The following is a 144,179-nucleotide window of genomic DNA, read 5'->3' as shown; positions in this document are numbered from 1 at the left end:
GGCAGTTTTTTAAATAATAAATTTTATCCTTCTCACAAAGCTTGAAAACCAGAGCCAGTTTTTTTTTTTTCAATTTCAGTAATAAATATAAGATTTTAATAGATTGTGTTAATATTTGGAATAGTAATGCAAACAGTATTGTTTCTTAGAAAATAAAAATAAAGAAGAAAATGAACACAGTACAATGTTAAATTAAGGAAAGGGTACTAAATGCTGTTACATAATACTTATTTATTATATAAATTTTATAACCAAATCACACTGAAAAATATGTATTCATATAGACAGGGAAAACCAGAAATTCAATAATAATTAAGAATTTGGGGAGGAAGGCAAGATGGCAGAAGAGTAGGTGGGACACACTCGTGCTCTCCCACAAACACACACACACACAAAAGCACATCTAGAGGTTAAACAACTCATGCAGAACAGCAATTAATCTCTGCCACAAGAACCTAAACACCAATAATGACAGAAATCTCATGACATAACTGGGTAAAGCAAGAGAAAAGTGGAGAGTGAGAGAAGGGGAATCAGGGCTGGATGGGCACCCCCAAAAGGGAACTGTGGAGGAGAAAGGGATCCCACACCCTGGAAAGTCACCTACTCAATGGAAAAATCTACTGAATTGGAGGGATCTCCAGATTCAGAGAAGAGCATGGCAGTAAGTCTGAGGTCTGAAGGGCAGAGTGAGAATGAAACAGATCATCTGAACTACTGGGACAGTCACCAAAAACAGAGATGCTTGGGTGGGGGCTTAGACCTTGGCTCCAGAGGTTAGTCCCCAGGAACAGGCTGGGGTGGGCAGTGCAGAGAATGGTTGGGGGACTAGAAAGTGGCCGGTCAGTTGGCAGGGCAGAGACTGCCCCAGGGGACTAGTAAGTGGTCTGTCGGGCTGGCAGGGTAGAGATTGCCTGGAAGACTAGAAAGTAGAGTCACAGGTGGAGGTAGTAATACACTAAGGGCTGGGGAGGGGAAGGCCACATCAGAGGGAACCTGGGAGAAGAGCTGGATCTGCAGGTGAGACAAGGTGCAAGTGTTAGGGAGGGGAGAGGAGGAGGGGTGGGCTGCCATAGAATACTCCCCATGTCACAGCAAGTTCACTTGCCCACCACCTATCAGAAAGCTGTGCTCCCCAGTGGGGGAGCTGTGCATCCCCCCTCCCCCACCCCATGCACATGTGCTGGACCTGAGTCTACCTGCCATCCTGAAGGGCTGGCCTCACCATTTGTGGGAAGTTGACCACTGCAGCAGCTTTCCCTGCCTGGCCTGCCTGCCATCTGGAGGGTCTACACCCCCATGGAGCAGCAGCCAGCATTGCCAGCCCCCTGGAAAAGGTCCACAGCTCAGAAAATCTAGAACAAGCTTGGCCTGACCATGCAAAATCTGCCTCCATTATGAGACAGTCCTGTCAATTCTGGCTGCCCTGGGGAACAGCCCCTCGTGTTCTCAGTGGCCCAGCTAGCTGCTCTAGCACTCGAAGGGTGCTGCACTCCCATAGAATAGCTGCCTAGAACTGCCAGCCCACTGAGAGAGACCCTGCAGCCCAGAAAAGCTAGAACAAGCTCAGCCCAGCCGTGAAAAATTGGCCTCCATTCTGAGGCGGTCCTCCCAATTCCAGATGCCCTGGGGAAGAGCCCCTTGGATTCTCAGTGGCCCAGATAGCCACACCCACACTCAGGGGGTGCAGCACTCCTATGGAACAGGTGCCCAGGACCACCAGCCCCCTGGAAGAGCCCCACAGCCCAAAAGCACCAGAGCAATCTCTGCCCAGCAACATGAAATCTGCTTCCATGGTGGTGTTGATCTCCCAGTTCTGTCTGTCCTCAGGAAGTCCTCCTTTGCTTCAGAGAGACCCTGTCAGTGCTGCCCACCCTCAGGAAAAGCCACACTGCCTCAAAGAAGACCAACAAATAGCACCAGCCCTCGGGAAACATTCCACAGCAGTGCCAGGGAAAACCCTGCCTGGCCATGGGGAGTACACTCCACCAGGAAAAAGAAAACAACAAGAAAGATGAAGGAGCTGAGAAGTGACCCCCACTTAAACCAACAGGAGAACTCACCTAAAGCAGTCAACAATGAAACAGACCTCTGCAGTCTGACGGACTTGGAGTTCAAAAGGAAAATAGTGAAAATACTGCAGGAATTAAGAGAAGATATGAACAGTAATGCAGATTCCCTCAGAAAGGAACTACAAAGTATAAGGAGGAGCCAAGAAAAACTAAAGTTCATTTGCAGAAATTCAAACTGAGCTAAGGGCAGTAAAAACCAGAATGAATAATGAAGAAGAATGAATTAGTGATGTGGAAGATAGAATAATGGAAATCACCAAATTGAGATGGCAGACAGAAAACCAAATGAAAAAACATGAAAGCAATATAAGAGACCGATGTGATAATATAAGGTGGACCAATCTATGCCTAATAGGAATTCCAGAAGGAGTAGAAAAAATAAGGGGATGGAAAATATATTTGAAGAAGTTATTGCTGGAAAGTTCCCAAATGTAAAGGATACTGAGTTCAAGATATAGGAAGCACAGAGGGCCCCAAACAAGTTGAACCCAAATAAACCCACACCAAGACACATTATAATGAAAATGGAAAAAGTTAGTGATAAAGAGAGGATCCTAAAGGCAACAAGAGAAAAGCAAAATGTTACCTATAAGGGAACCTCATAAGGTTATCAGTAGATTTATTTACAGAATCTCTACAGGCCAGGAGGGAATGGCAAGAGATATTTAAAGTGCTAAAAGGAAAAAAAAATGCAACCTATAATACTCTATCCAGCAAGAATATCATTTTAAAAAAAGGGGAAATAAAATTTTTGTGCCAACAAACAAAAGCTAAAAGAATACAGTAATGCAAAACCCAGGCTAAAAGAAAGGGCTTCTGTAAACCAAAAAGAAAGGAAGTAAAGAAAGGGAAGAAAATGAAAAAAAAAAAAAAAGAAGAAGAAGAACTAGGATTGAGGAAACCACAATCAGAAAGCAGTCACTCAAATAAGCCAGCATACAGATTTAATCATGAACATGTTTAAAACAAAATAAAATGAAAATGAAAAATGAGGCATCAAAATCATAAAATGTGGGCAAGGGAAGTAAGGAAATAAACTCCTTTAATTTTTTTCTTTTTTTTTCTTTTTTGTTTCTCTTCTTAATTTTAGTATAGTAATGAAGTGTTTGAACCTACAGGACCATCAGGCTAAAACACACAATTAGAAGAAGTGGTTAGCATACTTAAAAAACAGGGCAAACCACAAATCAAAACCAAACACTGCATTCACAAAAAATGTAAAATAAAACACTCAAGCAAAAGATAATCAGAGACCACCAACCAAAAAAAGAAAGAATGGAGAACCATAGAATCAACTGGAACATGAGGTTTAAAATGGCAATAAATAATCATCTATCAATAATCGCCTTAAATGCCAATAGATTGAACGCTCCAATCAAAAGACATAGAGTGGCTGAGTGGATAAAAAAGCAGAAAAACTTCAATCTGCTGCCCACACGAAACTCACATTAGGACAAAGGACACATATAGATTGAAAGTGAAGGGGTGGGAAAACATATTTCATGCCAATAGACATGAGAGGAAAGCAGGAGTTGCAATACTCATATCAGACAAATAGGCTTTAAAGAAAAAGACATAAAGAAAAAGAAGGACACTATTTCATGATTAAGTGATCCATCCAAGAAGAGGATATGCCTATCATCAACATATACGCCCCAAATACAGGAGCACCCAGATTCACATGACAAACATTAACAGCCATAAAGGGAGAAATTGATGGGAATATAATCATAGTAGGAGACTTTAATACCCCACTCACACCAATGAAAAGACCCTCTATATAGAAAACCAATAAAGCCACAGAGATCCTAAAGGCAACAATAAAAAAGTTCAACTTAATTGACATCTTCAGGACACTACATCCAGTGAAAAATCAGAATACACATTCTTCTCAAGTGCACATGGAACACTCCCAAGAATCGACTACATATTGGGACATAAAGGTAACCTCAAAAAATTTAGGAGCATAGAAATTATTTCAAGTATCTTCTCTGATCACATTGGCATGAAACTAGAAATCAACAATAGGAAATGAAATGAGAAAAAACCTACTACATGGAGACTAAACAACATGCTACTAAAACACCAATGGGTCAATGAGGAAATCAAGAAGGAAATTAAAAAATACTTTGAGACAAATGATAATGAGGACACAACCTCTCAAAATCCATGGCATGCTGCAAAAGAAGTGGTCATAGTAATATAGGCCTTTCTCAAAAAAAAGGAAAGATCTCAAATTGACAACTTAACCCTCCACCTAAATGAATTAGAAAAAGAAGAGCAAAAAAGACTTAAAGTCAGCAGAAGGAAGGAACTTATAAAGATCAAAGAGGAAATCAATAACATAGAGATGCAAAAAACAATAGAGAAAATTGATAAAACTAAGAGCTGGTTCTTTGAAATGGTAAACAAAATTGACAAACCCCTAGCTAGACTCACTAAGAAGAGGAGAGAAAGAAACCAAATAAACAAAAATAGAAATGAAGAAGGAGAAATCACAACAGATACAGAAGAAATACAAAAAAAAAATAAGAGAATACTATGAACAATTATATACCAACAAATTTGACAATCTGGAAGAAATTGACAATTTTCTAGAATCTTACAGCCTGCCAAAACTGAATCAAGAAGAAACAAATCACCTGAACAGACCTATCACTAGAAATGAAATTGAAGAAGACATAAAAACACTTCATACAAATAAAAGTCCAGGATCATATGGCTTCACAGGTGAATTCTACCAAATATATAATGAGGAACATGTGCCCATCCTCCTTAAAATTTTTCAAAATTTGAAGAAGAAGGAACACTCCCAAAGACATTCTATGATGCCAACCTCACCCTCATACCAAAACCAGACAAAGATAACACCAAAAAAGAAAGCTATTGGCCAATATCTTTGATGAATATAGATGCAAAAATTCTCAACAAAATCTTAGCCAACCGAATCCAACAACATATCAAAAAAATCATACACCATGACCAGGTTGAATTCATTCCAGGTTCACAAGGATGGTTTAACATATGCAAATCTATCAACATCATACACCATATTAACAAAAGAAAAGAAAAATCATTTGAACATCTCAATACATGCAGAAAAAGCATTTGAGAAAGTCCAACATCCATTCATGATCAAAACTCTCACCAACGTAGTTATAGAGGGAACATTCCTGAACATAATCAAAGCCTTTTATGACAAACCCACAGCAAATATAATGCTCAATGGAGAAAAATTGAAAGCCTTCTCACTCAAATCTGGAACAAGCAGGGATGCCCACTCTCACCACTGCTATTCAACATAGATTTAGAAGTTCTAGCCGCAGTGATTAGACAAACAAAAGGAGTAAAAGGCATCCAAATAAGAAGAGGAGAGAGAAAACTGTCGCTGTATGCAGATGACATGATACTATACATAGAAAACCCTAAGGACTCAACCCAAAAGCTACTGGAACTGATTAATAAATTCAGCAAAGTAGCAAGATATAAGATTAACATTCAGAAGTCAGTCATATTTCTGTATGGAAACAATAACATATTAGAAAAGGAATACAAGCATAAAATACCTTTTAAAATTGCACATCAAAAAATCAAATACCTCAGAATACACCTAACCAAGGAGGTAAAGGACTTATATGCTGAGAACTGTAAAACTTTAATCAAAGAAATAAAAGAAGATGTAAAGAAATGGAAAGATATTCCATGTTCATGGATTGGGAAAATCAATATTGTAAAAATGGCCATACTACCCAAAGCAATCTATAGATTCAGTGAAATCCCTATCAAATTACGCATGACATTTTTCACAGAACTAGAACAAACAATCCAAACATTTATATGGAACAACAAAAGACCCAGAATTGCCAAATAAATCCTGAGAAACAAAACCAAGCAGGAGCCATAACTCTCCCAGACTTCAAGCAATATTACAAAGCCACAGTCATCAAAACAGTGTGGTACTGGTATCAAAACAGACACACAGACCAATGGAACAGAATAGAGAATCCGGAAATAAACCCTGACACCTATGGTCAACTACTCTTTGACAAGGGAGGCAAGAACATAAAATGGGAAAAAGAGAATCTATTCAGAAAGCATTGCTGGGAAACCTGGACAGCTGCATGCAAAGCAATGAAACTAGAACACACCCTCACACCATGCACAAAATATACCCCAAATGGCTGAAAGACTTAAATATAAGACAGGGCACCATCAAAGTCCTAGAAGAAAACATAGGCAAAACACTCTTTGACATCAACCTCATGAAGATTTTCTCAGGTCAGTCTCCCAAAGCAATAGAAATTAGAGCAAAAATAAACCCATGGGACCTAATCAAACTGAAAAGCTTTTGCACAGCAAAGGAAACCCAAAAGAAAACAAAAAAAAAAAAACAACTTACAGAATGGGAGAAAATAGGTTCAAACGATGCAGTGTACAAGGGCTTAATCTCTAGAATATATAAGCCACTTATACAACTCAACAGCAAAAAAAGCCCATCAACCAATGGAAAAATGGGCAAAAGACCTGAATAGACTGTTCTCCAAGGAAGACATACAGATGGCCAACAAGCACATGAAAAAAATGCTCAGCATCACTGATTATAGGAGAAATGCAAATCAAAACTACCATGAGATACCATCTCACATGAGTCAGAATGGCCATCATTAATAAGCCCACAAATAACAAGTGCTGGAGGGGTTGTGGAGAAACGGGAACCCTCCTGCACTGTTGGTGGGAATGTAAACTGGTACAGCCACTACGGAGAACAGTTTGGAGATACTTTAGAAATCTATACATAGAACTTTCATATGACCCTGCAATCACAATCTCGGGCATATATCCAGATAAAAGTTTCCTTGAAAAAAACACATGCACCCGCATGTTCATTGTAACACTATTCACAATAGCTGAGACCTGAAAACAACCTAAATGTCCATAGATAGATGATTAGATTAGCAAGATGTGGTATATATACACAGTGGAATAGTACACAGCCATAAAAAATAATGACATAATGCCGTTTGCAGCAACATGGATGGAACTAGAGATTCTCATCCTGAGTGAAATGAGTCAGAAAGACAAAGACAAATCCCATATGATATCACTTATAACTGGAATATAATATCCAGCACAAATGTACCTTTCCACAGAAAAGAAAATCATGGACTTGGGGAATAGACTTGTGGCCACCCGGGGGGAGAGGGTGGGAGTGGGAGGGATTGGGAGCTTGGGGTTATTGAATACAACTTGGAATAGATTTACAATGAGATCCTGCTGAATAGCATTGAGAATTATGTCTAAATACTAATATTGCAACAGAACAAAGGGTGGGCAAAAAATGTATACATGTAAGTGTAACTTGGTCCCCATGCTGTACAGTGGAAAAAATTATAAAAAAAATTTTAAAAAGAATTCAGGGATTGCTGCTCAATAGCATATTTTCTTTTTGTACATTGTGAATTTTCCAAATATTTAAAGATAAAATACATTTTCTGGTTCAACATTCTTAAAATGAAGATGGGTTAGTGTTCATGATTAAATTATTCACCAAACTTTAGAAAAAAATCATAAATTTTTTAATGCAACCACAAAATATCACATGAGCATTATTTCATCTAATTCCTCTCTTTGTGATCTCAAGCAGGATTTCAATGTTATTCTCCAGAGTTAAGATCCTTAACATTTTGGTGGCATATATCTGTGACACACCTTGATGTTCAGGTTCAGCCTTTTGGTTGAACCCAATAAGCTCTGGTGTCACCACCCAATCCTTAACCTGCTGAGCCATCAGGGAACTTCCTGAATTTTTTAGTAGATTAGAGGAAAAAGTCATTTTCTTAAACTATTCATTGCAACATAATCTAGATTGCTGTTACTATTTTTTTCAGGTTTATCACTATATTAAAAAAAAGTTGGATCTTAAGCAGAAATTTTCCCAGAATCCACAACTTTAAAAAACTACTTCATTAAGTAAGTCAAATTCTTTTGCAGTCAGTTGAGTTGACTCAATTATTATTTCATTTTAAAAGGAAAATAATGTTCCAATAATCTTTGCTGAAGGCAAAAAAAAAAAAAAAAAAAAAACCAAGTGTAAATCTAACTGCTAGGAAGTCTAGGAAGTCTATTTAGTTTAGCCAACTAATAATATTTGAGACTTATCTTCTAATGCATATTTTCATTTTTCCCTAGATTTCATTACTGGAAAATATTTCAGTTTTTCTCAATTTGGTTTTCAAACTACCCTTTTATTTATATGCATACATTTTAATAAGTAAGAACTATATGTTGTCACATATCATTTGTCTTATATACCTTATTCCCTAGGATAATTCTTATAAAAGTTGAAAATGAGGCTCATACTTTGTAATTTTATAGTTTCTAAAATGCTTATTACAGTACTGAGTCCTTAGTGGCCCTGCAATGAGAAAGTCATTCTGGGATAGATGTCACTGGAAAGGAGAGATACGGTGTACAAAACACCTGTGCTCACAAGTGAACATAATTGTTTACTGGTGCTAAATGGGGAACTGTGGACTTGGCCCCAAGTCTGTTTATAAATACAGAGTATAGAAGGTAGAATGAGAAGCTACAGGTGTGGAGAAATCTTATGTGTAAGAAAGAGCATATATATATATATATATATATATATATATATATATATACACACACACATATATATATATACGAAATCATATTTATTTTTGAAGTTGATGATTTTGCCTTCAATTCTGGGCACCTCAGACATTCTTACAATAGCCATTGGAAACAAATAGTGATTTTGAAAAAAAAAATCTCCAGCTATAGATTATGCACCCAATGAGTTTTACATTAAATTGAAAAATATTTTCAGGGAGTCATAAATGTGATGAAGGATTAAATCACATGTATCAAAATCTAAAGGAACAATTGTTGGAAATTGCAATAACTCTGCCTCCAGTCATCAGTGTCAGAAAGTGAGACACATGGACAAGGAGAAATCTTGACAAGGCTCTTTAGTTCTGCAGAAGGGCATGGGAACTCCAAAAAGTGTGTGCACCAAAAAAAGAGCCCTCCCTTATTTATCCCTAACGCAGGTGATGTACCTGCCCCCTTCCCATTGGTCAGGTCAGGGTGAACACTCTTCCTGGTTGGCTAATTTGAAACAAATTGTTACTGGGAGAATAGGCAAAGTGGAGGGGTGGGGGGTCACAGGAAGGCAAAACTGGAGCAAAATGCAGTAACCAAGATTTCCTTTGATAGAAAAGACATTATGTTACTTTCCACACAATGACAGAAGAGAGCGAGGATATGTGAATGATATCACTGTGTATGTGTGGGAAAACTTCAAATGTTAAATTTGCTTTTGGAGGATAAAGCCATAAAAACTGACTGAAAAAAATAAATGTTTTATTTCAGCTCCAAATAAGACATGTATATGTATACATATTTTTTACAAAACTTTATGTGGAAACAACTTCTCTTTATACTGAGTGCTTAAAAAGCTTCTGCTAAAAGTTTAAGAAATGCCTTTGAGAAGAATAAGTTATAATGGCAGAAAAAGACAGTTGAGGCATTTTGGAGGGACACAGGTTATTTTTAGAAAAGAATTCAATGCACATTTTCCCCCGTAAGTATCCTTATTGTACGCTAATTCAGGAAGCTTAAATTCCATAGGATTTCCCAATGGCTACTTGTTTCCTAGGACTAAAGATGAGTCTCTGTGAGTTTACAGTGTGGGGCACAATTGATGAAAGACAATTAATGATGCAGCAAAATGGTCAATTTTTATTTTGCTGTTGTTGCTATAACATTTTCTGGATTTTCCTTTCCAGTTAACTTCTTACACTTAATCACATGTTTCTCTACCCACATTTTTAGATATTCCCTACAGTAGAATAACATAATTCATCAGCTACATTTACCACATACTGAAATTGTAAAAAGATTTTACCCCTTTGGCATCTTTAAAATATAAGATATTTAGAGGGATTTGTGGTGGATATAAACTTAATATTATCTCCAGACTATTTTTATTATACTGGACATCATTCTATAACATAAATATCAGATGGTAAACTTAGTCCACCTCAAAGTCTCTAAAGATGAATCAGTGCTCCCTAAGGTGTTACAATATGGTTTTTACTTGTTTGGGGATTTCTTGCTTTGAGTTGGTTTCATCAGACATAAAAATAATTATTCCAATGCCATATGCACTTAGTTTCTTGATCTTATCCATGGCCTCAATGAGGCTGGAGACAGACTGTATAACTAGGGGGGCTAGACAGGGTATGATGAAGCAAGCCCCCAAATTTAAAACACAACACCTATGAGGGTTTTGAATCCCCTAACAGTTGAAAACCATCCAGGTTTGGATTTGGACTTTAATGATTTTTCTCATTCAATCTGTTATTTCCTCTGTGACCTATCTATTTGTAAGCAGCAGACTCAGGTTACTGCTTACACCATCTATTTGTAAGCAGCAGTTACTCAGGTTAAATTTTCACGAAACCCCTCCTTCAGAAGCCAGTTAGGTAATCTAAAGCTAGGTGGTTTTGATAGATAGCATTATGCATTTTGGTTTGCTGCTTGGCTAGTATATTAAAGGCTTTTGCAGTTTCATTAGTTATAATTTCAACAACAGCTTGTAACCTGATGATATGGTTTGACATATATATGGGAGTACAATATCCATAAGGTCTACTCTCTGCCAAGGTGGATGGACCATAGTGATGGGGGACATTCATCATCTTTCCAATTGCCAATCTATACAGCATGCCATTTTTATGGGTCTCCCTGTCTTAATACACTTGGACTCCCAAATGTTCCCCTCTGGAAAGTGGGATCAAGAAGAAAGATGGATGGATCAACCCCAACATGTAAGATCCTGACCAGTTTTGGAAAAGCATAGTATAGGCTGATTCTCCCACATATCCAGTATAGTCCATCTAGGGCCCACCATTTGATGTTAGTGTCAACCTCATCCCAGGACCGTCAGAGATGAGAGAAGTTGGGTAGGGGTGAGGATTTGGTCCAGAAAGGCTTGGGGATCCACACCATTTGTATTTCTGGGTGGTTACATTATAGAATCTCTGGCCCAGGCACATCAGGCTCCCAACAGAGTTGTTGAATTGTCCTCTCCATCAGACAAGGCAGTTGTTTCCTATGATTGAGGTCTTAAGAACCTAAATCCCATTAGCAGGGTTGGGGTATCCTGCCTCATTATAAGACTCATGGGGCTCTATCTCTCTGGCCTCTCATAGCCATTGATCTCCCATACATACATAACAAGAAGAAAACTTTAGAGTCTGGGCTATAGTTTCTGCCAAGGCTAGAAACAGGTTTCTGGTCTTGATAGAGATTTTAGGTGGGCTACTTTCTATTTCCTCATAAAAATAATGAAAGACTTTGTGAGTTGAGGCTCAGAGTGGAACTGTGGCCCTCATTAAGTACAATATAGTTCTTGGGCAGATGTCTTGCCCGTGGATGTGAATACCAATCTTGTGGTCATTTTCCCACCTAGGGTCTTCTGGGTCTAGGGTAGTAAAATTAATGGGGTTGCAGGCTCCTAATGTAAGGTGGGGTTGGCTATACCCTGTTGGAGGAGTGCTGTTTTGTCTTCATCTTTCCAAGGGGCCCATGCAATGCAGCTTCAATAGGAGCAGTAAGAGTAGTCCAGGTCATCACATCTTCCCCAGGACTTTTCACACATATATTTTTCTTTAAGTCTGTACTCTCATTCCAAGTGTAGGCCCTCACATAGAATAGTATGATTTAACCATGTACAGGTATTACCAATGGCCCCACATACATCAAAAAGTATCATCACTGACAGGTGAGGATTAGTAACCTGGGTTCAGCTAATTAAATTCTCCCATCTCAGGTGTGCCTGACACCTAACCACTCTCCCCTTGGGGAGTACGGTGGGTCAAAGCAAGTGTACTGATTCTCTTGTTGGTAGCTAGAATAGGTGGTCTTGTCTCATTTGCAGGTCCCCAAGACTTCTCCCTGGCAAGTGAAATGAGTGTGGTAAAGTAAGGTCCTTGTGACACCTTCATCATGTTCAATAGTGTGGATGCATGGGTCACATGATGGGGAGCTTAGGCCTACAAAAAAGGGCCTAAATCAGAGGCAACCAATAGTAAAAAAAAAAAATCCTACCCTCAAGAGGAGAGTGCTAGCAGAAAACTTTCATCACACTTCCATCCAGCTGGAGCAGTGTCTGCCAACCCTATGGTAAAAATTAGGGTGTGGATCACAATAACAGACAGGTACAAGGGATGACAGTTAATCAGAGTAAGAGAACCCAAGTATAAAACAAAAATAGTCTATTTTTCCACTCAGGCAGCCAATTCCTCAAGCTTCTGCCATGCATTGATTAGTCAGCTTCCAGAGTGACTAAAGCAGGGCTGCAGTCCTCTAGGTCTCTGGGGTTGCAATCTGCTTCCTCTGGATGGTCAGCCTGCATGGTGTTGATGGATAAGAAGTGCATTCCTATCCTTTGGAAGCAGGTTTCACTCTGCTGTGGTGAATCCAAGGGACCACTTGGCTACCTTCACTGCATTGGAGTGGATGAAGTGACAGTGAATGGCCCCCTCCAGAGGGGCTTTAGGGGTTGGGCATTCTACTATTTTACCCATCCAGCATCTCCTGATTTAAAGGGCTGGACATCTGTGGTCAAGATCACAGGTATCTGTTCCCTAACACAATGGTGTGTAGTGGTTAGGGTTGAGCCAAGAGCTTGTGTCTGCTGCCTCAGGGTAATGTTGCCCAATTCTTTTAGATCCCCTCATATACCACTGATAATGGGATGAGGGCATCTGTAAAGAATCTCATAATGAGAAAACCCTGTCTGTCTAGCAGGGCTGGACCTAATCCTTAACAGAGCAATCAAAAACTGTTGGTCCCATTGTAGCTGGGTCTCCTTACACAGTTTACTTTGTTGCAATTTTGGAGTTTGGTTCATTCACTCAACCTTCCCAGAGCTCTGGGGATGATATGAACTGTGTAACTTACAGGTCATCTTCAACCCCTTTGCCAGCAATTGCACCACCTCAGCCATGAATGCCAGCCTATTATCTGATCCCATGGTGATTGGGATTCCAAAACCAGGAATGATTTCCTTTAGGAGAAGTTGGGCTACTTCATGTGCCTTTTCTGTGCAAGTAGGGAAGGCCTCCACTGTGTACTGAGAAAGTACACAGAAAGGCTAACAGATATTGATAGCCTCAGACTTGGGGAAGCTCAGTGAAGTCCACAACAATATTTACAAATGATGCTCCTCCAACTCTCTGTACTCCAGGGGTGGCCTTAGGTCCCTGACACAGGTTATTTGGGGCGCACATTTCACATTATTTTCATATTACCTGGGACATGCTGGAAATCCAATGCCAGGGTCCAGCCCCAGCAGCCAGGAAGTGTCGAAGGAGAGGATGGGCTACAAATGGCGTGGAAAGAATTGGAGCCAACTCCTCAACTGCATGCTGCAGATGACCCAATTTATTAAATGAAAAGCATCAGCTTTTATACCATTTCACAATCAAGTTTTGTGTAAGATTTGACATTAACATTTGATTTAAAGCCCTTTCTGTTCCCTCCACCTGAGATACAAAAAAAGGTTAGTTAAAACGTGTTCCTTTCAACTTTAGATTTTTCTTCAAGATTACAAACTTAAAGTTTCACACTGTATTTTTCTTAAAAGGTCAATAACAGTAGCTATTCTATTCTATATTAAGAACAAAGCTTTAATAAGTAATAAACTATGATACCTAACATTCTTTAACTAAAGGCGTATATAGTTAACAAAAACGCATGAAAGCCTTAGGCTCATGACATTCTTGAGGCTGCGGTTTATTTGGCGCCAGCAAGCTAAGCATTTAACATATTGTCCTGACTTACACAAGTTCCAAACCACCAAATTCAATAGAAAGGAGTATTATGCCCCAAAATTATCAAGTGCCCCCACAAGGGATAGAAGTTACAGGTGACACTGTTATTTAATAAAAAATATATCTGTTGTAGAAAATAGCAATCTGTAGGCCATACAACACTTTTCCCAGCCCCAAACTTCTTTTTATGTAAAGTGACAGAAATCATAAGTTGCCCCTGTATACTCTTACAAAATAGGTGCCATAAATTGTTACTCCAAAACAAATGCTTTTTCCATTACATTGTTTAAATGACTTCACTCTGTTTTGGTTCAGGCGTTTTACGTACCCAGGGCAAATACTTAGCTGTAAAAAAGGCTGTGAATCAAAGATAGAAAAAGAAGGATAAACAGAGAAAAAAATAGATTAACATATTTTTTAGGGGATATCATTTTTATTTTCCAGGAAACCGAGGTTTTTCAAGGAATTGCTCTGCAATCCTTCTTCTTTCTTCAGCTTGTCTTTAGCTCTGCTAACCAGACAAGCCTCATGCAGGTGCTGACTGTGGCTTTGTTTTCTTTACTGGAGCAGCCTTATGGCTTCCAACAAGCCAAGAGATGTAGAAGTTTTGGCCCACTGTGGTCTCGAGAGCCATTAGGCCAATGTGAGTCTCCTGCTGAAACTGACAAAGGCTGGGGTTAGGGCCTTAGGAACTGATACCCAGCCATGTTAAAATTTCTACTATCCACATAGGGAGTAGTTCTCATTTTTAGTTTTAAATCAAGTGTTTTCATGTTGTGAGTATTTAGAGTCCCATTCTGCAAATGGACTAGGGAACAGTGTGGCCATCAGAGCTGCTGGTTCCAATGTCCCTTTGGAGGCTGTGAGCTTTGCTTCTTGGTCTGCTTTATGGTTTCCCAGAATGACGATGGTGTCTCCCTTTTGATGTCCCTGATAATGTATGACTGCCATCCTTTTAGGGGCCCACACAGCATCTAAGATTTTGAGCATTTCTTTGCCATACTTTATCTTTTCCTTCTGAGTTGATTAGACCCTTTTCTTTGTATAAAGCCCCATGCACATGGAGGGTAGTGAAGACATATTTAGAGTCTTTGTATATATTGACATGTATGCCCACTGCCAGTTGGAGGGCTCAGGTTAGTGCAATGAGTTCTGCCTTCTGTGCAGAAGTTCCTTTTGACAGGGACTTTGCCTCAGTGGTGGAATTTAGGGTCACAAAGGAATACCCAGCAAGGCATTCTCCCTATTTTACAAAGCTGCTACCTTCAGTGAAATACTCAGCTTCTGGGCCTTTGAGAGGCTTGTCTGTTAAGTCTGGTTGGCTGGAGAATACCCCATCCATGACTTCACCACAATCATGATCTGGCTGACCCGGCCCAAAAGGTAGTAGGGTTACAGGGTTTATGGTGAATGTGCAGGTTTTCACATAACATCCCCTGATATTTGACCCTCTGAGCATTAGTTGGCCCTTAGACTCCATTAATGTCCATACCAAGTGTGGCACTCAGACTGTTAGTTCTTGTTCCATATTCATTTTGTCAGCCTCTGACACTAAGAGAGCCATGGCTGCAAGTGCCCATAGACAGGGTGGCTATCCTTAGGCAATGGAGTCAAGTTGCTTAGAGAGGTGTGCCACTGGATGATGCCATGACCACTACATTTGGGTCAGGACTCCCACTGCAATACCAGTATGCTCATGCACATACAAGAAGAAAGGCTCAGAGATGTCTGAGAGTCCCAGGCCAGGAACATTGGTGAGGGCCTTCTTGATCTCTTCAAAGGCCTTTTGTGGCACTCTTTCCCACAACAAAGCTTCCTGTTCACCCCAGTTTGTGGCCTCATAAAGGGGTTTTGTCAAGATGGAGAAGCTGGGAATCCAGATTCTCCAGAAAACTGCAGTCCCCCCAAAATTCCAAAAACTGGAGTTGGGTAGATGGAACCGGGATTGAATAGACAGCTTGCTTTCTCTCTGGACCGAGTTGACATTGTCCTTGGGATAAGTGAAAGCGAAGGTATTTGACTTTTTCTTGACAGATCTGGGCCTTTTTCCTTTTAAGCCATGTAGCTAGCCTCCTTTAGGAAGGTGAGGAGCAGACACATCCCTTGAATAGATTCTTCCTGAGTTTGCCTGGCCAGTGGTAGATGATCCACATATTGGAGTAGCATATAGCCATGCTGGTTTGCTGGGAAGGCTTTTAAATCAGAGGCTAATGAAGTTCTGAAGGTTGTTGGAGAATTTTTGAATCCTTAATGCACTCTAGTACATGTCAGCTGGTCCTTTTCACCATTTTCCAGATTTTCTCATTGGAAGACAAAGATTGGTTGATTCGGGGGCGGGGGTGGATGCAGAAGAAGGCATCTTTGAGGTCCAGGCATGTGAAGAAGGCAGCTTCAAAGGGGTTAGGGAGAACTTGGTGCAGGTTAACAGTGGCTTGGTTTACTGCTCACACGTCCTTAACTGGCTGGTAGTCATCTATTCCTGGTTTCTGAACTGGCAGGAGAGGCATGTTCCAAGACAACTGGCAGGGTCAGAGGATTCCATACTTTAGAAGTCTCTCCAGTGTTTCTGGATTCCAGCTTTTGCCTTGTGACAAATGAAATATTGTTTCTGGCAGGTGGGTTTGACTCCTGGTTTTAGTTCTACTATTACTGGAAGTGTGTTTCAGGCAAATCTGGGGGGTCATTTTCAGCCCATACTCTAGGTAGCATGAGGAGAATCTCAGTTCCTATTGTGGCCTCTCTGTAAGACTGTAGAGGCACTACTCTTCTCCTCGGGGGATTGTGAGAGTCATGATTTTTGCCAGTTTCCCTAGTGTCAGGGCTGCTTGGCCATGGGAATTAAATGTTTTCTGGGCCTGCAGCTTTCCCAATAAGTCCCAACACATCAAAGCCACAGGACAGTCAGGGAGTTATAGGAATTGGTGAAAGACTTGATGGTCACCTAAATTGCATCAAGGCAGTACAAATGATGACGGGTTTGGTTTTCCATGGCTCCCACAATAGTGGCTTGTCTCTGTGAGAGGGGACCCATGGGTTGAGTCACCACAGAATGTTCGGCCCCAGTGTCTGCCATAAAGTCAATGGGCTGCCCCCCTACAGTTATTTGGACCGTGGGCTCATGGGGGCCAAACAAAGTGTAGCCTGGTCTGTCCTGGTCTATCTCATAGTTTCCCATGGTAGCCAGACCAACAAAATTGTCATCAGGGACTTCTAATGGTAACTGCACTGGTTGGTACTGTCCTTGAATCACCTAGCCTCTCTCCCTCTATCCAGGAGCTGGGTAATTTTCTGACCAGTGGGACACTCATTCTTCCAGTAACCTTCCTGACAGAAGTAAGCTCATTGATTACATTCCAATTCATCTCTGGGTGAGGAGGTCCCCCTTGTAGGTTCCTCCTCTGATCTGGGCCCCAGCTTGGTGGAGCACCTCTCTGGGAGTGTCCTGATTGATCCACTAGGGGGCCAGCAAGCGGATCTTCCCTTATTTTTCATTTGTTCTTCTGATTCTCATCATGCCTCTTGGTCTCAGTTGACAAATACCTTTATTGCAACCTCCAACAGCTGTCTGGCATTCATTCCAGTGAAACCCCCTAACTTTTGTAGCTCATGTCAGATGTCTTCTTGGGCCTGAGCAACAAAGGCTGCATTAACCATCCATTGATTCTCAGTGGCTTCCAGGTCTACATGAGTGTAAAGGTGAAATGTTTGCATAGCCTCTCAAACTGGCTTAGGATCTCTTTAGGTCAATGGAGCACCTCTGAGGTTTTGCTCATGTTCATAGCCTTTTCCTCTCCCTTCTTCATGCCACTGAAAAAAGGCTCTTAGTAGTTATCAAGCATTTGAAATCCCTGAGTTTTATTAGGGTCCCACTGGCATTTTTTTCTTGAGGAACTTGTCCTGGGTGTAAGCCTGTGAGTTCACTGTCCCTGTTGGGGTGTGTTCCTCTAACCATTTTAAAGTGGTCTGAGTAATTCAGCAGTGCTCCTCAGTGCTGAACAGTGTCAAGAGTAGCTGTAGCAATCAGTCCAGGTGGGCTTTTGGGTCTGGATGATGGATTGCATTAGATCAATCATTTCTTCCATCTCTGGCAGCTCTCCTCATAGAGATATTTCAGGAGCCTCTTAGCATTGGTGGGGCTGTATAAACTCCAACATCAGGATCTCTCCAAAGAGCACCACCATAAGCCATATGAGGATTAACATGTAACCACGGACAGGACTCCACACTCACTTCAGCCCTTGGTCGAGTCAGAACTCTCCTGTTGTACATCTCATTCACTCACATTCACACATCTCCAACCTGCCACCCAGCACCTTAGAGTCATGGTTTCATCTCCTTTGAGACTACTTGGGCAAATCTGGGGAGGTGATTGGACTCACCTTCTGCCTTTCAGGTGTAGGCTTACCAATACGAGCCCCTCACCAGAATCACATCCAAAGGCTGTCTTATATGCCCTCAATTATTTTTTCTTTTACTTTGGTCTCTTTGCTCCCCTTATAACCTACATTCTGTAAATTCTGGTTGGATGGTCTACATGAAAAATTTGCACATGGATATTGATTATGTCTTGCTGCCTCAGTTATGCACGTGCACATAGATGATGATTACGCCATATTGCCTTCCCTTTGTTCTGGGAGGTCCCTTACCACAATATCATTACATATGTGAAGGAAAATTAAGTGCTACATTTGATCTTGGAGGATGAATTCATAACAACTGAGTAAAAACAATAAATATTTAATTTCAGCTCTGAATAAGACATATTTTTTTGGCAGAATTTTACATGAAATGAACTTCTATTTATGCTGAATGCATAGAAGAGTTTCAGTAACAGGTTAGGAAGTGGCCTTGGGAAGAATGAATTATAAGCAGATAAAGACAGTTCAGGTACACAAGCTATTTTTAAAAAATAATTTTTCCCCATAAGTATCCTTATTGTATGCTAAATCAAGGAGTTTAGGCCCCATGGGATTTACCAATGGTTATTTGTTTCCTAGGAATAAGCTGAGTCTCAGTGCACTATGAGTTTATAGTGTGGTGAAGATATGATAGGAAATTATAACTTGAACATTATTCATAATATAATAATATTATTGTAAGCTTTAACCCCAGTATGTATATGTCTAGAATTTACTCATTCATGTGTATTCTTTTATTCTTTTATTCATTTATTTAACACATTTTTTGTGCCAAATTCATTCTAGTATCCCATTGTTGTTTTTGTGATTTTTTGGTACTATGATAAATGACAAAAAATATGTAAAATATGTATTATGTTACAGATGTGGATGAAATTTGTGTTTTTTGGGGGTGCTGATGTTTATTGACTGGCCATGAGTAGAGTGGAGATGTTCCAGAAGGTTAGGTTCTTATCTTCTCATAGAAGAAATTTAAAAATGAGAGAAATTGTGAAAGAAAATTGAGGGTTTATTTTGGTGAGAAATACACCTCTTAAAGAGAGGCAAGCAACTTCCCTATTTCTCTGGCATACTGGTTATAAAGGGCATCCAATTTCATGGGAAGGATATTAACTGAGAAGGTTGGATTTGGAGATCTTTTTCCTTAATTTTCATCTCAGTTCCAACTTCCCAAAGGGAGGAGAGATTTTTGTCCTTATTTAGCTTTTATATGAAGTGTCATGGTGTTGGTGTATGATGGGTAATTCTTATTGGCATATATAATTTTAGTATAATTAGGGCATAATGAGCAATAAGTTACATTCATATCCTGGAGATCTGTGCCATTTTTTACCTTTCTTTGTCTGCCTCTAGGGCAATTATCTCCCACAAAATATGTAGTTTCTTGTCAGTCTGGAGGTTCCTGATTTATTTGTCTGCCCATGGATCCCACTGTTGCATAATGGAAGGTTTCCTGCCTTCTGGCCCCTTGTCCCCCTTCTCTGCCCATACCTAACTATCAGCCTGTAACATAGAAAACATTATTTGATGAGATCAAGAAACTTAAGTGCATAGAGCATAGGAATAATTATCTTTATGTCTGCAGAAACCAACTCAAAGCAGGACAATCCCAAATCAAGTAAAAACCATACTGTAACTCCTTAGGGAGCACAACCACATCTTTGGTGTCTTTGAGATGCACTAAGTTGACCATCTGATATTGATGTTATAGAATGATCTCCAGTATAATACAAACAGTCTTGAGATAATATTAAATTTTATTTCCACCACAAATCCCTCTAAATATATTATAAATACACCAAGGAAGGTGTGAAAGTTTTTTTTTAATTTTAGTAATTAAGTAAATGTAGCTGATAAGTATGTTATTCTTCTGCAGGAAATATCTGAAATGTGGGAAAGAAATGTGTGATTAAGTGTAAGAAGGTAACTGGAAAGGAAAATCCAGAAATAGTTTTAGCAACAATAGCAAAATAAAAATTGACAATATTGCTGAGCTATTAATTACCTTTTTGTTCTACACTGTCACAATTAAACAAGTTAGGCAGGGAAGAACTTGTAGATTCCTAATGGAATATCTTTTTTCAAGAGCAGCATTTCAACTAAAATCATATTTATGCAAAATTTAGACTGGTCATGAAGCCAACTGCCTCTGAAGATACTGAGTATTATCCTTTGGGACAGAGCCAACTCCTTTTTTGTTGTCCCTAACTCAAGTCATTTCTTTTATTACTCCAGTTGCACATAGCTCATACTCTTTCTAAAACTGTTGTATTAGTAAATTCTAACTTTTTAAAAAATATAAAAATTGAACATGTGTTTTCCATAACAAAATTTATAGATATTCCCCAAGTCTCTTCACATATCCTCACTTTAACCTGCCATATCTTCAGTTTACTTCTCATTTCTCTGAATCAACTTTTATACATTGTCCATGGGAACCAAGAAAACCAGAGTGCAGAAGTCACTTTCATTCTCTTGGGCTTTTCAGAATATCTGGACTCCAGCTGCCACTCTTTCTGGTCTTCCTCACCATCTACACAGTCACTGTGCAGGGGAACCTGGGCATGATCCTGATTATTAAGTTCCATCCCAGACTCCACATCTCCCCATGTACTTCTTCCTCAGCCACCTGTCCTTTGTTGATTTCTGTTATTCCATAGCCATTACACCCAAACTATTAGGAAACTTGGTTGTGGAGAACAAAATTATCTCCTTCACTGGATGCATCATGCAGTTCTTCTTTGCATGCATATTTATGGTGACAGAAACATTCATGTGGGTAGTGATGGCCTATGACTGATTTGTGGCAGTTTCCAATCCTCTTTTCTAATAGTTGTCATGTCCAAGAAGTTTTATTCCTTGCTGGTGGGTGCATCATACTCTTGGGGTATAGCCTATTCCCTGCCCCTTAATTTCTGTTGGAATTGTCCTTCAGAAGGAATAATACCAAAACAACTTTGTCTGTTAGCATGCCACCATTGTTACTGTTTCCTGCTCTTACCCTTACCACAGCCAACAGATCATCATAGTCCCAGCCACATTCAACGAAATAAGCAGCCTAATGATTGTTTTACTTCCTATGTTTTCATTTTTATCACTGCCATGAAGATGACTTCAATTGGGGGTGGCCACAAGACTTTCTCCACCTGTGCCTCCCACATGACCGCCATCACCATCTTCCATGGGACCATCATTTTTCTCTACTACTGTTCTTAACTCCAAAAGTTCATAGCTCATGGTCAAGGTGGCCTCTATCTTTTATACAGTTGTCATCCCCACGCTGAACCCACTGATCTGCAGCCTCAGAAATATAGATATGAAGGAGACAGTTAAGAATAAATGGATACCAAATTATTATGTGAATTAATGTAAAATGGCTAGGATTTACTTCTTTTCATTTTCAGGAGCACTGCAGGGAATTATCTAAGTCTTTCAGCTTTTTCAATACTTCAGATTCCTTTTTTCAAAAAGAAAAACAATACACATTTAATGTAACACCTTGTTGACAATTCTACATTTGTTTAATTTAAACTTTGGTAGATTATCTATAAAATAATAAATGATATAATAATTAAAGATCAGGCCTTTTAAATTAAATCTCTAGATGGAGATTTTCCATGTAAATCTTTTTGAATAAATACACATTTCATTTAATTTGACTCCCAGCATCAGGTATACAGGGTAAATCTTCTTTTCTTTTTTTTTGGCTGTGCCAGAGACATCTGAAAGTTCTTGGGCCAGGAATGGAATCTCCACCACAGCAGTAGAAAACCTAGCCATTGCAGTGACAATGCTGCTGCACCAAAATAGAAGACCTCTTCTATCCTTTTTTAAGTCACTGCAGAGTGGGTTTTTTATATTTGCTCTGAAAATTTATAGCTAACCCTGAGGGAGAATCCATCAAATGCAATATGGTAAATAAAGAGTTTCTTGACACTTATGTATTAAATTTAAAAGACGTATTTATGTAATTCCACACAGTAAGCATTGGTATATTTTTAATGCAAAGAAAGGATATCTCTGCAGTCACAAAGTCCAGTGTATTGTTTGGTTAACATGTACTTGTTAATATAAAATTTATTAACTCTATGTATATAAAGCATCAAAAAATAAAAGCTAATCATGGAAATTTTAGAAATAGTTCTAACAAATCTAAAATTGTCATTCATTCCATTCTTGGATTGTGTATAATATAGCTGACAGAAAAAAACATATATGGAGAGAGAATAGAGTGAAGTATATTTGACATATGTTATATGTCCTTGTATTTAATATCTAAACCTTTAAAAAAACAGATGATAGATATTAGGTAAATTTTATAATTGAAACTATAACTAGACATGTCTTGTGGAAGAATACAAATCAAATGTCTGGATGGTGCAAACTCCTTTGCAATAATTTGTTGGTTATTATGAAAAATGCTTTTGAATGGACAGTTATTCACACAAATGTAATACAGAAATTCTCTAAAAATTTTGAAAGTATATATATTTCATCTAAATAAATATATTTTAAATGATAAAATTATTTTAATATAAAAGATTTAGTTGTGGTTTCTACAAAGTGGTAGTTATAGGCTCTTCCTTTATGTGTAGGAATTATACTCTTCTTTAAATGCTTATTGATGGCTTGGATTGATGCAGCAATTTTATTTTTTTGTAAAGAGCAGTGGAAAGATTTTAGATAAAATTATTCACAACATAAAATAAGGTACAAAATTAATAGTCATCCAATGGAGAAAATGTTATAAGTTGGATATAAATTACATTATGTAAATCTAATTTTCTTATCATATTTAGTGGTAACATGAGAATTTCTATATTACATTTGTGTGAATAACCATATAAGTTTTTTGAAATCTTACCAATTATTTATAATCCAATAAATAAGAAAGTTAACAAGGAGTTCCTTAGTGGCTCAGAGGGTTAAGGATCTCATGTTCTCTCTACTGTGGCTCTGGTTGCTGATGTGGCAAGAGTTTGATCCCCTGGCCTGGGAAATTCTGCATTCCATGTGAATGGACAAAAAAAGAAGAAAGCTATTTACTATGCATCACACCATGACTTATAGCCTTGAACTCATTATTGAAGTATCTTTTTCCATTCTAGTTATTTAACTGTTATATTCACATTCTTATTTTACTATTGAGGACATCCCTAGGGAGATCAACTAATAAACAAGAAATATTCTGGTATCCCATTTCTAATAAATATTTTCCTGACACTTGTCTTGGAGAAGCTATAAACCAAATTCTAAATGACAAAATGTATTTTTTTTCTGCATCCTGAACTTACCTGAATTTTCCAGTATTTTCAAGCTTCTTATGTTTTGTCACCCAACTTGCAAAATCTGCTACATTGGAAAAAGAAGAGCCTTTTGTTCAATATTACTTCAACTATTATCACTGCAGACATAACACATATACTGTTGTGACCCTCTTGGTGAATTATAAAATAGGCTATGAAGAACAACATTTAAAGAGTCTCAAAATTAGTTCAATATAGGTGAAAAAATTAATATAAATTTACAGCACAGCTCCAGAATGGTTTGAGAATGTAGGGTTACTAAGAATATGAAGATCAGTGGAAAGGACATAGAACAACCAATAAAATATTAAATGAACCATTTTTCAGGGATGTTCCTATTTTAAAAAATTAACAGGCACTTACCATGATGGTGCAGTGGAAATGAATCCATGAGAAACCATGAGGTTGCAGTTTTGATCCCTGGCCTCACTCAGTGGGTTGAGGATCTGGCATTGCCATGAGCTGTAGTGTAGAGCACAGATATTGCTCAGATCTGGCTTGCTGTGGCTCTGGCATAGGCTGGTGGCAGCAGCTCCAATTGGACCCCTTGCCTTCATATGCCACAGGTGCAGCCCTAAAAATACAAAATACCCCCTCAAAATTAACAATTACGTATTAATTATATCATTGATTAAGAGGTAAAGCAGGTAAGAAAATGTAGAATCTCATGATATGCTTTTCTTCCAATGCAACTGTTTTCACTAAGCTCCAATTCTTACAAAGAGAATGTTCCATGATGTCAGCTAATGATACGGAATTTTGTTATTTGAAATAAAGCAAGTTCTAGTCTGTTTTAGTTCTTCTTGAATTAACTCTGTTTTTGATTATCACACCCACCCCAAATTATGATTCACTGTGTTATTTTTATATAAGTGGACACTAACTTTTGAAATAAAGGGGAAGACTGAATTTTTTAATTTTTTTATTTTTGTCTTTTTAGGACCAAACTTAGGGCATATGGAAGTTCCCAGGCTAGGAATTGAATCTGGGTTACAGCTGCTATCCTACACCACAGCCACAGCAATGCAGTATCCAAGCCACATCTGCAACCTAGACCACAGCTCATGGTAACTCCGGATCCTTAACCCATTGAGTGAGGCCAGGGATCAAACCCATATCCTCATGGATTCTAGTCAGATTTGTTTCTGCCCATGCCACAATGGGAACTCCCTCCCACTGAGTGCCTTAATGAATTTTCTATTCTCTTACCTATTTTAAATTATGTTTCTTACTCCTATGGGTCAATATTCATCTTTTTTTTTTCCACAGAAGAAAAGAAAATTAGAGTGATGGCATCACCTTCATTCTTTTTGGCTTCTCAGATCATCCAGGAATCCAGCTGCCACTCTTCTTGGCCTTCCTCACCATCTACACAGTCACTGTGTGGGAGAACCTGGGCATAAGCCTGATTATCAAGCTCCATCCCAGACTCCACACCCCATGTACTTCTTCCTCAGCTACCTGTCCTTTGTTGATTTCTGTTATTCCACAGTTGTTACACCTAAACTATTAGAAAAATCATTTGTACAGGAGAGAACATTTCCTTCGCTGGATGCATCATGCAGTTCTTCTTCCCTTGCATATTTATGGTGACAGAAACTTTCATGTGGGCAGTTATGGCCTATGACTTATTTGTGGCAATTTCTTGCCATCTTCTCTACACACTTGTCATGTCCCAGAAGCTTTGTTCCTTGCTCATGGGTGCCTCATACTCTTGGAGTATAGCCTGTTCCTTCAAAGTATATACATACCTTTTATTGACCTTATCATTTTGTGGGACTAATTTTATAAATAACTTTGGGAGCATGAGGCCATTATTGCTGTTTCCTGCAATGAACCTCTTTATCAGCCAGCAGATCATTTTAAGTCTTAGCCACTTTCAATGAAATAAGCACCCTGATGATCATTCTTACTTCCGATGTTTTCATTTTTATCACTCTCATGAAAATGCCTTCAACTGGGGGGAACCACAGAGCCTTCTCTACCTGTGCCTCCACATCACCAGCATCACTATCTTCCATGGGACAATGCTTTTTCTCTACTGTGTTCCTAACTCCAAAAGTTCATGGCTCATGGTCAAGGTGGCCTCTATCTTTTACACAGTGGTAATCTCCATGCTGAAAACACTGATCTACAGCCTCAGAAACAAAGATGTGAAAGAGTCAGTGAAGAAGTTAATCAATGTTAAATTATTAGATAAATGTTAGGTTGATCAAATGTAAATCTAGATATAAGCATTATTTTTTTTTCAAGTATTGTAAGAATTTTTCAATAGTAAATCAATGTAGGAGTCTATGCTAACCTTGTGATTGACAGTTCAACATATGTTCACTCTTTTATTTCATTAAAATAACCTTAAACTACAAATAGTAATAGATGTAAAAGAATATTTAAACTAGATTTTTGATTCAGATATTGAAATACACTTCGTGTGTGTGTGTGTGTTAGCATTCCTGACCTTGTGATTTGTCCTGGCCAAATTTAGTTTTATTTAATTTTTATTTTCTTTTTTCTTTTTTCAAGGCTGTACCTGTGGCATATGCTGGTCCTGAGGCTAGGGGTTGAACTGGACTTGTATCTTCCAGCCTACACCACAGCCACAGCACTGACAGCTCTGAACTGTGTCTGTGACCTACACCACAGCTCATGGCAACACCAGATCTCTAACCCATTGAGTGGGGTGAGGGATTGTACCTGTGTCCTCATTGACATTAGTCAGATTCCTTTCCACTGAGCCATGATGAGAACTCCTCAAATATCATTTTAATTCCAGCCATGTGAGGTATGTGATTTTTTATATGATCTGAAGAGTTATAGCTTACAATGGAAGTTTACTTAATATGAAATTGGTACATTAAGAGCTGTTCAACATGAAACCCTAAATGTATACTTTAAAACTATATTACATTCCACAAGAAATATTTGGCTTTGATAGTTTCTCAGGGAAACAAAATAAATAAGAAATACATTCTCCCTGTAAAAGTTCAGAATATGGAATTCTTTGGTGGCTCAGAGGGTTAAGGATCTAGAATTGTCTCTGCTGTGGCTCGGGTTGCTGCTGTGGTGTGGGTTCTATAACTGGCCCAGGAACTTACACATTTCTTGAGAGAAGCAAAAAAAAAAAAAAGTTAAGAATGTGGAATGGTTAAGTTATAATTGGTAATATAACCAAATATAAAATATTTTCTGTGTTCTAGGGGAAGAAAATCACACAAATTTTGAAGATATATACCCATCACTCTGGTTTTATCCATTTATACCACAGTGATTGTACGTTATTTATTCACTGGATATTTTACTGGGATGATTATATTTTATCATTATTTTTTGGTGGGCCCATGGCATGTGAAAGTTTCTGAGCCAGGGATTGAACCAGTACCCTGGTACTGACCCAAGCTGCTGTAGTGGCAACTCCAAATCCTTAACCTGCTGCACTGCAAGAGAACTCCTGGGATAATTTTAGATTCATTTTAAGTTGTAATATTTTTACCCGGTTTTTCCCATGATAGTATAACATAGCAATTAAGAAACTGATAATGATATAACATACAGATGTTTTTAAAGCATCAGTTATTGATGGATGAAAAATAACAATTATGAACTCCAATAGATGCAAAAATAACAATGATTTTTAAATTAGCAACTTTACTGAGGTAGCTTTGTTGATACCTGCTAGGACACTGAGCTTCAGATATGCTAACCAGATCAGTTAACCTTCAGTCTACATATATATATATGAAATCTTCCTTGGACCATTTGAGTAATGGTCTTTTTGAAAGCAAAGGCACAGTAAATATTCCCAACAACAAAATCATACTGAAATAATCTTTGGGTCTTATCTATTAACATTTTATGAGTTAAACACACACACACACACACACACACACACACACACACACACACACACACACACTACTGCTGCTGTAGAAGAGGAAGTTCCCCCTAATTGTTTTGTTTTTTTGTGGCTCATGACAATAAATTCTATCAAGATTCTCCAGAATCTGTGTCCCTAATTTTAGGCAGTTAGATATAAAATAAATGACACAATCATAGAATATAATTTCTCATTTTGTCTATTCCTCAAAGGTATCTCCATGCTCCCTCTACAATTTCTTGACTGTTGCAAAAAAAAATTTACCATTTCTTAGTTATTTATCAATTATATATTGCAAGAATCATCAACTCTCTGATTAAAGGATAGGAGACATTTAAACACCATTTTAATTTTGAAAAAGGACAGGTATGTGGCTTGTTAATACTAGCAAGGAAGCCATCAATAAAAATAAATTGGGAAAATCTGGGTTTTGGCGTGTTGATTCAACCTAAGATCATCTTTTCATTATGATGTGGAGAATTTTGGAATCCAGCAAATTTATGCAGCAAAAACCTATTCAGTAAGCTGAATAACAGCAATATTTACTCTGTGGTTTATATTCAACATGTTAAAGTGTGCTTTCATTATTCTCAGGACCATTGTCCTAAAACTGAAAAATGTATATCCAATTGTTATGTTAGGCATTTTAGGGGGTAACAGAAGAAATATTAGATGTAGGTCTTATCCTAAAGAAGCGATATTTTTCAAGAAAAAAGCTAATATGCCTACATGCATGTACACGCAGAGATACAAAAACACATAATAAATAGTTATGTGCTAGGTGTTGTATAAATATTATAAGTGGAAAGAAAATACAGCAAAGGAAATGGCATTTAGATTAACCAGCAAAGTTTTCTTGGAAGAGTTATGCAGAAATTTGTGAAACAATGACACAATGTGGGAGAAAAAATGACATTTCAGAGGGATAAAAAGTTGAAGATTGATTAAATATAAATAACTTGTGTTTGTACCATAAAATTTTAAAATACATCTATGAATGAAGTAGTGTTGTAGTATGTAGTTCCTACAGAAATCTAAGAGGAAAATTTTTGATTTGATTTATTTAGTATAAAATGCCTTCCAAACCTCTTACACTACAAGTATATTCCAGGCTAAGTGAGAGTCAACAAAGTTAATTATAGATTGGCCTATAGTTTGATAAGATAGATGAAATCTTAATTTCAGATGATTTAGATATTGATAAAAATGAAGGTGGTACATTTTGAATATTTCTCCTTTTTAATTTTTCTCTGATTACCTTTCCCGTGGTTGAAGATTGAAGATATGAGATGACCAAAAAAGAGTCAGAAAGAATAAGATGGGGTTTGAGAAGAAAGGGAAAATGACTACATATCAATAGATTAGAAGTGGATGTAATTGTGAATCATGGAATGAAAGTGGGTGGAAAAATCTAAAATTAAAATGATTCCACGATATAAACCCCTTTTTAAAACAACTTAAATTTGCCTGTCAAAGACACTTTGAAAACTATATATTATACATGTTGAGTAGGAGAGAACATAGTTATCAGTTGAATTTTTGATGAGACCACTTTAAGATTCTCTTAAGTATATATTCTATTAGTCAGTAATAATGGGACATACCTAGAATAGTAAACATTCAATATATCAGTACAAAATTGTGAAGGTATGACAATACTTTTTACCCTAAATAAATTTTCTCTTATGTATTAAAAGTATTTAACCTCCCCAAATGCACTTATGCCATTATCATAAAATAACTATAATCCATTCAATTAGTTTTTCTGATTCCTCTCTGTGTCATCTATGTTCTCATATAATTATATTTTATCATGGGGATATTCATTGCTCTAAGTATTATATGCATTTAGGTATCATTTACATAAAATAATACTGTTGATAATTACTATTTTTTATCATTTACCAGATCAAGAAACTGCAATTCTAAACTATAAATCTAATTTCCCATAATCAACTTTTGTTAAGTTGTCAAGTAATATGCCAAACTGAAACTTTAGAACACTCATGCATTTACACAAACCACATTGCCATCACTAGTTTAGGCTGTTCTGTCCTTAGTTTCTCTTACTCCACCTTTTCTCCTCCTTCTGCTCAACGTTACTTCTTTTTATTATTTTTTAATCCAGAGCCATGGTGCTGAATGAGGGAAATCAGAGCTCTGTGACTACACTCATTCTCTTGGATGAACAAACAGTATACCCACACCTCCATGAGCCTCTCTTCTTGATTTTCTATATCATCTACACAGTCACTCTGGTGGAGAACCTGGGTATGATTGTAAACATAAGGATTAATCCCAAACACCACACACCCATGGAATTTTTCCTTAATCATCTGTTCATTTTGTTATTCCAGTGTATTTACTCCCAATCTTATGGAAATCTTGGTTGTGGAAGATAGAACTATATCTTTCAAAGGATGCATGCAGTTATTCTTTGTGCATTTGTGATTATGGAAATGTTCATGTTAGCCATGGCAGCATATGACCAGTTTGTGACTCTTTGTAACCCCTGCACTATATGGTTGCTATGTCTCCTAAGCTCTGTACCCTCCTGGTAGCTGCAACATACATATGGGGTGGGTTCTGTTCCTTGAAACTCACAGAGTTTCTTGTGGAACTATCCTTCTGTGGTTCTAGTCATAAATCACTTTGGCTGTGAGTATTCTGCCATCATCTCTGCCTCCTGTTCTGACACCTACTTCCATCAGATGACCTATTTAGTCATTTCTACCTTCAGTGAGGCATGTAGCATCCTGATCATCCTCTGCTCCTACCTTTTCATAGTTGTCACAATCATCAGGATGCCATCTACTGGCAAGCTCCAAAAAGCCTTCTCCACCTGTGCCTCCTACCTGACCACCATCACCATCTTCCATTGGACCATCCTTCTTCTCTACTCTATGCCTAGCTCCAAAACCTCATGGCTACTGATCAAAGTGGCCAATGTGTTTTGAACTGCCATGATTCCCATGCTGAAACCCTTATCTACAGGCTTAGGAACAAAGCTGTGAAAGAGACAGGCATTTAATAAATATCAAACTGCTTTCTCACTCAATGTAATTCAAATAAATACATGTGTTTATGTTCAAATGATGCCCAATAATTTATCATATATATATATGTATATGATGCTAGTTTGCATTTTAAGTAAATATACTATGTTTTAAAATATTAAATATTGTTATTTTCATGTTCTTCTGTAGTCAGGATGCCTTACAATTACCTCTGTGTTAATAGAGATATTGTATCTTCTGACTCACTACTTAGGTCAGTCTTAGTTTATGCTGTGCTTTCTAACACTGCTGCAAACACAGATAGTAATTGTTTTTACTAAATTTGCACTCAGGGTTTTTGTTTTTGTTTTTTTGCTCTTTTTAGGGCTGAACTCATGGTATATGAATGTTCCCAGGCTAGGGGTCAAATCCAAGCTGTATCTGTCAGCCTATGCCACAGCCACAGCAACACCACATCCTTACCTGAGTAAGACCAGGGAGCAAACCTGCATCCTCATGGATACTAGTTGGGTTCTTTCTTACTGAGCCACAATGGGGACTCCTTGCACTCAGGGTTTTAGAAATAACTCAGGTTTTTATACTAAATCTTTTGACTCAGATACTTCTAGAAAATGCAACTTTTTTCTTTAAAACTTTATTTCATTCCAAGCAAAAGGAAGACCTTGGTGTTTACATTATGAAAATTATTATCTGCTTTTAAGTAAGAAGATGCTGAAAATATCACCTAGTCTCTAATTTCCTCACTCATTTTTTTTGTCTTTTTGCCATTTCTAGGGCCGCTCCCATAGCATATGGAGGTTCCCAGGCTAGGGGTCGAATCGGAGGTGTAGCCACCGGCCTACTCCAGAGTCACAGCAACACAGGATCCGAACCACATCTGCAACCTACACTACAGCTCACAGCAATGCTGAATCCTTAACCCACTGAGAAAGGCCATGGATTGAACCTGCAACCTCATGGTTCCTAGTGAGATTTGGTAACCACTGAGCCATGACGGGAACTCCAAATTGCCTCACTCATTTTTTGAGTATCTATGTAATATATGATAATTCAATGAAAGGTATTGAAAATAATATGGAATAAACATAAAACATGAAATTTATTTTTAAAGAGGCATATCAATTACTGAGCATTACAAAACCTAATATAAGTAAAATGTACTATTTGATCATCCATTATCACCAAAAAATTCTGACCTACCAGTTTTCTCCATATCAGTAAATGACACCCACATCTACTCAGCTGCTTAAGTAAAACAAAGGAGAGAATCTTATTATTTATTTTTCTCAGTAATCCATTTTTTTTTCTTTTTTGGCCACACCCCTGGCATAGGGAGATTCCAAGGCTAGGAGTCTAATCCGTGATGTGGCTTCCAGCCTATGCCACAGCCACAGCAATGCCAGATCTGAGCCATGTCTGTGACCTACACCACAGCTCATGGCAATGCTGGATCAATAACCCACTGAGCAAAGCCAGGGATTGAACCTGCAACCTCATGGTTCCTAGGAAAATTCGTTTCTGCTGTGGCACAATGGGAACTCCTTTTTTTCCCCAGTAATCCATATTTTTGCACATATTTATAGTGTGATCAATTTTGAATCAATTTTCCTTTTCTTTTTCTGTATTTTGTAGGGCTGCACCCATGGCACATGGAGGTTCCCATGGAGGTCCCCATGGCACATGGGGTCCAATTGGAGCTGTAGTCGCTGTCCTTCACCAGAGTCACAGCAATGCCAGATCCAAGCTGTATCTGTGAACTACATCACAGCTCATGGCAATGCCAGATCCTTAACCTGCTGAGAGAGGCAGGGATCAAACCCGCAATGTCACAGTTCCTAGTCAGATTTGTTAACCAATGAGCCATGATGGGAACTCCTTGATTCATTTCAATATTTCATAGTATAAATATTTTAGATTTTTTTCCTTTAATCTACTCTGATGGACATTTGGAAAGCTTCAATTTAGTATGATAAGCATGCATAGCATTAGGCTGTGCATATGTACTCATGAAGATGGAATTTATACCTAGACCCATTATGCATTTATTTAGTTTTAAATTTATCAAAATGATTGCATCGATTTAGACCCCCTAAAATAAATGTTTGAAAGTTCAAAATTATGAGCCACATCTTCACCCACTTTCAGTATTATCAGCATTTATGATTTTGCCCACTTACTTAATATAGAATATTTAATTTGCAGTTTTAGTTTGAATAATAGTGATCATTGAGGTTGACACCTTGATTTCAGCCCAGAGATAACTTGAATAAATGGACCACTTGTTCAATGCCTACCTTCAGACGTATTATTTATTTGTAAACAAATAAATGAATATTGTTTAAGCCACTGGATTTTCAGCTAATATATCAACTGCCTCATTAAAAATTATTATTCAATGAGAGGTTTAATAAAAGAGGAAAGTATTGAGGTACAATGTTAAAATCAAAGGCTGTAATATCAGATCTACATTCAATGTGATACTGAATGTGTTATTTACAAAAGACAAATGTCTAAATAAAAAACTAAGGGAAAGACTGAAATTGAACATAATGCACTTACTGTACTATGGCTGGATTACTGAACTATGATTGTGATTTTCTCTGTGAATTTTGGAAGTCATGTTTTCTCTGATGAATACACAGTATGTCAGATAATAGGTTGCTTGCTACATTTATTTTTCTAAGATCAGAATATCAGCACGTTCAACATTCCTGTATGATTTAACAAATTAAATAAATTATGTTCTAAATTAGGAATAAAGGATTTTCTTTAAATTGACTTCTTTGCAGCTCATGACAAATATCTCCATCAAAATTCTCTGGGGTGTGAGTCCCCAAGTCACTCAGGTAGATGCAAATATACATCATGATCCCTAAATTTAGTTTGAAATTCTGACTCACTCTTGAGAAGTTCTCTGTGCTGTCCCTGATTAATTGTTTTAATGAGAAAAAATGTAATTTTATTGAAGACTTTATTGGAATATACTTTGGAAGAAGTTTTGTTACCCTAAAACTATGTTACAATATTTTTTATAGAAGTTGTGTTTTGTGAAATAATTTTCAAGAATCTCGTTTAAATCAAAGAATATCTCAGTCAATAAATCTAAAACAAATATCTGTGTTCTGGTGAGTTGTTAAATTAGTGCTATGCATTGATTCTGATGTGGGAAACTCTGGAAACGTCAATATTTTTGGCAGAGAAACACCTTTGCAAATCCAGTAGCAGTACAATGGTACACATTTAATTCAGTTAAGAATAAAAGTATGAGTTACTGCACTATAATTCTTATATCGCTAAGGTTCTTGGAATGCATATGTCTTTGAATCTTCCTTCTGTAACTTACTTGATGGATATTCAAGTAATATTACCTGTTCTAAATTTTAAAAAATATTTTAGGAAAATATTAAAAAGAAGCTCATTAACTGTAGAGAAATATGCCAGACTTCACATTAAAATTTTCAGGTTAAAACCATGAAGCATGGTTTGAGCTGTAAAGTTTAATTTATGGATTAATTACCAAAGATGTCTGGAAGTGTTTTGCCAGGATTTTGATATCAAAATGTAATAATGCTTAAAATCTGATGGGATAGAAGACAATGCGGTCAATATAATGAAGATATGGAATTATAAAAATGTGTTTTATATAAAAATGATCAATTTCTGGTGTAAGTGAAATAAAAGGAGTATCAATTAAAGAGTCTGGGTGATATAGTGACATTAGAGATTATAGAAATCCAGACAGAAGGGTTAAGATTTCAAATAATTTCTAAGGAGGTAATTTTGAAAATATTTAAGGATTTAAGCACAAATCTAAAACAAAATTTAATGAAAGATAGTCCTGAAGAGTGGAGGTAGGAAGGCTAGGTAAAGATGATTTCTACCTAGGTGAGTAGATGGTAGTAGCTAGGGATAAAAATGGGATCACATTTTGAAGAATACTTTCACTTAGTCCTAACTGCCTTTCTCAAAACCTAAACCTGAGAAGAAAAGAAAATCATAGAAATCCAGATAAGGATAGGGAAGAAAAATGGCGAAAAGAAAGTTTACCCATGGTTGGCTTGAAATGATATTTGAAATGTGTTTCCAATATGAAAGCATTAGAAAAGAATCAGGAAAGATAGCTATTTCCTCTACATCTCCGAAATATTTTTTTCATGTTATATTCTCTATTTGCACTGCTTCATATATCTAATTATAATTGGTGCTGTATTCTCGGATATTTTGCAGTCATATATTTGAAATTCAGAGTGTACTTATTCAAACATAAAATTAGAAATATAAGAAGAAATTAATTTTGAGATGACACTTACTACATGACCAACTTAATCTTAGATGTTTAAAAAACAGCTATCTAAACTTATTCCTTATATAAAATTGCATGATAACAATAAATGCTTATAATATTATCATATTTCTATAGGTAATGGAATGAGTTGCAAGATTAAACAACTTGTCAGAGACACATATTAATAGGTGGCTGGGGCCAAATTTGAACCCAGGTTGACCATATTACAAAGTCTAAGATCTTTGCAAGATATTGTTCATATTCTCTAGAAGATGCAACAAATGCGTCATTAACAAAGTTAAGCCAGTTGGTGAAATCATTATAAGGATGTAAAACTGGGGCTTTTCTGAGGGTTGAAGAGGAAAAGTGACTAGAAAAACAAAAGTGAGGAAAAGTGTGAGTAAAAAAGAAGACATCTTGGCCAACTAAAATGGCCATAGTAAATGAGAATTTGTAGTCATAGTCAACAGTTTTAATTAATTGGATCTATTTAAAGAAACATTCATGTGGAGGGAAGTGGGAAACAGCTAAGATGAGCAAATACAAACAGATGCATTCCATGAGCCACCCCTAATGCTCAGATCATTCCAGTCCATCCATTAAGACCCAAACATACTCTCCCACAAACATCTGAAGACACACGGTGCAGCCTTCAGGCTCCTATTGGGCCCTATTTGCCTTCCTGGGAAGCCCCAGACTCCATCCCTGTTCCAGGCCCCACCCTAGTCTGAGTGAAAAAAAAAATAGCCACTAGCACTGTCATAGTTGGTTGCTCAGGAAGGACTCTGATTATCTCCACCAGGAAACATAGTGATGGAAAAGAGAAATCAGAGTGTTGGAATCACCTTCATCCTCCTGGGTGTCTCTGAATACCCACACCTCCAGGCACCCCTCTTCTTGGACTTCTTGGCCATCTACACAGTCTCTGTAGTGGGGAACATGGGTATGATTGTGATCATAAGAATCAACCCTGAGCTCCACATCCTGTGTATTTTTTTCTCAGCCATCTCTCCTTTCTTGATTTCTGTTACTCTTCTGTGGATATAAGGACTATCTCCTACATGGGTTGCATGATGCAGTTTTCCTTTGGCTGAACATTTGTGATTATGGAAATATTCATGTTAGCTGTGATGGCCTATGACCAGTTTGTGGCTGTTTGTAACCACTTGTTCTACATGGTTGCTATCTATGTCTCTTAAGCTCTGTACCCTCATGATAGCCTCAGCTTACTCATGGGGTGGGTTCTGTTTCTTGACACTCACATGTTCTCTTTTGGAACTATTGTACTGTGTTCTAACATCATAAACCACTTTGGCTGTGAGTACTCTGCCATCATCTCTGCCTCCTGCTCTGACACTTATTTCAACCTGATGCTGAGTTTTATCATTTCCACAGTCAATGAGGCTTGTAGCTTTCTGACTAACCTCTCTTCCTATCTTTTCAACATTGTCACGATTATCAAGATGCCATTTGCTTGCGGGCTCTGAAAAGCCTTCTCCACATGTGCCCCCCCACCTGATCACCATCACCATCTTATATGGGACCTTTCTTCTTCTTTACTGTGTGCCCATCTCCAAAAGATCATTTGTCTTCATCAAAATAGCCTCTGTGTTTTACACAGTGGTGATGCCCATGCTAAACCCCCTTATCTATAGCCTTAGAAATAATGATATGAAAGTATCAATCAGAAAGTTAATCAATGCCAAACCACTGTTTTCTCACTTAATGTAATTTTTATGAGCGAGAGAAGGAGTTATTTTTTAAATGTGTTTATACATTTTAATTTTTATTATTTTTTTCTTCTAGGAATGGGATTGCAATTTATTGAGAAAATTAGATAATATATGTGTATATATATGACCATTAAATCTCACTGTGCTTTAAAAAATTATCTTCAATTCAGAAGGAAAAAAAAAGAAAGAACATTCTGTTTATGTATCACTCCCAGAATATGAGGCTTACAAACATTCCTCTAAAGAAGCCTGTAAATTATCACCCTTCCTTGTTTTCTTCCCTCCTTTTCTGCTGCTTGCCTTTTCTCTTCCTCTCTCTGTCTTACATGCAGAAATATGACAAATAAGCAGACAAAACTCTGAATAAGATTTCTGTATGTTACTTTCTCCAAGAAATTAAATATAAAAATGCTATCAGCACTTTGCATTTCCATAAACACCTTCTAGTCGTTGTGCCTCTCTAACACCACCAGGAGCAAACTGCTTCAAGGACTGTGTCATATTCAGAACTTTTTCTTTCCAGTTAATACCCCTGAGAATAGGTTATGAGAGTCTCAAAGTTACCTCTTTGTCTCCTTTTCAAATGCATATAAAGTTTTAGAGTATATATGCTCTCATATCAAGCTTATTTATTTTAAAATAATATGTAAGTGATTAACTGTAACAGCAGTTCATTTTGTATTGCTAAAACATGTTTCATAAAGTTAATATATCATAATTTGCTAATTCATACTACTACTAATTGAAATTGGCTACTTCTCTTATGTTGAATTATAGATTATTTACAGTATTATACTAGTTTTAGGTGTACAGTATAGAGGAATTCCTGTTGGATTTAGAACATGATGCAGTACCCTTGAGGATGCAGGTTTGATTGCTGGCTTTGCATAAAGGATTAAGCTTCTGGTATTGCTGCAAGCTGTGTTGTAGGGTACATATGTGTCTGGGATCTGGCATTTCTGTGGCTATGTTTTCAGCTGACACTACAGCCCTGATTGGACACCTAGCCTTGGAAATTCCATATGCTCTGTGTACAGCCCTGTAAAGGAAAAACAAACTTATCACAACATCATAGCTATAATTCCTGTGCTGTTCAATATATCCTTGTTGCTTATCTATTGCATACAGAGTATTTTGTGTATTTTTATTCAATATCCCATAAATTTCCCCATCTCCCTTCCTTCTACAAATTCTACAGTGTTGGAAAAGATGAAGAAAAGAGAACTTTTGTGCACTGTTGGTGAGAATGTAAATTGGTGCAGCCTATTACATACTCTATGGAAAACATTATGGAGGTGTTCCTCCCAAAATTAAAAATGGAACTATGAGCAATTCTGCTCCCGGGTATTTATTTTTTGTCTTTAATGGAAACATTCTTACAAAAGGATGTGCTGCATTGCTCATAAGCTGTCATTCTGTGAGATAAGGCATATGTTTTAATTTACATCCCACCCATCTTATATCTGAGTTCTACATATTGCCCATTCTTGCCACCATTTAATACTGTCATGAGACACCTCACTATTTTCAAGTTGGTGGATGAGTAGTAATACCTCAATTTGGTTTACAGTTTAAAATCCTCACTATTAATGCAGCCATTAAAAAAACTTACAATAATTGCTAAGATTGGAGTATGTCCTAAGGCTGCTCTGATTTTCTAGATTCTCTTTATATGAAGAGGATTGTACTTGAATCTGGACATCTTCAAACACCAATTTGTGGTCTAGGTAATTAAACATTTTTGTGTCTTATTTAAGTCTTTGTTAAATATGTGTATATATTGATATCCAGAAATATGAATGTAATATAAATATATATCAGGAAATATTATGTAAGTTTACATTCACTAAATTAGTTCTTATTTAGTTATAAGTGCTCAGAGATGCTACTTACTACCCCCAACCACCACTCTGCAACCTATTACCAGCACACTCACAGCCACAGACACTGAAAACAAAGTCTGAATGGGGAGTATCAAAGTAACTCAAAGTTTGGGGTGTAGACTGAGAGGCTGCTTATTACATTTACACTGTTTCAGTGCTTCTGGGATGGTGTGCTCGCATAAAGCAGAGCTGGTTGTATTATTAGAGACACAATAAAATGGGACTATTATGTGATTGATATTTTAAAAATAAATTTTACTATTTTTAATAATTTTCAGTTTACTAAATAAAATGCAAATGTATTTCAGAGAGTTTTTATCACACCTCACTGTACATTGTTAGTATTAATGAAAATTGTGCAGCTTCTGTGGAAAACAGTATGGGGGTTTCTACAAATTAAAAATTGAATTGTATATAACCCAGTAATCCTACTTCTGGATATTTATCAAAAAAATTCTAATCAAATTTTCAAGGAGGTATTAGCTCTCCCACATTCACTGCAGAACCCTTCACAATAGCCAAGATGTGGAAACAACCTAGACATCTCTGTACTTTTGGATTTAAAAAAATGTAGTATATATAAAAAACAGAAGATAATTTGGCTTTAAAAAGATGGAAATTCTGTAAAATGTGACCACATGGGTGAACACTGAAAATATTTTGCTAAGTGAAATAAGCCAGTCAGAGAAAGAGAAATACTATGTGATTCCATTTATATAGTATATATAATGTAATCAAATTCATAAAGTCAAAGGGGGGAAGGTTAGTTGTCAGAGGCTAGTGGAGGGGGAAATGGGAAGTTACAAATCAACAGGCACAAAGTTTCAGTCAAAGAAGATGAATAAGATCTAGAGATGTGCTGTACAAAATGATGTCTGTAGTCAACAATTGCTGTATTGTGCACTTAAAAATATCTGAAGGAGTTCCCGCTCTGGTGTAATGGGATCATCTGCATCTCTGCAGTGCCAGGACACTGGTTTTATCCCCAGCCCCACACAGTGATTTAAAGGCTCTGGTGTTTCTACCGTAGGTCACAACTGTGGCTCAGATCTGATCCTTGGCCTGGTAAGGCCACAAAAACAAAAATATCTTAAGAGGGTATATCTCTGAGTTCCCTTGGGGTGACACAGTGGAAATGAATCCAACTAGTATCCATGAAGATGCAGGTTCAATCCCTGGCCTCACTCAATGTGTCAGGGATCTCGTGTTGCTGCAAGGTATGGTATAATTGACAGGCTTGGATCTGGTGTTGCTGTGGCTATGTTGTAGGCTGGCAGCTACATCTCCAATTTGACCCCTAGCCTGAAAACCTCTACATGCCACAGGTATGACCCTGAAAATTAAAAAAAAGATAGATTTCTGTGTGTTTTTAGTACAATAAAATATAATTTTTAAAAATAAATAATGTTACATTATTAAATCTAAATTTTATTTGGATTATATCAGTTTGTTTATTTTTTTTTTCCAGTAAGGTCCTTTTTATTTTATGGGATCCAGTCCAGGGACCATTAAGTTGATATGTCTCCCAAATCACTTCTGGTCTGTCACAGGTGGTAAATTATAAGCACTTTATACTACCAGTGATGGTCACCTTCATCCTTTGCTTCAGGGTATGTTAGCCAAATTTCTCTTCTCTACTTCTGAATATATGATTTGAAATTTAGTTGTTCCCTAATGATTATTTCTAGATGGTTCTCTTTTCCTTATTTAAAATCCTATAGTTCATGTTTACTTTAACAACTATGTATTATTTCAATAATTCAAAATCTAAAAAGTTAAGTAATGAAATAGATTTGGTGGTGTAATTACCTATAATGATTTAGAAGAAAATGCATTTACCATAGTGACACAAGAGACAGTGTTTCAAATAATTATATGGTTTTGTGGTCCAGTGAGTAATACTCCAGTTATAATTCTCTGCAGTTTCTATCATCATTGTCATGGAGGCAAATAAAAGACCCACAATCTGGCAAAGTTTAGACAGTGAATTCAGCTTTCAGTTTTTTTCTTTGTCTTCTTTGATATTATGTCCTGCCAAAAAAAAATGCCATTTTACTTGCATTCTCATTGAAATGTACTGCCACTTTTATTACAAACCTAAACTTGTTGGTATCTTAAAGAGTGTTTCATTCTGAGAAGGAAAATTCCAGAAGTCCATATAAAGCACTCCATAAATTAATCAAGATCTTCTGGTTTCAGGTCAGGTCAGGTCTCTTTTGGTGTCTGTCACTTTAGCTGGAAAAGATGGGATCTCCAGCTCTTACAGATTGTTCCAAAAATTATAGAGAGGCTTTCATATCAGAAAGATCATAGGTCAGAGACATTTTCTTTTCTTATAAAGGCCACACCTGAAACATATGGAAATTGCCAGGGTAGGGGGTAAATCAGAGCTACAGATAATCCATAGCCACAGCAACACCAGATCCAAGCTGCACCTACAGCTTATGCTGCAGCTTGTGGCAATGCTGGATCCTTAACCTACAGAGCAAGGCGAGGTATGGAACCTACATCCTCATGGACACTATGTAAGGTTGTTAAACCACTGAGCTACAGTGGGAACTCCTGGTCAGAGACATTTTAATTTTCGCTAAGAGGGCATGAACTCTTTCTGATAAATAAATTTTGTATTACAGAAACTGGCATCAGTGAACAATGAAGAAGATGCAAAAAAATCGTAGGATATTTGTTGATTTTTAAATATCATAGACCCAGTTTCAATCTGAGAACAAAGCAATCCTAATCCAGGTATATTTGCCAAAACTATTTGAAATTGCTAGGGTTGAATACTAAGTCATTTCCTGAGTATCATTTGTTATTAATGTAATTATTCCAATAAATCAGAATTATCAATCTCTTTAATATGCTAGGGTTTTGCTAATATTCTCAAGAGTTGAAGAATACTCATTTTTTGAAATAGCCTGTGAACAGGAAGTTCCCTTGTTGTACAACAGGTTAAAGATCTGGTGGTGTCACTGCAGCTGTGTCACAGGCTCCAACTGCATTACCAGTTGAATCCTTGCCCCAAGAACTTCCACACACCACCAAATGCAGCTGAATAAATAAAATAAATAAATAAATAAATAAATAAATAAATAAATAAATAAATAGTCTGAATAATAATGGATATTAGCAGTTTATCTTCCCAGTCCCATTTGCTATTGGGAAGATATAATCAGAAAACCTTCTCTCCCTGTGCTTCCCATCTGACAGCTATCACCATCTTCCATGAAACTATTCTTTTTTTATTACTCAATGGATTTATTACATTAATAGTTGTACAATGAAATAACATTTCTATCCTAAACCCCCAGCATTTCCCAATGCCCAACCTCTCTCCTTTGGAAACCATAAGTTTTTCAAAGTTTGAGTCAGTATCTGTTCTGCAAAGAAGTTCATCGTTTCTTTTTTTCAGATTCCACATCAGTGAAAGCATTTGATCTTGGTGTCTCATTGTCTGACTGACTTCACTTAGAATGTTAATTTCTACGTTCATCCATGTGGCTAAAAATGCTGTCATCTATTCTTTAAATGTCTAAGTAATATTCCATGGTGCATAGGTACTACATCTTCTTGATCCACTCCTCTGTTGATGGACATTTAGGTTGTTTCCATGTCTTGGCTATTGCAAATAGTGCTACAATGAACATGGGAGTATGTGTGTCTTTGCAAGTCATTGTTTTCTCTGGGTAGATGCCCGGGAGTGGGATGGCTGGAACAAATGGTAGTTCTATTTTTAGTTTTCTGAGTGATCTCCATACTGTTTTCCACAGTGGCTGCAGCAGTTTACAATCCCACCAACAGTGTTATAGGGTTCCTTTTTCTCCACGCCCTCTCCAGCACTTATTGTTTGTAGACTTTTTGATGATGGCCATTCTGGCTGGTGTAAGGGGGTACCTCATAGTGGTTTTGATTTGCATTTCTCTTATAAAGAGTGATTTTGAACATCTTTTAATGTATTTTTTGGCCATGCATTTGTCTTTGGAGAATTGTCTGTTTAGATCTTCTGCCAATTTTTTGATTTTTTTTTGTATTGAGCTGCAGAAGGTGTTTATAAATTTAGGAGATTAATCCCTTGTCAGTCAATTCATTTGCAAATATTTTTCCCATTCTCTGGGTTGTCTTTTCACATTTTTTAGGGTTTCATTGCTGTGCAGAAACTTTTAAGTTGAATCAAGTCCCATTCATTTATATTTGTTTTTACTGTCATTACTCTAATAGGTGGATCTGAAAAGATGTTGCTGTCCTTTATGTCAGAGAGTGTTTGGCCTATGTTTTCCTCTAGGAGTTTGATAGTGTCTGGTCTTACACCTAGGTCTTTAATCCATTTGGAGTTTATTTTTGTGTATGGTGTTAGGGAGTGTTCTAATTTTGTTCTTTTAGATGTGGTGTCTGGTTTTCCAAGCACCACTTATTGAACAAGATGTCTTTTCTCCATTATATATTCTTGCCTCAGTTAGCTGTAGGTGCATGGGTTTAATTCTGGGCTTTCTATCCTGTTCTACTCATCTCTATTTCTGTCTTTGTGCCAGTACCATATGGTTTTGATGACTGTTGCTTTGTAGTATAGTCTGAAGTCAGGGATTCTGATTCTTACAGCTCCATTTTTCTTTTTCAGGATGTCTTTGGCTATTCTTGGTCTTTTGTGCTTCCAAACAAATTTTAAAATATTTTGTTCAAGTTCTGTGAAAAATGTCCTTGGTAATTTGATATGGATTGCCTTGAATCTGTAGATTGCCTTGGTTAGTATAGTCATTTTGATAATATTGACTCTTCCAAGCCAAGAGCATGGTATATCTTTCCATCTATTTGTGTCATCTTTGATTTCTTTCATCATTGTCTTATAGTTTTCAGAGTAAAGGTCTTTTGTTTCTTTAGGTAGGCTTACTCCTAGGTATTTTATTCTTTTGGATGAGATGGTGAACTGAATTGCTTCCCTAATGTCTCTTTCCAATATTTCATTGTTAGTATATAGAAACACTGTTGATTTCTGTATATTGATTTTGTATCCTGTGACTTTGCCAAATTCATGGATGAGCTAGTTTTCTGGTAGAGTCTTTAGGATTCTGTAGGTATAGTATCATGTCATCTGCAAATAGCAATGGTTTTACTTCTTCCTTTCCAATTTGGATTCCTTTTATTTCTTTTACTTCTCTGATTGCTGTGGCTAGGACTTCCAAAACTATGTTGAATAGTAGTGGCAAGAGCAAACATCTTTGTCTTGTTCCTGATCTCAGCGGGAATTCTTTTCAGCTTTTTACCATTGAGAATGATGTTAGCTGTGGTTTGTCATATATGGCCTTTATTATGTTGAGGTAGGTTCCCTCTATGCCCACATTCTGAAAGTTTTTTTTTTTTATCATAAATGGGTGTTGGATTTTGTCAAATGCTTTTTTATGCATCTATTGAGAGGATCATATGGTTTTTATTCTTCAGTGTATCACACTGATTGATTTTCAGATATTGAAGAATCATTGCGTCCCTGGAATAAATCCCACTTGCACATGATATACAATCCCTTTAATGTATTGTTGGGTTTGGTTTGCTAGTATTTTGTGGAGGATTTTTGCATCAATGTTCATCAGTGAAACTGGCCTCTAGGTTTCTTTGTTTGTGGTGTCTTTGTCTAGTTTTGGTATCAGGGTGATGGTGGCCTCAGAGAATGAGTTTGGGAGTGTCCCTTCCTCAGTGATTTTTTTGGAATCATTTCACACAGATAGGTATTAACTCTTCTCTAAATATTTGATAGAATTCACCTGTGAAGCCATCTGGTCCTGGACTTTTGTTTGTTTGAAGTTTTTTAAATCACTGTTTCAATTTCAGTCTTGTGATTGGTACATTCATCTTTTCTATTTCATCTTGGTTTACTCTCAGAATATTGTACTTTTCTAAGAATTTTTCCATTTCTTCTGGGTTTTCTGTTTTATTGGTGTACAGCTGCATATAGTGGTCTCTTATGATCCTTTGTATTTCTGTGATGTTACTTCTTTTTCATTTCTAATTTTATTGATTTGAGTCCTCTCCCTTTTGTTCTTGATAAGTTTGTGTAAGGGTTTATCAATTTTGTTGATCTTTTCAAAAAAAATCTTTTCATCTCATTGATTTTTTCTAGGGTTTTCTTTGTTTCTATTTCATTGATTTCTGCTCTGATCTTTATGATTTCTTTCCTTCAACTAACTTTAGGTCTTGTTCGTTCTTTTCCCTCTAGCTGCTTTAGATGTAAAGTTACCTCATTTATTTGACTTTTTTCTTGTTTCCTGAGGTGGGCTTGTATTGCCATAAACTTTCCTCAGAATAGGTTTTGCCGCATCCCATAGGTTTTGGAGTTTTGTGTCTTTGTTGTCATTTGCTTCTAGGTATTTTTCAATTTCCTCATTGATTTCTTCAGTGATCCATTTGTTGTTTAGTAGAATGTTTGTTAGTCTCCATGTATTTGTTTGTTTTTTTTTTGCACTTTTTTTTCCTTGTTGTTGATTTCCAATCATATAGCGTTGTGGTTGGAAAGGATGCTTGATATGATTGTAGTTTTCTTAAAGTCACTGAGGTTATATTTGTAACCCAGGATGTGATCAATCTTATAGAATGTTCCATGTGCACTTGAGAAGAATGTGTATTCTTTTGCTTTTGGATGGAATGTCCTATAAATGTCTATGAAGTCCATCTGGTCTAAAGCTTCATTCAGGGCCTGTATTTCCTTATCGATCTTTTGTCTGGATGATCTGTCCATTGCTGTCAGTGGGTTGTTAAAGTGCCCCACTATGATTGCCCTATTGATGATTTGTCCTTTTAAGGTTGTTATCAGCTGCCGTATATATTGTGGGGATCCTATGTTGGGTGTGTAGATATTTCAATTTGTTAAGTTTTCTTCATGGGTTGATCCTTTGATCATTATGTAATGTCCTTCTTTGTCTCTTAAAATATTCTTCATTTTAAAGTCTATTTTGTCTGATATGAGTATTACTACTCCAGTTTCTTTTGATTGCTGTTTGCATGGAATATTTTCTTTCATCCTCTCACTATCAATTTGTATGTGTCCCTAGAAGTGAAGTGGGTCCTTGAAGACAGCATATATATGGATCTTGTATTTGTATCCATTCAGCCAGTCTATGTCTTTTGGTTGGGGCATTTAGTCCTTTTAAGGTAATTATTGATATGTATATTATTATTGCCATTTTTATTAATTGTTTTGGATTTTTTCCTCTTTTTTCTTTCCTTCTTTTGTTCTCTACACTTCTGGGATGATAACTATTTTTAATGATGTATTTGAATTGATTTTTCTTATTTTTTGTGTATCAATTATAGATTTTTCATTTGCAGTTACTCTGAAGTTTTGATATAAGAGTCTATATATATACAATATTGTTTTAAGTTGTTGGTTTCTTAATTGCAAGTGCATCTCAATTTCTTGCATTTGTACCCTCCTCTTCTCATGATTTTTGATTTTGGTGTCATAATTGTGCATGGATGATTCATATCTTTACTGTATATATACCTTTAGTGGTGAGACTTGTCATTTGTGATATTTTGTTTTCTTATTACAGCCTTTTCTTTTCTGCCTAGAGAAATTCTTTTAGTATTTGTTGTAAGGCTGGTTTAGTGTTGCTGAATTCTCTAAACTTTTGCTTATCTGTGAAGGTTTTGATTTCTCCTTCAAATCTGAATGAGAGCCTTGCTGGGTAAAGTAACCTTGGTTGGAGGTTTTTTCCTTTCATCACGTTAAGTATATCATGCCACTCCCTATGGCCTGCAGAGTTTCTGCTGAAAAATCTGCTGATAAACTTATTGGGGTTCCCTTGTATGTTACTTGTTTCTTTTCCCTAGCTGCTTTCAAGATTTTCTCTTTGTCTTTAATTTTGGTCATTTTGATTAATATGTGTCTTGAGGTGTTCTTCCTTTGGTTTATTTTATATGGTACTCATTCCACTTCCTGGATTTGAGTGAGTGGTTCCTTTCCCATGTTAGGGAAGTTTTTGGTTATTATCTCTTCAAATATTTTTTCTGTCACTTTCTCTCCCTCTTCTCCTTCTGGCACCCCTATAATACAGATGTTGGTGTGTTTAACATTGTCCCAGAGTTCTCTGAGACTCTCATCATTTCTTTTCAATCTTTTTTCTCTTTTCTGTTCTGCACCTGTGATTGCCACTAATTTGTCCTCCACCTTGCTTATTCATTCTTCTGCCTCCTGTATTCTGCTTTTGGCTGCTTCTAATGAATTTTTTACTTCAGTTATTGTGTTTTGGATCTCTTCCTGCTTAAGTTTTATCCTGTATTTCTTTTCTCAGTATTTCCTATGAGTTATCCATTTTTGCCTCCAGTTTATTTCTAATGTCTTTTACCATTTTCAGCATCAACAGTCTAAAGTCTTTTTTCCTGGAGGCTGAGAATCTCCTTGTCACTTACCTGTTATTCTAGGGTTTATTCTTTCTCCCTTATATGAGTTATGGTTTTCTGTCTTTTCATTTTCATAGGTTTTTTATGTGGGGACCTTTTTACAGATAATAGAGTTGTAGGCTCTCTTACTTCTGGTGTCTGCCCCCCTTGTGGCTGAAGTTGGTACATGGTCTGCTGTAGGCTTCCTGATGGGAGTGACAGGTGCCTTCCCACTGGTAGGCAGAGCTGATTCCTATCTCTCTGATGTGTGGAGTTTTGTCTCTGGGTGAGATTAGAAAAACGGTTCTTTTCCTTTGTTGTATGCCTAACCCTAAAACTTTTTGGCTTACAGTTAAAGTGGCTTCTGTGCTCTACACAGTGGTGATTCCCATGCTGAATCCCTTGATCTACAGCCTTCAGAATAAAGATATGAAAAACACATTCAGAAAATTAGCTGTCACAAAATTTCTTGTCACTCATTACAATATTGTTATATTCATTATATTATTTCCAAAGATATTATCATTTACTGTGCTAGCTACAGATTGTCAATAAAGTACATCACTGTTTCCAAAGGCAATAATAATTATTTATGTTGAGCAAAATAGCCAGAATCCAAGTCATGCTGTTTATACGTCTCAAAGAACATATACTGTCTACACAGAAAAAGACAGAAAAATCATAGAGTAAATTCAATAGCAGTTGTCTCTGAATTGTTGCATTTGAGCAGACTAATCTTTCACTTTATATTTTACTGTAGTCACCATGTTTTCCAATACAGTTTGTATATTTTTCTGTAATTCATTTTTTAGAAGAACTTCATGAAATAGGCTAGGAGAGGCACAGCCTCCAGTGATTTTGAAGAAGCATGCTTCTTGTAAATAACCACCTGGGAGAGCATTCAATCTAATCTCTGAGATTATTTTATATATTAAAAAAAAGAGTTCAGTAAATATTCTCTGGGGTCCAAATCCCCAAGGTCATGGAGGCAAACAGAAGCCCTGCATCATAGAATCAGATTCAGCTTCCAAACCTTTTCAATTTCTCTCCCACTCTTCCTTTCTCTGAGTTTTTCTGGATATAAAGAAAGAAATATATTGCAGTCACATTAATTTAAATTCACTGTGGACTCCTGCATATGGACCAACCTCTCAATGTTTTACATGATGTTTGAATTCTGAGAGGGAACTTCCCTGGAGTCTATTAATCATGGAAACACAATAAGCAGGTGAGTTGATTACAGGTCATGTGACCTACCTTATGCTATCTTTTTCTTATATGGTGAACTCTGAGATCCTTCAACCTCTAAGGTAGGGGACAATCTTTGTCAGTCTCAGAGCTGGATATCTCCTGAGTCCATCTTACTGAAGGCTCTCATTGAAAAACTTTGTCATACCTGTTTTCCTGGGGCATTATCCTGATTTTTGCATTGAGAATATCCACCATGTGTCTGGTATTGATGTCATAATGAAATTTCTAAAAAGAATATAATGTCTGAGAATGCCCTCAAATTCAGGAAAAGGATCTGAGCTCCCCTCTTTGATGCCCCAAATTGTACCCACATTTCTATTGCTGCCCACTTTGGACATTGGTCTGTTTCTTAGTTTTGTTTTTGTTATTTTAATAAGTTTTTTTAAAAATAACACTAATTTTGAAAGTTTCTTTGTGGTGCCTTGAATTAAGGATCAGGCATTATCACTGCAGTGGCTGGGGTTGCTGCTATAGTGCTGGTTCAATCCATGGTACAAGAAATAACACATGCCATGGGTTCAGCCCCAATACATCTCTCTCTCTCTCTCTCTTTCGCTCTCTCTCATACACACACACAGCACTAAGAATTCGAAGGAGTGATGATGGGAAACATACTTCTTCTGGGCTCCACAATTATCAGACTGTGCTAAGTATATTAACTTCATACTTATGCACCTATGCGTTATGTATTATCATTTTATCATTACTGATGAAGTAGTGGAATCTCAGAAAATCTGAGTGGTTTACCAAAGATCACAAAGTAAGTGACAAACCTAGAAATGAATTTAAATCTGCTTACAAACCCATGCTTCTTTCATTATGTTGGTCTGTCGTTAGCTCTTTTCTTCTTTCCTGACCATTCCCTCTTCTGCATGTAGGACATACATTTTTTTCTGAGTATCCAGAATAACATAAAGCTATGAAATATATAATAGTTTCTTTCTAACTTGACCTGGTCAAACAAAATTGAAGTGACACTTGTATTTATGAGGGTCATACTAACAGTATTTTATTAACCTGAACATTTCAAACATGGGTTTGTTATTAGCTAACTTACTTTTAAAATCATTGTTAAATAACTAAATACACTTCTATGGTTATGAACTGCTTTCAAATACAAAATGCTTTTGCTTTCTCAAAATAATGTATACAAGAAAAGATTGCATAACTCAAAACAAGATGAACACATATAGTTTTAATCAAAACTAATATTTATGTGACCTGAAATCTTGAGGTTGAAAATGTAGCCATTGATGTTTATTAGCAGATTGTCTAGTTCTTGCGAGAAAACTTACAGAATGTGGAAGAGTTGAACAAAATATATTTTAAGTTACTTTCTGGTCTAAACATTATCTAAGAATTTAATGCTATAATATTCCTAGTAAATATATGATATTAAAATATTAATAGTAGGCTGAAACATATTGGTTAAGGAATTTAGAGGATGATACTGAAAGTATCAGTAAGTGAGAAAAGTAGAAACAAAGTAAAGGAAACACAAGAGTGAATGTATTATGCATCATAAATATGACTTCATTATTTTACCAGGGGCTGTTTTGTTTTCAGACTACTAAGACAATAATTTTAGCATCCAACTGGAGTCGATGGAAATCTTTAAAATATGCAGGTCTCTATTTCCTTCAATGTTCATATACTTTTTTTAAACTTGAAAATTCTTGTGGTGATTTATAAACTCTGCTTTTCCTATGACCTCCAGTTTGAACAGCATAACTATAAAAGTATTGCTGCCTTTAATACATTACTTCTCCTGATTATTTTTCTAAAATACATTTTAGATTTAAATTTACATCATTCTTATATTAGTCCTATTAAAACTTCTGAATGAAGTAACTTTGAAAAACGCATTTTCTACAATACCTTAGAAAATGTTTCTAACTCTAAACTTAATTCAATTTCTGTTGCTTATGGTCAACTTCAAAACATAACTCATCATTAGCAAGCTGTGTAACCTCAAACAAGTTTGTTAACTCATATACACCCCAATTTCCTGCTTCAGATTTCATGTTATTTAGCAACCAAAATTAATGTATCCTTCAGGTGCATTAAAGATTCATTGTTGTCGCTGCTAGGTCTCCTCTCACTATAGTGGCACAGGTTTGATCCCTCACCTGGGAACTTCTACATGCTGCAGTTTCAGCCAAAATAATGATGATAATAATGTATCTTAATGTTTTGGCATAAATTCTGCCATGAGTTTAATATGATCTAAATACATTATCAACATCATTGTTATCATTCTCATTGTCACTATTTCAGATTTTATCCAACAACAATCATGGTGTTAGGTGAAAGAAATCAGAGAGCTGGAGCCACATTCACCCACTTGGTCTCAGAATATCCTGACCTCCAGGTTCCTTTGTTCCTGGTGTTTCTCATTATCTACACAGTCACTGTGGAGGGGAATCTGGGCATGATCATCATCATCAGGACCAGTCCAAAACTCCACACCCCCATGTACTATTTTCTCAGCCACCTGTCCTTTGTTGACTTCTGTTATTCCACCAGTTACACCCAAACTCTTGGAGAACTTGGTTGTGGAAGACAGAACTATCTCCTCCATCAGATGCATCATGCAATTCTTCTTGGCATGCATATTTGTGGTTGCAAAAACATTCACGTTAGCAGTGACGGCCTATGACTGATTTGTGGCAGTTTGTAAGCCTTTTCTCTACACAGTGGTCATGTCCCCAAAACTCTGTACATCATTATTGGCCAGACTGTACATGTGGGGTATAGTTGCTTTCTTGACTCTCACCTATTTCTTCCTGGTGTTGTCCTTCTGTGGGTCTAACATCATAAATAATTTTGTCTGTGAGCACTCTGTCATTGTCTGCATCTCCTGCTCTGACCCCTCGATCAGCCAAGTGCTTTGTTTTGTCATCACCATATTTAATGATGTGAGCAGCCTTGTAATTATCTTCACTAATTACATTTACATTTTTGTCACTATCCTAAAAATGCCTTCTGCTGGTGGGCACCAAAAAGCCTTCTCTACTGTGCCTCCCATCTCACAGCCCTCACCATTTTCCATGGGACTCTCCTATTCCTTTATTGTGTACCCTACTCCAAAAACTCATGGCTCATAGTTGAAGTAGGTTCTATATTGTATACACTGGTGATTTCCAGGCTGAATCCCCTGATCTACAGGCTCAGGAATAAAGATGTGAAAGAGTGTCAGGAAATTAATGGATCACTTCATACAATGTTGTCAAATATTGTATTTCCAAAATATTGTATTTCTAAAAGAAAAGTGACCTATTACACAGAGCACTGTTCAATGCTTCTAGTAGAAATGATTATTCAAATCATGTAATCAGCTCACTAGGTTTTTAAATCTATAGTCATAAAACAGTTATTTGATCATTTGGTTTCTACTCAATTCAATGTTTAGTAAAAGATATGTAAATCATACATGAAATAACATAAATTTAGTGGGTGAATAGTTATCTCCCCAAATGTCCGCTTCCACCCAGAACCTCAGGATGTGACCTTATTTGGGAATAGGATCCTTACAGAAGTAATTAAGGTAAGAATCAATATGAGATGAAAGTGAACCCTAGATTGAATACATGTGTCCTTATAAGAGAGAGAAAAGGACACACAGATGTACACAGGGATGATGGCATGTGAAGATGCAGGCAGAGATTTCCCCTTTTTTGATACCCACCAGGGGGCTCCAGAAGCCACCAGAATCTGAGGATGCAGGGAATGATTCTCCCCTAGCATCTTTAGAGGGAGTACAGCCCTACCTGCCCTTCAATTTCAAGCTTCCAGTCTTGAGAACTATGAGGAAATAAATTTCTGTTGTTTAACCCCCAAGGCTGTGGTCATGTCCTACAGCAATTCTAGCAGTCTTATGTAACAGTAAATACCAGGTCGGAAAATCTTGGAGTAGTAAATCATTTTTTTAAAACTATTGCTCCATTCAATGTAATATGAACCTCGGGATTAGAGAGGAATTCTGAAAAGCTGTAGCTGACTTAAAGTGTGAATATGGGAGAATTAGCAATGAGAGCCTGGAGGCACTGTCTCTAAAATCAGGCCAAGTTCTTTACTCCTTTCTTCCTAAGGTCTTCCTGTATTTTATTGTAATGTAGAAAGCGATGTTAAACATGATGACTCTGAATTTCAAGTAAAAGTGTGGATTTTATATCTGTAGGGATTAATGAGTGGAATGGACAAAAATGAAACATTATTACTAATTCCACATATTTCACAGACTGTGTCAAACTTGATATTGTAATTTCTGTTTACAAATACCATGAGTATCATAATATGTTTCAAAATAGTTTCTATAATTATTGTTTTGATTCTAAAGGTTAATCTTTAGAATCTTTAATTAACTACATGTTTTACTTGCATGGCATGGATTCATGTGCTGGACAAATGTGGCAGGATTACATTTGTTTTAATTGAAATATCCTATAAATTGATTATCATTTGTTGATCTTAACCCAGTGAGTGACTGAGTTAGAATATAATGCAAAATATCATCTGTTTATCTCTTGCTGACCATAATCTGTATCACAGAGGGTTCCCCATGATATGTACTGTATAGATGTGTGATATTGCTGTTCCACACCAACTTAGTGGTCAAATAATGACCACATCTCCAGAGAAGATGAGTTGGTCTCAAATAAAACAGTTAACTTTACCTAGTACTATAAAGGCATGCCACCAACACTTGTCTGATATGTGAATAGGTAGGCAACTATAAAACAAAATAAACAGACATCTTACTTTTAATTTTTCTTAGTTAAATGAGGTGTCCCACATGACTACCATAATATTCTGACCAGTTACTAATGTACTGTATTGTGCATTTTCCAGATATTGCTAATCAAAAGCTGGTCTTCACTCTGGGCAATGAAATGAAAATTTTCAGTTTTAATTCCATCAGGATGGATTGTATATTTTTTTCTCTCTATCTTTAAATGGCTGCACCCACAGCATATGGAAGTTCCCAGGCCAGGAGTCAAATTTGATCTGCAGCTGCCGGCTTATGCTATAGCCATAGCAACATCAGATCAGAGCTGCATCTGCAACGTACATCACAGTTTATGGCAACACCATATACTTAACCCACAGAGTGAGACCAGGGATTGAACCCACATCCTCATGAACACTATGTCAGGTTCTTAATCCACTGAGCCACAATGAGAACTCTCTGGGACTGTGTATTTCTGTGTATGTGTGTGGTACTGGGGTATAAAATATATAGAAACTTATGACAAAGTAAGCACTGTCATTCATTCATTCCTCTTCAGAAAAATCACTTTATTACTTATTTTGTGACACACTGGCTTGTGTACAGAAAGAGAAAGACTACTCTCTGGATTGTATTTGTGAATAAAAGAGGAAAAAAGTGATAACAGACAACATAGAAAAAAGTAGCAAAAAGGTGCCTGAGTCTATTAATTTATTTTTATTTTGCCAAATCACCAATGTTTCCATTGAGTCAAAATAATCATTGATTTTAAAACTTTATTCTTCATGCAATTCATCCAGGTATATGGTAAAAATCAGATATTGGTGCTGTGGTCTGTGATGGGTCCTAAGATTCCTCATTTCTAGTAGACCTCCAAGGAAGCAATGCAGGTGTTACAACATTGGACCAGGCTCTGGATAGTAAGAATATAAACAGACATTTTTATTTGGGGTAAAATTCAACTGGTTTAAACTCATATCTCTTTGTGTATTGAGTCATCAGAGACTCCCTTATGTGAACTCTTTTCCCTTTTCTGCCATTGGCAACCATTTGAATAACTATTAAACCGATTTAAATTATGACTGAAATAAAATAATGTTATTTTAAAAAATTTTTAAATTATTTAAAATAATGTTATAATTTCACAAACTTTATAACAAGCTTGTTTCCTTAATGTGAATTTTTAAATGATTTTTATTTTTTCCATCATTGTTGGTTTACAGTGTCCTATCAATTTCTACTGTACAGCAGAGTGACCCAGTCACATATATATATATACATTCTTTTTTTTCACATTAGCCTCCATTATGTTTCATCATAAGTGACTAGACACAGTTCCCTGTTCTATACTTAATGTGAAATATTTAAATTAGAGAAATAAAGTCTTCATAATCTTGTGGTCTTAGTACTCTCCCTTTTTAAATTTCTTTGAATTTTTAAAATCTTTGCAGAAGTCAAAAAGGCAAGAAACAATCAAGCAGGGCTCTGTTTTATATTTTAAGAACATTGGCTTTTACTTTAAGTGAAATGGGGACATATACAGTGTTTTAGAAGAGTGAAATGACTCAGCCTAAATTTTAAAAGCAAAACTGTCTGATATTGAGAACAAATTGTGAGGGAAGAACAAGGATAGAAACAAGAAGCATGTTAAGAGGCATATATAGTGTACAAATGATGATGAATTCTTCTTCTCTCTTTCCTCCTACACCAAACAGGATACTTTTTTAAAAAACATCTCAGTTTTAGCAGTGCTGATCTATAATTGCTTCCTGTAAAAGGCTCACACAGTTGCCCTGTACCTGGTGCTATGTTCCATCCTCCAGGCTTGATGCCACAGCTGAGGATAAGCTGTTCCCTACACTCATCCTCTCAATTGTATTGCCTGCACTGAGTCCATCATAGTTAATAGGTTTTGTATGACTATTCTGTTGCCCTCCTGCATCCTGTTCATTTTATCCAGGTAAGGTGTTTTACTTTAGCCAACTCCAATGAATTATGAAAGCTCATGGTCATCTTTTCCTAGTTTTCCTTTTTATCCTTGTCCTAGAAGTCATTTCTGCCTGTAGGCATCACAGAGTCTTTCCCACCTGTGTCTTCCACCACCATCATCGTTTCTCTCCACAGTATGCTCAGCTCCAAATACTCATAGGGAATTGTTCAAGGAGGGTCTGTGTTTTTATACTGTGCTAATCCCCGTGCTAAACCCCCTGATGTATACCCTGAGAAAAGTGTTTACCTTAACTATGCTTATTTATGTGAATGCTTTTGCTATAATTGAAATGTGGAAGATATTTCTAGTCTAATTTTAAGTATTTACTAGTAGTTGGATATCCTATAACTACTTAACTATCTTGCAGTAGTCAGAAGCATAAAAATGATGCTTCCATCACCAATGGTGTCTCTATTTAGGCTTGAGAATAGTTTTTAAAAATGGGTCATGTTTAATTTAGACATCCTTCTTTTTCAGAGTTTAATACAGATTTCAGAAAAATTGAATAGTTTATTAAGGAATTCAGTTAATATTTCAGGAAACAATGGTTCATTTGAATTACTTAGACTCAGAAATTCAAACCTTTAGGGTTATAGATATAATTGATAAATAATATCCCTAGATTAGATAACCCTGGTTCAACATGGAGGTGAAAGTTGTGTATAGCTTCAATTAAGTGCCAGAATACTCCTGGATCATTCCTTGTGTTTCTGGCTAAATTCCTCTTGGGAACTGGCCAAGCAGTAACACTGCTTATTGCAAAGTTTGAAATAATAATGTGTCACTACCAGATTTCTTGACATGTAAAACCTCAAAAATGGTTAGGATTCATAAATAATTATGCACAACCCACAAGAAAAACTGTCTGAAATGTGTAAGTGCTCTGCAAAATATCTATGCAAAGCTCTCTGTAAGCAGAGTTTCTATTAATAATTCTTTGGAGTTACTTTTGTGGCTCAGCAGGTTACGTTCCCAATGTTGTCCCTGTAAGGAAGCAGGTTCAATCCCTAGCCTCAATCAGTGGATTAAGGATCATGCATTGTTGCAAGCTGTGGCATAGGTCACAGATGCAGCTCAAATATGGTGTTGCCATGGCTGTGGCATAGGTTGCAGCTTCAGCTCCAATTCATCCCTTGGCCTGGGAACTTCCATAGGCTGTTGGTGCATTAAAAGAAAAAATGAATTCTTATAGGAATTCCCACTGTGGTAGAGCAGGATAAGGATCCAACATTATCTCTGTGGCAGTGTGGGTTTCTTCGCTGGCCGGTGCAGTGAGTTAAGTACCCAGTGTTGCCGTAGCTGGTGCAAGTTGCAGCTGAGGCTTAAGTATGATCTCTGGCCCAGGAACTTTCATATGCAGCAGGTGAGACCTTAAAAAGAAAAAAAAAGAATGCTTATAGAAGTTGTTCTCTCTTGACACAATGAAGAAACTTTGTGGTTTCAGAGCAGACAAGCATCCCAAAAGCAAAATAAATGTTACCACGTTAAAATTAAAGCATATTTCATTGAAGAACATGGGAACATTAGAAATAGAAGCCTCAGATGAAGATAAAATTTTTGCAACATATTTAACAGACTAAAGATCAATATCTACAATTAATATCTGCTAAAGATAAATATTGCAATATCTATGAAGAATTAAATAGGAAAAGGCAACAAAGAAAGTGATAATACTGGGGAATTATATAAAAAATTGTCTTCCATTTTTCATTGTGTATCCTCCAAATATTATTTTCTGTGTATATCATGATTTGAAAAAAAAGAGGGCAAAATCACTGCTCTGGAGAAACTCAAACACATATGGACAAAAAGAGATCTACAAAACTCTTCAAGGAAGTTCCCTTGTGGTGCATCAGATTAAGGATCCAGCATTGACCCTGCAGCAGCTTGGGTCACTGCTGTGGCATAGCTGTAATCTCTAGCCTAGGAACTTCCATATGCCTTAGGCTTGGCCAAATTTTTCTTTTTAATGTTCAATTGCATATAGCTTATAATTAAACAAATGAAAATAGCATAATAGATATTTCAAAATAGTTATGTTGAATATCATACAAGTTAAAACTATGGTATGAAAAATATACCATTTAGTATAAATATCATTTTTAAATAGTTAAAAAGTACAATGAAGGAGTTCCCTGGCAGCCTAGTGGCATTGTCACTGCTGTGGCATAGGTTCAGTTCTTGGCCTAGGAATTTCTGCATGCTGTGGGCAAAGCCAAAATAGAAGTGCAATGAATACTCTATATATGCACACATGTATATTGGATATGGATATTAATATATGAACCAAATAAATTATATCATGGAAATGAAAATCACCATATTAAAGATGAAGTTTGCATTGAGGAGGGAGAGGGAAATGACACAGCTGCAAGTTATGAAAAGGGCTTTGATATGCAATCTAGTTTCTAAAAAATGAGCAACCGTTAATTTTTTTTTCAGGTCAAACCCTCAAGAGCTTTAGAGGGAAAAGAAAATTCTCAGTGATCCCAAAGGGAGATCATTAAAAGAAACAAAATATCTTTTTCTAGGAAGTAATTACATTTCCATGCTCAGGGAGCTTGGAGTGGTAAAACAACCTGTCTTCACATGTAGTTTGCTTGTTTACAACCAATGTGACATATTTCTCTTGTGTAAATCCAAAATTGTTGAGACTTTTATAAGACAAGAAAATTCACATGAAGAAGGTTAGGAGGTATTGCAAATAGTAAATGGATCATATTAAATGGTATATTGGTAAATAATAAAAGAAACTCTAGAAAATTAAATTTAAAAAGAGCTTTTTAACTGACCTTATTATTCAGTGTTCTTAAATTTTTAACTCACTGAAAAAAACTATAAAATCCTAGCTAAAAGAAGAGTGTCACCTTGATTTACAACATAGTTATAAAGTTCTTTATCTTTCTCCTAGAAGAACTAGATTATTAATTCCAAAAACATATGAATGACCAATATATACATGAAAACATGCTCATCATCACTAATCATTAGGGAAATGCAAATCAAATCCAAAATGAGATTATCATCTCTTGTACCTTTTGGAATGCTTATTATCTAAAACACAAAAACAAGACAAAACAATTAGAGAAAAGAAATGCTAGCAAGTATTTGTTACTGGCAAGGAAAAGACAGAATCCTGGTGCACTATTGGTGAGAATGTAAGTTTGTATAACCATTGAGGAAATTAGCATGGAAATTCCTTTAAAAAAGGTAGATAAAAATGTAGATAAAACTACTATGATCCAGCAATCTCACTTCCAAGTATATATCCAAAGGAAATGAAATTACTATATCTTTTTTTTTTCTTTTTTGGCTGCACTTGAAGCATATGGAAGTTCCTGGGCCAGGACAGAATCCAAGACAAACCAGTGACCTACACTGCAGCTACAGCAATGTCAGATCCTTAACACACTGTACCGCAGCAAGAACACTTTTTTTTAAATCGCTGTATCTTTTTTTTTTCCCCATTTTTTCAAAGCGCCACCTCTGTATATGGAAGTTCCCCAGGCTAGGGGAAAAATCAGAGCTATAGTTGCTGCTCTATGCCACAGCACAGCAACACAGGATGTATGCAACTTACACCACAGCTTTCAGCAAGGGATACTTAACCCACTGAGTGAGGTCAGGGTTCAAACCCACAACCTCATGGTTCCTAGTCAGGTCCACTACCGCTGAGCCACAGTGGGGATTCCTAAATTACTATATCTTGAAGAGATATCTGCACCTCCATACCAAATGCAGAATTATAAATGATTGCCAAGATGTGGAAACCACATAATTGTCCACTAAGGATGGAATGGATAAAGAATTATATAAAGGTGGAAAAAGAGTTAAGAATTAATCTGTTCTCGTTATTCATTGGGGCAGATGATACATATAGAAGATTTAAAAATCAAATAAGAATAGAAATAGTAAATTATTTTAACAGCAAGTCCAGAGGGGGAACAATATTTCCTCTTAATGAATAGTGTTGTCCAGTACTTTGTGGGCTAAATGAATGAAGATAAATAAACACATGAATATACAAATGTATAAACGCATAGTATATACACACCTACATAAAATGTCTTCACTGGGTAAAAGTAGAGGATTAATATGATAGATTGAAAAGAGATTCCAAAGACACCCAGGCTCTAAATCCTGGAATCCGTGACTGTTACCTTTAACCAAAAGGGACTTTACAGATGTGATTAAGGATTTTGAGATACGAAGATTATCCTGGATTATCTGACTGAATCCTTAATACAACTATAAGTGCCTATATAAGAGAGAGGAAGAAGGAAATTTGTTAGGGAAGTGATGGAGATGTAACCTTGGGAGCAGAGATTAGAGGGATGCAGCCATAAGCCAAGGAATGTCGGCAGCCACCAGAAGCAGGAAGAAGCAAGGGATGGATGTCCTCTGGAACTTCTAGAAGGAACCAGTTTTGCAGACTCCTTAAGTCCCAAAAGATTCATACTGAATTTCTTGCTTACTTCAAGATAATAATTATGTCGTATTTTAAACCACTACATTTGTGGTAAATTTATTATAGGAGTTGCAGGAAAATAATACAGGAATCAGTCTTTCTAAATATAGAAACCTTAAAAGATGCATAAGAAACTAAATACATATGACCACAACTTAATACATTGAGTAATCTCTTAGCCAAAGAGATGGGACAAGAACATCACAAGAAAATCAGAAAATTACATAAAGTGAGAAGAGGAGTATGTTCCTATTCAGTTCAGGACATTAGGAACTTGACCTCTGTCTAGGAAAATCATGGGGAAAATGGAAAATGGTTATCATGTGGATGCCTCAGGAGATTTTCCTTAATCCTATGAGATGTAAATGAGGTTACATTTATATTCAAGGTGGGTAATTGTATTGTTTCAGAAAACTGGCCCATGTAAGCCCAAATTTCTTTCTCCACAGTGTTGATGTAAATCTTTCTTGAAATGCAAAATGAATTCATATTCGAATATTATTCAAAATAGCCTAGAACACTTTTCAAAAACTTATTTACCCATCCCTCCAAAAAAAAAAAGAAAAATGAAAAGAAAAGGAGGACAGCTTAACAGAATTTACAAAGTAGTTTTGTGAGCTATATAGAGAGAGAAATTTGGGAGTTCCCTTCATGGCTCAGTGGTTAACAAATCTGACTAGCATCCCTGATGATGCAGGTTTGATCCCTGGCCTTTCTCAGTGGGTTAAGGATCTGTCATTGTCATGAGCTATGGTGTAGGCTGGCAGCTACAGCTCTGATTCGACCCCTAACCTGGGAACCTCCATGTGCAGCTGGTACAGCCCTAAAAAGTGCAAAAATATGAAAGAGAGAGAGAGAGAAATCAGTTTAGCTTACTAGGTATTTTATACAAATCAAATGAGAGAAGAGATCAGTGATGTGTTCAACCATGAGGACAGAGAGGAACACAGTGTAGTATTTTTTTCTGATTTCAATTGGACAGAAATCAGCTACTAATGGTTCCATCCTACAGAGTCCCGTTAAACACAGAGTAACTTACTGTGAATTGATTTGTATTCTATGTATAATAACTTACACAGAAAACATATCTCGACTAAATACTTTCTAGGAAAATAATCACGTCAATGTGCACACTGGGTATAAAAAATGCATATTTGTTCATACAAATTTTGGAAAGTTATATCTGATTTTTGTCATTTTTTGGTAAATGAGAAATAGATCCATAACAGAATAGTTTAATATACTATGTATTCAGGAAAGAGACAAATCAAAATGCAAAGAGAATGATGCAAATCAACTTCCAATTGTGAACCTCATTAGATATATACAATGTTGCCTTTTTTTGTCTTTTGTCTTTTTAGGATGCACCTGAGGCATGTGGAGGTCTCCAAGCTAGGGGTTGAATGGGAGCTACAGCTGCTGACCTATACCACAGCCACAGTAATGCAGGATCTGAGCCCCACGAGCAATGTATACCGCACCACAGCTCACTGCAATGCTGGATCCTTAACCCACTGAGTAGTGCCAGGAATAAAACCTGTGTCCTCATGGATACCAGTCAGGTTCGCTAACCACTGAGCCATGATGGGAATCCCAATGTTGCTTTTTCTTAGTTTAGTTATTAGTTCCAGAGAGCGTCTCAATTATGTGCAAGCAAAGCCTAGTAGTCAACTTGAAGCCACCATTATTCTGTGTAATTTCAAAGAAATTCAGTCATTAAAATGGTATAGGAGACATGCCATTTACTTTAATGACCTGTTTTGATGCTTCTGGGGATAAGTTGCCAGTGATCCTGCAGAGTTTGAGTCCCCAGGGCTACAGAGGTCAATGTAAATACTTGGTGCCCAGGAATACTCAGTTTCCATAGAAATGCAATGGGGGTGACCTGCTTCTCTGAAGCAGCTAAGTTTTTCAGGCTGTTTATGAAACAGTAAGAGTATTATTTTCTTGATATTGTAACTGGGATCTTCTTTAACTTTACTTATGTTATGTCACTATAAATGCTATCTAATACTGAGTCCAATAATAATAAAGACACAAGCTAAGAGCCATGCAGAATTGGCTTCCAGACCACTGGCCACCATCTCACAAAGATTAGGATAAACTTATGGGCTGGGAATAGATAATAATACATATTTCTCTATATGTACCTTAAATTGATAGATAAGCTTTCACAACAATGAGGACTTTTTTTTTTTTTTTTTTTTTTTTAGTGGCAGCAACTGCAGAATGTGGAAATTCACAGGCCAGGGGCTGATTCAAGCCATATTTGCCATCTACACTGCAGCTGTGGCAACACTGGATCCTTTAACCCACTGTAATGGGCTGGAGATTGAACCCACACCTCTGCAGGGACCTGAGCCAGCTGCAGTTGGATTCTTAACCCAGAGTGCCACAATTGGAACTCTGGGAACTAGTTACTTCTGAAGGAATTCTTACCTGACATATCTTGAGACCTTGAAGAGATATCTATTCAATGACTAGGGCTGCAAGATAAGAGAATTCATAGGCTATAAATCCTGATAAAGTGTACACTCTATTCAGAATTCAAAATGAATGAGCCATTGTCCTCCTCAGCATCTGAAATATTCCATGGGAAGATTAGACATTAATGAACAAAAGGTGCTAAAGTAGAATTGCTATGCTCTGTTCCTAGATTTTTCTAATTTACCTTACCCTTAGAAGAGAAACATATTCTCTGAAAGACATGAATAGATTTGTGCATACAGGCAAAATATACTAGCAATACATGTTCTTTGTGGCCAACATTGTATATGTTTTCTTAGACTCTTTTAATATTTTATGCATTTATGTACAAGTGTTTTCTAATAGTTATGTACATGTTATGGTATTAGCTAATGGGTGAATCTCTACACTATAATAAGATAAGTGTTTCCTATGGGAACACCAATTTCAATGGGAAAGTGAAGACATTTCAGAGACAAGACTTTGGTCTATCCTCAGCATGTTCTGTATGGAAGAAACTAGGATTTAAGAGTAATAATTCTATCTCCTCATTTTCCTTTGTCTACTATAAAAAGTCATGACACTTATTTCTGTAAATCTTCTCATTGTCAAGAGCAGCTCCCATTCTCCACCCCTTCTTTTCAAAGGCCTTATGCTAATGGCTTCAAGAAACTTGAGTATGGAGACAGTCTTTGCCTTCTTGGGTTTTGCAGATTTCCCAGAGCTTCAGATTCTTCTCTTCCTCATGTTTCTGATGATGTATATTATCACCCTGATAGGAAATCTTGGGTTGATAGTAATCATCAAAATTTACCCCAAATTTCACATCCTTGTGTATTCTTTCCTTAGTCACCTTTCTTTGGTTGATTTTTGTTACTCTCCCATTGTTACTACCAAAATGCTTGAGAACTTGGTCATGGCTGATAAAGGCATCTTTGACTCTAGCTTTATGCTGCAGTACTTCCTGTCCTGCACTGCTGTGGTAACAGGGTCCTTCTTATTGCAGTGATGGCCAATGACCACTTTGTGGCCACTTGTGATACCCTGCTTTACACAGTGGTCATGTCACAGAGGCTCTGTGCCCTGATGGCTGGGTCATACCTCTGGGTATGCTTGGCACCTTGATACTCCTTTGCTATGCTCACCAACTAAACTTTTCTTAACATAACATAATCAACCACTTTTTCTGTGAATAACACTGCTATCATTGCTGTCTCAAGCTCCAATATACACATTCCCTACCTGCTATTCTTTGGCTTTGCCACCTTCTAGGAGGTGAGTACACTGGTGATCATTCTCACACCCTACATGTTCATTTTTTTCACAGTCCTAAACATCCATTCTCTTGGTGAGCTCACCTGTGCCTCACACCTCACCTGTGCCTCACACCTGACTGCTATCATCATCTTCCATGGAATCATCCTTTCCCTCTACTGTGTGTCCACCTCCAAAAACCCTCAACAAAATGCAACTTATAGCACAGCTGCTGCAACACTGGATCCTTTAATCCTCTGTACCAGGCCAGGGATCAAAAGCATGCTTCCACAGAGACCTGAGATACTGCAGGTGGATTCTAAACCCACGCCACAAAGGAAACTCCAGGGAAGACAATTTAATAAGTGTTGTTGGGATAATTTAATAGACATATGGGAAAAGATAAAATTAATTCAATTCCTTATGCCTATATATCAGGATAAATTAAGGTTGCTGGGTGTATCAAGTCATTGTTCTGAAAATTAATAAATAAATGAGATAAATATTTATTCTGTCATTCCTTCATAAATTGTATTTCAAGGTTACCCAACAGCTTATGAAGGGAAATTCAGACGAAATACAATAAAAAATGAATAACCCCAAGCTCCCAATCCCTCCCACTCCCTCCCCCTCCCATCAGGCAGCCACAAGTCTTTTCTCCAAGTCCATGATTTTCTTTTCTGAGATGTTCATTTGTGCTGGATATTAAATTACAGTTATAAGTGATATCATATGGGATTTGTCTTTGTCTTTCTGACTTGCTTCACTCAGTATGAGAGTCTCTAGTTCCATCCATGTTGCTGCAAATGGCATTATGTCATTCTTTTTTATAGCTGAGTAGTATTCCATTGCGTATATATACCACATCTTCTGAATCCAATCATCTGTCAATGGACATTTGGGTTGTTTCCAGACACAACTTCTTTTTTTTTTTTTTCTGTCTTTTGTCTTTTGTTGTTGTTGTTGTTGTTGTTGCTATTTCTTGGGCCGCTCCCGTGGCATATGGAGGTTCCCAGGCTAGGGGTTGAATCGGAGCTGTAGCCACTGGCCTACGCCAGAGCCACAGCATCGCGGGATCCGAGCCACATCTGCAACCCACACCACAGCTCACGGCAACGCCAGATCATTAATCCACTGAGCAAGGGCAGGGACCAAACCCGCAACCTCATGGTTCCTAGTTGGATTCGTTAACAACTGCGCCACGACGGGAACTCCGAGACACAACTTCTGATTTCAAGGAGATCCTGCTGAATAGCATTGAGAACTTTGTCTAGATACTCATGTTGCAACAGAACAAAGGGTGGGGAAAAAATGTAATTGTAATGTATACATGTAAGGATAACTTGATCCCCTTGCTGTACAGTGGGAAAATAAAAAATAAAAAATAAATAAAATAAAAAATAAAAAAGAATGGGGGATCAAGGCAGTGATTTAAGTGGGTATTCAAATCATTAAGTGAATATTTGGTGGGGAATGTTAAAATGAAGTAATTATGTTGACAGTACTTGAATCTGCAAAGCAGACTAAGCATTACTAAAAGTCAGACAAGCAGTTAACACAGAGCTCAAAATGTGATGCAACTGGCAGAAATCAGAACCACATATGAAGAAACCTTGCCTAGAAGAAACTAAAAGATTGAATCTGAACTAATAAAGCTTCTTTTTTAAAAATCTATTAATCTAGGTATAGTTCCCTGTGCTACATAGCAGGATCTCATTGCTTATCCTCCCCAAATGCAGTGGTTTGCATCTAATAATTCCCAACTTCCCATTCTTGATATAATAGTTTAAATAATTTGTTTAGGAACAAGTCAAATGACACCAAAAAAGTGACAAGCCAAATATAGATTATGAAGCATTCTACAAATGACATGATTTCTCAAAAATAATTATCTCAATACATACACACAAGGAACTGCTACATGATATATAGAAGATAATATTACATAATGCTGGAACAGTTACCTGATAAAGGGAATCTAGTACAAATAAATTTGTTTGAATCTTGATGTAAAAATATATCTTGATGACACTTGTGGAAGTTTAAACATAGATGGTGTATGAGATTATATTAAGACTATGTTATTATTTTTTAAGTATAATTTTGGCATAGATATTTAATCAAATTCTTACTTCATTTGTGGCTGCACTTTTTATAAACCACTATTAATGAATTAATTATTTTGGCAAGTGGATTGGTAGAGAAACACAATGTCCTACAAATATGATCATATTTTAAACAACTCCAGTTTATTGAATTGAAACCAGGAATGCACTGTCCTTGGAATGTCCTGACTCTTCAGGACAAAGAACAATCTACATACTCTCATATTCTAAGGCTGCACACAGGAATTTCTGGCCAAAAAATACATATGGGACAGGAAAAAAGTGTTGGAAGCAGTTCTCATACTTATGTATTGGGGCTCTAGCATTGGCTTAAGTACTTTTTATTTACTTGAATAGTCTTGAAAAGACTTAAAGTCTTAATTTCTTTGTGATTCATCACCCAGATTATTTCTGTGGAGCTGCAATTATTTAACAATAATTTATTAATGAAATTGTGCTGCTGGGAAAGTTCTTTACAAGTGTCATCCTATATTTTGTTATTGTTCTAAGAAATGCCACTTCTTAGTGGAATAAATACATTTTTAAAAGACACCCATAGATATTCTCAAATAATTTTTCTCTTTTATTCTCCTGCTATAACTGTCACCCTGAAATATCCAGTATATATATGTTTATACCCTTTTATAAGCCACTATCATATACTAGTATATATAAAGTGAAAGATTTAGAAAGACTGGAATATCACCATAAGCTGCAGAATTACTGACATGCATTTTTTTAAAGCTGATTGTCTGTCTGAAAATAAGTTATATTTGTTTGCCATTCCCTTTGCCCAAACTCAACACTCCTCCACCAGTTATCTGTATAATTTTCTCCCTCACTTCATGCTCAAAAACACCTCAGAACACACTTGTCTGACCCCCCTATTGAAAATGACAGCTTCAATTATATATATTTTAACATTTATAATTACTGGAAAATGACTGCTATATATATTTTTGTGTGTTGCCCATCAGTTATAAATTATTGACAAAGAATTCTTTCTCTTTTCCCCTAAAGTCTAAGAACCTAGCTCCAAGTAATAATTATACAACTACAGATGTTATAAATTCATTTGAGTAATTAAAAAATTTCAAAACATAAAAATAAATAAAATAGGAATTTAATAAATGAATGAATGGATAATTATATATCCTTATTTTTTACTCAATATTCTCTATTGCCTGTGATATAGCAATTAAATATATCTACTATTCTACCCTTTTAAGAATCTTGATTAAAACAATGAAGGGTTTAAGAAATTTAACGTATTGTTGATTTCATCAAACCTTCCCAATAGCTTATTCTTCTAAAATGGTATTATTTTATGTGTTTTAAATACAGTTCATCAAAAACCTAGCAATGTCATATTTATATTATTCAATTTATAGATAATGGCAGTATATAAATTTCAATACTATTTTTATATTTAATTTAAAAAAACCTGCTTCTTTTTAAGATAAACAGATAAGCAAAGCAACTTTCCAGTGAGTGGATTGCTCAGATAATATAAAGGGTCACTGCCAATGATGCTCTTCATAGATTTTGTTTATTTTTTCAGTTATTTGACTCTTTCCTTCAGGGGGTATATTCTGTGACAATAAGTTCAGTGTGTACTAACATCAACAACAAAAAAACACATGCTAAACAAATTTCATCAAGATATTAGAACCTCATCTGAAAACATCATTATATTGACTGAAACATGTCCAAGCCCATTATTTTCCACAAAAAATTTATGGACGGATGGATGGATAGATAGTCTTTTTTTTTTTTTTTTTTTTTTTTTTGCCTTTTGTAGGGCTGCTCCTGCAGCATATGGAGGGTCCCAGGCTAGGGGCTGAATCAGAGCTGTAGCTGCCAGCCTAAGCCAGAGCCACAGCAACATGGCATTGGAGCTGCATCTGCGACTTACACCACAGGTCACAGCAATGCCAGAGCCTTAACCCACTGAGCAAGGCCAGGGATTGAAACTGCAACCTCATGGTTCCTAGCCCAGATTCATTAACCACTGAGCCATGACAGGAACTCCAATAGAGGCTTGATTAAAGCCAAGTTCAGGCTCCATGGAAAGAAATATTTCACAGTCTTCCTATGTTTAAGGTTTTGGAAGTCAGATATCATTTTTCTAATTTGTATAATTCACAGAGTAGTAAGAGGACTCCTTGCTTTTAAAAAATGAAAGAAAATGGGCCAGCTCTGCTGCAGGACTGAGAACCAGATGCTTGGTCCACAGTCTTCTGGTCCTGCTGTGAGGTGGGAGTACTTAGCCTGGTGTTCTCTTCCCAAGGATTCTGAGTTCAGATGCTTTTCAGACTCAGACTCACGATGGTATGGGGTCCTGGGTGATGTGGTTTTGAAGAAACAAGCTTCAGGCTGGTGGCCACAAAGACCATGTGTTCATATATGTGACCCTAAAGACTGGCCAGCCCAACCACCAGGTCCTGGATGGTGCCCACAGGCTTGCCACCTTCCCAGGCTGGGCCAGCATGCTGGAGCCATACCCACTGGTGATTGCCAGGGGCACAACATCCTGTGGCTGCTGCAGCTTCCAGGGCACTGGCTCTGAGTGGCTGTGGAGGTCTAACTGTGGAGCAGCAGATGCTACTCTTCCTGGAAGAGTTCCAAGGCTGCTCAGATATGTACCAGTGCACCTGATGAAGGTCGCCATCTAGGGTCCAGCAGGTGGGACTGTGCAGTGGTGCTTCATGCACAGCTTGGCCACCTACCCGCCCCAGGGGCTACAGCTCCCACACCTGGAAGATAACAACTCAGAGGGAGCACTGGCTTCGCTATAATCCGTGGGAAAACAGATGAGAAGTGTGGGGAATAGGCAGCGGTGGCCCCAGAGCCTGATGGTTATCTGTTTAGGCTGGGCTGCACTCTATGCCAAAGCCGCCTAATGCCCTTTGAAACAAAATTTGCAAAACTCTTATCCGTGTGGGGGGAAGCGGGGGGGGGGGAAGGCAGTGCTGAGGAGAATCATTTTCAATGGTGGCTGATTTCCTGAATAATCTTGATTGACATACTAACAGAAGGATTGTTTCCTGAAATCTATCTCACTGGTGCTGCTTGATTGCATGCTGCTCAAAGAGCATCAAGGGCTTGAATGTGTCAGATGAGAAAAACTCAGGATTTCAATCTTCCTAAGTGACTACTCGAAAACGCATATGTTACTGTGCTTTTCTTAACATTTGTTTTCTGCTTTGCTGTAATCTGAAGATAACATTTAAAATGAATGTAAAGACTGTTGCAGCTAGATTTTAGCAGCTCTGCTGTATTGATTCTGACCTGTAGCCCTGAAAAAATTGTAAAAGCTGATTTAGATGTCTCAATGTAATAAAAGAACTTCACAAAAAACATGCACTATTCTAGGGTAGTTTTGAGTATAACACTATTCTTCATAAGTTTCAGATCAAGTTTATGCAGAGATTATTGAAAATTATTATTTAAAATAACACTAGATGTTTCAGAAAATTTTAAATAAAATAAAAATAAAAATATAAAGAAAAGGAATAGTGAGGGTGCTAGTTGAATAGGAAACACAGAAACTCTCCCCAATCTCAGGAGATTCTCAGATGGATCAATTTTAGGGAAAACTGCATAGGTTTCTGAGAATTTGGAAACAAATTACCTGGAGATAATTACATTTATGAAACTCTTGCAATACTTGGTATATCCAAAGACAAAAAACACAGGCTGGTTTTTTTTTTTTTTTTTTTTTTTTTTTTTTTTTTTGTCTTTTTTGTCTTGTTGTTGTTGTTGCTATTTCTTGGGCCGCTCCCGCGGCATATGGAGGTTCCCAGGCTAGGGGTCGAATCGGAGCCGCAGCCACCAGCCTACGCCAGAGCCACAGCAACACGGGATCCGAGCCGCGTCTGCAACCTACACCACAGCTCACGGCAACGCCGGATCGTTAACCCACTGAGCAAGGGCAGGGACCGAACCCGCAACCTCATGGTTCCTAGTCGGATTCGTTAACCACTGCGCCACGACGGGAACTCCTATTTTATAAAGTTATTTAACATTCAAAGTGCAAAATTTTCTCTGAAAGACCCTGTGGTGTTATGCAAGTCTAATAAATCATCCCTCTCTTCTGTTAGCCATTGTCATATTAAAAGAAGGACAGAACCTCACTGTACCTCCATCTGGATACAATAACAAAGAGAATTTTACAAAAGAGGGTAATCCAAATGGCCAGGAAAAAGAAGAAAATATATCTAAGTAACCAGTAGGGTGCAGATGAAAATGAAATGAAATCTATTACACATTCTTCAGAAAGATGAAGTTAAAAAAAGACTATATCACACGTGTGGAGTAATGGGAGCTCTCATCTGAGGCTGGTATGTGAATGTTCTACACCATTTTAGCAGACAGTCTGCCTTTATCTAGACAATCTTATTCCTAGGCATGCACAGTAGAAATGTATATATCTGTGTGCCAGGGGACATGCCCAAGAATGTCCATTTTTGCATTACTGAAATTAGAATGTAATTATGACTGTAATAATTTCACACAGAGGAAAACCAAGTGATAAAAATGAAGAAAAAAATTACATACAAGATGGATGAAGCTTATTGTTGAGCAAAACAAGACATAATCATAGTGTAAGTTAAAATTAAAAGATGGTATTTAGAATACACATTAATGTAATTTGTCTATTTTTCCCTCTATTTCCCAAATTTCACTTAATGAACATAGTTTAAAATTTTTTAAAAAGTAATTTATTTATGGCATGCTTCTATTTCTTTTTCCTGAAACTAAGTCAGAAACATGAGTAACTTCTACCTAAAAACTCAACATCATCATCGACAGAAAAATCATTCAAGATTAGTGATACTACTGAATCATTTTGGAAAAATGAGTCAATATTTCCAAAAATGGACATACCTAAAACCACATCATATATAATTTTCCAACATTTAAAACAAATATTAAAACTACTATGAGGTATCATCTCACACATGTGAGAATGGCCATCATTAACAAACCAACAAATAACAAATGCTGGAGAGGGTATGGAGAAAAGCATACCCTACTTCACTGTTGGTGGAAATGTAAATTGGTAAAACCACTGTGGAAAACAATATGGAGGTACCTCAGAAAACTAAGTATAGAACTACCATATGATCCAAAAATCCCATTCTTGGGCATATATACAGACAAAACTTTCCTTGAAAAATATACATGTACCCATATGTTCATTGCAGCACTATTCACAATAGCCAAGACATGGAAACAACCCAAATGTCCATCGACAGATGAATGGATTATGAAGATGTGGTATATACACACAATGGGATACTACTCAGCCATAAAGAAGAAAAAAAATAATGTCATTTGAAGCAACATGTATGGAACTAGAAACTCATAATAAATGAAGTAAGTCAGAAAGAGAAAGACAAATACCATATGATATCAGTTATATCTGGAATCTAATATATGGCACAAATGAACATTTCCACAAAAAATAAACTTTATGGTCTTGGAGAACAGAATTGTGGTTGTCAAGGGGAGGGGGAGGGAGTGGGATGGTCTTGGAGTTTGGGAATAATACATGCAAACTTCTGCATTTGGTGTGGTTATTCAGTAATATGTTGCTGTACAGCATAAGGAACTATATCTAGTCACCTACAATGGAACATGATGGAGGATAATGTGTGTGTGTGTGTGTGTGTGTGTGTGTGTGTGTGTGTGTGTGTGTGTGTGTGTGTGTGTGTCTGGGTCACTTGGCTGTACAGAAGAAATTGAGAGAACACTGTAAACCAACCATAATGGAGAAAATAAAAAACACAAATTAAAAAATCAAATGAAAAATAAGTTCCTTCTTTGGTTAAGAGGCACTGAGTCACAGCAAACCAGGGTTCTTATTGCAAGCACTAGAATTAATTTGATAATTTTAATAATTTGGATAAATTATAAATCTCATATTTTAAAGGCATTGTATAGCTGTGGGAGAAAATAAATAGATGACAATATCAAAATTAATGCTCATTAAGTCAGAGAAAGACAACCCATGTGATTATTCACACTTAGGTGGCTTACAAACTTTTGAAAGAACAACATTGTTGCAAAATCATGTTAAAGAGGTCACAGCAGTCCTTCTGGAAAAAATTAGGCCTCTCAAATTCTCACAGATAAGGCTCCACAATACAGGCTCAGTCAATGCCTGAGAAACAGAGAGTCGTGAAAGCTAGCTATTAGAAGTATCATGAGCAGAAGCCACCTTAGGATTCAGATGCTGAATATAGATGTGGAATATAAAATAATTTGATTCAGTATATTTGTCAAACTGAACATATTACTAAAGAGCAGGAAATTATTTTTAAATACCCTGATTTTCAAAAGCAGTACTAGAAAATTTAGCAAATATTAAAACTCACTGTAAGGGTTTAACAGCATATTTAAAGCAAGTGAAGACAGAATTAGTAATTGGATGATTACATTTGAAGAAATTATTTAGAATCCAATGCCGAGACAAGAGGTTGGGGCAATGTCTGTAAGAAAAGAAAGTAGCCAAGAATTTCCAGAACTAAGGAAAGAGGCCGGCCCAGACACCTATAAGACAGATACCAGGTAGGATAAAAGAAAAAACTTAATAAAGATCTAGGCATATTATACAAAATTACAGAAAGTTAACAATGTGCAGGCAAACCTGTAAAAACAGAGATATAAGCCAAGTACCCTTCAAAGGGATGGCTAACACTGGACTTCTAAATGGCTAAAATGAAAATCAGAATGCAGAGAATTTTGTTCTAGAGAAAATACTGTTGTCATAAAATTGTATTAGTCATATTTTTCAAGAACAAAGATAATTTTTTCAGAGGGACAAAACTAAGAGTTAGCTACCCACTGTCTTTTACTGAAATAAATATTAAAAGATATACTTTAGGCAAAAGGAAATTGAGATGATCTAAGAAGTCAAGAAGAAATAATGTCCAAAATGTTTAAATGTGTGTGGTAAACTAATAAAGCATTGATCATAAAGATCATAGAAATGGTATCCTACAGATGCTCACAATGTGTACATAGAACACATGATAAATTAGCATGTAACTGAAGTGTTGAGGTTAGTGGTGAGCTTTCTACAGCGACTAGTTTCACTAAGGAGGGGATGAGTGACTTCAGACTTTAATAAGCAAGGTGGTGTATTAAAATTTTTAGAGCAATAAAAGAGCAGTCAAAAAGAGCAACAAACCCAAAAAAAATGGAGAAACCATCATCAATCCTTAAAAAAAATGGAAAAAAATAAACACAAACATTTACAAAAGATGTAAGGCATAAAATATCTTGTAGTAATATTTCAAATGAGTGTACATGGATGAATGCTTCAAGTAAATCTCGAAAATTTTAAGGAAACGTCAGTTTGTAAAGTAACAAACAAACCCTGAAAACACAAGTATACAGAAAATGTTGGAAATAAACATTTAAACAAACTAGATGACTACTGACCAAAAGAAAACTGCTCTATGAACATAAGACCAGACTTTGAAACAAAGACTGTAAAGAGGGTTCCTTCGGAATGTTAAAGGTTCCAATCATCACACATAGTGTCATGTAATCACATCAAAATAGACAAAGCAAAAAGTGAGATGAACTACAAAGATCTGACATTCCATCATCAAAGTGAGAGCTTTTGCCAAAAATTTATAGATGGTGTAAGCACACACACAAAAATTACTTTACTTAATCCTGTATTTGATTTGAATTAATTAAAAACTTGATTCAGCTGAGATGTATATAAAACTACACTGAACTGCAGGATACATATTCTTTTGAACCACACGAAGCCATTTTTAAAAAATTTCTATATAGAGGCAGTAAAATAAATAAGGCTTTTCTTGTTCATCCCTTCTATTCAGCACTGTACTGGAGGTTCCAACCAGTACATCTGGCAGGATAAAAAAAATAAAATCCAAAGGAAAACATAAACTGTCTTTAATCAGAGGTGATATGTGTATGCAGAGAATTTAGAAGAATCATAAGACAATGTTACACTTAAGTAATATACAAAAATCAATTAAAAATAAAAATAATTTTAATAAATATAACAGCATCCAAAAATAAAATATCTGCAAATGTCAAAAGATGTTAGACAAATTGTATAACTTTATTAATATATTTAATAAGAATTAAGGTACCATATTCATGGATTCAGGATTCAGGATTTATTATCATAAATATTATCATAATATTATGATATTTAAAATCATAAATATTAATTCTCACACAAATTGATCTGTAAGCTCAATGTGGTACCAAAGGAATTATTATCATAAATATTAATTCTCACACAAACTGATCTGTAAGCTCAATGTGGTACCAAAGGAAATCCCAAAAAGGACCATGTGTATTTTGAGAAGCTGATTCTAAAAGGTTTATCAAAGTCTAATTGTCTAAGAAACTCCTGAATTAGAAGTTGAAGGTCCTTATCTTACCAGATCATGAGTGATTGTAAATCTATAGTAAATAAGTCAGTGTAATATTAGCACAGGGTCCCTAAATTAACTAAAAACATATAAAAGAAAGCCTAGACAGCACAAACATGAAGACTTAATTTATGGAAAAGTTAACAGACTAAAATAAGGACTTTTCCAAAAAACGGTGCTCAAATAATTGATCAATGAAGTAAACAAACAACACCAAAAAAAAAAAGAAACCACAAACAAACCCCCCAAACCCAAGACAACATGACTGTTACATCTCACATTACACAAGTATACTATTACAGGTATACCATATGTTTCAAAGTGAAAGACAAAAACCACATGGCTTGTCAGAAAACATGGGCCAATATTTTCAGGATCTTGGGAATGAGGGTGTCAGAAGATGGACTTGACACAAAGAAAGTGGAAAATACTAACCCTGCCAAATGCAAGAGGATGAGAAAAGAAGCTGAGAAGACACTTATGTGCAGTATATGAAGTAACTGGCCATGGGCAGCTGTCCAGACTACATTAGAACTCCTACAGGCCAGTTTTCAAAAAGAAACTATTCAGTAAACACATTTACAATGACTTGAATGGGAAATTTACCAAAACCAAGAAGTACCAGAAAACATACAAAACATCCCTGGTAAGTGACAAAGCCCTTATAACATGTCACACTACCATGTAGGCAAAAATCTCTGTCAGTGTGGGTGAGAATACAGAATAAATGTAACATTTCAATGTTGCTGTAGGTACAGCCATGCCATTCTGCACCGTCCATTGGGGATGATATAAACATCCTCCTGGGCATGCAGGCATCCTGCCCCTGGGCAGGCACTGGAGGACGATGCTCACCCACACAGCTACAGGCACCTCAAGTGGTATTGGGACATGTGTTCATCCAGGGCAGGATGAACAGACCACAGAGCTGTGCAAGCAGCACCACTGCAGACAACAGCATCCAGGCTCAGAAAGACATCATGAGTACAAAATGGGTGCACAAGATACAGGGCGGAGGGAGATATTCCATTTATGTGGCTCACAGATAACAAGTGCAGCAGAAAGCCAGGTCATGGTCTCACAAAGGGCACCTGAGAGTGGGGTTATGAGGAGATTGGAAAGGGGCACACAGGTAAGGGTAAAGCCAGTGGTCAAGTCCAGTGGTGTGTACACATGTGTACTTACAGGTGCACTGAATTATTCCTTATAATCTCCATGTATCTTATAAATATCCTTCAAAATACTTATTTTATAAAAATAATTTTTTAAAACTTTACACCCTTCAGAAGTGGCAATAGTCAAAAGGAAATTCATATCCAAATAGAGACAACTCTATAGCATAATTCAGTACATATCCATAGGTGTGCTGAGTTTCTAAATATAAAAACAAAAGAGGAAAATAAAAAGCAGTGCACTGGAGAATGATGTTTAATTATATGCAATTGTTTATTTAAAATAATTTTCCAAGTTTTCCCATAATTTAACAAATCTTGCTTCATTTTATCCTCTCAGACAGCTAAAAACCAACATTGACATTTTCTCTATTTTAACTACCATATATGCTACTTTAGTGACATTTATCTTTATCAAATCTAGAACAGCTTTAGAGACCCATATGCCATACATGTATAAATGACTTTCCTGGCAGTTATGGTGTCACTGATGGCTTCTTGGTCTCATCAGACTCTGGGCACTGTTTCAAGTGTCTCCAACCCTGTGACCAAGGAAAGCTTCTTGCACTCTCTTCCTAGGCCTACTTTCCCTCCGCAAAACAAAGGATTAGATCAGGCTACTTCCACCATGTTTTGCTGCTGTAAAATCCCATGAATGAATTTCTCATAATTTGCAATTAATTTTACTTCATCATTGCCACCTCTCCACCTATAAAGCATAATTATCCACACTCAAATATACATGAATCATTAAAAAGTAAACACATAAAATATTCTTAGTCATATTCTAATATATTCCCATTAATAGATAAAAGGGCTTTCCCTTAAAATTTCATTTTTATTTCTACTTCTTTATTTCAAGTCAATAATCAAGTCACCAGTATAAAATAAATGCATTTAAAAACACAAAGGTACATTTCAATAAGAAAAGATAGGCAATGATCTTGAAAAGCTATTGTATAATTTTGCTAAGGTCAACAAAATGAAAACTATTATGAAAGTCAATCTTCAAAGGTTTCCTTAACAAAAACCTTCCTCAAGTATAGTAAAATCTTGGAGTTGCCATCATAGGTCAGTGGAAATGAATCTAACTAGTAAGCACGAGGACACAGGTTCAATCCCTGGCCTCATTTAGTGGGTTAAGGTTCCGGTGTTGCTGTGAGCTGTGGTATAGGTTGCAGATGTGGCTTGGATCTGGCATTGCTGTGGCTGTGGCATAGGCTGGCCAATATAGCTCTGATTTGACCCTAGCCTGAGAACATCCATATGCCATGGATGCAGGTTTGAACAAAAATAGTAAAATCATAGTAAAATCATCATTTAAGAAAACGTTTTTATATCTGGACCCTTGCTCCAAAAATAACAAAGTGTGTGTGTGTGTGTGTGTGTGTGTGTGTGTGTCGGGGTGGGTAGTGTGATGCTAGATAGATATGTGGGCACCAGGATATCAAGATTATACTTCTACAATTAACAATTATTTAAAAATAAAATGACTGTCTATAACAGATGACAACTATATGAAAACTATTTCTTTGTGGAGAGCCGAGGTGATGATAGGACTCAAAAAAAGGACCTTGCCTGATGGCAGAATAACCTGAAGGCAGGTTCCTAACCTAGGAAAGGAGCTCTCCTGAATGGTACATGCCAAAGGTGTGCCTCTGGACAGGATAAAAGCCTGCCTGAATGGTAAAAGCTGAAGGCAGGCCTCAGGTTATACAGCTCTCATGTTGATGCTCATGGGGAAGAATTGGGGCTTTCCTGGGAAAACAATTTCCATGTTTGCACTGGAGATCATGGATTGTTTCTTGGGTGACCTAGTCCTTCCTGCTGTTTTGTTATTCAGTTTTCCTTAGTCTTTCCTGATTATTTGCTTATTATTCTTATTTCCCATTCTTATTGTCCTGTGGTGATTTGTGATTTAACAAAATTACAATAACAATATAATAAGAATTTCATTCTAAGGGACTTTCCCCTATTTAAATCCAACTTAATTAAACATAGTGTTTATCTACTAACCAGTTATACAGTAAACTTTAGAGTTAGGATTTTAATGAGGTCTATAGAAGTTAGGCATATATTATTCTTGATCAAGAGAAACCCAGCTGTGAGTTTTGTCCTTGACTTTAGAAACTTTTAACAGTAGCTAGCTAAGTTGATTTGTATTTTTTCACACTGTCTCCCTGCCAAGGACACTTTGAAGATAGACACTAGTCTAAAGACAGGATTTTTTGTGTTTGTAAATTCTTCAGCTTGTGGGAATTAGCTGGCCATGAGATGGTTTGTGCTGGGTCTCCTCTTTCCCACATGATATGCTGTGCCTGTTTGTCCTTGAATTGTACTCACTAAATTTAGTTAGACTAAAGATTTTAAAACATGATGTATTGCTACTGTACTGTGTGATCAAAAAACAAAGTCTAATAGTTAACCAATGTACTTTTAACACTGTGACGTAATCTTTAGTGAAAAACTGTCTATATAGTCAACCACTTATGCCAATAAAATCTGAGCAGTCCAGCGCCCTGAAAGAAGGGCCAAAGAGGCTGTCTCCATTTTTCCGCCTATGCTGTTCATCTCCGATTGGGATGTATACTCCCTGGCCACCAGAGCTGGCCTCTGGCATTTCCTCAGAAACAGTTACAAGATAGAAATGAGATGGGCCATTGTTAATGGTACCAGCTTAGTCATCATCCAAAGAAAACTATGGAGACACCAATGCCCATGCCAAGGCCCTGGGATGAGACAAGCAGCCTCCATGAAACTGTCTATCAACATTGCTAAAATATCCTCATGCACCTGGGATAATTCATGCTTAGACTATCTCTCAAACATTTGTTTTTAAATGTGTGCAATTACCAGAGCTGAGTTTTTTTTAAATCATCTATATATTACTAATCATTGGATATTTGGAAAGGGGTAATAATCCTTCACTAAACATAGATTGGGTTTCCTCAAGGAGATTTAATCAATTATTGTAACAGTGATGCTGGTGGTAATTAGTGATACTCTCAAATTTTTCCTTTTAAATTGTATATGAGCCATGTAATACTATGTAGTAAATATGTTACACTGTACAGTTTCTTAGCAAAGACTGACTTTTCAGGATCTAGTAGGAAGAAAATAAATAAACCAACAATGGCATTTACTTCCTGTTTTACTACTGACATTCAAATAATAAATATAGTATGTGATATTAAGCAAAACATGAAAATAATTATACTTTTTCCATAAGAAAGAGCAAAAAAAAAGAGGTTAAATGAGCACAAAGTAGGTCCCCAAAATTACACTATGATTCAGAATTTTCAAAGCAAAATGCATCCATGTATATCTTTCAAAATCTTCTATACTACAAAGATGAATTTCTAAGAAAATGCAGAAAAACTCAGCCCAATTTGTCAAAGATAAATAACAGATGAACCAGGAGTCCCCTTTGCTAAAGTGCACCTGGGATCATTCTGCTCTGGCCCTATTCACTGTCTGAGCCATCAACAGTCACACAGAACAGACTCTTTTAAACCAAATACTTTACACAGTGGACCACAGGAAAAACATTTTAAAATATACTATCTTGTAAAACTTCCAGGAGGTAAGATAACCTCATCATTTTTAAAACTGAAAAAGTGAAGTGTCCATATAAACTAATAACTGTATTAAGTATATATGTTTTACTTGAGCATTCACTTGATGTGCTCTTAAAATCTCCATGAGAGGAGCAGATATTTTGCCATGTCTTTTGGCAATAGATTCAAAAGCAAGAGCAGCCATGCTGTTGAATTCCATAGATCCTGGTTTTAAAGCTAAATTATTCGGCATCTGCACTGTCATTGAACTCATTCACTGCTCAGAGGAGAGCTACAGCAACTCAGTGAAAAGTCAGGGACAAAAAGGAGGGTCAGTGGGTCTACAAAGCATCCCTTTTCTGGATTAGGTAAAAAAGTTCTCTCAGAAGAAATGCAAATAGCTGAAATTCAAATCAGACTATATATGCTTAATGATTCTTTCACCTCATGGGAAATTAAACTAAACCCTCACCACCACAAATCTGTAGGAACCAGATGAGTATTTGCAGTACCCAGTCTTGACTACTATTGGCTTCCACTCTTGAATTTGCTCTTAGTTAAAACAGCAATTCTTGATGTACCTGCTACTGCTGAGCAGAAACTTATCTGAAGAGTATCCATGAGGTTGCAGGTTCAGTCTCTGGCCTCACTCAATGGATTAAGTATCTGGCCTTGCCATGAGTTGTGCTGTAGGTCGCAGACATGGCTTGGATCTGGCATGGCTGTGGCAGAGGCCAGAGGCTACAGATCCAGTTAGACCCTTAGCCTTGGAACCTCCACATGCTGCAGGTGCAATCCTAAACACACACACACACAACAGCAATTCTCCAAATGTTTAAAGAAAAATATATGTTATAAAAGAGATTCTTTTAAATCACCAGATAAATCATTTTTATTACTAAGACAAACAAGTAATACTTGTTTTGACAAATGATAATTTTCAAAACTTTTGTTATTCTATGTACATTACTATACAAAGCTCTTACTTTTTAGAAACTCATGCTTGCTGATTTACTTTTATAAGTTGCCATTGGTAGGTGGTGACTCTTTTCATTTTAGGTACATTTGAGTACAGCTGACCCTTGAACTGTGCAGGCCCATTTACACACATTTTTTTAATAGTAAACCCTATGCAGTAAGTATGACACAATCTGAAGAGCAGCCAAGGACACAGATGACCTACTGTTGTTTACAGTGTGTTTTCCCTTGTTCAGAGGGTTAGTGCCCCTAATGCCCACAACTATTCAAGGTCAATGGTATGGACAAAAGATCAGTAGGAAAGAAGATTAAGATGGTGGAATAGAAGGACTGGAGCTCAAATTCTCTCCTAAAAACAACAAAATTCACAACTAAGATCTGAGAAATCTCCATCCAAATGTACCAGAAACTTTAAAAAAAATACCCTACTCCAGTAGAAAAATAGGAGGCCACATCAAGAGGTAGGAGAGGTGATTTCATGATATAAAAAATCCTATACCTCCCCAGTGTGAAGCTCCACACACTGCAAACTAACTGGTTCACAGAGACTCACCTACAGGAGTGAGAGTTCTGCACCACAAACCAAACACTCACATATGGGGACCTGGCACTGGGAGAAAGAGCCCATGGAGCATCTGACATTGAAAGCCAGTGGGGCTTGTGCACAGGAGCTCCACAGGACTGGGGGAAATGGAGACTCCATTCTTAAAAGGCGCACACGGACTTTTGTGTGCACTGGATCCCAGGGCAGAGCATGTTCTCCATAGGAATCTGGGTCAAACCAGACTGCAGTTCTTGGAGGACATCATGGGAAAAGAGAGGTGAATGTGGCTTGTTGTGAGGGAAGGACATTGAAAGCAAAGCTCTTGGGAATATTCAGCAGCTGCCTTTCTCTGGAGGTGGCCATTTTGGGAAAATCTGGGCCCACCCATCAATCAGTGCTGAGAAGCCCCAGGGCAAACAACAATCCAAGTGGGATCACAGCACCTCCCCTCAGTAAACAGGCTACCTAAAGACCCCTTAGGCATATAGCTGCTTCAAATCCCATCCAGAGACTAAGTCCCACCAACCAGAGAGATAAGAAACTTCTCCACCTACCAAGGGGCAGGCATGAGCCCCTCCCATCCGGAAGCCTACAGCAAGCCCCCACACAGACTTCAGCTACATGGAGGGCAGATGGAAGTAAGAGAGTCTACAACTCTATTATCTGTAAGAAGGTCACCATACCACAAACCTATAAAAATGAAAAGCTGGAGAACTATAGCTCAGATTAGGGAGAAAGGAAAGGCCCAGAAAACCAGCTAAGCGCTGAGGAGTTTCTTAGCCCCCAGGAAAAAGACTTTAGATTTTTGATGCTAAAGATGATGCAAGACATTGGAAATAAACTGGAGGCAAAGATGGATAACTTGCAGGAAACACTGACCAAAGAGATACAAGATATAAAACCTAAACAAGAAGAGATGCAAAACACAATATCTGAAATAAAAAATTTATTTTATTTATCACTAGAAGCAGCTAACAGCAGAATACAGGAGGCAGAAGAAAGAATAAGAGAGGTGGGGGACAGATTCGAAGAGATTACGGATGCAGAACTGAAAAAAGAAAAAAGGTTGAAAAGAAGTGAAGAGAGTCTCAGAGAACTCTGGGACAATGGTAAACTCGCCAAAATCCATATTATAGGGGTTCCAGAAGGAGAAGAGAGAGAGAAATAGACATAAAAATATTTCAAGAGATAATAGCCGAAAACTTCCTTAACATGGGAAAGGAACCACTCACTCAAATCCAGGAAGAACAACATATACCATATAAATTAAACCCAAGGAGGAATACACTGAGACACATACTAATCAAACTGACCAAAATTAAAGACACAGAGAAAATCTTGAAATCAGCTAGGGAAAAGAAACAAATAACATACAAGGGAACCCCAATAAGTTTATCAGCAGATTTTTCAGCAGAAACACTGCAGGCCATAGGGAGTGGCATGATAAACTTAACATGATTAAAGGAAAAAACCTCCAACCAGGATGACTCTACCCCAGCATGGCTCTCATTCAGATTTGAAGGAGAAATCAAAACCTTCACAGATAAGCATAAATTGAGAGTATTCGGCAACACTAAACCAGCCTTACAACAAATACTAAAGGACCTTCTCTAGGCAGAAAGGAAAAGACAGCAACAGGAAACAAAAACGCCATAAATGACAAGGCCCACCAGTAAAGTTATATGTACAGTAAAGATATGAAATAATCCATGCACAATAATACCACCAAAATCAGAAATCATGAGAAGAGGTGGGTAAAAATGCAGGACACTAGAGATGAACTTGCAGTTATGAGAACACCAAGTTAAAATAATCTTATATACATATAGACTTTTATATGAAAACTTCAGAGTAACTTCCAACAAAAAATCTACTATTGATATACAAACAAGGAATCTCTGGAGAAGAAATATATCTCATAGTAAATAAGTCCATAATCCACCATGAACGGGGGTCATTTGACATCATTCTTGGAATGCTGAAATCCTCTTATGACTGATTCTAACTTCCTCTCCATCAAAGAATTTATGATAATTATAATTAAATAATGCAACTGTATCATTAAATAATACAGTTATACAATTGTATTATCAATAACCATTTCTCTTCATGTTACAATGTAAGGTCTTAATGTCTTGTTTGTCACAAGTAACCCTAACACTTACTAGAATGGTGTAATGCCTATATTGAAGAATCACTAAGATGTACCAAACTGTGAGGACATAATTATATAGTTACACTGTTTTTTAACCAATTTATGCATTTTATATTTTACTTATTTTCAGAGGGTGTATTATTTTTGTTATTCTTACCAGTTAAGTTATTCTTTTTATTATGCTATATAAAATATTTAATAGTATATAAGGCTTTCTTCATTATAACATCTAGTTGCATAATATACACAATTTTAATATAACACTAATTTTTAAAGAAACATTGAAATGTAATAGATAATACTAAATAGTAAAGATGCAAGCCATACAAAACGGGATAAAGTATAGAATAAATTTCTTATTTGTCTCAGCATATTTTCCATTCCACTTTTCCAGAGGGAGTCACGTAATCTGTTTCTTAAGATCCATGATATAATAATCTGTGTGAATGTAATTGTATTTAAATATATGTATTTTATTTTGTAAAAAATAAAATTTCACATGCAAAAAAGATAAAAATAAATAAGTAATTTTTTAAAAAGATCAGTAGCATAATTAACCCCACACCTGACACCTGGCTTCAACAATCAGGCCTAGGCTGACCTGACTGCATCAACACTCCAGTTCCCTCTTCCAATCTCCACCTCACATTATGCTGAGAAGAGTGTAAACATACTGGTTCCCCTGTAAACATCTAAGAGGTATGACAGATTTTTTAATCTAGGGTTTCCCCTCTTTTACCCTTCTCCATCAGCTGTGCTATGCAGCCTAGTCAAGGAGCTTAGCTACCCTGCAACTGAAGTTTAATTCTGGTCTTGGAATGACCAAGCTCTTTTCAACCTAAGAAAAGGACTTTTGTATTTTCTGTCCCTTTATATGAAAACTAATGCCAACAAATGTACTATAAGTAATAAATTCACAATTACTACAATTAATGGATTCATTATTCGGAGCTCCTATTGTGGCTCAGTGGGTTAAGGACCCAACTAGTATTCATGAGGAGGCGGGTTTTATCCCTGGCCTCACCCAGTGGGTTAAGGATCTAGCATTGCCACAATGGTGGCCATTCTGGCTGGTGTAAGGTGGTACCTCAGAGTGGTTTTGATTTGCATCTCTGTAATAATGAGTGATGTTGAACATCTTTTCATGTGTTTCTTGGCCATCTGTATGTCTTCTTTGGAGAATTGTCTGTTTAGAGCTTCTGCCCATTTTTTGATAGGCTTGTTTGTTATTTTTTGGTATGGAGCTGCAGAAGGTATTTATAAATTTTGGAGATTAATCCCTTGTCAATCAATTCACTTGCAAAGATTTTCTCCCATTCCGTGTGTTGTCTTTTCGTGTTGTTTAGGGTTTCCTTTGCTGTGCAGAAACTTTGAAGTTTGATTCGATCCCCTTTGTTTATTTTTCTCTTTATTGTCAATACTCTGATAGATGGTTCTGAGAAGATGTTGCTGTCATTTATGTCAGAGAGTGTTTGCCCTATGTTTTCCTCTAGGAGTTTGATAGTGTCTGGTCTTATATCTAAGTCTTTAACCCATTTGGAGTTTATTTTTGTGTCTGGTGTTAGGGAGGGTTCTAATTTCATTCTTTTCCATGTGGCTGTCCAGTTTTCCCAGCACCACTTATTGAACAAGATGTCCTTTCTCCATTGTATAGTCTTGCCTCCTTTGTCATGGATTAGTTGGCTGTAGGAGCGTGGGTTTAATTCTGGGCCTTCTATCCTGTTCCACTGATCTATATTTCTGTCTTTGTGCCAGTACCACGCAGGTTTGACGACTGTTGCTTTGTAGTATAGTCTGACGTCCAGGAGTCTGATTCCTCCAGCTCCATTTTTATTTTTCAGGATGTCTTTGGCTATTCTAGGTCTATTCTGGATCTTTCACTGGATTATTCATTTCTTTGTTTGATCTTTCTGGTGCTCCTATGTTGTACTAGACACTGTTAGCTGCCTTTATGGACACATGAAAAGAAGGGGAAGGTCAAACAAAAAATGGGTTTTTACTTTTTTTTCATTTAGTGTCACACGTGCGGCATATGTTAAGTTCCATCCATCAGTGTGATACACTACATTAACAAAATGAAGAATAAAAACGATATGATCCTCTCCATAGACTTAAAAAAAGCCTTTGACAAAATCCAACACCAATTTCTGATTGAAACCCTTCACAAAGTGGGCATAACAGGAACCTACCTCAACATGATAAAGGCCATATATGACAAACCCACAGCAAACATCATTCTCAATGGTGAAAAGCTGAATGAATTCCCGCTGAGATCAGGAACAAGACAAGGATGTCCACTCTCACCACTACTCTTCAACATAGTTCTGGTAGTACTAGCCACAGCAATGAGAGAAGTAAAAGAAATAAAGGGAATCCAAATTGGAAAGGAAGAAGTAAAACCATTGCTATTTGCAGATGACATGATACTATACCTAGAGGATCCTAAAGACTCGACCAGAAAACTGTTAGAGTTCATCCACGAATTTGGCAAAGTTGCAGGATACAAAATCAATACACAGAAATCAACAGTGTTTCTATATACTAACAATGAAATAGCAGGAAAGGAAATTAGGGAATCAATCCCGTTTACCATTGCTTCCAAAAGAATAAAATACCTTGGAGTAAACCTACCTAAAGAAACAAAAGACCTATACTCTGAAAACTGAAAGCAACTGATGAAAGAAATCAAAGATGACACAAATAGATGGAAAGATATACCATTCTCATGGGTTGGAAGAGTTAATATTATCAAAATGACTATACTACATAAGGCAATCTACATATATGAATCTCTATCAAATTACCAAGGATATTTTTCACAGAACTCAAACAAAATATTTGAAAGTTTGTTTGGAAGCACAAAAGACCCAGAATAGCCAAAGACATCCTGAAAAATAAAAATGGAGCTGGAGGAATCAGACTCCTGCACGTCAGACTATACTACAAAGCAACAGTCGTCAAACCTGCATGGTACTGGCACAAAGACAGAAATATAGATCAGTGGAACAGGATAGAAGGCCCAGAATTAAACCCACGCTCCTACAGCCAACTAATCCATGACAAAGGAGTCAAGACTATACAATGGAGAAAGGACAGCTTGTTCAATAAGTGGTGCTGGGAAAACTTGTCTTTGGAAACTTGTTGAGTAAACTTCCTTGTAAATTGGCCCACAGGGATGACCAAATGTTGCATTATCACCAATCCACAGTATATGAGGTAACCTGGAATTACCAGGATGAGTGGCAAGACATAGGTTTTGTCTCCCATGTACATGCATGACTAACACTTCCCTCCTTCAAGTCTTTGCTCACAATCCAACATTGTGTTAAGCTTACCTTGACCACACTATTTCTGATTGCTTCCTCATGCCCCTATTCCAGAACTCCCTCCTCTGAGCTGTTTCACTTTTTATTTTTATATCAGTTTTCACTTTTTAACATGTTATATTATGTTTTCTGTGTTCTTTCCTATTTCCCCCAGCTGTGAATTAATAATCTATAATACTATAATTGATAAGACCAGACATGCATATCAACATTTGACCCTTTCTTTCCCAGAATCTGAGTCAATTGTAGCAGTTTAATAATGCATAAATTGAAATCCATCACTTTCAATTTATTAATCCATAAAGTAATTGATAAATTGATTAATCCATAAATTTCAATAAATTTACCAAATTTAAATTAAAGGAGTCACATTCGTTTTCTGTCTGCAATGTAGTATAATATAAAATTGATATGTAAAGGAAAAAATAGAGAGTTCCTGTACTGGCTTATAAGTAACAAACCCTACAATATCCATGAGGATGTGGGTTGGCTCCCTGGCTTCTCCCAGTGGGTTAAGGATCCAGTGTTACCCTGAGCTGTAATGTAGGTCACAGTCATGTCTAAGATCTGCTGTTGCTGTGGCTGTGGCAAAGGCTGGTGGCTACAGCTCTGATTTGACCCCTAGCCTGGGAACTCACATATGTTATGGGTTTGGCCCAAAAAAGACAAAAACTAACTAACTAAATAAAAATATATTCTTTTAGCTTGACCTATTTTTTTAAAATCTTGAATTATTCTTAAGCAATAGGAAATTTAAAATTTTAACTTTAGATTATCTATTTAATATGTCACAACAAGAGTAATTAATGTCACTATATACAAGTCAAATTTAAAGTAACACTCAGATGAATAATGCACATATTAAATTCCCATATTATCAAACAGATTACAAAAAGTAAACAAACAGATATTACTAGGTAATAGAGAAAAAACAATGAATTCAACCTAAAGGGGAAAAGCATTTCTATGCCACAGTATGCTTCTTTGGCATAAGGATTACCTTGAGCTGGTTATTTTTATTTTTATTTTTTTGTCTTTTGTTCTTTTAGGGTCACACCCACACATATGGAGGTTCCCAGGCTAGGTGTCTAATTGGAACTGTAGCTGCTGGCCTATGCCAGAGCCACAGCAACATCAGATCCAAGCCACATCTGTGACTTATACCACAGCTCATGGCAAAGCTGGATCATTAACCTATTGAGCAAGGCCAGGGATTGAACCTGCAACCTCATGGTTCCTAGTCTGATTTGTTTCCACTGTGCCATGACTGAAACTCCAAGCTGGTTATTTTTATGAAAGAGCAGACACAGGAGATATTCTGAAAAATGAATAGAAGTTACACTTTTGTAAGAGGCATTTACATTTAAAATGGAAATCTTCATTTATAAGGATGTCTCTCTCTGTTCCAAGAAGAGGAAGATAACTAAATCTCTAGAAACTTGAACCTGCACTGACAAACATACCATTGTTTACTGCATTTTTTTCCTGCCTCCCATCCTCCCCCTCCCTCCCCTCATTATCCTTTGTCTTTAGCTTAATATGATATTTAATGTGGTGGTTTCAGCCATTTGAAGGAGTCACTCAGTTTTCATGGTATCACCCATGTATACAGGGATATAAATATCATTAAATTTCTGCTTATTTTTCTCCTATGAATCTGTCCTCAATACAGTGGGTGGATCATAGTCAAAAAACAAGAAGAATAGAGGGAAAAAAGTTTTGTTTTTCTCCATAATCCTAGTCCAATAAGGGAAGAATGATAAAATTTAGATAACAATTAATGAATTTGAAGACAAATAATAGCATTTATCTGAAAAAGAAAAAAACAGCAACAGTCTTTCATGAGTTAAAGAAGAAAGAAAAAGTAACTAGAATAAAATAAGAAAGAAAAACATTGTGTGTGTATATATATTTATATGAATGCATAGTTAAAACTGTGTGGTTAGTGTATATCATCATTAAATCAAAAGATATTTAAAATCTCTGATCAGACTTTGGTTTCTTCCATGACACAATAAATGGTATAATCTATTATACCATTTGGCTCAGTGAGTTAAGGACTTGGGGTTTTCACTGGTATGGTTTGGGTCCCAGCTCTGGAGCAGGTTCAATCACTGTCCCTGGAAATTTGCATGCCATGGGCATTGCCAAAAAAAAAAGAAGAAGAATAACTTAAAGTCATAAGCACCACTAAACATGTCTATTGTAGGGAAAATGTTGAGGAAGAAATCACTTGCTCCTGGTAATTTTGCAAACACCAGGGCTTTGGAGGTAGCATTTGCATAGAAAATTACCATAAGTCTCTCATTTGATTTAACTCTCAGTTATATACTGTCAAATAAATTTATATTGACTTTTTAACATAAAGCCTGTTTAAGCAGCACTGACTTCTCATAAATAGAACTGCCCTTCATCAGAGATATAATACGAATAAAATGTGTTCCCTTGGCTACAACAATATGTTACCTCCTGAAGCTGTGGCATATGAGTGGACTTTTCTGTGAGATTCTCTTTTAAATCTATACAACCATTGATCTAATTATCATGAATTAATGAAAAATCTACAAATTATGTTTTATGAAAGGCTAACATAACATTGTTTATAGTATATTATGAAATTGTTTGTGAATTGAGGATGAATACTGAATATACAGTACTACAAAAATTAGGCAAATCTAGAGGCATACAAACAAACATTTTATGAAAAAAATAATTGAGAGAAATTATCAAGATGTTTCAACAGTTTGGAAGTGTTTTCATACTGTTCTTTGTATGTGGTTTCTAATGAACATATTTACTCCTATATAGTATCACACATTTAAATATAAAGGTTTCATTAAGAAAAATGTATCCTTCTGTCCCTGATGGTTTTGGACTAAGAGTAATTAAGTATTTCCCTAGAAAATGTTTCTCTACCACCCTAGGCATTAATTTGGACAACACAAAAGACCAAACCATTAGGTTCTTCATTGTGTGGTTAGTAAAGGAAAAGATAAGTAGCATTTCAAAACCTAGCAGAGCTGCATGGAGTCCTTGAACTTTTGTCTTTGGAAACTTGTTGAGTAAACTTCCTTGTAAATTGGTCCACAGGGATGACCAAATGTTGCATTATTACCAATCCACAGTATATGAGGTAACCTGGAATTAACAGGATGAGTGGCAAGACATAGGTTTCTCTGTTTATATACATATTTGTTTTAAACATAGCTTTCTGGAAAATTTTACCTTTGACCAGGAGCTGACCACAATTTCTAGGTTTAAAACCTTTTTTTTTTTGTTTTCCTCTGGGAAATGAATGCACTAAAACTTAAAGAGAACTTATTTCTTAGAAGAAAATATACTACAGAAATTTTCTACTTAAATAGTCTTCATGTCTTATTTGTGACTAAAATTTGAGGTTGACACATGGCTAAAAAGATAATACAGGAAGACAGTGGTTTTGCACCAAATTTGACTCCTGGTAAGTATTATTTTGAAAATTAGAAGGTTTACCTTAGGCCCGGATAAAACTGGGACATTATCCCAAGAATATACATATAGATAGTACTTTGACAATACCCTATGTATTGCCAGGGCATGTGGAACTAGAAATATAGAGATGAGGTAATCAGGGACTACAAGCAACATGCATATTTTAGAGATATAATTTGGGAAGAACTTTGATTTTAAATGGTCAAATTAGGAAATTATTCATCATAACTTTTGTAAACTAATATTATCATGTCATCTATCATTTTAATGCACCCTACTAATATCCACTAGGTTAAATATATTTATCATTTATATTAAATAATTTTGGAAGTCAAAAGAGCACATGGTAGATTAAAACTATTATTCTGTCATTGTTTATTATATATGTAGCATTTTTTTCCTGAGGTTTGCTGAAGCTAATTATAAATAGGAATATAGTATCATAAGTCTGCTGCCTGATGTCAATCTATTTTGGAAAAATTACAGACCCAACACCTAATAGTACTGATTCTGGATAAGTTACCAAAATTCTCTGTGCCATTTTTCTCCTCTAAAATATGTGGCTAGTAGTATTACCTATGGTGTAATAATTCATGGAAACTTAATGCTTTAATAAAGGGAAGCATTCACAACAGTGTCATGCGTATATATATTAGCTTATGTTATATCCAAATGCCAATTTATACCTGATTCTATATTTGACAATTGAATTAAGATTTTTCTTTTTATTCTGTAAATCTTTCTTAATATAACATTCTAGAAAAACTAAACTAGTAAAAATATGTCCTGTCTTTCATTTAAACACAAACTTTCTGAAGCCATCCCTGCTAAGCATCAACTGATTTCTCAACAGTTTAGAGCATTTGAATACTATGGGTGGAAAAAATAACACATGTGTGACCAACTTCATCTTTATGGGAATGACATACTCTGAAGCAATCCAGAGGATGCTGTTTATGCTATTTCTCCTGCTATATCTGATTACTGTGCTGGGCAATGCAGGGATTATATGGATAATCCACCTGAGTCTCCAGCTTCATAACCCTAAGTATTATTTTCCTCAGCCAACTGTCATACCTTGATCTCAGTTACTCAAAAGTCATCACACCTAAAACTTAAGAGAACTTATTGATTCCCACCAAGTACATTCCATACATGAACTGCTTCACCCAGGTGTATTTCTTGTCTTCTTGGGTGCCACTGAATGTGTTCTTCTCTCCTCCATGGCATTTGACTGCTGTGTAGCTATTTGCAGTTCTCTCCATTATCATGTTGTTATGTCCACAAGATGCTGCTGCTCCCTAGTTTTTTGGATCTTATTTGATTGGCTTCATGGACTCCTTTGACAATGTGCTTTGCATGAGCAGATTGGATTTCTGCAATGCAATGTAATCCATCACTTCTCCTATGACAAATCCCTAATTTTAGCCTTGTCTTGTACTGACATACAAGACATGGAAATAATGGCATTCATTATAGCTGGCTCCACTCTAATGGCAACTCTTATCACAATACTAGTGTCCTATGTGTCTATCATGTCTACTATCCTGGAAATTACTTCTACCTCAGTAAAGAAAAAGCCTTCTCTACTTGTGCCTTTCACCTCCTGGGAGCCACCATCATTTAAGGCACTATGATTTTTACTTATTTAAAACCAAGTAAGTCCCCCTTGGGAAAGGATCAAGTGGCTTCTGTTTTTTATACTATTGTCACCCCCCACACTGAATCTATTCATTTGTAGTCTTAGAAACAAAGAAGTAAAAAATGACTTCATTAGAGTCATACATAAAACTGTGGGTGCCTGGCAATTGAAGTGAGAGTGAAGCTAAACTTCTGAATAGATTTTTTCCCCTCTTCCCTATAGTGTATTTCCTTGGTCTTTTTCCAGAAACAGTTGAATCCTTTATGTATTTTTATTCTGTTGAACTATCATTGTTTGACCAAATATGGTCTTTTCATTTCCAGGAAGATGCCTTTAGAAATCCATGTAGGAGGTATAGCTCAGTGGTGGTTGAGCATTTGACTGCAGAAATCAATAATATATTTGGAAACTGAAATGTATTAATGCTATGGTCTAAATTTACATGTTTTTGAGGATAACTGATTTGAAAATAAAAAAATACAGTTGTCATTTTTAAAGCTATATCATACAAATTCCCATGTATCTCAAATTTTGGAGAATTTTATTATGGAAAAGAACTCCACTTGAGTAATGATAGGAATTATTTCATTTATTTTATGGAGAAGCAATATAGCAGAGTGATTATGAATACTTGCTTGGGAACTAAATATTGCAGAATTTAGATTCTAGCTCTTCTACCCTTTTAGCTGTATAACCCTTGAAAACTCACTGAAAATTTTAGCCTCAGGATTCCTCAACTGCAAGAGGTAAATAATAATCCCAGGTCCATAGACTTATCATAAAATAAAATAAGATAATGATTGTTGGGCATTTAAGGTAGTACTAATAAAGGCCAGACATTATCATTAAAACACTCTCATTCCTGCATTATTTTTAATGTTCCATGACTTCTTTCTTAAAGAATATTCACATTTTTTTAATAAATTACTTTTGATTGATTTAAAGGATAAAATACAAGCAGCTAAGGAACAAGTCAGCACTTCATAGTTTTAGGGTTAGAGTGCTATATATTAACATTGGAGAAAATTTGGAAAACATTGAAAAATTTAAGTTAGTAGAAAGGCCCTAATGGTAATTAACAGATTTGTATGCATTGTATATTAATAGCTATTTGTATATGCATACATATTATATACATAAGGAATATTTTTGTCATTTCCTATGTCCTTTTTTGTAATTTTATGTGTAAACCCAACAACTTGCATGCAGTGCTATCTCCTTGGTGGCCTTCTTACTTTTCTGTGATGTGTCAACAAGATTCAGTAAACTGCTCCTTGTTAAAATTCTGTGTATTTTTAAAAAATTCATTGCCTGTCTCTTGCATTCTATGGGCTTTTATAACCATTAAAATAAATGGTTGAATTAAATACTTGTCCTACATTTTTTTTAACAGAGACAAATTTTAAAGCTACAAATTTACAATGAATTCAGATTTTGCAGCAACTCATACATTTTAGTCAGATTGGGTACTAAAATTCCGTTTAATTTATTTACTTTGCCATGCTTGAGCCATTTGGAAGCACCTGGGCCAGGGATCAAACTTGCGCCACAGCAACCACCTGAGCCTCTGCAGTGATGAGGCTGCATCCTTAACTCAATGTATCACAAAGAAACTCCCTAAATATTTTCTTCTACATAATCTAACATAGCAGTTTCTGTTTACTCTTTATTTTTTTCGTCTTTTAGCCATTTCGTGGGCTGCTCCCGTGGCATATGGAGTTTCCCAGGCTAGGGGTCAAATCAGAGCTGCAGGCGCTGGCCTACACCAGAGCCACAGCAACGCTGGATCCAAGCCACGTCTTCAACATACACCACAGCTCATGGCAACATCAGATCGTTAACCCACTGAGCAAGGGCAGGGAGCAAACCTGCAACCTCATGTTTCCCAGTCAGATGCATTAACTACTGCACCATGATGGGGAACTCCTTACTCTGCTATTTAAATGCTATATGAGAATGCTATATGCTTTTCCCCACTATTTGATATTTCTTAAACTTTTGTAACTGTTTTTTTTTTCTTTTTTTCCTTTGCCTTTTTTAGGGCTGCATCTACAGCATATGGGGGTTCTGACATCAAAGGCCAGTGGGGCTTGTGCACAGTAGCTCCATGGGACTGGGTGAAATGGAGACACCATTCTTAAAAGGTGCACACGGACCTTCACGTGCACTGGGTCCCAGGGCAATGCAAAGTCTCCATAGGAATCTGGGTCAAACCTGACTGCAGTCCTTGGAGGATGTCCTGGGAAAACAGGGGTGAATGTGGCTTGTTCTGAGGGAAGGACATTGAAAGCAAAGCTCTTGGGAATATTCAGCAGCAGTGCCTTTCTCTGGAGGTGGCCATTTTGGGAAAATCTGGCCCCAGGCATAACTCAAGGTGCTGAGAAGCTCCAGGGCAAACAACAACCCAGGTGGGATCTCAGCCCTCCCACTCAATAAAGAGGCTGCCTAAAGACGCCTCAGGCACACAGCTGCCTCTAATCCCATCCAAAGACTAAACCCCACCTACCAGAGGGATTAGAATCTTCTCCATCTACCAGGGGGCAAGCATCAGCCACTCCCATCAGGAAGCCTACAGCAAGCGCCCATACTGACTTCAGCCACAGGGGGGCAGATATAGAAGTAAGAGAGGCTACAACTCTATTATCTGTAAGAAGGTCACCACACCAAAAACCTATAAAAATGAAAAGATAGAGAGCTATAGCTCAGATGAGGGAGAAAGGAAAAACCCCAGAAAATCAGCTAAGTGAGGAGGAGATTCTCAGTACCCAGGAAAAAGACTAGACTGTTGATGCTGAAGATGATGCAAGACATTGGAAATGAACTGGAGGCAAAGATGGATAACTTGCAGGAAACACTGACCAAAGAGATACAAGATATGAAACTTAAACAAGAAGAGATGCAAAATACAATAACTGATATAAAAATTCACTAGAAGCAACCAACAGCAGAATACAGGAGGCAGAAGAATGAATAAGTGAGGTGGAGGACAGATTAGTGGAAATTATGGATGCAGAAGAGAAAAGAGAAAGAAGACTGAAAACAAATGAAGAGAGTCTCAGAGAACTCTGGGACAATGTGAAATGCACCAACATCCATATTATAGGGGTTCCAGAAGGAGAAAAGAGAGAGAAGGAGACAGAAAAAAAATATTCCAAGAGATAATAGCCAAAAACTTCCCTAACACGGTAAAGGAACCACTGACTCAAATCCAGGAAGCAGGACGAATATTGTATACAATAAACCCAAGGAGGAACACCCTGAGACACATATTAATCAAACTGACCAAAATTAAAGACAAAGAGAAAATCTTGAAAGCTGCTAGGGAAAAGAAATAAGTAACATACAAGAGAACCTCAATAAGGTTATTGGCAGATTTTTCAACAGAAACTCTGCAGGCCAGAAGGGAGTGGCATGATATACTTAACGTGATGAAAGGAAAAAAACCTCCAACCAAGGTTACATTACCCAGCAAGGCTCTCATTCAGATTTGAAGGAGAAATCAAAACCTTCACAGATAAGCAAAAGTTGAGAGAATTCAGCAACACTAAACCAGCCTTACAACAAATACTAAAGGGACTTCTATAGGCAGAAAAGAACAAGAAAAGAAGGAAAGAAAAAAGACCAGCAAAAACAAATCCAAAGTAATTAATAAAATGGAAATAAGAACATACATATCAATAATTACTTTAAATGTGAATGGACTAAATGCCCCAACCAAAAGATATAGACTGGCTGAACGGATACAAAAACAAGACCCATATATACGCTGTCTTCAAGAGACCCACTTCATGTCTAGGGACACATACAAATTGAAAGTGAGAGGATCGAAGAAAATATTTCATACAAATGGGGATCAAAAGAAAGCTGGAGTAGCAATACTCATATCAGGCAAAATAGACTTAAAAATGAAGAATATTTTAAGGGACAATGAAGGACATTACATAATGATCAAAGGATCAATCCAATAATAAAATATAACAATTTTAAATGTCTACTCACCCAACATAGGGTCACCACAATATATAAGGCAACTGCTAACAACCTTAAAAGGACAAATCAACAACAACACAATCATAGTCAGGGACTTTAGCACCCCTCTTACAGCAATGGACAGATCAATCAGATGGAAAATCAATAAGGAAACACAGGCCCTGAGTGAAGCATTAAACCAGATGGACTTAATAGATATTTATAGGACATTTCATCCAAAAGCAACAGAATACACATTCTTCTCAAGTGCACATGGAACATTCTCTAAGAGTGATCACATCCTAGGCTACAAATCCAACCTTGGTAACTTTAAGAAAATTTAAATCATATCAAGCATCTTTTCCAACCACAACGTTATATGACTGGAAATCAACAACAAGAAAAAATCTGCAAAAAACACAAACATGTGGAGACTAAACAACATGCTACTAAACAACCTATGGATCACTGAAGAAATCAAAGAGGAAATTAAAAAATACCTGAGAGCAAATGACAATGAAGATACGACACTCCAAAACTTATGGGATGCAGCAAAAGCTGTTCTAAGAGGAAAGTTTATAGCAATACAGGCCCACCTCAGGAAACAAGAAAAAGCTCACATAAACATGCTAACTTTTCATCTAAAGCAGCTTGAGAGAGAAGAACAGACAAGACCTAAAGTTAGTAGAAGGAAAGAAATCATAAAGGAGTTCCCATCGTGGCGCAGTGGTTAACGAATCCGACTAGGAACTGTGAGGTTGCGGGTTCGGTCCCTGCCCTTGCTCAGTGGGTTAACGATCCGGCGTTGCCGTGAGCTGTGGTGTAGGTTGCAGATGCGGCTCGGATCCTGCATTGCTGTGGCTCTGGCTTAGGCTGGCAGCTACAGCTCCGATTAGACCCCTAGCCTGGGAACCTCCATATGCCGTGGGAGCGGCCCAAGAAATGGCAAAAATAAAAAATAAAAAATAAATTAAAAAAAATAAAAGTAAAATGCCAAACATATTGAGAACAATAATAAAAATTAAAAAAAAAGAAATCATAAAGATCAGAGCAGAAATCAATGAAATAGAAACAAAGAAAACCATAGAAAAGATCAACAAAATTGATAAAAACTTAGCCATACTTAGCAAGCAAAAAAGAAAGACTCAAATCAATAAAATTAGAAATGAAATGGGAAAAGCAACAACGGACATCACAGAAATAGAAAGGATCATAAGAGACTACTATTTGCAACTATATGCCAATAAAACAGAAAACCTAGAAGAAATGGACAAATTCTTAGAAAAGTACAATCTTCCAAGTCTAAATCAAGATGAAATAGAAAAGATGAATGCACCCATCACAATAACTGAAAGAAACTTTGATTAAAAAACTTCCAACAAACAAAAATCCAGGACCAGATGGCTTCACAGGTGAATTCAATCAAATATTTAAATTGCAGAGGAACGGATACTCTCAAACTCATTCTATGAGACCAGCATCGCCCTGCTTCCAAAACCAGACAAAGATATCACAAAAAACAAAAACTACAGGCCAATTTTACTGATGAACATCAATGTGAAAATCCTCAACAAAATACTAGCAAACGACATCCAACAATATATTAAAAGTCTTGTACAACATGATCCAGTGGGATTTATCCCAGGGATGCAAAGGTTCTTCAGTGTTCTCAAATTCATCACTGTGATACACCACATTAACAAACTGAAGAATAAAAACCATATGATCCTCTCAACAGACGTGGAAAAAGCCTTTGACAAAATCCAACACCTATTTCTGATAAAAACCTTTCAGAAAGTGGGCATAGCAGGAACCTATCTCAACATAATAAAGCCATATATGACAAACCCACAGCAAACATCATTCTCAATGGTGAAAAGCTGAAAGAATTCCCACTGAGATCAGGAACAAGACAAGGATGTCTGCTCTCACCACTACTCTCCAACTTAGTTTTGGAAGTCCTATCCACAGCAATAAGAGAAGTAAAAGAGATAAAAGGAATCCAAATTGGAAAGGAAGAAGTAAAACTATCACTATTTGCAAATGACATGATACTACACCTAGAGAGTCCTAAAGACTCTACCAGAAAATTGTTAGAGCTCAGCCACTACTTTGGGAAAGTCACAGGATACAAAATCAATACACAGAAATCAACAGAATTTCTATACATTAACAGTGAAAGAGCAGAAAAAGAAATTAGGGAAGCAATCCCATTTACCATCACATCCAAAAGAATAAAACACCTATGAGTAAACCTATCTAAAGAGACAAAAGACCTGTACTCTGAAAACTATAAGACACTGATGAAAGAAATCAAAGATGACACAAATAGATGGACAGATATACCATGCTCGTGGATTGGAAGAGTTAATATTATCAAGATGACTATACTACCTAAGGCAATCTACAGATTCAATGCAAGCCCTATCAAATTACCAAGCACATTTTCCACAGAACTCGAACAAAATATTTTTAAGTTTGTTTGGAAGCACAAAAGACCCAGAATAGCCAAAGATATCCTGAAAAAGAAAAAATGGAGCTGAAGGGAATCAGGCTCCCAGACTTCAGACTATACTACAAAGCAACAATAATCAAAACCATATGGTAATGGCACAAAGACAGAAATAGAGATCAGTGGAACAGGATAGAAAACCCAGAATTAAACCCATGTACTTATAGCCAACCAATCTATGACAAAGGAGGCAAGACTATACAATGGAAAAAGGACAGCTTGTTCAATAAGTGGTGCTGGGGAAACCGGACAGCCACATGGAAGAGAATGAAATTAGAACACTCCATAACACCATACATAAAAAGAAACTCCAAATGGATTGAGGACCTAGATATAAGACCAGACACTCTAAAGCTCTTAGAGGAAAACAAAGGCCAAACACTCCCTGACATAAATGACAGAAACATCTTCTCAGATCCACCTCTTAGAGTTATGACAATAAAAACAAAAATAACCAATGGGACCTAAGCAAACTTCAAAGTTTCTGCACAGCAAAGGTAACCCTAAACAACACAAAAAGACAACCCACAGACTGGGAGAAAATCTTTGCAAATGAATCAACTGACAAGGGATTAATCTCCAAAATTTATAAACCCCTTCTAAAGCTCTATACCAAAAAAACAAACAGCCCCATCAAAAGATGGGCAGAATATGTAAACAGACCATTCTCCAAAGAAGACATGCAGATGGCCAAAAAACACACTCAGCATTAGAGAAATGCCAATCAAAACCATGATGAGGTACCACCTTACACCAGCCAGAGTGGCCATCATCAGAATGCTAGAAACAATAGCTATCATTTGATCCAGCAATCCCACTCCTGGGTATCTATCCAGAGAAAGCCATGACTCGCAAAGACACATGTACTCCAGTGTTCATTGCAGCACTATATACAATAGCCAAGACATGGAAACAACCTAAATGTCCATTGACAGAGGAGTGGATCCAGAAGACGTGGTACATATACACAATGGAATATTACTCAGCCATTAAAAGGAACCAAATACTGGCATTTTTAGCAACATGGATGGACCTAGAAATTATCATGTGAAGTGAAGTCAGCCATGCAATGAGACACGAACATCAAATGTTTTCACTGATATGTGGAATCTGAAAAAAGTACAGACTGAACTTCTTTTCAGAACAGATGCTGACTCACAGACATTGAAGTAAGTATGGTCTCCGTAGGAGATATTTTGTGGGGGGGGGATGTGCTTGTGTTATGGGATGGAAACCCTGTGAAATTGGATTGTTATGATCATTATACAACTAAAGATGTGATAAATTTATTTGAGTAATAAAAAGAGAAAATTAAAAAATAGATATTAAACTGCTCTTTTTGATGCAGACTGAACTCCACTTCATAAATGCATTGCTTTTCTGTGTAATCAAAAATCGTGTTTCAGAAATGAATGATCAAAATTCTAATTGCTATGGTGAAATGAATCTACATGGCCAAGAGATGTCTCTATATTACCCAGTGTCTCTTGTTCTCACTGACCACCACTGGAATAACTTCAACAACCCACCCCTTCAACCCTGGACTTACATTTGCACTTGTTAATGCTGCACATTTCTTTTTTGCTCTCTGGCTTTCAGCCATAATTGGAGTCATTATCTCCTCATCTTCTAGTTTACTATTACTCTCAACTTGTTGATGATCGAGAAAACAATATCAGACAATATGAAAAGTCAATAGAATAATTGTCTAACATGTTTTACTGAGATAGCATGCTCACTCAAGGATATTCAGGGAAAGATTGTTACTGGTCAGTTGCTTTCTTACTTGTGCGTGTGTATGTCTGATTAGTGCAATGAAATGAACCCTTAAAATGATTATTCAGTATTCCATACATATCAAATAATAATTTGTCTCTCACATTTTAAGACTCTGAGTTATTTTGTGTTATGCTTTTTGGAGTTATTCTAGTAGTTTCCTAATTGTTGGAGCAATAGAGTGCTTAAAACCAGACAGGTGTGCTTTAATTGCAGCACGAAGAGATTTGTCATGCAAAATGTTTTCTTTGTATGATTCTCAGGAGAAGACCTTTTACATCTTTATTCCTCAAACTATAGATGAGTGGATTCAGCATTGGAATGACAGTGGTATGAATACAGATGTCACCTGTGCTTGGGTCAAGGATGGTGTGTTATCAGGCTGCAAATACGTGAAAATCAGGGACCCATAGAAGATAGTCACACCCATGATGTGGGACACACAGGTGGAAAAGGCTTTCTTTCTGCCTGATGCAGAATTGATCTTCAGGATGGCTGAGGTAATGACAATATAGGTGATAATGATTGTAAGAGAGAATTAAGAATGGTGAGCCCAGCCAAAACAAAGATCTCCATTTCTGTGCTGAATGCATGCACACAGGACAGGGCCAAAAGAGCTGTGGTGTCATAGAAAAATTGATTGATGCTGGTATCACAGAATGCCAAACTGCTAATCACACAGACGGATATCAGAGAATTGGTAAAGCCTACTGTATCTAGCATTGTTCCCAGCCAGTTACACCCTTTCTGGGACATAATCACTGAATACAGTAAGGGATTTCAGGTTGTGACATAGTGGTCATAGGCACTGATCCCAGAAGAAAACACTCACTACACACAAAATCCACAAGAAAGTACATTTGAACAAAGCAGCCAATGAAGGAGATGGTTTTCTGTTTTGCCTGGAAATTCACCAGTGCCTTAGGTGTTACAGTAGAGGAATAACATACGTCAATGAATGCTAAATTGCTAAGGACAGGACATAGGGGTGTGAAGCTGAGAGTCAGTTCTGATTAACATAATCACTCCAAGTTTCCACAAAACAGTGAACAGGTAAATAAAAAGAAACATCAAGAAAAGGCTTACTTCGGATTCCTGTCATAGCACAGTGGTTAATGAATCTGACTAGGAATCATGAGGTTGCAGCTTCTATCCTGGGCCTTGTTCAGTGGGCTAAGGATCCGACATTGCTGTGAGCTCGTGTAGGTCACAGATGTGGCTCGGATCCTTCATTGCTGTGGCTCTGGCATAGGGTGGTGGCTACAGCTCAGATTTGACCCCCAGCCTGGGAACCTCCATATGCCATGGGAGCAGCCCTAGAAAAGGCCAAAAAAAAAAAAAAAAAAAAAAAAGCCAAAAAAGAAAACGCTGACTTGCAGCTCAGGGTGATTTGCAAATCCAGAGAGGATGAAGAAAGTCGCCTTGGTGAAATTTTTCCCAGTTGTGTCTATCAGCTCAGGCCTTTGACTTACCTGCCAAATAACAATAATGGAAGTTAGATAAGGCTGCAAGCCTGAATACTTGATTATCTTGACAGACTTAGCCTCCCACAATGTGATAGTGACCAATGAGATATGAATGTTAATGACATTGTGCTAATAACATATAAATTTTACTCTTCAGAGATGACATAAGAATTAAAATTTTTCAAATTCACAGTTGTGTGGAATTGGTTGCACTCAAAAATAAATCTATCTGGAATGATTTCTGATAATTTTCCTTCTAAGATCTAACAGCCTCTACCCTAGTATCACTGGACCCCAAGTCACACACATTTAAATTTACCTCCTGGAATAAATTATACTGTATTAGAAAATATAAAGTTAATTCATGAAAGTAGGATCTGTAATTTGTGAATTTAAAAATACTTTTGTGTTGCCGTCTTAAAATTTCGGCGTTTAACAGCTACTTTAAAGGATTGATTTTGGAATGGATAAGCAATGAGTTCCTTCTGTTTAGCACTGAAAACTATATATAGTCACTTATGATGGAGCATGATAATATAAGAAAAAAGAGTGGATATATTTATGTGTGACTGAGTCACCTTGCTGTATAGTAGAAAATTGACAGAACACTAGAAACCAGCTACAATGGAAAAAATAAAAATCATTATTAGTAAATAAATAAATAAAGGATTGCTTTAAGAGCTTAATAAGATCTTGGACATATTTAATAGTCCTTGGAATCAATAAAATTTGCAAAATTTTGTAAATATGTATATATACACATTTATGTATTGCATTAATATATAATATACACTATAAACTTATAAATTATATAAAACATATATAAAAAGAAGTAAGAAACACTGTGCTTATTTTCCATGCTAATGCTAAAATTCCCTAGTTTTTTTCTATCACCTATCCTTTCTTTCAATTGGTGAGATATGACCAAATGAGGAACATAATCTATATCATAGCCAAATAGTTATATATTAGTGCTTAGTAACCATGTGTGTTTCCAACATGAAAGGCATGGTTATCTATGACCTCAGGGGATAACTAATTCATTGCAATATGGTACTTTCCAAGTCAATGATAAAACACCTACAGTGAAATAAATACAACTTGTTATATTTAAAACCATAAATAATATGTAAGCTGATTACACTAGAAATTATAGAACTCACTTGCTTAGTTATACTGATATAAGTGGGCAAAAAATAATCAGAACTGAAACTAGAATGGCTTTTTTTTCTCTCTCTCAGGTTAAGGCACTTTAACCTCTGGCATTTTGCTAGAAATAGGTAACTGTTGCCCCCACCTCCCCACCGCCCCTTCCCCCCAATCCCCACAGCAGCTGGGGGTGATCCGAGGCCTTCTTAGCAACTCAGTGCCCAGATCTCTCCCTTCCCAGGACAGGGGCCCAGGGCCTTGGATTGGTGTTGTCTGGATGGGGTGGGGGGCTTTGACTGCTCACAGCAATCAACTGGCAGAGACACATAGGGCCCCCCAGCCTGCCTTTCCTGACCAGGCCCTTCCACCTCAGCTTCACCCTGCAGCGAAGCCAGGTAGTGATGCCTCTGGGGAGTGGCCCTGGTGCCCAGGACCCCGGCACAGTAGTGCCCCCACATCCCGACCATCTCCTTAGCGATCCTGCCAGTGTGTACCTCCAAGTCGGCAATCCCCAGCCCTGGACTGCACAATGCTGGCAAGGCCAAGGCTGGTCCTTTGGGCCTCAATAGGGGAGTGGTGAGCATGGGTGCTGGGGGCCTTGGTGGAGCACACTGCCCAGGGAGCATCTGACTGCTGGAGTCTAAGTAAGCACACAGTTCAGTCCAGCTCTCTCCTGGTATGTGCCGCACACTGGCAGAGCATGTGTAGGACCTACCTGGAGCCAGCCGGTGCTCCTGCCACTGCAGGTTTATGTGAGCATTTGGGAGCAGCCCCTGGCAATACAGGGTAATACATAGCCCAGGAGGATGCCTGGACTGTGCTCCACCAGGCTCAAGGCCTGGGATGCGCAGGCACCACTGGCCCTGCTGCTGAAGCTAGCATAATGTTAATGCAAGTTTATTTCAGACAATTAGCACTCTACTGGAGTAATCTTAAAGAACTTGATGTAATATTAAATATATTTAATCACTTAGTATCTCTCATGTTCACAGTGTTCCTTTTTGTCCATTCTTTCCTTTAACTAGTATTTAGTCAATGGCAGCATTTTTGCCTTGCCTGTCATTAAAGGCACTTTTCTTAAAACTTGCTGGAATATACAGGCTTTTGTAAAAAGAAAAAGTTTCTCAATATTAGAAACACACATGCACACACGCAATAATGAAGAGGATGTTAAAATTAGACTTACCTGGAATTTAGTCTACAAAAGGAAACTTCTTTCCCTTTCAGCTCTCTGTTGGCTATTTTCAGGGTTATGTTCAGACAACAAGAAGAGAAAACACTGTGCAATATTTGTGAAATTCACCATATATTTTGGCCTTAACTATGTTGGGCTCAACAATTCTGAATCCTGTCAATTCTCAATAGAATAGCTTGAATTTGATGTTATTGCTGCTGATATTGTTAACACAGAACTCTATCTTTTATATAATGGACACCTGAAGATATTAGGAAGTTGATGGAAAAATTGTTGGTGGTTTTGATGACAGTTATGGATAATACATATACTACATTCCATTGATAGAATAAAATTAAGAGCCAAATTAACAAAGTATTTTGTGTGCCTTCTCAAGATTAAAATCAATTTTTTACCTCAAATTTAGATTTGTACTGAGGATTAATTTTTTTGGTAGTGAAATTCTAAAACAGTCCCATAACAAAAGATTGTCTTCTGAAACCTAGAGTTAAGCAATCTTTGTATACATGCAACTCTTTTAAACTCAAAAAATTAAATCATAAAGGAATTGGTCAGTTAGCATGTTTGATCTCTTGAGATTTGTATTTTAATTGTACCCCAAGGTTTATTTTTAATTTGCCTGGGATACACCTGCAATGGATATGTTTGGAAATAAATATTCCTTCCTTTTTTGTATTTCAGTGTAAATGTCCATAGATATAGTAAAAACTGCAGTTAACACAGTTTTAAAAATTTATATTTATTTTGATATTTCATATGTTATCACACACATATGTAACACATTTTATAAAACATTATGAAATGTAAATGAGATACATGGTATTTGAGGATATCAGATAACCACTGCCTCTGCCTGGCTGCCAAAATAAACTTTCCTATCAAAAAGAAGTGAGGGAGAGAGGACAAGAGGGCGGAGGAGTAGGGGGACACGCTTGCCCTCTCCCACAAACACAACAAAAAAAGCACATCTACAGAATAAATGACTCGCACAGAACAGCAACCAATCGCTGGCAGAGGAACTTAAACTCCAATAATGGCAAGAAGTTCGTGACATTATTGGGCAGAATGGGAGAAAAGAGGAGATTGAGAGAAGGTGAATCCGAGCAGGACAGGCGCTCCCGAAAGGGAACTGCAGAGGAGAAAGGGATCCCGCACCCTGGAAAGTCACCTACCAGGGGAAAGATCAAACGAACCGGAGGAATCTCCAGATGCAGAGAAGAGTGTAGCAGTAAGTTGGAGTATGGAAAAGCCAATCAAGAACCCAATGGACCATCTGAACTACGGGCACAGTCACCAAAAATTGAAACGTCTGGGTGGGGGCTGGGCACCGAGACCTTGCCTCCGAAGGTTAATCCCTGAGAAAGGGCTGGGGGACGCCTGGGGGGGGGGCTGGGCACCGAGACCTCAGCTCCAGAGATTAGTCCCCGGGCTAGGGGGGCAGGGAAGAGCGGAAACTGCTTGGGAGGTCTAGAAACCATTTGACTGGGCAGAGACTGCCTGGGAGACTAGAAAACAAAGCTGTCGCAGAGGAAGGGAGCAATACTCTGGGAGCGGGGAAGTGGAAAGCCGCATCAGAGGGAACCTGGGAGAAGAGCCTGGTCTGCGCCCATGCTGGGGAGGGGAGAGAAGGAGGGGTGGGTCCCCATAGAATACCCCCCACGCCACAGCAAGCTTACAGGCCCGCTAGCTAGCTGAAAGCTGTGCTTCCCAGTGCATCCCCTCCCCCCACCCCCGCCACGCCCTACGCTCTCACCGGACCTGGGGCTGCCTGCCATCCAGGAGGGCTGGCCTCAACAATTGCCTGAAGCCTACCACCACAGGGGCTGTCGCTGCACAGGCCTGCTTGCCCTTTGGAGGGGATACACTTCCACAGAGCAGCACCAAACACCACCAGCCCCCAAGAAAAGGCCTGCAGCCCAGAAAAGCTAGAACAATCTTCGCCAGGCTGTGAATAGATCGGCCTAATTCTCGGACGGTTTTTCTGAGTCGGGTTGCCCCGGGGAGGAGCCTCTTGGGTCTCCAACGGCCCTGCTACCTGCCCAAGCTCCCAGGGGGTGCCCCACTCCTGAGGAATAGCTGCTCAGCACCACCAGCCCCCTGGAAGAGCCCCTGCAGCCCAGAAAAGCTGCAACAAGCTCGTCCAGACTGTGAAAAGATCCGCTTACATTCTCAGGCTGTCCTTCTGAGTCGGGCTGCCCTAGGGAAGAGCCTCTTAGGTTCTCAGTGACCCAGATAACTGTTCCAGCCCCCAGGGGGTGATGCACCCCTGAAGAGCAGCTGCCCAACACCGCCAACCCCCTGCAAGAACCCCACAGCCTAAAAACACCAGAGCAAGCTCTGCATGACCAAGTGAAATCTGCTACCATCGTGGTGTGGACCTCCCAGTCCTGTCTGCCCTCAGGAAGTCCTCCTTTTCTTCAAAGAAACACTGTTAGCCCCATCAACACTCCAGAAAAGCCACATTGCCTCAAAAAAGATTGACCAACAATGCCAGCCCTCAGGGAATATTCCACGGCAGTGACAAGGCAAACACTGCCCGATAACGGAGAGTACAACTCCCTCAGGAGAAAGAAAACAACAAGCAAGATGAAGAAGCTGAGAAACCACCCCCAGTCAAACCAACAGGAGAACACACCTAAAACAGTCAACGATGAAACAGATCTCGGCAGTCTGACAGACCTGGACTTCAAAAGAGAAATACTGAAAATACTGAAGGAATTAAGAGAAGATATGAACAGTAATGCAGACACCCTCAGAAAGGAACTAGAAAATAAAAGGAGGAGCCAAGAAAAACTAGAACATTCATTTGCAGAGATGCAAACTGAACTAGGGGCAGTAAAAACAAGAATGAATAATGCAGAAGAACAAATCAGTGATATGGAAGATAGAATAATGGAAATCACTCAATCCAGTCAACAGACAGAAAACCGAATCAAAAAACTGGAAAGCAATATAAGAGACCTATGGGATAATATAAAGCGGGCCAATCTACGCATAATAGGAATTCCAGAAGGAGTAGAAAAAGATAAGGGGATGGAAAATATATTTGAAGAAATTATCGATGGAAACTTCCCAAGTCTAAAGGATACTGGATTCAAGATACAATAAGCACAGAGGGCCCCAAACAAACTGAATCCAAACAGACCCACACCAAAACACATCGTAATAAAAATGGCAAAAGTTAGTGATAAAGAGAGGATCCTAAAGGCAGCAAGAGAAAAACAGAATGTTACCTACAAGGGAACCCCCATAAGAATATCAGCTGATTTCTCTACAGAAACACTACAGGCCAGGAGGGAATGGCAAGAGATATTTAAAGTGCTAACAGGAAAAAATATGCAACCTAGAATACTTTATCCAGCAAGAATATCATTTAAAATAGAAGGGGAAATAAAAATTTTTCCCGACAAACAAAAACTTAAAGAATACAGCAACACAAAACCCAGGTTAAAGGAAATATTGAAAGGGCTTCTCTAAACCAAAAAGAAAGGAAGGAAAGGGAAGAAAAAAGAAAAGGAAACCAAAAAACGAAGAAGAGGAAGAACTAGGACTGAGGAAACCGCAATCAGCAGTCACTCAAATAAGCCAGCATACAGATTTAATCATGAACATGCTTCAAACAAAATAAAATTAAAAAGAATAAAATAAAAAAGAGTCATCAAAACCATAAAATGTGGGCAAGGAATGTTAGGAGGTAAATAACCCTTTTTGTTTGTATGTATGTCTCTCTTCTTAATTTTAATATAGTAATGAAGTGTTTGAACTTACAGGACCATCAGGCTAAAACACACAATTATGGGAAGGGGTTAGCATACTTAAAAAACAGGGCAACCACAAGCCAAAACCAAATATTGCATTTGCAAAAAATGAAAAAAAAAATACACTCAAGCAGATAACAACAGGAGACCATCCAACCAAAAAAAAAAAAAAAAAAAAAGAAAGGAAGAATGGAGAACCATAGAATCAACTGGAACACAAGGTTCAAATGGCAATAAATAATCATCTATCAATTATCACCTTAAATGTCAATGGACTGAATGCCCCAATCAAAAGACACAGAGTGGATGAGTGTATAAAAAGGCAAAAACCTTCAATATGCTGCCTACAAGAAACTCACCTTAGGACAAAAGATACATATAGATTGAAAGTGAAAGGGTGGGGAAAAATATTTCACGCCAATAGACATGACAGAAAAGCAGGAGTCGCAACGCTCATATCAGACAAAATAGACTTTAAAACAAAAGACATAAAGAAAGACAAAGGAGGACACTATTTAATGATTAAGGGATCCATCCAAGGAGAGGATGTTACTATCATCAACATATATGCCCCAAATCCAGGAGCACCCAGATACATACAACAAATATTAACGACATAAAGGGAGATATTGATGAGAATACAATCATAGTAGGAGACCTAAATACCCCCCTCACATCAATGGACAGATCCTCTAGACAGAAAACCAATAAAGCAACAGAGATCTTGAAGGAAACAATAGAAAAGTTAGACTTCATTGATATCTTCAGGACACTACATCCAAAAAAAGCAGAATACACATTCTTCTCAAATGCTCATGGAACATTCTCAAGAATCGACCACATTTTGGGACACAAAGCGAATCTCAATAAATTTAGGAGCATAGAAATTATCTCAAGTATCTTCTCTGACCACAATGCCATGAAATTAGAAATCAACCATGGGAAAAGGAAAGAGAAAAAACCTACTACATGGAGACTAAACAACATGCTACTAAAAAAACCAATGGGTCAATGAAGAAATCAAGAAGGAAATTAAAAACTACCTTGAAACAAATGATAATGAAGACACAACCTCTCAAAATCTATGGGATGCTGCGAAAGCAGTGCTCAGAGGGAAATTTATAGCAATACAGGCCTTTCTCAAAACAGAAGAAAGATCCCAAATTGACAACTTAACCCTCCACCTAAATGAATTAGAAAAAGAAGAACAAAAAAGTCCTAAAGGCAGCAGAAGGAAGGAAATTATAAAGATCAAAGAAGAAATCAATAAAATAGAGACTCAAAAATCAATAGAGAAAATTAATAAAACCAAGAGCTGGTTCTTTGAAAAGGTGAACAAAATTGACAAACCCCTGGCCAGACTCACTAAAAAGAGGAGAGAAAGAACCCAAATAACCAAAATTATAAATGAAAAAGGAGAAATCACAACGGATACTGCAGAAATACAAAAAACCATAAGAGAATACTATGAACAACTATACAGCAACACGTTTGACAATCTGGAAGAAATGGACAATTTTCTAGAATCTTACAGCCTGCCAAAACTGAATCAAGCAGAAACAGACCAACTGAACAGACCGATCTCTAGAAATGAAATGGAAGAGGTCATGAAATCACTCCCTACAAATAAAAGTCCAGGACCAGATGGCTTCACAGGTGAATTCTATCAAACATATAAAGAGGAATTGGTGCTCATCCTCCTTAAACTCTTTCAAAAGGTTGAAGAAGAAGGAATACTCCCAAAGACATTCTATGAGGCCACCATCACCCTCATTCCAAAACCAGACAGAGATACCACCAAAAAAGAAAACTATCGCCCAATACCATTGATGAATATAGATGCAAAAATTCTCAACAACATCTTAGCCAACCGAATCCAACAACATACCAAAAAAATTATACACCATGACCAGGTTGGGTTCATCCCAGGTGCACAAGGATGGTTCAACATACGCAAATCAATCAGCATCATACACCACATTAACAAAAGAAAAGTCAAAAATCATATGATCATCTCAATAGACGCAGAAAAAGCATTTGACAAAGTTCAACATCCATTCATGATCAAGACCCTCGCCAAAGTGGATATAGAGGGAACACTGCTGAACATAATCAAAGCCATTTATGATAAACCCACAGCAAATATAATCCTCAATGGGGAAAAACTGAAAGCCTTCTCACTCAAATCTGGAACAAGACAGGGATGCCCACTCTCACCACTGCTCTTCGACATAGTTTTGGAAGTCCTAGCCACAGCAATGAGACAAACAAAAGAAACAAAAGGCATCCATATAGGAAGAGAAGAGATCAAACTGTCACTGTATGCAGATGACATGATACTATACCTAGAAAACCCTAAGGACTCAACCCCCAAACTCCTTGAACTGATTAATAAATTCAGCAAAGTGGCAGGATATAAGATTAACATTCAGAAGTCAGTTGCATTTCTGTATACCAGCAATGAAACTTTAGAAAAGGAATACAAAAATACGATACCTTTTAAAATTGTACCTCACAAAACCAAATACCTCGGAATACACCTGACCAAAGAGGTAAAGGACCTATATGCTGAGAACTATAAAACTTTAATCAAAGAAATCAAAGAAGATGTAAAGAAATGGAAAGATATTCCATGTTCATGGATTGGAAAAATCAATATTGGAAAAATGGCCATCCTACCCAAAGCAATCTACAGATTCAATGCAATCCCTATCAAATTACCCATGACATTGTTCACACAACTAGAACAAACAATCCAAACATTTATATGGAACCACAAAAGACCCAGAATCGCCAAAGCAATCCTGAGAAACAAAAACCAAGCAGGAGGCATAACCCTCCCAGACTGCAAGAAATACTACAAAGCCACAGTCATCAAAATGGTGTACTACTGGTATCAAAACAGACAGACAGACCAATGGAACAGAATAGAGAATCCGGAAATAAACCCTGACACCTATGGTCAATTAATCTTTGACAAGGGAGGCAAGAACATAAAATGGGAAAAAAGAAAGTCTATTCAGCAAGCATTGCTGGCAAACCTGGACAGCTGCATGCAAAGCAATGAAACTAGAACACACCCTCACACCATGCACAAAAATAAACTCCAAATGGCTGAAAGACTTAAATATACGACAGGACACCATCAAACTCCTTTAAGAAAACATAGGCATAACACTCTCTGACATCAACATCATGAATATTTTCTCAGGTCAGTCTCTCAAAGCAATAGAAATTAGAGCAAAATTAAACCCATGGGACCTCATCAAACTGAAAAGCTTTTGCACAGCAAAGGAAACCAAAATGAAAACAAAAAGACAACTTACAGAATGGGATAAAATAGTTTCAAATGATGCAACTGACAAGGGCTTAATCTCTAGAATATATAAGCAACTTATACAACTCAACAGCAAAAAAGCCAATCAATCAATGGAAAAATGGGCAAAAGACCTGAATAGACATTTCTCCAAAGAAGATATTCAGATGGCCAGCAAACACATGAAAAAATGCTCAACATCGCTGATTATATGAGAAATGCAAATCAAAACTACCATGAGATACCACCTCACACCAGTCAGAATGGCCATCATTAATAAATCCACAAATAACAAGTGCTGGAGGGGCTGTGGAGAAAAGGGAACCCTCCTTCACTGCTGGTGGGAATGTAAACTGGTACAGCCACTATGGAGAACAGTTCGGAGATACCTTAGAAATCTATACATAGAACTTCCATATGACCCTGCAATCCCACTCTTGGGCATCTATCCGGACAAAGCTCTACTTAAAAGAGACACATGCACCCACATGTTCATTGCAGCACTATTCACAATAGCCAGGACATGGAAACAATCCAAATTTCCATCAACAGATGATTGGATTTGGAAGATGTAGTATATATACACAATGGAATACTACTCAGCCATAAAAAAGAATGATATAATGCCATTTGCAGCAACATGGATGGAACTAGAGAATCTCATCCTGAGTGAAATGAGCCAGAAAGACAAAGACAAATACCATATGATATCACTTATAACTGGAATCTAATATCCAGCACAAATGAACATCTCCTCAGAAAAGAAAATCATGGACTTGGAGAAGAGACTTGTGGTTGCCTGATGGGAGGGGGAGGGATCGGGAGCTTGGGCTTATCAGACACAACCTAGAATAGATTTACAAGGAGATCCTGCTGAAGAGCATTGAGAACTATGTCTAGATACTCATGTTGCAACAGAACAAAGGGTGGGGGAAAAACTGTAATTGCAATGTATACATGTAACGATAACCTGACCCCCTTGCTGTACAGTGGGAAAATAAAAAAAAAAAAGTAGTGAGCTTTCCTATCTGATTTAATGGTGTTAATATACATTGAAATTATGTTACCACCTATGTCAGTAAATCATATATGTATTTAGTTTTAATGCAGGTATTCAGTGACTTTTATTTGACTGTGCCTAATGTTACACACACAAAATGATTAGCTGAAGAGAAGTATACCATCTATGAAAATAAAAAAAAAACTTAAATGCAATTTTCTTATTTATAGCTCATGACAAACACCTCAATCAAAATTCTCTGTCGTGTGATTCCCCAAAATCACTCAGGTAGATGCAAATATACAGCATGATCCCAAATTTAGTTGAAAGTATGGCTCACCCTTGAGAGGTTCTCTATGGTGTCCTTGATTAATTGTTTTAATGAGAAAAATGTAATTTTCTTGAAGACTTTACTGGAAAATACTTTGGAAGAAGTTTTGATACCCTAATATTATAAGCTACAATAATTTATTTTAATAAAAGTTGTGTTTTGGAAATAATTTTCAAGAATCTTATTTAAATCAAAGAAGACCTCAGTCAATAAATCTAAAAAGAATAACTGTGTTCTGGTGAGTTGTTCAACTAAGTGTAATACTTTTATTCTGATGTGGGAAATTCAGAAATCATCAATATTTTTGGCAGAGAAACACCTTTGCAAATCCAGGAGCAGTACAATAGTATACGTTTAGTTCAGTTAAGAATAAAGAGTTACTCAAATCTATTACTTACATTTTAAAGACTGTTGGAATGCATTTGTCTTTGAATGTTCCTTCTGTAATTTACTTGATGGATATTCAAGTAATATTACCTGTTCATGACTTCAAAAAATATTTTAGGAAAAGAGTAAAAAGAAACCCATAAAACTGTAGGGAAATATACCAGACTTTGCATTAGAATTTTGAGTTTAAAACCAGTTAGGTGGAAGCAAGTTTGAGCAGTAATATAACTTCGATTTATGGATTAATCACCAACATTGTCTGGAAGAGTTTTGCCAGGAATCTGACATTAAAAAATTGTGATGTCTAAAATCTGATGGGGTAGAGGACAATGTGGTCAATGTGATGAAGACATGAAGTTATAAAAATGTGTTTTATTCAAAAATGAGCAAAATCACTGCTGTGAGTTAAACAAAAGGAGTATCAATTAAAGATTGGGTGATATAGCAACATTAGACATTATGGAAATCCAGACAGAAGGGTTAAGATTTCAAGTAATTTGAAAGGAGGTAATTTTGAAAATGTGTACAAATCTAACTCTAAGCACAAATCTAAAATAAAATTTAATGAAAGATAGTCCTGAAGGGTGGGCATAGGCAGGCTAAATAAAGATGATTGTTACCTAGGTAAGTAGATGGTGGGAGCTAGGGATAAAGATGGGAGCACTTTTTGAAGAATACTTTCACTTAGTCCTAACTGCCTTTCTCAAAACCTGAACCTGAGAAGAAAAGCAAATCATATAAATCCAGAAAAAGTTAGGGAAGAGAATTGGAGAAAAGAAAGTTTATGCATGGCTGCTCTGAGATGATAATAGAGATGTGTATCCAAGAATAAAGCTTTAGAATTGAAACAGGAAAGACAGCTATTTCCTCTATGTCTCTGCAATATTTTTTCCATGTCATATTCTCTATTTGCATCACTTCATATTTCTAAAGTTATAAATGGTACTGCATTCTAGGGTATTTTACAGTCATATATTTGAAATTCAAAGTATACTTATTTAAAAACAGAATTAGAAATATAGGAAGAGAAGAAATTAAATTTGAGGTGACATGTACTACATGTGCAATTAATCTTAGATGTTTACAAAATAGCTACCTAAAGTTGTGACATATAAAATTGTACAATAAAAATAAATGCTTACACTATTATCATATCTCTATAGATTAGTGAATGAGTTGCAGAAAGATTAAACAGCTTCTCAGAGACACATATTAATAGGTGGCTTAGGCCAAATTTGAACCCAGGTTGACCAAGATCTTTACAAGATGTCATTCCTAGTCTCTAGAAGATGCAACAAATGGCCTATTAACAAGGTTAAGCCAGTTGATGGACTCATTACAAGGATGTTAAACTGGGGCTTGTCTGATGGTTGGAGAGAAAAAGTGACAAGAAAAACTGAGGAAAAGTGAGAGCATTGTGAAAACATCTTGGCCAATTAAAATGGCCAGAGCAAACATAGGAATTTGGAGCCATAGTCAACAATTTTAATTAAATGGATCTATTTCAAAAAACATTATTTATTTATTTATTTATATTCCCACTGTACAGCAAGGGGGTCAGGTTCAAAAAACATTTATGCGAAGGGAAGTGGGAAATAGCTAAGATGAGCAAATTCAAAGAGGTCCGTTCCCTGAGCCACTCCTGATGCTCAGATCATTCTCGTCCATCCTCAACCTGACCCTCCATCAGGACCCAAACTTACTCCCCCACAAACACCTGAAGACACACCATGCAGCCCTCAGGCTCCAACTGGGCCCTGTTTGCCTTCCTGGGAAGCCCCTGACTCCACTCCTGTTTCAGGCTGCAGCTCAACCTGAGGGGGAAAAAAAAATAATAGCCACGAGCTTTGTAACATTTGGTTGCTCAGGAAGGACTCTCTGATTTTCTCCAGCAGGAACCATAGTGATGGAAAAGAGAAATCAGAGTGTTGGAATCACCTTCATCCTCCTGGGCTTCTCTGAATACCCACACCTCCGGGCGCCCCTCTTCTTGGTCTTCTTGGCCATCTACACAGTCTCTGTAGTGGGGAACATGCGTTTGATTGTGATCATCACAATGAATTCCAACCTTCACACTCCTTTGTACTATTTTCTTGGCTATCTCTCCTTTCTTGATTTCTGATACTCTTCTATTACCACACCCAAACTCTTAGAGATCTTGTTTGTGGAAATAAGGACTATCTCTTACATGGGTTGCATGACGCGGTTTTCCTTTGGCTGCACATTTGTGATTGTAGAAATATTCATGTTAGCTGTGATGGCTTATAACCAGTTTGTGGCTATTTGCAACCCCCTGCTCTACATGGTTTCTATATCTCCTAAGCGCTGTACCCTCCTGGTAGCCTCAACTTGCTCATGGGGTGGGTTATGTTCCTTGACACTCTCTTTCGGAACTCTCCTTCTGTGGTTCTAACATTATAAACCATGCTTGCTGTGAGTATTTTGCCATCATCTCTGCCTCCTGCTCTGACAATTATTTCAACCTGATGCTGAGTTTTATCATTTCCACAGTCAATGAGGCTTGTAGCCTGCTGACTAACCTCTCTTCCTATCTTTTCATCATTGTCATGATTATCAAGATGTCATTTGCTGGTGGGCTCTGAAAAGTCTTCTCCACCTGTGCCTCCTACCTGACGACCATCACCATCTTACATGGGACCTTTCTTCTTCTTTACTGTGTGCCCATCTCCAAAAGATCATTTGTCTTCATCAAAATAGCCTCTGTGTTTTACACAGTGGTGATGCCCATGCTAAACTCCGTTATCTATAGCCTTAGAAATAATATGAAAGTATCAATCAGAAAGTTAATCAATGCTGAACAACGGTTTTCTCACTAAATGTAATTTTGACAAGAGAGAGAGGAGTTATTTTCTTAAATGTTTTTATACATTTTAATTTTTATTTAAGTTTTTTCTAGTAATGGTATTACAATTTATTGAGTAAATCAGATAATATATGTGTGTATATATATATATATGACCATTAAATCTTACTGTATTTTAAAAAATCATATTAAGTTCATAGGGAAAAAAAAGAAAGAAAATTCTGTTTATGTATCACTCCCAGAATGTAAGAGGCTTAAAAACATTCCTCTAAAGATGTCCACATCAGTAATTTCCAGAAGCCTATAATTTATTACCCTTCTGTGTTTTCTTCCCTGCTTTTCTGCTGCCTTGCCTTTTCTCTTCCTCTCTATCTCACATCAGGAAATATGAAAAACAAGCAGAAAACATTCTGAATAAGAATTCTGTAGGTTACTGTCTCCAAGAAATTAAAGATAAAACACTGTCAGCACTTTACAACATTACCATACACATTCTCTAGTCACAGTGCCTCTCTACCACCACCAGGAACAAATTGCTTCAAGGACTGTGTCATATTCAGAACTTTTTCTTTTCAGTTACAACACCTGATAATAGGTTATGAGAATCTCAAAGTTACCTTTTCGTCTCCTTTTGAAATGCATATAAAGTTTTAGTGTGCAGACGCCCTCATATCTGGCATTGCTTCAAGCTGCATTGTTGGATGCGTATGTAGCTGAGATCTGGCATTTCTGTGGCTGTGTTGTCAGCTGACAGCTGCAGCTCTGATTGGACCCCAAGCCTGGGAACTTCCAAATGCTGTGGATACAGCCCGATAAAAGAAAAACAAACAAATTATTACAAGATAATAGATATAATTCCTGTGCTATACAATATATTCTCATTTCTTAGCTACTGCATACAGAGTATTTTGTGTACTTTAATTCAATATCCCTAAATTGCCCCAGCTCCCTTCCTTCTACAAAGTCTAAAAAACACCAGTGTCGGAGAGAATGTGGAGAAAAGAGAATCCTTGTACACCATTGGTGAGAATGTAAATTGGTGCAGCCAATTACATCCTGTATGGAAAACATCGTGGAGGTGTTCCTCCCAAAATTAAAAATAGAACTGCTATATGATCCAGCGATTTCTCTCCTGGATATTTCCTTTTCTGTCTTTAATGGAAATGTTGCTGTGAACTTTCTTACACAAGGATGCACTGCATTGCACATAAGCTGTCATTCTGTGAGTAAAGACCTATGTTGAATGTTCTGGATCAAAGGGAACTTGTTTCTTTTCTTTTACTAGATACCATCATACAATTTCCCAGTTAGTTGTATTAGTTTTCACTCTACACATATTGCAGCTGAATTCTAATTATTGCCCATTCTTGCCAATATTTAATATATTCATGGGATATTTCTTATTTTCAAGTTGTAGGTGAGTAGTAATACCTTATTTTAGTTTATAATTTAATCTCATTATTGATGCAGCCATTAAAAAATACCCTTAAAAATTGTTACGTTTGGAGTATGTCCTAAGGCTGCTGTGATTTTGCAGTTTCTCTTGCATGAAGGGGATGGTATTCACTTCTTATGGTTGTATACGTGGCATATAGAAGTTCCCAGGCTAGGGGTTGAATCGGAGCTGCAGCTGCTGGGCTGCACTACAGCCACAGCAACACCAGATTTGAGCTACATCTGTGACCTACACTGCAGCTCACAGCAATGATGAATCCTTAACTCACATAACATGGCCAGAAATCAAATCTGCATCCTCATGGATACTAGTCAGGTTCTTAACCCACTGAGCCACAGCAGAAACTTCCGCATCACTACCTTTTAATATCAAGTTTATGGTAAAAAAAAAAAAACAAACAACCCTTCCAGAAAACACTGGTGATTAATCCAGAGCTCAATGACACTTTACTGCTCCAACTTGCTTCCACCACAGTTTTAAACTAAAATTTTCCTTCAAAATCTGGCATATTTCTCTACAGTTCTATAGGTTTCTTTTTAACAGCCACAACAGGAACTCTGAGGATGATATTTGAAGCCAGACTTCTCCACATACCAATTCTGTGGTCTAGGGAATTATAATTTTTGTGTCTTGTTTGTGAAATGTGCATATTATCAGGAAATAATACATGAGTTTGGATTCATTAAATTAGTTCTTATTTAGTTATAAAAGTCCAAAAATATTACTTACTATCCCCAAACCACCACCCTTCAACTTATTCCCAACACACTCACAGCCACAGACATTAAACACAAAATCTTACAAGGGGGGTTTCAAAGTGGTTCAAAGTTGGGGGGGGAGTGGAGGCTGAGAGGTTGCTTATTATGATTACACTATTTCAGTTCAGAGGGGATGGTGTCTTGGCCTAAAGCAGAACTGGTTGTGTTATTAGAGATGCAAATAAAATGGGACTATTAAATGATAGATTTTTAGAAATAAATTTTACAATTTTTAATAATTTTTGATTTACAAAATAAGGTTCAAAGATATTTCAGAGACTTTTCATCACACCTCACTGTACATTGTTAGTATTAAGGAAAATGGTGCAACTGCTGTGGAAAACAGTACGGAGGTTCTTTATGAATTAAAAATTGAGTTGTACATGATCCAGTAATCCTATTTCTGGATACTTATCAAAAAATTCTAATCTAGTTTTCAAGGAGATAATTAGGTTTGCCATGTTCATTGTAGAACCCCTCACAACGGCCAAGATATGGAAACAACCTAAATATCTGTGGACATTTTGATTTAAAAAAATGTTTTATATATAAACAATGGAATGCAATTTGGCTTTAAAAAAGATGGAAATTCTATAACATGTGACCACATGGATGAACACTGAAAACATTTTTCTAAGTCCCAGAGAGAGAAAAATACTATATGATTCATTTACAGGACATATATAATATAATAAAATTCATAACCTTAAGAGGGGAATATCAGTTGCCAGAGGCTAGTGGAGGGGAAATGGGAAGTTACAAATCAATGGGCACAAAGTTTCAGTCAAATAAGATGAATAAGATCTAGGGACATGCTGTACAAAATTATATCTGTATTCAACAATGCTGTACTGTACACTTGAGTATTTCCGAAGGAGTTCCTGCTATGATGCAATGGGATCATCAGCATCTCTGCAGCACCAGGACACAGGTTTGATTCCCCAGCCCCGCAGACTGAGTTAAAGCATCCAGTGTTGCCACAGTAGGTGGCAACTGTTGCTCAGATCTAATACCTTGTCTGGGAAATCCATAAAGAGACAAAAATACCTTATAGTAGATCTCATGTTAAGTGTTTTTCCCACCATAAAATAAAAATTTAAAAAAAAGAAATAATGTTACATTATGATGGCTAAAATATAAATTTTATTTGGATTCTATCAGTTTTTTCCATTAATGTCCTTTTTCTGAAGTTCCCATCATGGTGCAGGGGTTAACGAATCTGACTAGGAACGATGGGGTTTTGGGTTCGATCCCTGGCCTTGCTCAATGGGTTAAGGATCTGGTGTTGCTGTGAGCTGTGGTGTAGGTTGCAGACCCAGCTTAGATCCTGCATTGCTGTGGCTCTGGTGTAGGCCAGTGTCTACAGCTCCAATTAGACCCCTAGCCTGGGAACCTCCATATGCTGTGGGAGCAACCCTAGAAAAGGCAAAAAAAAAAAAAAAAAACAAAAAGACAAAAAAAGTCCTTTTTCTTTTCTGTGATCCAGTCCAGGGGACCACATTGCATTAAGTTGGCATGTCTCCCAAATCACCTCTGTCTGTGATGGATTTTCACTCTTTCCTTGTTTTTCTTGGCTTTGAGGAGTCTAAGGAGTAGTGATGAGGTATCCTGTAGGATGCTTCCAAATATGGGCTTATCTAATGATTTATCTCATATTAAGCTGGGATTATGGGTTTGGGGGAAGAATATCACAGAGGTATATCTTCTGTCCTCACATCACATCAGGGGTAAACAATAAGCACATATTCCCACTGGTAGGGGTCAAATCCATCCTTTGCTTCAGGTCATGTTGGCCAAGTTTCTCTACGGTACTTCTGAATATAGGATTTGAAATTCAGTTGAATTCATAACAATTACATCTAGATTGTTCTTTTTTCCTTATTTAAAATCCTACAGTTAATGTTTACTTCTTTGACTATGTATTCTTTCAATAGCTCAAAACCTAAAAGTAAGTAATGATGCCTTGTCTTACATTTAAGTCTTTAAGCCATTTTGAGTTTATTTTGGTGCATGGTGGGAGGGTGTGTTCTAGTTTCATGGATTTACATGCAGCTGACCAGGTTTCCCAGCAATACTTGCTGAAAAGACTGTCTTTTTTCCATTTCATATTCTTGCCTCCTTTGTCAAAGATTAATTGACCAAAGGTGTCTGGGTTTATTTCTGGGTTCTCTATACTGTTCCATTGGTCAGTATGTCTGTTTTGGTACCAGTACCACATTCTCTTCATGACTGTGGTTTTGTAATATTGCCTGAAGTCTGTGAGAGTTATGCCTTCTGCATGGTTTTTGTTCCTTTGGATTGCTTTGGCAACTCTGGGTATTGTGTGGTTCCATATGATTTTTTGGATTGTTGGTTCTAGCTCTGTGAAAAATGTCATGGGTAATTTAATAGGGATTGCATTGAATCTGTAGATTGCTTTGGATAGTATGGCCGTTTTTGCAATATTAATTTTTCCAAACCTGGAGCATGGAATATCTTTCCATTTTTTACATCTTCTTTAATCTCCTTGATTAATGTTTTATAGTTCTTGGCATATAAGTACCTCCTTGGTCAGGTGTTTTTCCAGGTATTTTATTTTTGGGGGTGCAATTTTAAAAGGTATTGTATTTTTTGCACTCATTTTCTAATATTTAATTGTAAGTATACATAAATGTGACTGATTTCTGAATGTTAATTTATATCCTGCTACTCTGCTCTACTTGCTGATCAGTTCAAGTAGTTTTGTGTTGAGTCTTTGGGGTTTTCTATACAGAGATCACGTCATCTGCATATAGTGACAGTTTCACCTCTTCTCTTCCTATATGGATGCCTTTTATTTCTTTTGTTTGTCTGATTGCTGTGGCTAGGACTTCCAATACTATGTTGAATAACAGTATGAGAGTGGACATCCTTGTCTTGTTCCAGATTTTAGTGGGAAGGCTTTCAATTTTTCTCCTTTGAGTATTATATTTGCTGTGGGTTTGTCATAAATGGCTTTGATTATGTTAAGGAATGTTCCCTCTATATCCACTTTGGTAAGAGTTTTTATCACAAAGCGATGTTGTACTGTGTCAGATGCTTTTCCTGCATCTATTGAGATGATCATGTGGTTTTTGACTTTTCTTTTTTTAATGTGGTGTATGATGTTGATTGATTTACATATGTTGAACCATCCTTGGGAGCCTGGAATGAATCCCAACTGGTTGTGGTGTACTCTCTTGTTGATATGTTGTTGATTCAGTTGGCTAAATTTTTGTTGAGAATTTTTGTGTCTATATTCATCAAAGAGATTGACCAATAATTTTCTTTTTTGGTGGTATCTTTGTCTGGTTTTGGAATTAGGGTAATGGTGGCATCACAGGATGTCTTTGGGAGTGTTCTCAGTTCGTCAACCTTTTGAAAAAGCTTAAGAAGGATGGGTAAAAATGCCTCTTTGTATGTTTAGTAGAAATCACCTGTGAATCCATCTGGTCCTGGACTTTTATTTGTAGAGAGTGTTTTTATGACATATTCAATTTCATTTCTAGTGATCAGTCTGTTCAGTTGATCTATTTCTTCTTGATTCAGTTTTGACAGGCTGTAAGTCTCTACAAAGTTGTCTATTTCCTCTAGGTTGTTGAATTTTTTGGAATATAATTGTTGATAGTATTTTCATGGTTTTTTTTTTTTTGTATTTTTGTAGTATCCGTGTGACTTCTCCTTTTTTCATTTCATATTTTGTTTATTTGAGTTTTTTCTCTCCTCTATTTGGAGAGTCTAGCCAGGGGGTTGTCAATTTTGTTTACCTTTTCAAAGAATCAGCTCTTGGTTTGGTTGATTTTGTCTATTATTTTTTGAATCTCTATTTTAGTGATTTCCTCTTTGGTCTTTATGATTTCCTTCCTTCTGCTGATTTTAGGTTTTGCTTGTTCTTCTTTTTCTTATTCATTTAGGTGGTGGGCTAATTTGTCAACTTGAGATTTTTCTTCTTTTTGAGGAAGGCTTGTGTTCCTATGAACTTCCCTCTGAGCACTGCTTTTGCACCGTCCCATACACAAGACACCATCAAACTCATGGAAGAGAACGTAGGCAAAACATTCTCTGACATCAACCTTACAAATGTTTTCTCAGGTCAGTCTCCCAAAGCAACAGAAGTATGAGCAAAAATGTACCAAATTAGACCTAATCAAACAGACAAGCTTTTGCACAGAAAAGGAAATGAAAAAGAAAACAAAAAAAAAAAACTTACAGAATGGGATAAAATAGTGTCAAGTGATGCAATGGACAATGGCTTAATCTTTAGGAAAAACAAGCAACTTATACAACTCAACAGTCAAAAAAGCCAACAGCCCAATTGTACAATTGGTAAAAGACCTGAATAGATATTTCTCCAAGGAAGAAATACAGATGGCCAGCAAGCACTTGAAAAAATGCTCAACATCACTGATCATTAGAGAAATGCAAATCAAAACTACCATGAGATACCACCACTTCACACCATTCAGAATGGTCATTATTAATAAGTCCACAAATAACAAATACAGGAGGGGGTGTGGAGAAAAGGGAAACTTCTTGCACTGTTGGTGGGAATGTAAGCTGGTATAGCCACTATGGAGAACAGTATGGAAGTACCTTAGAAATCTATACATAGAACTACCATGTGACCCAGCAATCCCACTCTTGGGCATAAATCCAGACAAAACTCTCCTTAAAAAAAAAAAAACACATGCAGCCTAATGTTCCTTGCAGCACTATTCACAATAGCCAAGACATGGAAGCAACACAAATATCCACTGATGGATGATTGGATTAGAGAGACATGATAAAAAAAGAACAAAATAATGCCATTTGCAACAACAGGGATGGACCTAGAGACTCATCTTGAGTGAAGAGAGTCAGAAAGAGAAAGACAAATGCCACATGATATCACTTATATCTAGAATATAATATATGGCACAAAGGAACCTTTCAACAGAAAATAAAATCATGGACTTGGAGAATAGACTCGTGGTTGCCAATGGGGAAGGGGAGGGAATAGGAGGGCCTGGGATCTTGGGGTAAAGTGTTATAGAATGTTGCCTTTGGGATGGGTTAGCAATGGGATCCTGCTGTGTAGCACTGGGAACTCTGTCTAGTCACTTATGATGGGACATACATTGTTAGAAAATGCATCTACCATGGTGACCCAAGTGATAGTGTTTCAAATAATTATATAGTTTTGTCAACCACTGAGCAATACTCCAATTATAATTCTCTGTAGCTTATATGTTCACTGTCACAGAGGCAAGTATAAGACCCACAGTTTAGCAAAGTTTAGAAAGGGAATTCAGCTTATTTTTTTTACTTTGCATTCATTATTATGTCCTGCAAATAAAGTGCCATTTTACTTGCAGTCTCATTGAAATATACTACCATGTTGATTCAAGCCACACCTCATGGCAATGTCAGATCCTTAGCCCATGGAACAGGAACAAGGCCAGGGATTGAGCCTGCATCCTCATGGATGCTAGCCAGGTTCATTACCACCGAGCAATGATGGGACCTCTGTTAGTATCATTCTTAGAACCATAACAAGGTACTCATTGCTTCTGTCTTACCTCTCTTGCTTTTGTTTTCTATAATATATTTTTGGTCTAAATATATATTATGGAATGTGTATCTGGGTCACCATGATATACAGTAGAAAAAATGTATGTATAAATAAAAGATAAAATATAAAATAAAAGTAAGTAATGAAATAGATTTAGAAATATAAATCATATACTTGGCATGGCTGTGGCATAGCTACTGTTCTAAGTTGACTCTAGCCTCATAACTTCCATATGCTACATGTCAGGCCTTAAGAAGAAAAACAAAATGTCTCTGACCATATAAAAGGGCTACCTATAATTTTTAAAGTGAGCTATATGAGCTGGAGCTCCATCTTTTTCATCTAAATGATTTAGATGAAACACATCTACCATAGTAACCCAAGAGACAGAGTTTCAAATAACTATATGGTTTTCTGGTCCACTGAGTAATACTCCTATTATAATTCTCTGTAGTTTATACATTCATGGTCACAGAAGCAAATATAAGACCCACAGTTTAGCAAAGTTTGGAAAGGCAATTCAGCTTTATTTTTTTTCTTTGCATTCATTATTATGTCTTGCAAATAAAATGCCATTTTACTTGCAGTCTCATTGAAATATACTGCCACTTTTGTTACAAGCTTAAGCCTGTTGATATCTTAAAAAATGTTTGATTACTGAGCATGAAAGTTCCTGAGGTTCATCAATCATACAAAGGCCTCCTTCATAAATTGATCAATGTTTTCTGGTTTCATGTCAGTTCATGTCTCTTTCGGTATCTTTCAATTTAGATGAAAAAGATGGAGCTCCAGCTCATATAGCTCACTTTAAAAATTATAGGTAGCCCTTTTATATGGTCAGAGACATTTTGTTTTTCTTCTTAAGGCCCGACATGTAGCATATGGAAGTTATGAGGCTAGAGTCAACTTAGAACTGTAGCTATGCCACAGTCATGGAAACACTAGATCCAAGCCACATCTGCAAACTATGCTGCAGATTGTGGCAATGCTGGATACTTAATCCAATGAGCAAGGCCTGATATTGAACCCACATCCTCAAGGACATGATATCAGTTTGTTAACTCACTGAGCTGCAATGGGAACTCCTGGTCAGAGACATTTTAATTATCACTAAGACAGCATGAAGTGTTTCTGATAATTAAGTTCTGTGTTACAGAAACTGGCAGTGGTGAGCGATGGCGAAGCTGAAAAAAATTTATAGGCTATTTATTGATTTTTAAACCTCATAGGCCTAGTTTCAATTTGAGAATAAACCTAATAAGCCTAATTCTAATCCAGATATTTTTCCAAAATTATTTGAAAGTGCTAGGGTTTAATACCAAGTATTTTTTCTGAGTATATATTGGTATTAATGTAATTGTTCCAATAAATCAGAAGAGTAGTATCAATCTCCCTAATATACCAGGGTTTTGCTAATATTTTCAGATATTGCAGGAGACTCCTCGTCACTGTAGCTGTGGCACAGGCTGCAGCTGCAATGCTGGTTGGATCCCTGGCCCAGGAACTTCCACTTATCAGCAGGTACAGATGGACAAATAAATAAGTAAATATATAAACAAGCCTGAATGATAATGGATATTTGGAATTTATCTGCCCAGTCCCTTTTGCTATTGGGAAGAATATTCTGAAGGCATATGCTTTATGTCTGGGGTTGTTTATAGTGCATGTAAAGTAGGCATTCATGGAGCTATGTCTGGAGTCCAACACTTGATCCAGACAAAACTAGTAAGATGAAACAGAATCATCCATGTAATTTTCTGGCAGTTTTTTGACTATATCTTGCAGTCATTTATTCTATGTCATTACTGCTTTCACCTCCTTATCTTCCTAAAGTTTGAAAAAATCTTATCTTCCTAAAGTTTGCCTCATCATAAAGAGGGCTTATATCTCATTGTACCTTAGGACATATTTTGTATGAAATTATTGTTGTTGAACTACTACATACCTGTTGTTCTATTTATATTATATATATTTTATATTGTATATATTTATAATCTTCAAATGTATATCAGAATAGATGACCTAAAAAGCACATTAATGTATAATAAATGCAATTTAATTAATTAACTTTAATTGAAAAATAAAAATGCTAAATAAAATCTCAATAAAAGTCCCATAAAATTTCATCAGGAGGCAGTGTACCATTAACAGAGGTTTTGGTGGTGGCTACATGATCATTTCATGGGTAAGGTTCTGTAATGAATTTTTAAGCACCAGAAGGAAGGCATGGGACTAGATACAATTTTTGATTTATTCCAACTCATACATTCTATGGGTATTTAATTCTTTATAATGTCTGAAAAAAATCAAAAACATAAGATTTATCTGACACTCTGCAATGTCATGTGATGTATGGATCCTAAATGTAGTTCTTTTTGTTTGTTTATTTTGGTCTTTTTTATGACTACCCCTGTGGCCTATGGAAGTTCCCAGGTTAGGGGGTTGTAATAGGAGGTATAGCTGATGGCCTGTGCCATAGCAATGCTGGATTCAAGCCACACCTCATGGCAATGTCAGATCCTTAGGCCACGGAACAAGGCCAGGGATTGAGCCTGCATTCTCATGGATACTAGCCAGGTTCACTACCACCGAGCAACGATGGGACCTCTGTTAGTATCATTCTTAGAACCATAACAAGGTACTCTTTGCTTCTGTCTTACCTCTCTTGCTGTTGTTTTCTATAATTTATTTTTGGTCTAAATTTGTACTTCAGTTCTGTCATATATTAATATTAATTCACCAATTCAGTAATGAAGGCTAAATTTTAGACAGTAGCATGATTATTATATATATTTTAGTGATTCTTATAATTTATCATTCCTCAATATCACCTGGAGAGCTGGTTAAACCATAAATTGCAGGCTGCATTCTGGAGTTTTTGATTCTGGAATTTAGTGATGATACTGGAGACTTTGCATCCCTAAAAAATTCTCAGCTGCTCTTGCTGCTGCTGGTTTGAGGACCATACTTCGAGAAACACTCTTCTTTCTCTCTCTTTCTTTTTTTGTCTTTTTAGAGCCTCACCTGCATCATATGGAAGTTCCCAGGCTATGCGTTGAACAGGAGCTGCAGCTGCTGGCTTATGCCACAGCACCGCAGGATCCAAGCTATATTGGCGACCTATGCTGAAGCCTGCAGGAACACCTTGCCCTTAACCCACAGAGCAAGGCTAGGGATAGAACTACATTCTCATGGGTACTAGTCAGATTCTTAACCCACCATGAACCATGATGGGAACTCCAAGAATCACTGTTCTGTATCAACTTCAATGAGACCTATGAAGTTTCCTCCGTCTCTGTTTCTCTTTTCTATTAATGTCTACTTTTCAGGAATAACTTTTGGTTCTTTATTCAATAGAGGTCATGATGTTATCAGAAGGAAATCAGAGTATCACTCCCACATTTATTCTTCTGGGTTTTTTAGAATACCCAGTACTACAGGTTCCACTCTTCCTGGTTTTCTTCCTGGCTTTCTTCCTGGATTTCTCCTTCTCTGGATCTGTTGTGCAATTTTGTTTTGCTCAGATATTTGGAGTAACAGAAACCGTCATGTTAGAAGTGATGGCCTATGATAGTTTTGTGGCCATTTGTAACCCCTTGCTCTCTATATCACTGCTATATCTCAGAAGCTTTGTGTTCTGCTGGTGGCTGGGTCTTGCTCATGGGGGATAGTGTGTTCCCTGACATTTACATATTTTCTTCTTACATTATCTTATCATGAGTCTAACATCATAAATAATTTTATCTGTGACCATTCTGTACTGGCCTCTGTCTCCTGATCAAACCCCTATATCAGTCAGATGCTATGTTTTATTATTGCCATATTCAATGAATCAAGCAGCCTGATGATAATTCTGACACCCTATATACTCATTTTTATCACTGTTCTGAGGATGCCTACTGCAAGTGAACACGAGTAAACCTTCTCTACCTGTGCCTCCAACCTGACAGCTATCACCGTATTCCATGGAACCATCCTTTTCCTTTACTGTAACCCTAACCCTGAAAAGTCTTTGCCCACAGTTAAAGTGCCTTCTGCATTTTACACAGTAGTGCTTTCCATGCTGAACCCCTTGATATACAGCCTTGAAAATAAAGATGTGAAAACATTTTCAGAAAATTAGTTCTCACAAATTTGCATAGTCACTCGATATAGTACTGTGAGATTCATTACATTATTTCTGAAGATAATGTGATTTCCTATGCTGCAGATTGTTCAACTCTTGTAGTACAATAATTTATTCAAGTTCAAATCTTTTAAAAATCAGTTTTAGTTAATATGTCTATAGTAGGACATTTTATTGATTGTTGATTATTGATTGTTGCACACAAGAATGTTTAGAGGAATAGCCGTAAACTACATGTAAACCCGAATAGAAAAAATAAAATTATTTGACTGTTATTTGAAATATTTATAAATTATTTTTAGACACTTTACTATGTACAATATCATTGTATATATCTGTTTCCAAAGTAAAACTGATTCCCACCTCATCAGATAAGGGAAGGTCTAAGATGATCCTCTAGAATCAGGAAACTCGTACCCTAGAGATGGCTTTGACAAATGTTTCAGCCTACTGTAACTTAGTGAATCCTTTACTATTTATTGTATAAAAATAGTCAAAGTTTTTTTTAACTCAATGAATTTTATTACATTTATAAATGTACAATGATGAACACAACCAAATTTTATAGAATTTTCATCCCAAATCCCCAGCACCCCAAGTTGTCTCCTTTGGAAACCATAAGTTCTTCAAAGTCTGTGAGTCACTATCTGTTCTGCAAAGAAGTTCATTGTGTCCTTTTTTTAAGATTTCACATGTAATTGATAGCATATGATGTTGGTGTCTCACTGTCTGACCAACTTCACTTAGCATGATAATTTCTAGGTCTGTCCACATTGCTGCAAATGCCATTATTTCTTTCCTTGTAATGGCCAAAAATATTCCATTTTGTATATACATAACATCTTCTTTAGTCCTCTATTGATGGATGTTCAGGTTGTTTCCATGTTTTGGCTATTGCATATAGTGGTGCAATGGACATAGTACTACATGTATGTTTTCAAGTCATGTTTTTCTCTGGATAGAGGCCCAGGATTGGGATTGCTGGATCGAATGTTAATTCTATTTTTAGTTATCTGATAAACCTCCATAGAGTTTTCCACAGTGGTTGTACCAATTTACTTTCCCACCAACAGTGTAATAGGGTTCCCTTTTCTCCATACCCTCTTCCCCATTTATTGTTTGTATATTTTTGATTAAATCCATTCGGGCTGGTATAAGGTGGTACCTCATAGTGGTTTGGATTTGCATTTCTCTAAGGATTAGTGATGAACAACTTCTTATATGTTTTTTGGCATTCATATATCCTCTTTGGAAAATTGTCTGTTTAGATCTTCCCTTTTTTTTTTTTTGGATTTGGTTTTTTATTAACTTTTTCGTTGTTGTTGTTATTGAGCTGCAGGAGGTGTTTATAAATTTTGGAGATTAACCCTTTGTATGTTGATTCATTTGTAAAGATTTTCTCCCATTCTGTGAGTTGCCTTTTCATTTTTTTTAGGGTTCCCTTTGCTGTGCAGATGATTTTAAGTTTAATTAGGTCCAAACTGTTTATTTTTGCTTTTAGTGTCATTACTCTAGGCGGTGGATCTAAGAAAATCTTGCTGTGGGTTATGTTGCAGAGTGTTTGGCCTATGTTTTCCTCTAAGAATTTTATGGTATCCAGTCTTATATTTAGGTCTTTAATCCATTTTGAGTTTATTTTCATGTACAGTGTTTGGGAGTGTTCTAATTTCATTCTTTTGTATGTAGCTGTCCAGTTTTCCCAGTACCACTTATTAAAGGGACTGTCTTTTCTCCATTGTATATTCTGGCCTCCTTTTTCATAGATTAGTAGACTGTATGTACATAGGTTTAATTCTGGGCTCTCTCTCCTGTTCCACACATCTAAATTTCTGTTTTTGTGCCAGTACCATATGGTTTTGATGACTGTATCTTTGTAGTATAGTCTGAAGTCAGGGAGCCTGATTACTCCTGCTCCATTTTTCTTTCGCAGGATGGCTTTGGCTATTCCAGGTCTTTTGTGCTTCCAAACAAACTTAAAAATATTTTGTTCTAGTTCTGTGGAAAATGTGCTTGGTAATTTGATAGGCCTTGCATTGAATCTGTAGATTGCCTTGGGTAGTAAAGTCGTGTTGATAATATTGATTCAATAAAAATTGCATTTATGCAAAATGTAATATTGTAGAATAAACCTCCTACTATCACAAACCAGATTCTTCTCTTTCACCCAGAGGCAGTCACTATTATGACTATTTATGACTATTTTTTGCACTTTACTTCTCAGCCTCCTGAAAATCCTTACATGCTAGTCTGTGTAGATGTAACACATTCTGTTTCCTCACCTTCTTAACTATTGTACAAAGGCATATTAAAATTGGTGTATCCAGTCCTCTTTATGATGTCCTCAGGCTTTTTCTATAAGAGATAATTTTGCAAGTATATTTTTTTGAAATTTTCTTAGTGTGAGTTCCTGCAAGTGAAATTGCTGTGTCCATTGATATATGTATTGAAATTCCTCATGTTCATAGCATTGCCAAAATACCATTCATGACCTTGACCAAAACTTAGTACTTCCTTCAGTCTTGAAAATAACTTTTAAACCACATTCTGAACAAAACATTCTTAATGAGCTTTTATGATATATGAAATTTTGACTAAATAATCTCATTTGTATATTTTAATTACAAATAAATATAGTTGAATTTTGGCATCTGCTTAAATGCTTAAAGTGATGTGTATTTCTTTTTCATGGATGATCTATTGATGATTTTATGTATTTTATTTGATGGCTGATCTTTTTCCATTCTAATTTTTATGCTTTAATTTTATAATAAATTACACACAGTCTGAGTGGTGATGGCTGTGGTGGCAGTGGCATAAGGGGCTGCAGGTGGTCAGGGCTCCAGGCAGGGGTAGTGACATCATCTTGTGCCCAGGGCTGGTGGAGAGGCTGGGGAGGGGCCCTGGGGTGCAGGGCACTACAGGAAATGCTTAGAGTCTGGCGATCTGGAGCCAGAGGAACTGCTGCTGGAAACAAAGCCAGAGCCAAAGCCCAATGAGGAGCTGCCCTGGCCTCATGCCCCCACCCATGTCTTTCCCAGGAGCTGGCTCCAGTGTCCTCAGCAGCCAGGAGGAGGAGGAAGAGCTGGAACTAGTGGAGGGTGACATGGGGAATGGCACCTTTGAGTGTCTGGAGTTGGAAGAGATCAAATCTTGAGTCTGGGAGGTGGAGGAATATGCTGAGAAGGTAAAGGAGCTACAGAACATGGAAGAGAAGCATATGAATATGAGCCCACCTCCAGGAAATGCTGGCCCAGTTATCATGTCCATTGAGGGGAAAATGGATGCTGATGCCAGATCTATGTTGCCAACGTGCACTATAGTGCAGCAGCAGCAGAGCTGAAAGCACACTTTCATGGCTGTGGTTCCATCAACCATGTTGCTATGTGACAAATTTAGTGGACATCCTAAAGGGTTTGCATATATAGAGTTCTCAGACAAAGAGTCAGTGAGGACTTCCATGGCCTTAGATGAGTTCCTATTTAGAAGAAGGCAAAACAAGTTGATCACAAAAGGAACCAAAAGACCAGGCATCAGCATAGTAGATAGGGGTTTTCCATGAGCCAGATACCTTGCTTGGACCACCAATTACAACAGTTTCTGCTCTTGAGTCTACAGTGATTTTAACAGCAGGCCCCTATGTTGTATCTGCAGGGACCAGGCTAGAGAGAGACATCATGGTATTCCCCTTACTAAAAAGAGTGTGGATTAGGAGGAGAGAGAGGAAAAGAGGAATTAAAAAAAAAAAGAAAGAAACAGAAGAGGACCTTGATGGAAAAAAGTATAAAAAAAATACTGTGGAAGGGAGGAGAATCCCCTAACTGATGAGGAGGGACCTGTTTTGTGGAGTAGGGGAAGGCCTCAGGAGTGGGTTATGGGGCTGGCTGTTCATTCACTCTGGGGATTCACTATGGACATGTCTCAACTGCTCAAGCTGCTCCTCCATTTTCCCTGTCCCCCTTCAACTTCGGGGTCTGGTCAATTGTAGTGGGCATGGGTGTTGGGAGGTTTTGTTTTTATTTGTTTAAACCCAGGGCTCTGTAAGGACACCAAACTGCTGTGCCTGTTACCTTCCCTCCATCTTCTCCCTAACTTTCACATTGTGCTCCAGCCTACACCTACCCTGCCAGGTCTACCACCCACTCCACCCATCTTTTTTGTCTCCCTGCCACTCCAGATGCCTGGTGATCTGTTTTGTTTCCTTTATTGTTTCTTTTTCTGTTTTGAGTGTCTTTCTTTGCAGGTTTCTGTAGGCAGAAGATCTTTGTTCCATCCCCATAGGCTCCAGTGTAAAAGGCCCTTGCCCCTCGGGAAAAGCACTACCTTGTTTTGGAGGATTTGGGGCATTTTTTTCTCTTGGGTTTTTTGTTTTGTTTTGTTTTTGTCTTTTCTTCCCTTTTATTTGGAGGGAATGGGAGGAAGCGGGAACAGGGAGGTACGAGGTGGGTTTTGTTTATTTTTTAGGTTCATTTATAGGGGGGTAGGAGTGGGGTTTTTTTTGATATGTGTCATGAATAAAGTTGTTTTTGAAAATGAAAAATGTTTTCCCTTAAAAAAATGAAAAATAAATTACCTCATTTACCTTGTATAGGGAATTATTTTTGTAGCTTGTGATTTGTTTTTCCTTATTTTTATAAAGTGCAAACTATTTTTGGAAATGAAGAAATGTTTATATATATATATATGTAATTAAATTGATAAATATTTTATGGCTTGTATGTCTTAGAATTTTCCTGATTCAATGTTACCAATTTATTCTTCCACATGTTTTCAACATTTAATTTTAATGTATTTTTGTTTCTTTATATTTTATATTTAAAAACTTTAAATCAACTACACTTCATTTTGATGCAAGGAATCAAGTAAGGATTACATTTTACTTATTTTTCTAGATTTTTAGATGCATGATTATTTTTCCCCATGGCTTTGATATCCCAACTTTGTGTTTTAATATACGGCATATGTTTGGACCCATTTCAGGCCTCTGTCATCTTTCATGAATCTATTCATATGCCATTTAACACAGTATATAAATGGCATATATATAAATAAATTTGTATGAAAATACACACTGATGTCTCATAAGCCTAGCACGCCATTACTATTCCTTATCAGATCTATTACCATTTTTTTCATATTTTTGTTTTGAAAATAAATCTCAGCAAGCATGTATGGTAAAAACTACCCCTAGTGGGTATTTTGCATAAGATTTGTTTGGGAAAGAATTTGTATCTTTAGATAACTGTGAATTCTTATCCACACACTGGGTAAGTCTCTGATGGCAAGGCCATTAGGTCCCAAATTGTGGTGCTGACCTGCCCATAGGCAGGGCAAGGGACCAAGGCAACCTGGTTCTGTGCCTACCCCTGGTGTGTAAAGATGGACCTTGGTGGATGGGGATTCAGGGCTTCTTACAGTAGCTAGGCTGCTGGTGGGTGGGGTTGTGTTCCTATCCAGCTATCTTCCTCGTCTGGGGCTTCCTAAGGTTGGGATACTCTGGCTGGTGGGTAGGGCTGGGTCCTCCCACTACAAAGCTTGAAGGAGGGCTCACAAGTGGAGCTTTCCAGCACCAGCATCATCCTAGGATAGTTCCCCAAAGGGTGCTTCCTTCATCTACATCCTCAAAGTGAGGCTCAATTGCTCCCTGATTCTCTGGGAGGCTCTGTAATATTAGTATGTGAGTCTGACCCAAGCTGTTTTCACATGACTGCTTCTGCCCTCTTCCCATAGCTGTCTTCTGGCTCCTTCAAAATCAGCTCTATGTGCCCTCAAAGCCAAATAATTTTGGGTGTACATCTTTGTAGTGCAGGATTCCTTGGCTAAGGATCTAAATGTGGGTCTCAGACCTTCTCATTTATATAGAATCCCAGCTTTTGTAAGAAATCTCCTTTTTGTGGTTCCCCCACTTGGGAGTATGTGGCTCTATTGTCTGCTGTTTTGTAGTAGTTCCTCATTTATACTTCTGTTGTATAGGAACATTTTTTGCTGGACTTCAGGTCATTCTCCTCAGTAGCTGCTCTATATTTTGGTCTCCCTATGGGTAGAAGTGAGCTCAGGGTCGTTCTACTCTGCCATATAGGGCACCATTTCCTATATATCTGCCTTTATACCCAAACCATAATGCTGAGATTCCCATAGTTTTGTAGTATGTTTTAGAATTGGGAATAGAAAACCCCCAACTTTGTTCTTTTTTGAGATTGCTTTGGCTGAGTTTCCTTAATATTTCCTATGAATTTTATGATGGACTTTTTTTTTTTTTAGTCTTTTCTCCTGTTTAGGACCACACCCATTGCATGTGGAGGTTCCAAGGCTAGGGGTCTAATCAGAGCTGTAACTACTGGCATGCACCAGAGCCATAGCAATGCCAGATCCAAGCTGCATCTGTGACCTGCACCACACCTCATGGCAACACTAAATCCTTAACCCACTGAGAAAGGCCTGGGATAGAACCTGCAACCTCATGGTTCCTAGTTGGATTCATTTCCACTGCACCACCATGGGAACTCCCAGATTTTTTTTTTTTTTATTGCCGCACTTGTGGCATATGAAAGTTCCCAGGCTAGGAGTCTAATCAGAGTTGCAGGAGATGGCCTATGCCACAGCCACAGCAGCTCAGGATACAATGCCATTTGTGACCTGTACCACAAGTCATGGCCCACTAGATCCTTAACCCAAAGAGCAAGACCAAGGATGGGACCCTCATGGATACTTGTCAAGTTTGTTTGCATTGAACCACAATGGGAACTCCTAGGATGACTTTTTCAATTTTTGCAAAATCATTGTTGGGGTTTTGATAGGGAATGATTTATTATGTAGATCATTTTAGGTAGCATGGACATCTTAATAACCTTAAGTATTCTAGGTCAGGAAAGCCATTTGTGTGTGTGTCTTTTGGAACATCTTTTAGCAACATTTCCTACTTTCATTGTAGAAAATGTTTGCCTCTGACTTAAGTTTTATATTATTTTATTAAATTTTTATTGAAGCATTATTGATTTACATTGTTATGATATTTTTTCTTTTTGATGCTCTTATAAATGCAATTTTTTTCTTAATTTCCTGTTTGTGTTCATTGATAATATAGAAATTCATCATTCTTTAATGACAAAAACTCCAAAAATTGGGTACAGAAAGAATGTACCTGAACATAATGAAGGCCATACCTGAGTGTTCTACAGTGGACAGTAGACTAATTTTTTTTTTTTTTAGGGTCACACCCATGGCATATGGAAGTTCCCAGGTTAGGGATGAAATCAGAGCTGCAGCTGCCAGCCTACACCACAGCCACATCAATGCAGGATCTGAGCCGTGTCTGCAAACTACACCCCAGCTCATGGCGATGCTGGATCCTAAACCCACTGAGAGAGGCCAGGGATTGAACCTGCATCCTCAAGGATACTGGTTGGGTTAGTTACTGCTGAGTCACAACAATAACTCTAAGACTCAATATTTAAAGGTGGAAACCTTTTATATTAACAATCAGGGACAAGAGTGCACATGCTCACTACATTTTTTGTAAACACATTATTAAAAACATCCCTTCGAATTTTTAGAATTTACTAATATAGATCATATCATATCTGAAGTTAGATAACTTTAATTAATTAGATTTTACTTTATTTTACTGTCTGTGATAATGCTTCCAATGATAGCCATTTCCTATCCTTTGAGTCTCAGCCTAATCATCACATTTTAAGAAAGGCCTTCTTTTCCATAGAATAATTCTCCCTCTAATTTCTTAACAGTGCTCTATTTGTTATCTTATTAGCAGTGAATAAGTCTCTACTGACCTTATCAGTTTTTTTGCATTATCATTTTACTATGTTTTAGGAATATGAGATCCATGTGGAAGGAACTTTTCACGATTCCTCATCCCCATGTTTTATTCATTGTTGCATTCTCATTCATAACACAGTTTCTGGCTTAAATAGGTACCTTAAATTAAAATTAACAATTTAGTAGATAAAAATTAGTTATTACATCCAAATTGGTGATAATTGTTTATGTCAAACCATACTTCAAGGCAGAATAAATTTAGTATCAAATAAAAGGAAAGAAAATCTTTCTGTGGCAGGTTGGGGAATCTCTGATTAATTAATATACCTGGAACTAAATGACTGAGCTGGCATTTTATTCTTGACTGACAATGGTCTCAGCATGTTTCTGAAGCTATTTTTTCTCCATGTTACATCTTCCTCGCCCTAATTACATGTTTTAACTTATTACGATTTAACGTATACTTAAAATTTTTTACTATAGTTGATTTGCAATGTTCTGTCAATTTCTGCTCTTCAACAAAGTGATTACATATATATATATATATATATATATATATATATATATACACACACACACATATATATACATACATACACACATATATATACACACACACACAATTTTTTTTTCTCATATACTCCATCATGTTCGAGCACATGTGACTGGACACATTTACCTGTGCTGTACAGAAGGACTGCATTGCTTATCCACTCCAAATGCAATAGTTTGTATCTATTAACCCCAATTTACTAGGCCATCCCCCTCCCTTCATCTCCCCTTGGCAACCATAAGCCTGTTCTTATGTACAGGAGTTTGTTTCTCTTCTGTAGGTAGGTTCATTTGTGCCATATTTTAGATTTGATATATAGGTGATATCATATGGTATTCATCTTTCTCTTTCTGAAATACTTCACTTAGTATGAGAATCTCTAGTCTCACCCATGTTACTGAAAATGACATTATTTTCTTCCTTTTTATACCTGAGTAGTACTGTTAAAATTTTCTGAAACAACACAGTGAATTTAATTAAGCTTAACTTAGTCTTGGACACATTCTAAGACTCAGTGATAAATATTGTTAGAAGGGACAAAAGATCCAGTGATTTTTGCAATATCAGAAAAAAATGATATCCTTTGAAGGAATGATATAAAATTTTCAGAAAGTCATTTTTTAGGTTTAAAATATAGCAGGGAGGAAAGAAAATCACAAGAATTTTTCTCAAAATCTCAAGTCAACTATGCTGGCTCCACCAACATGATAGAATGAGGATTGCACAATTAAATGGTATTTTTCTTTTTTGAAGTTAGTAGGAAAATATATACTGCAGATGAATTTTCCTGGGAAATGACTGTTTGCACTATTCCTATGTAAACGCAGGATTTGCTTGTCTTTTTGATAAATCATCCTATGATATCATATATTTTTTCTGTCTTGTTGTGTGAGCACCACAAAATTTATCTTAAATAATTTATAGGGCAAAAACCCCGCAATCTTCTGAGTAATCCAAAAAGTCCATGGAGAACATGAGCAGACATTCAAATGAAATAAGTTATTTCCTCAAGTAAAAATGCAGCCTTTGGCCCTCTGGTGTCAAACTGGATGAAAGAAGAATTCTGTACCCCTTTGACTGAGTTAAACACTCACTCCTCAGATTATTAACAAGCCTCCACAGGCAAGACTAAGAGTAAATAATGGGAATCATGCCTCACAATTGTGTGACTTTATTTTGTAAGACATTATTTTACTTTGAAATAAATTAACTTTGGATTCAATTCTAGTTTTACCACATAAAATGCATGACCTTGAGGAAATTAATGAGATGTTCTGTGCATCAATTTCTTCAACTATGAAATCGGAAGTAGAGTTTTTTATTATGGTAAATTTCAAGGTAATTATTAAATTGTGAGTGCATGCTTGGAATACACTGTGGGAGACTTAAGAAGTGAAGAGCTAAAAACCAGAACATGATTTAAAGAGAGTATTCTGGGCTGCTTCAGGAGAAGACATTATTGGAGGCCAGAATAGAAGTGAAGAGACATGGAAGAAGATATTGCAATGGGCTGGGAAGGAAATACAGGACCAGGGGTGATCAAATTTATGATATACATTGAGATTTGAGACAAGAGAATGAAACAAATCTATCAAAAAGCAGTGTGAGAAAAATAGCTAGTGAAAGAGGTGAGTTTTTTTGTGGTAACATTTAATGACAAGGGGAACTCTCTCAACAAATACTAAAGGAACTTTAGTCAGAAAAGAAAAGACAGCAACAGGAAACAAAAATGCCACAAATGACAAGGCTCACATTAAGGGTACATATACAGTAAAGATATGAAATCATCCATGCACAATCATGCCACCAAAATCAGCATTCATGAGAAGAGGTGGGTAAAAATGCAGGACACTGGAGATGAACTTGCAATTAACAGAACAAATTGAATGACTCATAACACAAATGAGAAAGAAGTTAAAGATCTAGTGAATTAACTCTGGGAACTCTTAAGTGGTAAAAGTATCTATGAAATATTTTGAAAGAAATGTAACCTTTTTCTCCACTAGAAAGTAGTAAATCTACATTATATATATGTGTATATATCTATACATATCATGTAAAATAAAACACACACAAACATCACATCGTCATTTTAGTTACTTGTTATGTATTATGCCCATATATGTACATAGTCTTTATAATGCAATTAACTTCAACAAATTAAAAAAAAAAAACTGTCGAGGAGCTCCTGCTATGGTGCAATGTGATCCACGACATCTTGGGAGTGCTGCAACACCGGTTTGATCCCCAGCCTGGCACAGCGGGTTAAGGATCTTGCATTGCCACAGCTATGGATTAGGTCCATACTGTGGCTTGGATCTGATCCCTGGCCCAGGAGCTCTATATGCCACAGGGTGGCCAAAAATGAAGGGGAAAAAAAGGTAGATCTTATGTTCACTTTATCATGTAAAAATTTTTTTTTAATTTTATGGAAAAAAAGTTTTTTTTTTTTCATTTCCCAGCTCTTACTGGCAAACATCTTTAGAACCAATCAAATTCATGGAGCAAAGGATGGGTGACTTATTAAAGAAAAAAATAATATCCTAACTGTTAATGACATCCTTGAAAGTGCAATAAGGAAGACTTTATTCAAAGGGAGGGGCCATCACCATAGATGTAGGGAGCAGGGTCACAGGACTCTGCCCTCAAGGGGAGAGATCAGGCCCAACTCCAAAAATACAACCTGGGCAATTGGGGGTTCATAGGCAAGGAGCAGGGTGGGGGACAGGGGATGGGAAATAAGAGGTAACCTCAAGGGGAAAGAGGCCTCTGGCTGTGCTGACCTACCAGGATACCAGGATTCTTGTGGAAGGCAGGCCGGGGTGATCAGACAGCACCTAGAGGATGGAGAGGACCCTAATCAAATGTCAAGGGTGATCAGATAGCAACAGAGGGGAGGTCCTGGTGAGAGTGATGTAGAAAGATTCCTGCTAAAATCAGACAAGATGCAGATGAACACAGAAGTCAAAAGTCAGGCTGTTAGAGCAGACAGACAGCTGGGCCTGTGCAGGGAAACGGGGCCATAGGCCAGGTGTCAGGAAACCACACATCTTGTAAAGGGGGGAGGTCCATGGGCAGACAAAATCAGGAATCTCCAGACTGACAGGAAACCAAACATTTTGGGGGTCCTAAGTGTCCTGGAGGCAGGGAAAAGTGGGAAAAGGCACAAATCTCCAGCATTCGAATTGCTCATTATGCTCTCATTACAATCAAATTAGCCCTGCAGAAAAGAAGTTCTAATCATGAACCTATGCCATGACACTTCCAGAGCTAAACAAGGATGAAAATGCCACCACCCTTTGGGAAGGTGGAGCTGGAATGAATACCAAGGACTACGATCCCCCAGGCCTCTCCTTCCCAGTAAATATTCTGCCCATTAATTTGTGTGCCCTCATAACCGGTTTGCCAAAGAAATGCAGGGCAGCTGCTCACCTGTCTGCCCGCCTTCCTTCTGGGGGCTTATTTCTCAAATAAATTCTCACTTTACTTTCTCAAAAAAACAAAACAACAACAACAACAACAACAAACCAGTACACTAGAAAATTGTATGCATTTACATTAGGCAGTAAGTAAATTGTTTGCAATGACTTAGTCAATTAATTTTTATGAAGTTAAATTAATTTTTACCTAATTTGTGCATTCATTTTTATTTCTTATTTGTAGTTTTATTCTTAGTTATCTGTGTCTCTTCATTCTTTGTATTGTACTGGATAAAATATTTAAAAATATATAGACTATCCTCTTAATTTAATGTTATTTGTGTCACATATGATGTTTTAGTGTCATGGGTTTATTTTTTAAAATGAGAAACTGAAAGTGTAATGGATAATAAATATTAAAAATAGAATTGTGCAAAATGGAATATGTAGAATAAACCTTCTCCCACTCCAAAATTAGATATTCCCATTGTGTGGTACTCAGTCACTGTGTTCCTAAGATTTTTCAAGTAATAATGTTTGCAAAAATAACTGTATTTTTATATGTGTGTTTTTAATTATTTCCTTATGTGTACAGTGTACATGTTATTCCTTGGCATCCTGAAGATCTATACATACCAGTCTATGTAGACTTAACTCATTCTGTTTCCTTATGCCATGTAACTTTTATATGAAGATAAAATAGAACTGATGTATACTCTTCTGTTCATGTTTTTCCAAATATTTTTCTGTGACAAATAATTCTGCAAAGAAGTCTGTTTGAAATTTGCTAAATATAAGTACTAGAACTGTAATTGTTAAGTCAATTGATATACGGATTATTTATTTATTTATTTATGATTTTTATGTTTTCCATTATAGATGGATTAGAGTGTTCTGTCAATTTTCTACTGTACAGCAAAGTGACTCAGTCGCACATACATATATACATTCTTTTTCTCTCATTATCCTCCATCATGTTCCATCATAAGTGACTAGATATAGTTCACTGTGCTATACAGCAGGATGTCATTGCTTATCCACTCCAAATGCAACATTTTACATCTCTTGTCCCCAAGCTCCCAGTCCATCCCACTCCCTCCCACAGTCCCTTAGCAAGCACAAGTCTGTTCTCCAATTCCATGAGTTTCTTTTCTGTGGAAAGGTTCATATGTGCCATACATGAAATTCCAGATATAAGTGATATAATATGTTACTTGTCTTTCTCTTTCTGACTTAATTCACTTAGTATAAGAGTCCCTAGTTCTATCAGTTTGGCTGCAAATGGCATTAGTTTGTCCTTTTTTATGGCTGAGTAGTATTCCATTGCAAATACATACCACATCATCTTAATCCATTCATTTGTCAATGGACATTTAGGTTGTTTCCATGTATTGGCTATTGTAAATAGTGCTGCAATGAACACGCAGGTGCAAGTGTTTTTTTTTTTAAGGAAAGTTTTATCAGGATATATGCCCAAGAGTGGAATTGCTGGGTTATATGGTAGTTCTACGTATAGTTTTCTAAGGTGCCTCCATACTGTTCTCCATAGTGATTGTACCAGCTTACATTCCCAACAAAAGTGCAGGATGGTTCCCTTTCCTCCACACCCCCTCCAGCATTTGCTATTTGTGGACTTATTAATGATGACCAGTCTGACTGGTATGAGGTGTTACCTCATAGTAATTTTTTTTAGCATTTCTCTAATCACCAGTTATGTTGAGCATTTGTTCATGTGCTTATTGGCCATCTGCATATCTTCTTTAGATAAATGTCTATTCAAGTTTTTTTTTCCCATTTTTCAGTTGGGTTGTTGGCTTTTTTGGCTGTTGAGTTGTGTAAGTTGTTTGTATATTTTTGAGATTAAGCCCTTCAGTTCCATCATTTGAAACTAATTTCTCCCCTTCTATATGTTGTCTTTTTGTGTTTTGTTTTTTTTTTTTATGGTTTCCTTTGCTGTGCAACACTTGGACGTTTGATTAGGTCCCATTAGATTATTTTTATTTTGATTTCTGTTGCCTTGGGAGATTGACCTAAGAAAATATTTGTAAAGTCGATGTCAGAGAATGTTCTTCCTATGTTCTCTTCCAGGTGTTTGATGGTGACTTATCTTACATTTAATTGTTTAAGCCATTTGGAGGTGATTTTTCTACATGGCGTGAAGGTTTTATCCAGTTTCATTGATGTACATGAGGCTCTCCAGTTCTCCCAGCACCACTGGGAAAACCTTTTTCCCTTTTTATATGCATGCCTCCCCAAAGATAATTTGATAGTGGGTCTCTGGGTATATTTCTAGGTTCTCTATTCTGTTCCATTGGTCTGAATGTCTGTTTTGTTATATGTATCACACGCTCTTGATTATGGTAGCTTTGTAATATCGTCTGAAGTCTGGGAGAGTTATGCCTCCTGCTTGGTTTTTGTTCCACAATATTGCTTTGGCAAATCTGGGTCTTTTGCAGTTCCATGTAAATTCTTGGATTGCTTGTTCTAGTTCTGTGAAAATTGTCATGGGTAATTTGATAGGGATTGCATTGAATCTGTAGGTTGCTTTGGGTAGTATAGCCATTTTTATGATATTATTTTTTCACACCCAGGAGCATGGAATTTCTTTATATTTCATTTAATCCTCTTTAATTTCCTTGATTAATATAGTTCTGAGCATATAAGTCTTTCACCTCCTTGGTCAGGTTTATTCCCATGTATTTGACTTTTTGCATGTGATTTTAAAAGGTATTTTATTGTTGCATTCATTTTCTAATATTTCATTGTTATTATACCAAAACACAACTGATTTCTGAATGTTAATCTTGTATCCTGCCACTTTGCTTGATTCATTGATCAGTTCAAGTAGTTTTTGTGTTGAGTCCCTAGGGCTTTCTATATATAGTATCATGTCATCTGCATTCAGTGACAGTTTTACCTCTTCAATTCCAATTTGAAGAAATTTATTTCTTTTGTTTGTCTGATTGCTGTGGCTAGGACTTCCAATACTGTGTTGAATAAAAGTGGTGAGAGCGGGCATTCTTATTTTGTTTCAAATTTTAGTGGGGAGAATTTCAGCTTTCGCCATTGAATATTATATATGCTGTTTGCTTGTCATAAATGGCTTTTATTATGTTAAGTTTCTTAGCTCTATACCCACTTTGTCAAGAGTTTTTATCATGAAAAGATTTTGGACTTTGTAAAGTGCTTTTTTCTGCATATATTGAGATGATCATGTCGTTTCTGACTTTTCTTTTGTTAATGTGATTGATGTCCATATGTTGAGCCATCCTTGTGCAACTGGGATGAATCCCACCTGGTAGTGGTGTATGATCTTTTACCTATTATCTTGGATTCAGTTGGCTAAAATTTTGTTGAGAATTTTAGAGTCTATATTCACCAAAGATATTCACCTATAGTTTTCTTTTTTGGTAGCATCTTTGTCTGGTTTTGGTACTAGGGTGATGTTGGATTCATAAAAAGTCTTTGAGAGTGTTCCTTCTTCTTCATCCTTCTGGAAAACACTAGGAAGGTTGGGTATAAGTTCCTCATTGTATGTTTGATACATACTTCTTCCTGTGAAGCCATCTGGTCCTGGACATTTATTTTTAGCGACAGTTTTTATTACATTCAATTTCATTTCTAGTGATTGGTCTCTTCAAATGATCTATTTCTTCTTGATTCAGTTTTGGCAGATGATATTTCTCCAGAAAGTTGTCCATTTCTTCTAGGTTGTCAAATTTGTTCACATATAATTGGTCATAGAAGTCTCCTGATTGTGTTTTTTTGTTTGTTTTTTTTTTCTACTTCTGCAATATCCATTGAGATTTCTCCTTTTTTGTTTATTATTTTGTTTATTTGAATTTTTTCTCTCCTCTTTTTGGTGTGTCTGATCAGAGGTTTATCATTTTTGTTTACCTTTTCAAAGAACCAGCTCCTGGTTTTATTGATTTGCTTCTATTGCTTTTTGAATCTCTATTTTATTGATTTCCTCTCTGATCTTTATGATTTCTCTCCTTTAGCTGACTTTAGGTTTTGTTTGTTCTTCTTTTTCTAATTCATTAAGGTCTCGGGATAAGTTGTTGATTTAAGATTTTTCTTCTTTTTTGAAGAAGGACTGTATTGCTATGGATTTCCCTCTAAGCACTGCTTTCGGGCATCCCATGGAATTTTTTTTGATATAAATTGGTAAAACTTTTTTTTTTTTTACAAAATAATAGGTATTAGATCAAATGATTACTATAATCCAGAGGAAGTATTTTATAACCAGAGCAAATGCAAGTATACATATTGCCAATACAGACTTAATAGACAATACTCATCTATGCAAGAGTTATTAATTTTTCTTTAACCCAAAAGCTATTTTAATAAAACAAAAAGCCATATTAAGATTTTTCCATTAGAAAACAATGTTATTTATAAAACATTGGATGAAAAGATATATGTAAAATATCATTTAATCATTTGGTGGATAATCCACCGCTCCATCAATACCATCCAAAGTGTTCTAGGCAATGATTAAAATCAAATAAATGTAATAATTAATAAATTCCAGCTATTAAAATAATAAACCAAGAAATATAGCTGGATACACAATATTTTTTACCACACAGGTGTTACTTTTTTATTTTATTAATATTTATTCATTTATTTATTTTTGCTTTTTAGGGCCACACGTGCTGCATATGGAGGTTCCCAGGCTAGGGGTGAAATTGGAGCTACAGCTTCTGGCTTATGCCACAGCCACAGCAACACCAGTTCCAAGCAGCATCTGTGATCTACACCACAGCTCACAGCAACACTGGATCCTTAACTCAGCAAAAGAGGCCAGGGATCAATCCTGCAAGCTCATGCTTCCCAGTCTGATTCACTTCTGCTGCACCACAACAGGAACTCCAGAATTACTTTTTTACATCCATTTGTTTTTTTCTGAGTTCTACCACATACCATGTGCTGTACTTCTCCCAGTAGATATTTAAGAGAAAGTTGGTAAGGAGGAAGACCCCATAAAGCACTGCTTTGGTTACCAGATTTAGATAAAGAAACCCCAACTAAAAGGACAGAGTCTTCCAAGTTTATTTGATTTTATTAGTGGGGAGGTTGTTTGGTAAAGAGAGGCCATGAAATATTATTTATAATTCTTTATTCCAATTAAAAGAGCATGTCAAAAGATAATTTGTTATTTTTTAATGAGTTTAACATTTGGCAGTCTGTTGTCACATATGGGGTTAACTGACTCATTGTGAACCCTACAAGGCAAACTGCTCAAACACAGCAAAGTGGGTATGAGTAAATATCTTCTTTGTATTTAGTGAAGTAATGGTATTAGATACACACCTTTGTCTTAAAATTCAATTCAGTTTAGGGTCCTGTGAAGAAAATAAATCCAGTGATGGGGTGGAAAGGCAAATAAAGAGGACTAGTAAGGATTATTACTATATAAAGGAGATTTATTCTCTATATTTTCCTTTGAATAACAAGATGCTAACACTACTTTCATTAAAACAAACAAACAAAAGATGGCAACTACTGAATAGAGGCAAGTACTAAAGACCCATAAACTGACCATGCCATCCATTCATTACTATTTCTTCTTCACAAGACTGTTTTCCTTAAACACAATGCATAATCCAAGCTATAATTTGGAAATTAGCCAAGCATGACAATTACATTCACAGGTAACACACTATTAGTTTTTGAAATATATCCAGTCACTTTTCATGATCCATCTGCAGTTTGGACTAAATAAGTAAAATTTTGTTTCTGGACCTGCATGATGAAAAATGCAGTATTATAAAATTTTCACATAAGTAGAAAATCAACAGAAAACTGTAAACCAGATATAATGGAAAAATAAAAATCATTAAAATAAAAATAAACATTCATCATATAAGTGGAAAAAAATTAAATAATATTTTCACATAAGACATTTAAATAGTCTTCAGGTCATACCATTTTGGTACTTTGGTGATTCCTCCTGACATGCTACATAACCACAATAAAAATAACTGTTCAACTTTTAAATGAAAACTAAATGCAGATAAATCATAACAGATTTGACATGGAATGTTGTAAAGTATTTCATCAGTAATCTGATTTTACTGATTATAAATTTCTGAGTTTGAAAAATCCAGAACAAAAACTACAAGAAAAGTAATTCCTGATGGCACATGACATCTTCCTCAAAATGAAACTAGGGCCTCAAAATCTCAGTGTTTTATCAGAACATAAAGAAGCACAACAAATTTGTACATTTTATTCCCATTTCTTTTTCATTTTCAGTGTGCTCACAGAAAATTTGAACACCTTAAGCAGAAGTTTCATAGCAGTTTTTGTAAGCAAAGTTACATCCCATCTCTATGTCAAATTGGTCAAAGCTTCTCCAGTATTTACCGAAACATGATAGACAACATACTACACAAAACCAGTGCTCCTGAAGATTTTATTCCTTACTCTCAAAGGCAACTGGAAAAGAAAGCATTGTCTGCTGAAATCAAATACATACCACAGTATAAACAGTAAGCATTC

General features: G+C 36.9%; 10 pseudogenes; 9 read left to right on the top strand and 1 right to left on the bottom strand.

Annotated features, from left to right (window-relative positions):
- Window positions 1–20,962: 20,962 nt before the first annotated feature.
- On the top strand, window positions 20,963–21,721 carry LOC146398921 (olfactory receptor 5D3-like; annotated as a pseudogene).
- A 1,044-nt stretch (window positions 21,722–22,765) lies between these two features.
- LOC110255281 (olfactory receptor 5D3-like) lies at window positions 22,766–25,867 on the top strand (annotated as a pseudogene).
- A 2,232-nt stretch (window positions 25,868–28,099) lies between these two features.
- LOC110258442 (olfactory receptor 1165-like) lies at window positions 28,100–30,491 on the top strand (annotated as a pseudogene).
- Window positions 30,492–35,649: 5,158 nt separating this feature from the next.
- Window positions 35,650–36,567, top strand: LOC146398920 (olfactory receptor 1165-like; annotated as a pseudogene).
- Window positions 36,568–50,366: 13,799 nt separating this feature from the next.
- LOC146398919 (olfactory receptor 5D3-like) lies at window positions 50,367–51,345 on the top strand (annotated as a pseudogene).
- Window positions 51,346–62,381: 11,036 nt separating this feature from the next.
- LOC102166372 (olfactory receptor 5D14-like) lies at window positions 62,382–74,560 on the top strand (annotated as a pseudogene).
- A 24,283-nt stretch (window positions 74,561–98,843) lies between these two features.
- LOC106508576 (olfactory receptor 8I2-like) lies at window positions 98,844–112,902 on the bottom strand (annotated as a pseudogene).
- Window positions 112,903–113,121: 219 nt separating this feature from the next.
- On the top strand, window positions 113,122–114,052 carry LOC100511497 (olfactory receptor 1165-like; annotated as a pseudogene).
- An 11,114-nt stretch (window positions 114,053–125,166) lies between these two features.
- Window positions 125,167–125,956, top strand: LOC146398918 (olfactory receptor 5D13-like; annotated as a pseudogene).
- A 395-nt stretch (window positions 125,957–126,351) lies between these two features.
- LOC100513141 (polyadenylate-binding protein 2 pseudogene) lies at window positions 126,352–129,620 on the top strand (annotated as a pseudogene).
- Window positions 129,621–144,179: the final 14,559 nt, after the last annotated feature.

This window comes from Sus scrofa, chromosome 10 (genome assembly GCF_054392235.1).
Source record: "Sus scrofa isolate SSC_HxYL_T2T_F1_AM1 chromosome 10, Sscrofa_HxYL_maternal_Yorkshire_Landrace_v2.0, whole genome shotgun sequence".
Taxonomy (NCBI): Eukaryota; Metazoa; Chordata; class Mammalia; order Artiodactyla; family Suidae; genus Sus; species Sus scrofa.
The sequence above is the reverse complement of the archived record's forward strand: the minus strand, read 5'-3'. Positions and strand labels throughout refer to the sequence as shown.